A 127,822-nucleotide genomic window follows, 5' to 3' on the forward strand; every position below is an offset into this window, starting at 1 on the left:
GCACCTTTCAATGACATCTTTAATACACTTAAACAGAGTGATGTGTCAAGTAAAATGTTAAGATTCATTTAGAGCTTATTTCCTGTTGCAGAACATAATTGGGATTGTAATATTTGCCTCCTGAAATAAGTCATCTCAAGATTCAATTAGTTTTAAAAGCAAAAGACTGAACATGATGAAAATCTAACATCAAGTCTAAAAAGTTAGCATAGTCTATTACCCAAACGGTAACTTCCAATTATGGTCCTTCCCGCCACCTGAATCTGAACACAGGGATGCTTATTAGAATGCAGATTCCCAGTCCTCAGCCACCAAATTAAGATTTAGTAGGGAATCAGTATTCCTAAGAACCCTGCAAAATTCTGAGGTACATCCATCAGGAAGCCACTGTACCCAGTGATTTCCACAACCGTTTGTGGCTCTAACATTTTGTATCCGGCAAGAATGAACCAATATAGCTGACCAAATGATACAAAGAAAACCAAACCCCTGTATATCAGAATATGAGTACTCCTTACAAATTAGTAATTAAAATGGCCAGGGCAAGCTTACACGATAACCAGTTAGACATCTCTGTTGAAGGCATCCTTCAACATGCCTTGCCCTCAGGTCACAATCCAAGAAAGTTAGCGTAAAGGGTGAAAGCAAAGAAGGAAGAAGCCATTTCCTGAGTACCAGCTATGAGCCAAACACTACGTTAGATGATAATAATAATAATGCTCTTTGTCAAACTGAATCCAAACAGGCAGATTTCTTAAGCCAAGAGTCATTAATAATCATTTAGTCATCAGTTGGGACTACAGAAAAAATAGTTCAATAAATAAGGGTATATCTGATAAAATAATAATGAGGAAATAAATGATGGTATAGCCAATAAATACTAATGAGGAATGAATAATGGTATATCTAATAGAAAGCAATGGGAAAACAGTGAAATAAGTGTTGATAACCCAATAACATTTATGAGGGTAGTTAAACAACAAAAAATGCTTAGAACAGGATATTACAATCTTTAAAATATCATTTTCAAGTACACTGTCATTAGAAATATATCAAACATGCGTGTAAAAATGCTAGGAGTAGGCGCATTCATGGAGTAATGACAGGAATGACTTTTATGCCTGAATTTTCCAGATTTGCTATGATATAGCTATATCACCTTTATCATTTACAACAAATTTAGCCTTAAAATATTATGAAAAGAAATAAGCAGCCAACAAGCGAAAACAATCCTGGCTGAGAAGTAGCCATCTCCGGGGAAACAGTGGTCCACCTCCCACCCATTCATCTTCTGAAAGAGAAGAAAACCCTAACCTAAGAGTCATCACTCACAGTGACCCAGCCACACTGGGGGGCATCAGAAAGGGGCGCACAAGGCCATACATACCAAGCAGCGGCATCCTCAGGGATTTCGCAGTTTAGTTGCAGAGAGAGAATAAAATAATGTGTGAACACAATTTTAAACCAAGTGTCCTGTGAGGATAGCGGAGGACACTATTAATTAATGAGAGGGAATCCCAGAAAATTAACCTTAGCTTCATGCAGTAATAGTGACATTTGGGTTTAGCTGGTCAGCTTTTGCCAGAGATCTAATTTCACTTTCAAACGCTCTGTGTCTGGCCAGAGGCTTCTTCTCTGGAAGCCACGTATTAGAACAGTCTGGTACTTACCAAGCAGGAGGTCCACTGTGAGTGTTCCCGGGGCCTGGGCAAAGTACCGAAGGCTTGACCCTGGCACACCAGCCCTCTCTTTAGAGACTAATCACCAGGCCCAAGGGACCCTCCTCACAACATTTCCTGACCCTTGGTCCTATGAAGGTCAACCACCTCTAACCGTGCCAGTCTGAGAAGGAAGAAGATTGCATATGAGAGAAGGAAGGAGCAGGTAGCCAAGACTGGGGGACGAGACATTAATCAAGTCTGGTAAAAAGGGTCATTTAAAATTCTAAAATCAATACAGCTAATGCACTGGCAAAGAGCAAGGACACCTGACCAATGCAGAACACATTTATTATCTTTAATGCCAAAATACTTTTTTCTGCTATTCCACTTAATATCACTGAAAACGAAGTTCAGAAATTGGATTATATATAAGAAAAGTTGGAAATGTCGTTTTGGGTCAGAACAACAATCCATCTAGATGAGTACTTTGCCTTTGACAGTGGCACCAAGGGAAATTTGGGAGAAAGAGTGGTTGGCACTTCCTGAGAAACCAGCCTCAAAACTCCCATTTAATAACCCATTGTAAATCTTTTTTGTACATAGATGAATCTAAACCCTTCCAGAGCCCTCTATCTGTTTTGAAATATGTTGGTATTACTGTACCAACAGGAGAGAGCTAATGCTGAATTGTTAGCTCGGCTTCCTAGCCCTCTGATCAAGTAGCTAAAATATGCTTTCTATCCTTGTGCCTGGATCAGCCAGGGATTCAACTACTCAGTGTCCATAGGGAGCACCAGTAACTGCTGCAATGGGGCCATCGACCGCCCATAATGATTGACTTTTCCCTGCAGTTTGGTGAAATGAGCACATAATTTGTGGCCAGCAGCCAAGGTTATGTGCACCAGCTCCACCAGTGACTAGCCAAGAGCACCTGGGAAAGTGTCTTAAGTTCTCTGAGAAGGTTACGGATCATCTTTAGGTCTGAAGTTTGCAGGCACTGGTAGTCATCTCTTGAGTTAATCTCCTGTCCCTGGCCCTCCAGTGTAGGGAGAGGAGAACCTAGAATTTAAATTTAATTAGCACCACTCTTTCAATTGGTAACCCATCAATTTTGAGTCATGCCTCCCTATCAGTAAAAATGTGAGCCCTTAACTAATTTTGTTAATCTATTTATATATAAATGTTATACACGTACTACGTACTATGGGACTAATACATGATGTGCAATGGAAAACCTACATTGGAAAAAAAACTGTAAAAGAGAGAAAATAAATACAAATAGAAGATTCCATACTCCAGTGGATCATTTCATACATACCCTAGAGGGCATGCACATTCCGTCCCCCTACTGTGAAGACTACTGCCCTAAACAAGGATTCAGGATGGTCTTCGGGGGAGGGCAGAACATCAATGGACTCCTGAAATAGCACACCAAATTTTGTGTGTATGTGCATTTTTCTTGGAATAGAATCCACAACTTTCTTCAGATACCTCAAAGGGTCTATGACCAAGAAACATGTTAGGAACCACTATACAAAAGCAGTATTACTTATTCATTAAACCCTGGGCTTTTCTGAACCATGACCTTCATATCTCATCTTGGGTCTCATACTCAGAGCATGCTGCTTTTCTTGTCCTAAGACCTGACAGGTCAACCTGCATCAACCCACATTAAAATAGAAATATTTCCCTGTTCCACTTCCCTGTTATGGGACCTCTCTCCTACGCTTGAACAGGACTTGGCAGATGCTCTATCACCCAGAGTTGGACCTTACAACATCAAAGTGCACCTGTTCACAAAACCTTTTCAAATTAAGAACAAATGTATTCAATAATGGAGAGTTATTATATAATAATAATAATAATAATAATAATAATGTTATTTTTAGGAAAATTATGCATATTTTAGTTATTTTTTTTAAGAAGCCTTAACCTAAAAGAGATTGCAATTCCTGGGACTATAAAAGACTGTAAGGACAATAATTGGAACATGTTCTTCAGAGACCCTCAGGTCATCCCAGAACCAAATGTCTCCTCTTCATCTGGCTCTTCTCAAAAAGAGCTATTATGCTGAGCCCAACCTACAAGAATAATTTTGGCCAGAATTAATAATCCTATGGGTTCTAGAAAGGTCTCCTTAAAATTGCAATTCACTACATATTTAAAGAAATTCACAAACACAAAATGCCAGTAAAGTGAATATCTTCTAGTAGAACATTGCTCTTGGTGCCCAATGACTTAATTAACCATCAACAGCATGAAAAAAAAAGGCAGAAACAATTTTTTTAATGGAATCTATTAATGCCAGGCAGAATAAGAACACCTACTCATAAACCACTGTGCGGAGTAGATGGCCTTTCTCTCCCAACGGGATGTCACTTTGAGTTCACTGCTCCCCCTGCTGACTGGATAATAGAACACCCCAGTCTTTTAACACAGCCACATGCACACCATCAGAGAATGAAAACTCAAATTTCGGAGGAGAAAATAGAACAGCCTCCTGTGCTTATTTCCTGTCTGCCCCAGACACACAGCCCTCTCTCCAGCTTCCATGGCAGCCCACCTTCATGTCCTCAATGCTCCCTTTTTTTTTCTTACCCATTTTAATCTATCCTTAATATCTCTCCCATGGAGCTGGTAAATGGAAGTCACAAGGAGGCAAACATAAGCTCAAAAGGAGAATGGCCTTTTTGGGTGAGTAGAGCTGTCCAATGATACAAATGTTGCCCCAAAATGCACTGAATAACCCTTCAGGATTTAAGCAAGGGGTTTGGGGGATTATATAGAATGGAAATAAGAGGATGATAGAAAGAACAGGGGCTTGGAAGGCAGAGCTATCTGGGTATGAACCCTATCTCCACCATTTCCTCATCTGTAAGACAGGGATAGTGATGAACTGCCCACCAGACTGTTAGGATCAGAAACAGGAATGCGTAGCAGTTTATAAGACTGATGGACAGTAAGCATGCAGCACCACCACTAGCATCATCCCCACAAAGCTGGGTCTTCCCTCAAGCCTGTAACTTCATCCTCCCCGTTCCAGGAGCATTAGCTTCTCTGACAAGAGTGGCCTAAAATGACAGCACATCTACAATGCAGTTACACTTCACTTTCTCCTACAAATGGATTCCAAGCAAACTTCCAAACGCTCACAATTTTGGTGAGTCCTCCTCCACAATCTAATAAAAAAAGTATCAGCCTTTTATTAGAAGCTTGAAAATCTCAATTTTTTACAGAGGAAACTAACGATCCCACCTTAACAGTAAAAACAAAAAAGGCAACATTTCTGAAATGTCATTAGGTGCATCTAATTTTGGAGACAAAGCTTTCTGAGCTGAGAAAACCACCCTTTTGCTTACTCGGAAACTAGTTCTTGTACGCAAATGGACTATAAGTCATACACATACATGTTGAACTAGTCAAACTCCTGACACTTAATTTTCACAATTTGCGTTTCTAAAACTTTGTCTCTGGAAGCAGAAATTCTAACTCAAAAGTGATCAGCACACAAAATGATCATAATTATTAAATTCATGTCCTCTGGGAAATTTCTTGGCCTATATGGATTTACTCAAGGGTTTTAAGCATCATTAAATCACCTATTATTGCCAGTGCTTTGAATGTCTCTATGAGTATTATTATAAATGCATCCACTTCAAAGATGCTGGATTATAGTAATTTCCAACATGGTTTTTCTATCACTGATTATAGGTCTCCTTTTCCTTATAATACAAGTGTCTACATTTTTTTTTAAACTTTATGAGTGTAACTCAATTTTCCATCTACTACTTTGCTCATCATGATAAGATATGTTCCTAATCATAAGAATAAAAAAAAAAAGACTTTCCTCAGATAACATCTGGAAAATTGCCCATTTAACCAATTCTCTGGGTTTATTCATAATTAATATTTACTTTTTGTTAAATATTAAAATATAGTAAGCTTATGCTCAATTTGAAGTTCCACATGTTTTCTTAGATTTTCGTCAACTAAACTATCACAATAAACACTCACCTTGTCACCATAAATTATAAAAAGAGCCTTGCTTTTCTTCTCTCAAGCTTGGGAGAGCTATCTATCAAACAAGAAAACAAAGTCCACTAAATCCTTTGAACCTTTGAAGAGAGAAAGACAAATCAATGCCAAAAATGATGTGCCTTCTCACCAATACACAAATTAAACTGTGTATTTTGTAAGATTTATAGGTTAAGTGGGCTTCTTTTTATTATCACTTTTGCTAGGTATCTGTCAAGTGAGTCTAATTCAGTAAAATAGATTGATACATTGGGAGAAATCTCTAGCCTCCATTCTGGGTTGGGGAAAAAAACAGGCAGACAATTTAGTCACCCTATACCACTCATATTATGATTTAATTGGTCTGAAATATTGTTTTAAAACTCCCTTGGCGAATGTAATATGCAGTCAGTCTTGAGAAAAAATGTACTCAACTAATGCCACAGGGTTCTGAAACCCTCCCTTAAAATCACTGGTAAAGTTGGAAGTATGTGTACATGGGCTTTTTTCTAGGAAGATGGTGTGCAATACTTAAAGTTTTTCCAGATCCCATAGTATTTACCTAACCAGAATTGCTGAGGTGGAGTCAAGAGATTTTCATTTTCAGTGAGTACATTGAGATGATTCCCATGTACTCTCAAAGTTTGGGAACCACTGGTTTATTGCCATTACCATATTATTGACATATTCTTGGATGATTCTGAGCCCCCTCTTCCCAAAATGTTTAGGATCACAGCTCTAAAATCATGGGCTCTCTAAGCTGCTTTAAATGAGAACATGTAATGGCTCATTGAACTTGTGAGCAATTAATTTGGGAACAGTTGCAGTATTATAAATGTGATTACTTATTGCAAACCCAATTAATCCAGCCAGGAGGAATGTTAATTACAAAGGAGTATGGAAATTAGCATGAGTGCATGACTAAATGCCTAAATTCTGACCTATTATACTGTCTGTCTGGTAACTTACTTTAAAAATACTTCCACAGGAAGTCTCATGTATATATGTGCTTGTGGGCAATAAGGTAACATTAGTCCACACTCCAGGGCTGATTAGGTAACCTTGGAAATACCCTAATTAGGAAAAGCCAAGCTTTAGAGGTAGCTACTGCAGTATTTAAAAGAGCATTATTGAAATCTACATCAGGGGATATATTAGTTAGCATAAAAGATGTGGAAAATAAATTTTTATTGTTGAAATAATGGTCTTGAAGATAAATGACTAGCTAATAAATATTTAATATTAACAAAATTTGAGCTAAGCCTTGCTCTACTTGTAGCACACCACTTAATAGCAAGATTGACAAGAAAAGACCTATAGTCCAATCGATCTCCAGCCACTAGAGGCTACCTATATTTACCCAAAATTCTTGAATCACCAAATTGCTTATCAGGTCACAAAATAACTCCAAACCAAAAAAAAAAAAAAAATTGCAAAACAAAACTATATTTAATTGATTTTAAAAAAGAAGTTACATACAATAACTGTATTTCTCTTATGAGTAATGGAATATCAATCAAAACAAATCTAGACAGACTAGAAAGCAATTGAGAAGGCTTCCAAAGCTCCCAAGAAATAATCTCTCCTAATTTGGGAATAGCTAAGATATGCTAGGTGTGTGCTTTTTTGTGGCCTTTTCCCCTTTCATAACTGAAAAAAATAAAGGCAGAGCCTCAACCAAACTGTGCCATTTGACTCCTCTGCGAATTTAAAACTTGGAGTGAAGAATGACAGAGACTGGGAGCCACTGAGGTTGAGGCACGCTAATACAGCACTCTGGGCGGGGGGGCATGAACTTCTGCTGATGAGGTCCTAGAATGGTAATAGGTGTTTTGCTTTGAATTATGAAATAATCCAGAATCCTTCCACTATCTTTTTGGCTTAAGTTAGAGAAAGTTGGTTTCTATTACATAAAACAAAAAAGGTTCAATGAGTACACCTAGTAAACAGGATATAGAGTGAATAGCAAAAACAGAGGAGTATAGGCCAATCTCAGAGTGAGTAGGTACTTAGAGTTAGTAGAAATAAGAACCAAAAATTTGAATGGCTGAAAAAAGTACCAGAGAAAGAATATGGTAAGGAAACAATTCTCCATGGGGCTTTGGTGTTTCTGCAAAATGCCTTGCAGGCAAAGATTCTGATAATGTTTGTTCTGGATAACCATTTCAAGGATGTTTGTATAGTGATAGGGACAGTCTTGAAAGAGAGAGATAGTGTCTCCTTCCAGAGTGCAGAACAGTTACTGTCCATTGTAATAAAGATAATGTTTCCCTACAGGGCAAATGTCTGGGTGGTTTGCTTGCAGCCCATTGTAAAATATTTGGGTTCCCTACACTTGGTGTTCCTCAGTTGTGACACATCCACCTGGGTTGCTCTGCATTGCCCCCATAGGACTTGGGGGCAAGGGAACCAGCATTAAACACAAAGCTCCAGTTGCTTGCCTTGCTGTGAGTAATAATAAACTCCTTTGTCTCTGACCTAGATGTCACATGTCTTCTGCTAGCATCTATTAAACTGTGGCAGGCTAACATCTTAGCTTTAAAGCAGAAAAAATTTCAGCCCCTTCACAGTTCTTGACAAACATTTCAAAGAAGAATACATATCAGAATAGAGCTGCATCAGGTCTGTATTCCTGTCTTTCGAGTTGCCTAGCAACTAGTTGGTCACCATTGATCTGACAATCTGCAGTAATGAAAGACCACGCCATGTAGAAAAGTGTGATTGAACTATATGCTTCTAGATCGCAGAGATTGTCTGATTCGTCTCCGTGTCTCCTTCATCACCTAGCCCAATAGCTAACATAGACTGCATGTTCGATGATATTATGTTGAACAAATTGTTAAATCAAAGAATTAACTATAAGGATGGCTCTACCGGGATATGTATGGAATTGTAACTAAGGTAGTTCTTTAATCTGTATCATAAGTACTTTCGCTCAGAATCATTGTTTCTTCAAGTTCACTTAATTGTAAATAATAGAGATGTGTCCAGGAAGCTCATGGGACAGGGACATGCTTAGAGTGGGAAAGATAAACAGCTTTGCTGGAACTGGAGCTGGAATGTGACTCTCCATTTAAGGTGGCTTTAGAGATCTCAGGGGCAGGAATTGGTGACTCTGTTCTCTGCAGCTCTACCACTAATCTGGTTCATTCATATTCTGCATGTTTGTCTTTTTAGATCCACTATTAATTGGCAGTTGTGTGTGTGTGTGTGTGTGTGTGTGTGTGTGTGTTTTCTATCCTAATTCCTTTGGAAGAGATTCTGGTGCAGTTCATAAATCCCTTGGCAGTCTATTAACTGATGACCTTTGAGTAGACATCCCATCAGCTGTGATCATTAAAGTCATGTGGTATAACACCTGGCCACCTAGGAGTCAGAAGCCATGGGTGGGGCAATTTTTCAAGGGGGTCAGGGCACCAAAGGCCATAAGCAACATCTCTATTTGGAGGTCTGCACCCTGTCTATCCTCCTACACTCTTCCTGTCACCCCTCCCTCCTGAAAAATGTGTACCTTATTTCATGTGGTTTCAGTACTTGTCTTTAGATAAGAACATAAAATACAAAAAGTTCTTAGACATTAATTTAAAAACAAAACACTTGCACAAAAAAAAAAAAAAACCTTGGGTGTGGTGGGGGTGGGACTGGACAAAGAACATGAATTTTAGGAAAAACAAAACAAAACAAAATGTCATTACATATACAAAAAAAAAAAGGTTCAACTTGTCTAGTAAAGAAACACAAAGTAAAATCTTAACCGGTGTATGGCGATGCTTCTTAAAAAAAAAAAAAAAGATAGTGTTTCAGCCAAAAGATCAGTCTCATTTATAGCTGGCATAGTATAAGTTGGTACAAAACATCTGGAGAGCAATTTATCAGTATGTATCAAAAGCCTTAAAAATGTTTATACTTTTGACCACTTATTATTCACACCTTGGAATGTATCCTAGGAAATGAATCCTTAAGGTTTCCAAAGACTTTTGAACAAGCACAGTTTGTATGAAGAGTTTCTCATAAAGCTGTGAGACTACTTTTTCTTCCACCGCTCAAGTGCGAACACATAGCTGTCCTCTAGTGCAGCTGCCCAGAGCAACCTAGGCTTGGAGGGAGAGCTATGCCAGTATGAAAGACAAGCACATGAATCGCAGTTAGAAGTCTTCTAACTTTGAGAAATGCCGTGCCTATTTGCAGCATGAAGCTGACAGAAGGAAGCAGAACCGTGGAGCTCCCAAAAAAGCCACTGCAAATCCCCTCTTTGAACTGGCTCACACGACTAAGTGCCAATCTAACCCTCTGCACAGGAGGTGTCATCGTAAGGAGCCACCAAGGAACACCAAAAGATTGTGTTAAAAACGCATGTTTTATTGCTTCCTCTTCCATTGGAGTCAATCCCCAGTTGGTTATTGTGAGAAATCACATTCTCCTGCCTCCTGTATCTTATCAGAATGAACGTGGTGGAAGTGCCTGAAGGGAAGACACTACAACAGCAGTAAGTACACGTGCAAAATAATGGCTGACAGTCGTATCATATCTCGGGCACAACAGTTGTCATAGCCTTATTTATAGCAAAAGATTGGAAATTAACCAAATGTCTAATAATAGTGGATTGGTTAAACTAGATATGGCACATCCATATGATAGATTGCGATGCAGTTATTAAGAATGTTCTCGAAGAGTACTTAGTGATATGGGGGGAACTTAATAACTCTATACTAAAATAAACAAGTAGATTACAAGGAAGTTGGATCTCATGCAGCAGATAGGCTTTTCAATCATGATGAAAAAAATCTCACATAGTTAACATTATCCTTGAAAATCTCCAGGTTGGTACCACATACCTTAATTTCATCATAGTTTTTCTTTTTAGTATTAGAATAGATAACTGTGTCTGTGAGCATCAGAGAAGTTGGCTTGAGGTTAGACTATGTTGTAGGAAAAATATATATTTTTACCACTGGAGTCACAGTCACTGTAGCAAGATGCACATACTATAAGAGACATACAGGAATTGAGACACAGAGATTGAGGAATGAGTCAATTCATATCACCCATCTCATGCTTATTCTGGGGAATATACTCATGAACACAATAAAGGGAAAAATTTTTTTTAATCTATTTAATTGTTGTACACACATACACACACAGAGTAAAGTTCACATAAGTTAAATGTGTGTAGCAATTATCTGTATAAATCATTATATACAAGTCCCAGTCTGTTTTAAAATTTTCATTTTAAACAGATATGCATACAAGATCCAGAAAGGGTATATGCAACAATTTAACAGCCATAATCTCTAGTGAGATTATGGGTATTGTTGGGATTCTTTCCTCTAATTTTTCTGTTTTTAAAACTTTTTTAAATGAACATTTTTTCTTTCATTATCAGAAAAAAAATACTGACTGTTTTTAAATGGCACTCACAAAACAGATGATACCTTTAAAATACCTTTCAAACTAAGCCTTATTTTATTACAAATGCTTACAATGTATAGTTTTCGGTATGCAATCTCTATACCAAAAGAACAAGTACTTGGTGAAACAAACTACTGCTAAACAGGACAGAAACATGAGAGCACATGTATAATGCAGGAAGTCTGAATCAACAGAATTCTATTAGTCTACCTCTGTAAAGCAGTGTTCTTGGGGACTATCGAACGGGACATGGAAACAGCCTTCTTATTATATTGAACTGGACATTAAACTGTACTTGTCAGAAGAAAAAAGAATGTCCTCTCTAGATACGGATTATGTAAATAGACATACAGAGTCTATAATACATTATGTTAGGAGATGCCTTCTGAGTTGAGCTTCCGTGAATTCCTACTCTTCATGCACTTGCCTAAAATTTCATTTAAAAAACCCTATTACAGCAATACTCTCCCTGCTTCATTCATAAAAAATGCATAGATGCATTCATGTAATAAAGGAAATTTCTCGCTGAAACACATATATCACTCTGGTAAGTCTGTTTTAGTGATTGGAAAAAATAAATGTCTCATATGAGAAGGATTTCAAAGACAGGTCAGTTAAAATAGTTCTTTGATTGTGTAAAATTACTAGTGGTTGATCCATTGTGTCAGATGTGAAATGAGATTAAACTGTAAGAGTCAGTTTTAAATTCTCAGCATTAAACTGAATTAATAAATTGAGCAAAGACATGGTTCAAGTAGGATTGAAAGGTTCTGCTAAAACCAGACTGTTTAGATCCATTAGCAACACAGCTACAAAGAAAGAATATCTTATCAGAAAGGAGTGTAGGCTGTGGAAAATTAATAGAGAGTGCTAGACCCAATCTTGGTGTAGAATTACATGGAAGGGATTAGGAAGTGAGGGGAAGGTAATTAAGTAGAAAGAACAGCCGGAGAGAACTGAAAAGCAAAAGATCAGATGGTCTGAGGTTGAGCCCCTCACCATCTGTTGGCAATCATCAAAATTTATTTGATCTTATTGTGTATTTACTTTGTAAAAGGGGGGAAAAAACCCTCATTCTAATGAATGAATAGGTGGGATACAAGGTGAATGCCCATTATAACAGAGCTCATTATTACTGTGAGAAAATCATTGCCATTGCAACATAACAAATACAATTAATGCAATCTAATTGTTCCATTTCTGTCCATGTCTCTGACATCAGCTTCATAAAAAGGTTCTTATGCTTTCGGGGCCTTTTGTGATTTAGTTGGAGGGCTTTGTCTATAATTTTACTGTCATTGTTTATTGCATGTCTATCTATACAATTTGCTCTTGTAAAATTTCTGAGTGACTGCATGTATCCATTAGCAAAGTAGGTCAACCAGCCACTTAGGTTTCCCCCTTCTAATAGGCATCATCAGCACCTGTGATTTCAATATCAGTTAACAGTGCGAACTATCCATCCAGTTATACAAAGAGGAAAACTCAATTCTTTCCTCTACTTTATCTCTGGCCCCATATTCACGTACCGGATCTTTCTGAAGGGTTTCCCTACATGTTTTCCCTTTCAAATATTTTGGTGCTTCCTCCCATCTTTTTCCCCTGTACTTCTCACTTTAGGCTTTGCGGTCTTTCACCTTAACTGCTACCTGCCTCTTTTCCTGTCCCTCTCACATCCATCTCCCATCACACAGGGAAAACACAAATCTGACCTTTCAATCTCCTGTTAAAAGATTTCTGTTTCCACATCACTTACAGGATAAAGTCAAAAGGCATCTGTGTGGTATATGAAACCCTTAACTGCAGTGTCCCCTGACAATTTCACCTCTCTAGCTCTTCTCTCCCATCTCACAGTTTATACCCTTCAGCAAAACCAGAGTAATTTATAAAGCAACTACTAATAAATAATTAAGCAATTTTTATTATAATCAACTCGTGATATGCCTCAGGGATGAGTATTTTCATCCATTCTTTAGGACTGTGCCATGCATTCCTATTTTAAAATTAGCTGCTTGGTTTTTAGAGTGCAAGCCTTGCGAGTAAGGCAGAGCAGACTACACAGCCAGCTGTCACACAGGAGCATCTGTACAAGAGGTCTCAGCACAGCTCGGCAAGACTAGCAGATACATCATCATATCTCTGGACACATATTAGTATTGCCCACCAGTCAAGCAGTGTGCAGCTACACAGGAGAGCTGTATATTTTCCTTTATTAAAAAATGATTGAAACAGTGTCGTTCTTTGTCTAGTATCATCTTTCACGTACCTAGCAACACACTTTTAACATGCCGGATATTTGAAAGCTTTATCAGAAAAGGCTGGCTGTCTCAAATCAAGGGTTTTATTTAATTTAGCTCTGAATTTGCTGGAGGAAAATAAATTGATGTCAGGTTTTTAATTTTAAAGTCACATTTGCATTGCAGATGGACTATTTAACAGTTCACATAATCAATAAAATTACTGCTGAAGCACAGGATGTGTTAATGAGAGACTCTAATATCTGAGTAAGTGGTTTCCTTCTGAAAAGTCAAATCATGTTTGTTTGCTTGTTTAAATTTGTTAATCATAAGAAATGACCTTATTCTGATGGAAAAATAGCTAAATGTTTCCACAAGGTACTTGGCTCCTTGCACATGATAGGGATTAACATTATTTTGATAGGTAGAAATATTCTCTCCATACCCTAGAAAAGAATGTGCAGATCCAAATTTATGGAACCCAGTTTAAAGTGCTGATTCATTACTGTCCCAAATGCCAGTGAAGAAATATTTTGAAATGTCTTAAGTATTCTACATATCTACAAATGGGATGGAATGAAAGTTGGGCTAGTAAAAACTGACACCACACTTTTTAAACATTAAATTTTCTTTTTAGAAAGAGGAGAGTTGTTTCTGTCTTGTTTTTGAGCAGCAATTTTGTACTATATATTTCTAACAACTTTATTGAAGTATAACCAACATAATAAACTGCATATATTTAAAATATGCAATTCAATGTATATATTTGACATACATGTACAGACTCTATTGTTTCTAGTTAAAAAGTCAGAAAAATAAATAAGAAAACTATCAACTATATTCATAGTACTATAATCACAGTTGAACTTTTAGAACATTCCTCTCACAAGTTTTTAAGTCTATTCATATATATGTATGAATAAAATAGATATATGCTTCTACTTCTATCACACTGTCAACAAACTGCATATACTGCCTATACTTTTCCCTCTTTCAACCATTAAGTGTCCACGAATATTTTACATGTCTTTAACTATCGTCCTAAAGACGACTTTCAGTATATACAATGTACATTTTTGTTCATCGGTAGTAAAATAATTACATAATAAATGATGAATAATTACCTATAACCATAGAAATATAAATAGCCATACAAATATCACTACTAAATTCTAAAACAATTTTAATCTACATATATGAATTATAAATACAGAAATGTATATATATATACATATGATTTTTATCTTATTAAAATAGTAATCGAACTACATGTATTATTTTGTAATCCAATTAAATGAATTTTAACGAGCATTTTATATATTTGAAATTTTTTGTTGCCAAAAGTTAAAAAGTACAAATATGCATGAAAAAGGAAATTATCACCAATAACTCTAATAACATAAATAATCTCATTTAAACATTTGGAATAATGTTTTCCTGGAGAGATACAGATAAACTGCATTATTATTTAAACCCTATTTATAATCTAAATTTGATATGGGTATTTTTCCATGTTATTATATCTTTTTAAGGAATAATTTTAAATAGCAAAGTAGTTCTATAGTATGGAGTACTTTTGACAACATTGATATTTTTAAATCGTGGCCAATTTATAGCAAAACTTTTCATTTCAAAAAAATGTGCAATCCTTTGATTAGTAGTGAGGTTTAACTTTTTTTTTTCAAGTGCTCACAGGCTTTTTTAAAAAAAATATTTATTTTGTCAGTTCTATATGCTATAAATATTTTCTCCCCAGGTTCTCATTTGCTTTATGGTAATACTCTTACACAGAAGTTTTCAATATTTTCCTTTATAATTTTTTCCATTGCATTTTTGATTAGCTTAAATATTCATTTATGTATTTTGAAATTTATTTTATTTTATGTTTTTAATTTTCACATGTGGAATTTATTTGGTAAATGATGTGAGGTAACCAAGCATCCTTGCACATGAAGTTGAAATGGCATCTTTATCACATAATAAATTCTTATGTATGCATTTGAATTTAAAATTTGTGCTAGCGGAGTGATGAAAGCTGCAGTTCAATCTCAGAGCTTTTGTTCCTTTTGTATCTGTTTAGTTAAATGTGGCATTGATTTAAGGTGGTGCTTTTTTTTTTTTAACACTCCATAAAGTGCTGTTATTGAAGACTTACATTTCGATTTATATACACACATATTGCTATTTTCCCTCTTTGGATTTATATTTTCTTTTAAAGCAATGCAAGCTTTCTGCAGAAAAAAAAAATTAAGTAAATAAAAATGTAAAGAGGCAACAAAAATTAGTTTAATCCCTCTTAATCTTAGTATTCAACAGCAACCACTGATAGCACTCTTGGCATAATTAATTCCAAGATTTTTTTTTTTTCATTTCACCCCTTTGTAGGGGATACAAGAGATGTAAATAAAGGTTTCTAAATGGTTTTATAATGATGACTTTTTTATTCTTCCCATAAAGCTTTAAATTGTTTCATAATAATGAAATTCTTTATTCTTTTAATGGAGCTTGAAATATATTTTTTAAAGGACCTCAATATATGAATTCCTACTCTGAAAACAGAAAACGAATGTGTTTTCTTACACATGAAAATGAAAATTCTCTATTTCACCAGTGGGTGGCAATCTCAACATGTACCCAGCTGGGTGCTGTCATTGGATCCTGGTCATGCAAAGGGGAAAACTAACCTAAAATGTCTGACAAACGTTAACTCCAGCCGCTGTTGTTGCCCTTTAGTTGTCGTGATTTAAAAAAGAAAATGAGAAACCTGCAGAAATAATCACAAGTGAGAACATTACACAACATGGAACAAAATTACCTTGGCTTAATGTGGGCTCGGTGAAAATAAAAGCTATGTGTTAAAATATTATTCCTCATGTGCTCCCAAAGAACACAGTGTTTTAAATATTTCCAAACAGGACTAAGAGTTTACATCAAACAAACATCCTACAATTACATGAATTACGAGACAAAAAGTAATGGAGAATACCATTGTGATGGGAAATCAGCAAATTTGAGTTACTAGCAAAACATTCAAGCACACAGCTGAGCCACCATTAGAGTTAAAGTCAGTCAGGATGGTAGAAAGCTTAGAAGGCAGGAGAACCCACATGGGGATGGACTTGCAAGTAACAGCCTGAAACTGCACTCAACAAAAATGAACATAAAATCAAAGTAATTGGTTTTTTAAGTGCAAAATTCAATGATCCCAAACATCGGATCATGAAATAAAGCAGTTCTCGGTACTTCCACTGATAGTTTGACCAACATATTTAGATATTTAGTCTCCAAACCAAATATAGTATAAACATGACAATTTTTTTTTATTTTGTAGAAAAACCACACTCTTTTTTGCACTAATAATTTAAAATAAACTATGAAGCACAATCACTTGAGAGAGAAAGAATCTTCAAGGTTTCAGGAAGTCTAAAATTGAGCGTAGGGTTAAGCTGCAAAGTTGTAGAGTTTGCCTTCAAACCAAGTACATGTTCTCAAAAAGATAAAGCTTTGAACCCACTCTGTCCAACCCAGTTCTCTCTTACTGACCATGAATCCAAGCCCCTTGGCTAACTACAGTTTGTTAGTTCCAATTTCCCACCTGTTTCTACTCCATTGTTTTAGAACCCACTGAGCCTATGGGAGAAGAGCATGGTGAGAGTTTGACTCCAGATTCAGTAATGCTGAGGCACCCCAGCAAACTGGTTAGATGCTCCCTCAGCAAAGACCAAGAGCCTCTAGGGAGTACTATTTGGGGCGGGGGGGGGGGGCGGCACAAGGCAAGGACAATAAAGCTGACTTAAAAATAAAGCCATAGTGGGGCGCCTGGGTGGCTCAGTCGGTTGGGGGTCCAACTTCAGCTCAGGTCACGATCTCGCGGTACATGAGTTCGAGCCCCGCGTCGGGCTCTGGGCTGATGGCTCAGAGCCTGGAGCCTGCTTCCGATTCTGTGTCTCCCTCTCTCTCTGCCCCTCCCCCGTTCATGCTCTGTCTCTCTCTGTCTCAAAAATAAATAAACATTAAAAAATAAATAAATAAAGCCATAGTAACTACAAGCGTAAGAGTTTATTGTTGTTGTTGTTGTTTGTTTGTTTGTTTGTTTTGAGAGCAAGAGAGAGCAGGGGAGGGGCAGAAAGAGAGAGAGAGAGAATCCCAAGCAGGCTTCGCACTGTCAGCACAGAGCCTGATGTGGGGCTCGAACTCACGAACCATGAGATCATGACCTGAGCCAAAATCAAGAGTTGGGTGTTTAACCAACAGAGTCACTCAGACACCCCAAGAGTAAGAGCTTCTAAAGTGTGGTAACCCTTGATGGGAACTACCCCCAATCCTGCCTAAGGGATTTGAATTAAAAATTGACTACAAATAGAAATCTAAAAACTGCAAAGCTCTCCAATAGCATCTAACACCAAAGAAACAGACATTCTCATCCCCTGCCTTATCCAGTCCTTTCAGCCATTTCTCATATAATGTAAGGTTGCTAGACCCTCCTCTTCTTGCTTCTTGTTGCCAGAATCATTCTCAGAGTATCGATTCCCATAATTAAACCCAATATCCTAGCAATGAGGAATAAAGCAGGGCTTCTATAAACTGGACACTTTTTCTGCATTAATAGAACACAATATTCCTTTAGCTTTTTTAGTATTGACTTAGAGCTTTGAATAAATATTTATCAGAGGTCAGTTTAATGCGCAGAGCACTAAAATAGGCAATCTGCTATCTTAAACACTATGTGAGCCATATTCAGCCCTCCAATAGGGACTGAAGTCACCTCAATAGATGGTGATAGATGAATTAATGCATGATCAAGTGCCAAAATGAGCACTGCAGATTCCAAGGGCTTTAGTAGTTCAGAGTCAAGGAGTAGTTACGGCAGACAGGACTTAACAGCTAACATTCATTGAGTGTTTATTTGGTGCCAGGCTCTGTCCCGTGTTCTCTCAGTAGCATGATCTCATTTAATCCTCACATCAACCCTGTGAGTTAGATACTATTATTATCTCCATTTCACAAGCAAGGAAACTGAGCCTTAGAGATGTTAAATAATTGATCCAAAAGTACACACTCATAATTGGGAAGATCTGGTTCTTGAACCTAGACAGCCTGATTCCATTCTGCTCTGCATTCTCCCTACACAGCTGTGGTGCCATCAGTTTCTCAGTCATGCCCGAAAAATCAGAGGTGTCTCATTTAGCTTAGTTCATGGTGGCTGCTTTCTGATCTTCAGGGACTGACACTTCTAGGCTCCCTTTTTTATGTGAAACCAGGCAAACTGGACCTAATGAAACAGTCTGAAGCTTTGTCACATCCGAGTCCACTGCATTCATGAGGATCCAGCCCACGTTGGCAGGTTAGGGCTCTGTGAAAATGAGCAGCAGAAACATCAAAATAACCCATAATGGAAGATTTATGAAAAGAGCTAATATTATGATCTATTTTTGATTTGGGGATAGTAACATAAATAACTCAAAACTATGTACCTCTTTTTCACTCAAATAACAAGCATGACAGAATGCATAATGTGTGCACAGTGCTGCAATAGATACTATGGGTATTCACTGCAGGGCTTGGGGAGATGATTATGGATCTTTAGAAGCAGATATACTTCTTAAGTTTTTTTCATTGGGACTTAAGTTTTTAATCCTAAGCACACAAGGCTATCATGACAGAGGTGAGTATGGAAAGTACTACATAATAACACCAAAGGGAAACACACTAAAAAGGAAAAAAGCCTCGCTCCAAAATTCATTGAGAATGTTTATATTAATTGAAAGCCAATAACTCTAGACCTATTATGATCATATTCACAGCCTCAGGAGGACAGTGATGTGAATAATGATAAAGTAGAAAGAATTCCTTCCACGATGATAAAATATTTGGTCTCTTTATACTGTTCTGAGGGGAGGGAGCAAAAAAAAAAATTTGTCAAGAAACATATGAATAGTCCCTATTAGACTAATGAAAAGTGAAAAGTGATTTTATGTTCTTTGTTAAACAACTTAAACATTTACCTAGGCAAGTACTATATTTCAGGAGCCAAATTCTGCCTCAAAGGGAACCAGCTGGCCATGAAATATAATCTGTAGTTGGATGGAGGATAAACAAAGTTTAGTTCTTCGTGCAGAACATGCAATGAAGATGGAAAGCACATTGCCCTGGGATTTGTCTGGAGCAGGTGTCAGCAGCCTCTGTGAGGCGGCTGCCAAGTCTCTATTTATTCACTCTCTCACGAACTGGAAGAGGGAAGAATTCTAGTATCTTTAGGTCACTCACACACACACACAACATGCCCAGAAGTGGATGCACTTTGACGCAGGTAGGTTAAATCTATAGCAGAAACACTATGAAAAACACCTGGTCTGTGTCTGCTGCTCCACTGAAAATGTGGGAATAGGGTATCCACCCCTCCTAACCCCTCTTCAAAGAACCTCTCTTCCCACCATTCCAGTTAAAGCTCCTAGAGCTTCTTTAGAGTCCTCAAGAATTTCCTTTTATAACACAAATACCCTTAAGACAGACTACATCTCACATCTATTAGTGCAAAGCCTTAGTGAAGCTGAAAGACTGATAACACTCAAGCATAGTTATGATCTTATGATTCAAGAAAAGAACATTTCAGTTCCACATGTTTATCTGGTCCCATTGGTGTGGGCGTGAGGGGCAGAGTGACAGGGAAAGGCCAAGGGTATTGTTGGTTACAAAAGGGAATAGTTGCTGATTTTCTTGCTGTTCTGCTTATCTGTGTTAAGATCTCAGAGGAAGGTGTAGTAGATCAGCTTTGAGGCTAGAATACCACATTACAATCATATTTTACATATATTTATGCTACTGAATGGGTCGGTAAACAACAATAATTGAGTTCTGACCAGAAGCAGCATACTGCATTTGGGATTTATGAGAACAGCAAACAATATAGTGTGGTTTACCCCTAGTTTGCCAGGAAACAGAATTTTTGCTACTATTTACCTACTTACCAGAGACAACAGGAGCAATGGAATTAGTTTTCTAGGGCATCATGTTAAATAATAAGAGTCTTAAGTGCACTTGGATCAGTTAAGGAAACATTTCCTTTTTCTGTTTTATTCCTATATATTTCTTTTCTTTTCTTTCTTGTTTTTTTTTAGATTGATCTTAGTCTTTAATCTACCTATAAGAAGAGGAATGTTATGTAAGATTGATGATAGAGAACTAATTAGAGACCTTGAAAAATGTTCATAATTTGATAAAATTCTGTTATCAAATAGGAAATGATAGCCACCTTCAGACTCTACAATTAGAAGCTTTTATCCTATTCTCTCTGGCTTCCATATCCACCCATATATCTAAGATATTTTGGTATTGGTCTTGACCACCTGATCTTCGTCTCCTACTTCTTTGAGTAAATTGCACAGTTTCCTTGGCAAAGTAGTTACACACCTCTCAACAATCAATCGGTATATTTTGGGTAGCATACCACCATCCTGGTCCCTGGCCAATTAGAACAACAGATCCCCCAGGAGACTGGATAGGGATCACATTACCCAAGTTGGTCCCATTACAATGGTTCCCAGGATTTGTGTGGAAACCACCAGAGAAGACACTGTCTCCCTTTTCCTATGGACTTGAATGTTAGAAAAGTTAGGTCTAGAGCTACCCAGATAATAAAGCCAGCCCAGGAGATAGAAGAATGCAGAGAAATGTCAAAACTAGGCTCTGATATCATTTGAGTCCTGAATCAAACCCCTAGATTCTCTGTTACATGAGCCAATATGTTCTGTTTCTTAAGCTATTTGGAGTTAACCCTCCTTTCTCACACAATCAGAAGACACCTCTCTGAAAGAACAATTTGGTTGCTTCTTCTTACCCAATGAATATTATGTTCTTTTTGTTTCTATTCTCTAATTCAGCATATTAGATATTTAACAAAAATACCATATTTCCTGGACTAAAGCATATTTTTTCACACTTTATGTCCAAAGAAACTTTGAGGAGTAAGTTGTGATATAGCTGGCATTGACTACACATTGACAAAACTTACCTAAGTAAAAGAAGAGCCTTGCTTCAAGTTGTGATCTGTTTCAGCACTGGGGTCACACATTATACAGCTGCACATTGACTTAAATTCAGATTCCAAATTTTCATTTAGAATGTTTTCAAAATTACTGCATTATGAAACAGCACTGAAATGAAACATTGTGATAGCAGAAGAAAAGATTACCTGGCAGAAGTCGGGCAATGCAATTAAAGGCAACAAAAAATGCCAAACTGTTTAATAAATCATCAAACTTTCAAGGCCAGGAGAGATTGGGGCACATGATACATGCTTATAGAGAACCACAGTCAGTTCCCCAATAGCTATCTTTCAAAAATCTTTGGCTGACTTTCAAGAGAGGTTATTTAACTTCTAGAAATTCTTAATTCAATTAAAGATAAAAAGAAAGTATGAGTTTAATCAAATAGGCAATGCTTACACAATCCCAGTCTTTTCCCATGTTATAGTATCAATGTATCAATCCTAAACATGTTAAAGAAGTTAGTCTCCTAGAAAGTATGTTTTCCACAGGGTGCTACATATGACTGCCCATAGATAAGAATGATCCAGAAGAGCCTTTAGACTTCAAATATATAGATTCAATCTTTATGAAGCCAAAGATATAAAATGCCATTGTTTACTTAAATTTATTAACATACAGGTACTATTTTATTAACAGATTCTGGTTCTAAGATATAGACTTACATGCTGATATCTCTACTTCACGCATAAAACCAGAGAATAGCAAAAAGAAGGAAGGAAAGAACAAAGGAAAAAGGAGGGAAGGAAGAAAGGGAGGGAGGGAAATGGGAGGGAGGGAGGAAGGAAAGCAAGGAAGGAAGGAAGGGGGGAAGGAAGAAAAATCTTAATGAGAAAGGAAACTCTTGGTGGATGTAAATCTATGAGATGTCATTGAAAGAAAGACTGACAGCCATAAGTTTAAGAGGCATTCAGGAATCCACTGTGTGGGAAGGCATCATAATTGGAAGTCATTATAGGCAAAAATTCTTTGGGCCCTTTGTATCTGGAGCATGTCATAGTTACTGTGCTAAGCAGTTAAGACAGTCATCCTGAAAGAAAATACTGTCCTTGCTATAGCCACATTATGTTGTATCAGGAGAACTACATCATTCCCATTGAGAGTCAATTTGGATACCATTGGGAGACTGCCACAACCTAGCATACATGCAGGAGAATTCTGTCATGGAAGATAAATGTCTAAATAAAATGTATTTATCCCATAGCAACACCATGAAAGATTGCTAACAAACTCAGCCCCTCAGCTCACAAGAAAAATCTTATGCCTGAGGAATGAGTTAATAGAGATGTCTCTAAAGAATATTTCATACTGTAGGAGAAATCAAGCACATAATTTAATCAAATACCTTAAAAGCAAGAACAAGTAGTTATGAAACAAGAATAATAGCAATAAAAAATCAGTTAAAGGTTTTTTTAATATATTAAATTTATTGCCAAATTGGTTTCCATACAACACCCAGTGCTCATCCCAAAAGATGCCCTCTTCAATACCCATCACCTACCCTCCCCTCCTTCCCACCCCCCATCAACCCTCAGTTTGTTCTCAGTAGTTAAAGGTTTTTAAAATGAAAATATACTCATTAAAATATACAACTTAATGAATAGACTAACACTGGATCTACTGCAGAGTAAATTGGTAAACTGTAATATGTCACTGAGTGTTTCTTCTAGAACATAAAACAAAGACAATGGGATGTAAACTGTGAAGGAAATTTTGAGAGACATGGCAGATAGATTCAGAAGTTCTAATGCCTGACTTAAAGAATTTCCATAAAAGGAGAGAAAAGACAAACAGGAATAGCAACGTTTGGAGAAATAGAGGCAAAGAATTTCTAAGAACTAAGTGATGAGATTCCTTTGTCAAAAAAGTTCACCAAGCATTAGCAGAAAAATAATTCAGTAAGAAAAAAATCCAAGTCTAGAAACTTTGGAGTAAAATTTCAGGCCATGAAAGATAGGACGTAAACCCTTCTATTTCTCCTCTTTTTCCTCTACCTAATTGGTTTCCTTTTTCTTCGACTTCTCTTTCTTTGGAGGTGGTAGCCTGGTCAAAGGGACAGGAAGTAGTGGAGGGCCTGTTGCTGAAGAGGTAATAGACCAAGGGACCAGCAACGTATGCACGGAGGGGGCAGTGGAAACAGGGGTCAAGTACCCATAAGGACAGGGAAAGGGGAACGATGAAGTGATGATGGCGAAGCTAAAGGCCAAAGATATGGCTCCTGTGGTCAGGAGATTAGCTACATACAGGAGGGTTGAGGGGAAGAGGTGAGTCACAAAAATGAAAAGGAGGTAAGCTAGAAAGAGGCCTGAGCTGTTAAACTGGAATTGGAGGTATCAGTATGAACTCATTTGTTTTAATATTTATATGGGTAGATACATAAACAGACATAGATATGCATGTATCATAATATATGTGTGTACATGTTTATATGCCACAGATATATTTTCTACCTTCTACTGAGAGGGTCTAGAAGCAATGACACTCTAGTAACTAACAATGAACATAAGTGAGTTCCCAAATCAAGCCAATTCAAATAAGTATCAACAATATCTGGATAACATAACATTTGCTAATATATACAAATATTTACATGTGTATCTATGAATATACTTGCATGTATACACATATACATACACACCAGAGTATGTATATATAGGTATGGGGGGGGGGTATATAAGTAACTATATATAAGTACATATATTCTAATATAAGTAAATTTACAATAAATAACCAAGTTCAACAAAGGAAGGTTCAACAAAATACAAAAAGAAAAAGAAAACCCTGGTATTATGCACACCATGTTCACTGCCCACATACAATGAAATCAGATATATAAACTAAGATAGCATAAAACAAAGTAAAAACACATAAAATAATAGCAAGTGAAACATTTATTTTTCTGCTTCTCAAAACTATCATTAAATGAATAGAGCATTTCATAATTGATGGTATCTTAAATTTGAGGAAATATGAGTCCAAATCTCTTATTCAAATTGCAAAATCCAGGAAGCTCCGAAAATCTAAAGCGATTTTATATTCATTTGGTAGCAAAATATAATCTGATCTGAAATCATTTAGTAGCAAAAGCTGATGTGAATTGACAAGAGGCTATTTAAAGACTTTATTCTACAGAGTATGATATTCTAGAGTATGGATATTCATATGTTGGTAGCAAAAAAATTAACATTTTTGGTAAGCAGTGCTGACCCAGGCCCCTCTGGGAGAAATTACATAATAAATTCACATATAGTGTATGAATTTATGGTACCATTGTAAAATCTAAAAGTTTTTGAACTCTGAAACACACATCAGGCCTCAGGTGGTTTCTATTGGAATTGTAGACAAGTACAGTATTTCTTCTGCATTCTGAACCTAAGAAAAAAGGGTAACAAGGGAAGCTGTTCAGCTCAAATATCTATTTTTCCACCTTCTATAGCTTCCCAACCAAGTATTTTTCTGTGGCAAGACCACAATTTTATGGCTATTATAATATGCAAACTTAAATTGTTTAATTTTTTCTTTGTTTTATTTCATGCAGAGAATGATGGAATGCAAACATTTCCCTCGCTTAGAGGCAGGGTTTCAATATCAAGAAAAAGAACTAATATTTTGGTTCTTAATGATTCAATCTCTAAGAGTAATGAGCCATCAAAGTTTATCATGGGGGAAAAAAAAACCCAGGAGAACTAAATTTGAGGAAAGGGAAAATGCCTGGAAGGGAAGCCTGAATAGAGAGGAAATGGGTTTTCCACCACCTTCCCCCCATCCCTGGCTAAAAGAAAGTTGGAAAGAGGTGAGTAAATGAAAGGGAGTACCAAAAGGAGGCCCAGGTGCCTCACAGCCCAAGAGAGAGCTTGCTGCCTGGAAAGAAATAACTGGGTAGATCTAATTAAGGACTAATGCCAAGAGCACTATTCCAGTACCCAGAAAAGAATGGAAGGTGGGAGGCACCTGGGTGGCTTAGTTGGTTAAGGAGCTGACTTCAGCTCAGGTCATGATCTCACAGTTTGTGAGTTCAAGCCCCACATCAGGCTTTGTGCTGGCAGCCCAGAGCCTTGGGCCTGCCTCCGGTTCTGTGTCTCCCTCTCTCTCTCTCTCTCTCTGCGCCTCCCCTGCTTGCTCTCTGTCTCTCTCTGTGTCTCTCTCTCTCTCTCTCAAAAATAATAAACATTAAAAAAAAAATTAACAACAAAAAAGAATGGAAGGTGGGTAAGCAGGAACCCTGACTTGAGTGAGAATATCACTACTGTAGCTGATCTTCTCTTTAGCAATGATAAAGGACTTAATTAGAACCCATACTTCACCTCTTCACTTATTGATTGTAAACAGGAATGTTGCCTTCTGGGTTACAGGCTTTTTTTTTTTTTTTTTTTTTTTTTTTTTTACCAATCCCTTACTGAATAACCTATTGAGGAAATCTCCCTCCTGATTGATTATGATACTTCAGGACTTCTCTAAGCCCAAGATAGAGATAAAATACTAGACAACTAGTGTAGTCATAACAATAGGGAAATTACCCCTTGCATTTCTGCTAAAGGGGAAGGGGTACAGAAATAAACAAGACTTTATTCTATAAGTAGCCTAAGAGACTATCCTACATCTGAAGATTTGCAAACATATAATAACTCGTGCTCCTAGATATTTTAACATCCCTTTATTGATAGTTGTTTTCAGAAAAGTGGGCAGTTTTAGTTACTGAACCAATCTACAGATTTTGAAATAAAAAGTACAGGAAATCATATTAAAAATAATTGCAGGAACAACTGGGTGGCTCAGTTGGTTAAGCATCTAACTCTTGATTTCAGCTCAGGTCATAATCTCTTGGTTCATGGGATCAAGCCCCATGTTGGGATCTGCATGGACACCATGGAGCCTGCTTAGGATTCTCTCTCTCTCTCTCTCTCTCTCTCTCTCTCTGTCTCTCCCCCTCTCTCTCTCTCTGCCCCTGCCCTGCTTGCACTCTTTACCAAATAAATAAATGAATAAATAAATTAAAAAAAACTATAATGAGATATCACATCACACCTATCTGAATAGCTAAAATCAAAACCATAAGAAACAAGTGTTGGTAAGGATGGGGGGAAAAAAGGAATCCTCTTGATTGTTGGTGGGAATGCAAACTGTGTGACCACTGTGCAAAACAGTATGGAGTTTCCTCAAACATTTAAAAATAGAACTATCCTATGATCCAGTAATTGCACTACTGGGTATTTACCCCCAAAATACAAGAACACTAATTCAAAGGGATACATACACCCCTATATTTATAGCAGTATTATTTGCAATAGCTAAATTATGGAAGCACCCAAGTGTCCACTGACATATGACCAGAAAAGAAGAGGTAGAATGTTATTCAGACATAAAATAAAAGAATGAGATCTTGCCATTTGCAATGACATGGATGGAGCTAGAGAGTATAATGCTAAGTGAAATAAGTCAGAGAAAGACAAATACCATATAATTTCACTCATGTGAAATTTAAGAAATAAAACAAACAAGAAAAGGCAAAAGAGAGAGAGAGAGAGAAACAGACTTAACTATAGAGAACAAACTGATAGTTACCAGTGGGAGGTGGGAGGGAGAATGGGTGAAATAGGTGATGGTGATCAAGAAATGCATCATCATGAACACAGGGTGATGTATGGAATTGCTGACTCACTATATTGTACCCCCAAAACTAATATAACACTGTATACTGTATACTATACTGGAACTAAAACAAAAAATAGAAAATTAATAGAGTTTCCATAAATGAACAAGCTCAAGGAAGCATTATGTTAGAGGATAATTTTTCAAAGAAGACAAAATCATGACTATCATACAAATACAAAATTAACATATATCAAAGGTGTTCTTTAACCCATTAATTAAATGAGAGACCCATTACAATAGGTTCAAAAAAAGACCTCAAGGGAGACACATTCATGAATCTGTAATATTGACATGAATTTGCAAGACTGCCTTTTCCATAGGAGGAAAAATATTTTCCCTCTATGATATAAAACTTCTGTGTATGTCTACAGACAAGAATTATTTGCAGTGTTACCCATTTTGTACAACTTAACTTTACTCTGTACAAAGTTGTAAAACAGCTTAGTTAGAGACAAGGTTGCATGTTCCTATAGGTTCAGATAGGAATCCCCAAAGGCTCTGAATATATAGACAGTAGTCTTCTCTGCTTATTCCGAAGTCTTAAATTTCCCCTTATAAATATTAGTTGAATATAATTTTTAAACTATCACAGCTATTTCTGCAATTCTATAAGTCAAGCTGAAGATTCTGTTTTAAAGGAAATGTTCATCATTCATGTAGATTATAATAAAATGTCAAGGCTTTTGATAATTGTCAGAGTATCAATGACAGTGAGTAGGCAGAAATGATTAGTTCCTGTTCTGATACTTACTAGATACACTTACAGTTTGTAAAAACTTAGGCAAGGATAAAGGGAGAGAAAAACATTTTGTCAATCATTACTTTAAAAATAATGTTCAGTAGAAGAAACATCTTGATAGTCATCAACAGCAATGTCAATAAATGTTTTTATATGTGCTGTAATATTTCTGGGTAAAACGGAGATCAATAGAAGGATTTTGTTAATTCTCAAGAAAGGTTATTGAGAGAAAATGTAGCAAGTAGTTCAAACTTTATTGGAAACATTATAAAGAGACCTGGTTCATCCAAATTGTAATTCCTGAAATACTTTTAACATCCTAAGACAAACAAAAATATAGCGAATTTAATGCTAATGGTTACCAACATACTAACTGTAGATCAACACAGTGATATAATGTTTTTCTTGAATATATTGCACATCACATATGCTGAAGTCCCTTATGTATAGCAGAAAGAAAACCAGCCTGCTTTTACAATTTTAAATTATCATATCTTTGTATAAATGTTCTAGCATTCAAGTTCATGAGGACTCTCTTTGGGATTTATTTGGTGCCAAGTCTTTTGGTCACAAATAAAACCCTAAATTAAAACACCAGGAAAATATCTTTCTTAAAAATATGACTTACTGACATGAAAGATTTATATTGCAGCAAAATATAGGAATTTCCTTATATATTTTTCCAAAGAAAGTTGGGGAAACTCTACTTTCAGCTAATACAGAGAAGCATACATCAGAATAGTCCTCTTGCCAAAATCAACTATCAAACGCATGAAACATTCGTTTGACAACATCAGAGAGTCCTGAGGGGAGGGAGGACTTGAGAAGCAGAGTCCTGCAGAGAAGGTAAGCACACTGAGGTGAGCCTTTGTGCTGACTTCCCCTCAAGGCATCTGCAGATCTGTAGCAGAAACTGAAGCTAAACAGACAGACAAACCTGGTAGCTGTGCTCTGAGAGCCACAAGGACAGAATTTGTACTTGAGGACAGCCAGTGTGGTTAAGACTTGAGAAAGAAGAGGAAATACATAAAAGTGAGCTTGAAATTCTGCTTGCAGTTTCCCTGAAAAGAGTTCACCATCTCCAAAACGGCACATGCACAGAGCAAGACTCCCAGAAACCTAGCCAATAGAACAGTTTGCTAAAGAGCTAGGCAAAAATTTTAGTAGTACGGTAGTGCTGGGACGTGTGCTGAGTTTACAACTCAGGGATCACGAAAGTAAAGGAGGTGTAGGAAATAACCCCATGGTTGCACTTGAGAGCATAGAGAGGCCATACCCTAGAAATAAGAGCTATGTCCTAGGAATGAAGGCGAATTAGAACTAGACCAGTCCCATCAGAGTAGAGAATCCACTCTCAACCAGATTAAGGTGATCTTCCGTATATCTATCTTCCCATCAAAATGAAATTAAATTATCTTTGGGGAAAGACATCATCATCCAAGACCTCTATGTTTTTCTGTTGTTGTTGTTCAAGACGTCCAATTCTGATCACATATTAATAGAGAAAAGAAATTGGAACATATAACAAACAGACAAAAAAAGGAAACATTTGAGAATAGAAATAGAACTAAAGAGGGGCACCTGGGTGGCTTAGTCGGTTAAGCATTCGACTTCGGCTAAGTCATGATCTCAGTTTGTGAGTTCGATCCCCATGTCAGGCTCTGTGCTGACAGCTCAGAGCCTGGAGCCTACTTCAGATTTTGTGTCTCCCTCTCTTCTGCCCCCCCTGCATGCTCTCTCTCTCTCTCTCGCTCTCTCTTGCTCTCTCTCAAAAATAAGTAAATATTAAAAAAAAGAAAAAAGAAATAGAACTAAAGATGACCCAGATATTGGAATTATCATTAGAAACTTTAAAATAACAATATTTAACAGCTACAAGCTTAGGAATGAAACTGGGCCACTTTCTTATACCATACACAAAAATAATGGATTAAAGATCTAAATGTGAGACCTGAAACCATAAGACTCCTAGAAGAATATATGGGCAATAATTTCTTTGATGTTGGTTGTAGAAACATTTTTCTAGAATGTCTCCTTGGGCAATGCAAACAAAAGCAAAATTAAACTATTGGGACTACACGAAAATAAAAAGGTTTTGTAGGGGCGCCTAGATGGCTCAGTTGGTTAGGCATCCGACTTTGGATCAGGTCATGATCTCGCCATCTGTGAGTTCGGGCCCTGCGTCGGGCTCTGTGCTGACAGCTCAGAGCTTGGAGCCTGCTTGAGATTCTGTGTGTCCCTCTCTCTCTGCCCCTCCCCTGTTCACGCTCTGTCTCTCTGTCTCTGAAAAATAAATAAACCTTAAAAAAATTTTTTTTAATATACGGAAACTAATACATATTACAACAGCACAAAATCAGAATGTTTGTAAGATCCTTTCATTGTCCAGAAAGCAGTAAAAGACTAATATAAGGAAGAGGATACTTAATGTAGATGGTAATAATTCAAGGACGTATGTTGTAATCTCTACATTAACCACAAAAGAATATTTTAAAATGCTTTACTATCAACCTAACAGAAGTAGAAGAAGAAGAATAAAATACACTTATTAATTCAAATAAAGTTAGGGAAGAAGGAAAAGGAGGACCCAAAGGCAAGAAGAATTAAAATCAAGCCTAATATAGTAAATTTAAACACAAATATAATGGTCAATATATTAAATATAAAATGACTACATACTACATTTAAAGGACAAAATTGTTCAAGATAGATTTTATTTTTTTTTTAATGTTTATTTACTTTTGAGAGAGAGACAGAGCATGAAGGGGGAGTGGCAGAGAGAGAGGGAGACACAGAATCTGAAACAGGCTCTAGGCTCTGAGCTGTCAGCACAGAGCCCACTGGGGGGCTTGAACTCACAAACCATGAGATCATGAACTGAGCCAAAGTCAAACGCTTAACCAACTGAGACACCCAGGCACCCCACAAGATAGATTTTAAAAATCTGTATACTGCTTACAAGACAATCACCTTGAATGTAAGAAAACAAAAATTGGAAGCAATATATGGAAAAAGAGGTAATATACAAACACTAACCAAAACAGAAGTGTAACTTACTAAGATCCAATAAAGTAAACTTTAAGGCAAAAAGTAATAACTAGAAATAGAGACATAGAAATGTAATTTTTAAACAGTCAATTCAAAAGCATACTATAATACAGGCATTCCTTGTTTTATTGTACTTTGCTTAACTAAGTTTCGAAAAACCCTTCAGGTGATATCTTTTGGAATTCAGAACATCTTAGATTTTAAAAAGTTGCAGATAAGTATCTTATGCAACAACCCTTGAGTGGGGGGGTGTCTAGCTTATAATGAAACATATTTAATAGTTTAATCTTACATATGAATATTCACACAAAGTGGGATAAATAAAATCTATAAATTGCCACAGATCAGTTCACGTCAGATCATAACCACTTAGCAAGTTTTCTATAATATGTGCCATTTCCCCCCAGCTTTTCAATTTTAGAATCACAAATAAGGAATTGTAGACCTGTGAGAGCAAACATTCAAATTATATTTATCTTGAGCCAGGAATATTCTAAATGCCTTACATATAAAAATATCTTATCCCAACAAGCATTCATTTTACAAATGAGGAAACTGAGGCACAAAGAGGTTAAGTAATTTACCCAAAGTTACATATCTAAGATGCATAATCAGGATTCTGTTCCAGAACTTATTCCTTAATCACCTTGTGATGCTGGCTCTCTGAAATCTAATTTAAGTCCTAATTACCTATAAAGCAACACATTTAAGGCCATTCGAAATAATAATTTCTAAATTCAGCTGGGTATCAGTCAGTTTCTGGCCAAAGGAACCATTAGGACTGTGGAAAAACTCCCCTGCTCTGTACACACTCTTGCACTATGAACAGAAATAGAAAACCTTATTCAAAGTACCAATATGTACAATATCCACCAACATGTACCAATAACCACATTTTTTTTTCTCTGCCATGCTGGCAGTGAAAGAAATAGCAGGGAGTGAGAAATTGGTGGGGGAGGCAAGCGGAAGGGAAAATAACATGTGAAAATCAATAGGATCCCAAGTGGGTAGCCCTTCGTCATTCCCACGTGTTCATCCTTCTCTTGAGAGAAAAAGGTAGCAAGAGCAAGTTGTCTGGGCTTGACTAGAAGTCACATTGCATTGGCTCTCCTAGATCTCCTCTTGAAGAATTATATAAAAGTCACATTAGAATGCTGGTTATTGATTTAGAACATTTCTCACCTCTGATTCACTCAATGTAGTAGATACAGCTTGAAAAGCTTTACCAGAATTTTCTGTAACTTAAATTCAACTGCAAAAATACAATGGTTTCTTTGAGGTCTCTACAGTAACTATAGTACAGTATTAGCTTTTCTTTCAAAATCAAATGACCAGCATTTTCCAAATTAGATTTCTTTATAGATATATAGTAACCATACTCTGTCCAAATATCTTCTGTTTAGGAGATTGGCTCTGCAGTCTAGGGCATAACTTTTGAAAAAGTATTTTTTTAACGAGATTTTTTTTTTCATTGTTAGTCAAAGAAACAAGGTATTCATTGTGTCCCTTGCCATCCTGGATATAGTCAAATCTAGGCTGTGTCTGTAGGTTGAAAATCATTTTAATTATATGTCTATATTCCTGTTGGAAAACAATCTGCCTTATTTTATACTCTTGTTTTCCTATTCCCATTTCATGCCTTGGGGCCCCAGGTAATCACAGTGTTGGCTCTTACATTTGAAAAACAAGTTTAGTGAGATTAGATTTGATTCTCCTTGGTGAAAATGTTGGTTCACTATAATATTGTATTTATGGTATTCAGGGCACATGCAGAAAGTAAAGAAGTCCGAGAATCAAAGGATCCAAGAAGTTACTTAATTCTGGAAAAATGAAAAAGCTAAGTCAGCTGGACCCATCTTGAAAAATCCAAAAAAACAAATAAGAATATAACATTTATTGTTATATTCATTTATTGAATCACTTCCAAACCCCAGCCTTGGATGCCATCAAATATTAAAAAAATAAAATAAAATAAAACATAAGATCAAATGGGCAAAAGTGGAAAAGGACAAAGGTGTATAGATGAAAGTTCCAAATAACTTAGTAGTGCCTATTATCTCTCTCCCCAAGGGCAGAAGGGCCATTACTGCCACTGTGGGACAGTGACATATTCTCCTTATTGCTGAATTGAACCAATCTCCTCTCTTATGGGTGATCACAGCAAGGGTAAGTACACTAAGTGAATCAGGAAAAGAGATTGCTGGGGGGGATGTCTGCAGACAAGGCATGAAAGAGCTTTTCTCTGGGTTTTACCAGGGCAATCACATTATAGGAAGAGAAACTTTCAATCAACTAGGAAGAAAAGGTTATTATCCCTGAAGTCCTTTTTTTCACCTGGTCACAATTAAACATCATGGGTTAAGAAGAAAGAAACTGTCATTTGAACAGCACAGTGGTCTAGGCACTTGATGGGCACTTTGTTCATGTGGTCTCACTTGTGACTTAGATGTCTTCTCCCTCATCACACCCATGGGGCTACAGCAGAGAAGCTGGGCAACTTGTCCACCCTCCATCAGCAAGTGATCATTTGGAATTCAAACACAGGTCTGTATGACTTAAAAGCTTGAGCTCTTTATATCACATTTGGAAAACTTTGCCTCCCAACAAACAGGTTCCCTCCTTGCTCTTACTCTTCTCCAGAAATATACTAACTCATTCCCTTCTCTTCTCCCTTACCGGAGGCAGGAATTCTTCAAACTGGAACATCCTTGCTTCCTCTCAGAGACTCCTCTTTAATCAACTGTTTTGCCCAGAACATCTTCAAGGAATCCCATCTACAAAAACACTTTGGACTGGGAACTAGCAAAGCCAGGACAAAAGGACAAAATCCTTTTGAAATGGAGGGAAGAGACGTTGTTTTTGTTAGTCATACAAATGAATCCTGGGCATTTGGGTTTAGGTCTTGGACCTAGATCCGCTACTCCAAATGGTACGAGTGTGGCCAAGTATGGGAGGTGATCTAGAATGCCTAGATTACAGGCCTCCTCAGTGTATGCAGGGCCACAAGGATGTCTGCTTCTGGGGGGTGGAAATGTGGAACACCCTCGAGTTCTTCACTTTCTTTGCTTGCCTTCACACCAGCCTCTGCTGAACAGGTAAGGGAAAATTAAAGTGAGGGTGGAGTATGCATATTAAATATGACTTTTCTAACAGTCAGAGGCCCATCAGACACAACCCCCAGCAGAGTTTAATTTCGCCTACCATAGTTTGCACAACCTCCTTTCTGCTACCAAGGTATGTGGGGGCCTGGACTCCAAGAAAAATCACACACACAGTACTTGTGGATATTTCATCCAGGTTGTAAAGAGGCATGATATAGTATTCTCACCACATAACACTTCTTTAGAGACAGGAATGTGTCAGAATTTGGTGTCTCTCTCCTGGTCGACAATTGGAAAATCCTTCCTGGCTCGCTTTGGCAGTGGGTAATAGCCAACTTACTGCTTCAGAGATTGAGTATTACTCAACTTTATTTTTTTTTAATTTCTTTAATGTTTTTATTTATTTTTGAGAGTGACAGAGAGAAACAGAGCGAGCGGGGGAGAGGCAGAGAGAGAGAGGGAGACACAGAATCCAAAGCAGGCTCCAGGCTCTGAGCTATCAGCACAAAGCCTGGACATCGGGCTTAAACCCATGAGCCGTGAGACCATGACCTGAGTCAAAGTTGGACACTCAACTGACTGAGCCACCCAGGCGCCCTGGTATTACTCAACTTTATTAAACTCTCAGCCTTCTGAGAACACTTGTGACTTCTATGTGCTACCAATTTGCACATTAAAAAAAAAATTTTTTTAACATTTATTCTTTTTGAAAGGCAGAGTGAGACAGAGCATGAACGGCAGAGGGGCAGAAAGAGAGGGAGACACAGAAACAGAATCAGGCTCCGGCCTCCGAGCTATCAGCACAGATCCTGACGCGGGGCTCGAACTCACGGACCGCGAGATCATGACCTGAGCTGAAGTCGGCCACTTAACCGACTGAGCCACCCAGGGGCCCCCAATATGCACATTTTAAAACTGTGCCTATAATCTTAATTTATGCTTTATAAATGACACCCTGCTAGAGTAAAAGTTAAAAATAGAATTCTCCTGAACTCAGTACATGAAGGATTAAAGTTTCCCTAAGGCTGGGAAATGAGGGAAGATGGCCCTGAAGTGGTTAAGTTTAGCCTGTAATGACTAATAACAAAAGATATGAAAGAGAAAAGAAAAGTTGACTGTGTCCTGAATGTATTAACAGTTAAAGAATGTTTATTTAACCATTCCCTTTGTTCTGATTTCATAGTCATCAAGTGAATTTCAGGCTATAATTTGACATCTCACATTCAGTTATCAACAGAAATAGAATGGACTGGTCATAGACTATAGTTCTCTGGTTAGTGTGACAACTACTTTTCCTATTAAAAATTAATAAACTGGCACTCAATTTTAGATATCAACCTGTGAGCTTGGTTTCCATCAAAGTGTCACTGAGAAATACATCCGTTCTCGTTGAGTTGACTAAAACTTCAGGGCTTCAAGCCTAGACAAGTTCAGGGCCAGATCATTTACTGTGATAAATTCACCAAAATAAAGCCTTCTCACAGGGTTCTGTAAGGTGTCTAGAAAGCCAGCTGCTGGCTCGGCCCCGACAACACACCTCTTGCAGACTGGGTCTGTCTTCACATTTCCGTGCCCTAACATTAACCATAGCAGCCCATTAATTGCTGGCATCCTAGTCAGCCTTATGTGCAGGAATTTGCCACAAACAGAACACTTTCTTCACAATTAATTGGGGGGAAAATACACTTTGGTGGTTGTCTCATCCCACTGGTGTCAATTGTCGATTGTCACTTTGAGGAAGAAAAACGAAATTAAAGAAGAGAAAGTCAATAATCATTGCCCTCCTCTCACTGCCAAAACACCAAGCTAATGCACAAAAGATAACACTTAAAAAATATTCCAGACTTACAGGCTTTTTCCAATTTACTATACATGTTTACTTTCACCGGTTTTGATAAGGAAATACAAGATTTTTTTCCTGTGCAATTTTTCTCTGTCTTGAACATCTGAAAGCAGACAGATTTGCAAATCCATCATCAAGGTAGGATACTGTAAATATATTTTATTCATGTTTACCCATGTTATCTAGAGAGTTGTTTGCTTTCCTACTGCTTCTGGGGGGAAGTGAGAGTTCTACTTCATGGGACTACCCCAAACAACAGTAATGTAATTTCATGACAGCCAACATGAAGAAGCGCTTCCCTATCAGTTTCTATATGTATTTTGAATTAAATCAACCGATATTTATTGAGTCCCTAATATGCATGCTCAGCACAGAGAAATCCCCAAGTTTATATTCATGAAAATGTTATGATTGAAGTCGGTTTTATGTGTTTATTTGAAATTGTGTTGGGACAGAGACAGGTGGAGGTCTTTCTTGGTTCTCTCATGTTGCTGCCATAAAAAGCATGTTTTTCTTTTTCTGTGAAAAATTAATTAAGTTCTATAAGCCCCAGTTCTAACTCTAGTATGGGTGAAGGGGGATTAAAATTTAACTTGAACATCTCAGCCACAGAAGTCTAGGTATAGTCCATTGATCATTAATAGCCTTTGAAATTGGTTAACAATGGGATGGCTGGCTGTTGCCATGCACAGCCATACAGTCCTGTGGAAAGAGAGTATGCTTCTGTTGCTAGAAACTCTAAGCAATGTCACCATATGAACCACACTATTCCAACCCATCAATAAAATGTTGGCGGAAAGGGAGAAGACAAATATCCCACAAATAATAAGTGATAGCCGTGACAAAAGTATATGATTTCTTACCTCTTTTTAAATATATTTTTGTGTTTACTGTTTTTATAATGTAGAAGATGAGGCATTTTCTGAATGGGTGGGGAAACTGAGGAACCAGATTCCTCGGTGGCCTGGGACAATGTCCCGGGAATGCATTTTCAGGATGCCTCTCAGGTGCACTCTCTCATGAGAAGATGTGATTTTGCTGGGGTTTGGCAAATAGACTATGCCAAGAGTTACACCGTTCTCTTTCCCATGAGTGAACATCAAGCTTCTCTGAGAACGAAAAGGTACAATGTTGCTGATTAGAAATAATACTGAAAGTTCAACAGACTGAATTATAGTGGCTTAGATCTATTTTTGCTTGTTTTTGTTCTTTTGTGGGGTATTTTGTGTGTGTGTGTGTGTGTGTGTGGCAGTGGTTGTTGTTTCTTTTTTTCTTTTTTAATCTTTCTCCATTGACCTTACCTCCACTTCTGTTTATCCAGCCTTCTTCATAAGGTCTCTCAATAATTCCAGTGTAAATTAACTTAGCTTCTCTAGTCTCTGTGATTGAATATATGTGGGGACAACTGTCATTAACCATTCTACTTTAAGGCACTCTAGCTTCCTTTTAGGGAACGATTTCCCCTTTTGGTACATGATCATAGTTGGAGAGTAATTGTAGGGACAGGGTCCCACCTCTAAGTACACCTGATGTCAGCCCATTGAATGTTTTTACCCTACACTATGAATCTGAGCAACTGAGGCAAAATGAGTGGTTGACCATCATGTAGCAGTGTCAATGTAACAGCAGAATCCTGACCAGACTGTTCCAGCCATGCTATGGCAGCTATACTTCTTGCTTCTCTGCTCTTCAGAACTCTCCAAAGTATTCCCCGTTCCCAAGCCTGGCCCCCACCTGGCCTCCAACTAATTTTGAGAGCCCCCATGATACTTTTTTTTTTAATTTTTTTTTAACGTTTATTTATCTTTGAGACAGAGAGACAGAGCATGAACGGGGGAGGGTCAGAGAGAGGGAGACACAGAGTCTGAAACAGGCTCCAGGCTCTGAGCTGTCAGCACAGAGCCCAACATGGGGCTCGAACTCACAGACCACGAGATCATGACCTGAGCCGAAGTCGGACGCTCAGCCGACTGAGCCACCCAGGCGCCCCCCCATGATACTTTTTGAAATAACTTCAATTTTGCTTAGTCTGTGGACTTCTGTTGCACGCAAGTGATATCTCTTACCAACATACTACGTAAGTTAGTACTTGATTGTACATCTTTTCATAATTTTTGTACTTCAATTTTGCCTCCCCAGCAGGATTTTTCGGTAAAGGGTTATCATCTACTAAATGCTGAAAATGTTAGGATAACAGAAAACATACACTGAAGGGGATTTTAAAAATAAGTAAAAGATAAAGAAACAGACTCCACAGCTAAAGCAATTTGCCATAGTTCACATACTTGGCAGTGGGATCAGGACTAGAACAAGGATTACCTGCTTTGCTGTTTATTACTCTTTCCACCAGAACAAGTTTCCTTCTTGTTCATTAAGTCATTTTTTGGGAAACATTAAGACTAAACTATGAATCATATTCTCAGATAATATTCAAAGAGAATATAACATGCATTCAAACAAGGAGCCCTAAGAGCAGTTATAGAGCACTCTAACAAAACAATAGAACTGCATCCGTCATTTTAGTATGTCATCCCACGGAGCTAATGGAACACAGGAAATAATTCCCGAGAATGTGCCAAAGAAAGTAATTTCCCATAAGAACCCAAGGAAATATACTCCTATAATGATGACTACAATAACTGATATACTATTCATAAGCCTTCATTTATCATGAGCTTTATAGAGTTATTTCCATACTGAACAGAAATTTTTCTCTCTGTTTCTTCCATGAGACAGCTGCAATACTTAATGTCCCAGGATTAACCAAAAGGTATCATGTTGGATTCAGAGTGACTATTTGCATAAGTGTAGCAGGGAGAAGTTTAAGGATTGTGCTGAGAGGTCTGTAATTCACATTAGAGAAGAAGCCAGGAACATTGCTGCAAGAGGGCCCAGCACACGTCCCTGGCTGCCTGTGCATTCTTTAACGTGGTTATGGAAAAACTGCACTCTAATGAGAGACAATGCATACTGCTCCTGCCAGAGATTTCCATCCCTGGGGTTAAAGCTGAGTCCAAGAGGATTTCCTGTTCTGGGGTTTAAATCATAAATATCAAAGAGCAGAATCTTTAGCTTCCATGTTTCCAGTGTTCTCCATACCTTCTCTATGTTAGCAAATTAATAGTTTGTTCTTTCTTTTGGCATGATTAATATGAACTATTTACAACAACACTTAAGCCCATAACTTCAATCTTTGATAAGCAGATATATCATGTAGAATCTAGATGTCAATTATAACTACTTGAGTATGTGCACCCCTCTGATGGGCAAGGATTTAATCCTTGGGTATGAAGAGCTGAGTGATAGGAGACCTGGAGCAGCATAAATGAATTTTTTATAACTATCTTGATATAACAGTAGCACTGGGGTCTTAAGAGAACAGATGTAAGAGGTCTTAGTAGTTTCTTACCTCTGAGACCAAAATTACTTATGATTATATAGTATATGTTATCCATTAAATAAAATTAGGTTAACCAATCTAGGATATTCTACAAGGAGGCTAGGGTCAAGAAAATGCTTGAAAATTTTTTGAGAAAAGAAAGTTGCCATCAAAGTATTTTATCAAGGCCTGCAGGCCTTCTGTTACTAGGCCTCTGCCCACTTTGCCAGAAGTATCTTCTATCACCCCCTGCTTCACTAACTAAAATCCATCCACAATGGCCTTATTTCTGGATCTTACCTTAGAGCATTTTATACTTCTGTGTAAAAATTTGGAGTTTGGAATGAGTGTCTCTCATGTAAGTTTTCAACTCAAAGAGCTTCCCAGACCACCATAGCGAAGGGAGCCTCCTCCCCACCACCATCTTCTTAGTTACTTTCTACTCTTTCCTCTATTTGCTTCATAGCATTAACACCAAACACAATTATCCCACCTATTTGTAACCAGTTTACTTATAGTTTAAACTCTATCGGGCGGGGGGGGGGGGGATCCATGAGCAGAAAACGAACGAATACAAATTATTTTTTTCCAACCACTTTCTTCAACCTTGCACTGTTCAATTTTCCTTCCCTGCCTTTTAACAATAACTCAGGCAGCTCCCAAAGTTGTTGGGTCACTTTCGGTTATTAAAAATCCACTCATTTATAAACCTCAGTCTCATTCTCTTTCTCAGGATGTCTCTTCCCAGCATGTTCCTTCACTCCTCCTCTCTCATCTTTCCAATATTAGGGCTTCTGGAATTGGGGATGAAAAGGAAGAAAAGATAGCCAAGATCTTATGTAACTGTCTGCTTGTTGGAGGTTCTCTTTTGGTCATAGAGGCTTCTCTGGGTAACACCACCTAGCCTTTGATGTTCTCCCTGCAAAAAGCTTCCAACTGCTGGTTCCTCAGAAAACTCTGAGGGACCCCTGGCATATGCAATCCATTCTGGCTCACTTCTTCCGACCTTCCCACAGGAAATGCCCTTTGTATGTCACCAACCTCTTAGTTGTCAAGATCTACTCAGCAGGTAAGGTTACTGGGAGGTCAGCTCAAGTCCATCTACAGTTACAGGGTCTATTTGAACTGGGGAATATATTTGCCATGCCCAGGTTAGAGGACAAGTCACTCCTCTCTGTTCTGCCATTTGTTTCTGATTGGTTTTCCACAATGTGGAAATGGCAGAGAGACAGATCAGCAAGTACACGCATAAGCATTTGACCCCGCAGAAAACAAGAAGCAGTCTTCCTTTCTTGCAGATACCCTCAATCTCTATGGGTGGCTGTCTTGAAGCTCCCCTTCCTTTGCTTTTGGGGTTAAACAAATATTCACGTGACTTTTAGGGGACACCTCCCCAACTCTGCAACAATATAGTACTCTAGTACTCTAGTAACAAATGCAGTAGAGGAGAAGCCAAGCACCTTCATTTCAGGCAGCTGATTCTCTCTCATTCTCTCTCTCTCTCTCTCTCTCTCTCTCTCTCTCTCTCCTCTCTAATCCCCTCTAGGAGAGGTGGAATGAAAATGGAAAGGACACTTGGGAGAATTACTTAAGCAACCACAGCCTTGAGGGGATATCTGTCTCCAATTCTTTGTTGTTGTCTTCACAATCTGGAGCATTCAACACATTTTTAAATCTCAGATTTGGCTTTAGCCATCCATTGAGGAGGAACAAACAAGATCTCTTACTAAGTATCCTGTATTAAATTGTATTTTACTTATGTGTGTTTATTTTTTAGTACCTCCCACCAGAGCAAAAGTTTAAAGAGGGCAAGAACACCCTTTATCTCTACCATATCCCCAGCCTCTAGTATAGGGCTTGGCACAAGCTGAGGTACTGAATATTCATTGTAGTATAAATGAAAGTCTAATAGAGTTTAAGGAAAGTTGTAGTTTGAGGATTTTGTTACTACCTTGTTTGCAGAAAAAGAAAAGGTATCCCAAGTCTACAGTAGTGGCCAGACTAACTTCCATAACTTCCAAGTTAGTGACCAAACTGTAACTAGAATCAAGGGTCCCCTCACTTTCTTTTTCTTTGTCTCTCTTCCTTTGTTCCCCAATTCCTGTTGTCCCATGTCCCTCTCTCCTTTCATTCTTCCCTCCCTCCTTCCTTCTTTTTCTTTCTTAAACAAGGAACAAAGCAATATACTACCTCATTTATATATATGGATAAACAGAGGAGATGATACTAAGGTGAAATTTTTGAAATGTTGGGAAACCAGAACAGCAAGTTGACTAATTTAGAGCAGATATATTTGACATAAAACTGAATTTCAAAGGACCTTAAGCTAAGCAAACAGAATATATCTATAAACCTAGTATTCTTCATATCTTTAATTTGAAAAAGATCCCTGGTCATATTAATGCCTTTTCAACGAAACTTTTTCAAGAGAGGATATTTCTCCAAATCCTCCTCCTTTTTTTTTCTTTCTTCCTCTCTCTCTCTCTCTCTCTCTCTTTCTTTTTTTTACTCAGAATATTCTCTAATCAAATTCACACAAGGAGAAGAAAACTACTAAGCAATGTCTTCTCTGTTCATTTCAGGACTTTCCTAAATTCCCTCCTGATCTTTATCTGTAGGTTCACAAATGATTTCTAGTCAAGTGCATCAGGAAAGGTGATATATTCTAAGTCAATTCCAAAAGGGAAAGTCAAAGGACTTACCCAGGAGCTATCAGGCTGAGCAAGCACACTATTCTTACTTAGATTGCATGGCTATTTGAGGGAATCATTAAAAAGGAGTGTCTAATGATAATGGAGTAGATGGCAACCCTCCCCCTCCAAACCAAAAGGCCTCTTTTCTTGTCACAGGTTCGAACTTCTAAAATGATTTCCTCTTAAAATATTTCCATGATTTTCCCTTCATTGTCTCCAGCACCATGCCGTCATTATCCTAGCCCACATGAAGCAACCAGTAACCACTTTGGCAATTGCCACACTTGTAATGAATGATCTTTGAATCTTTCTTCCCACTTACTACATCTAAGCAACTATCAAATTGTCTATCAAATCTAAAGCCCTTCTCATAAGTGGCCCAGTACTTTCTACCATCAAGCCAGTCAATTTCATTGTAGGAAAATATTATGATTAAGTATTTGTCAGTGAAAAAAACAAAACAAAACAAAACATATTATTTGGCCATACTGTTTCAAGTGTCTGATTCTAGTCTTTGAGTTACTTTACAATTTTGTAAGATGGAGATAACCTATAACAATGCATAATAATTATTGTCTACAATTGTGTAAATTCTGTCTGGTGGAGAGTCAATTAACTTTCCTCCCTTCACACCTACTCCCATGAGGCCAGTTTTACCTCCATTTGCACATTTATTTCAGTATTCCTGATTTATGAATGTGTCCTTTTTTTTATAATTCCCCATTGAACTTATGACCAGTGTCCTTGCTAATGAGTTAAATAAAATCCTTAACATCTATTTAGTTTTATATCTGTATGAACGTCATGATTTTATCTTTTGGAAAAGAAGTATATTTTAACACCCAACGGTAATTCACTGTCACGTCTTAACATTCAAGGTCATCAGTAATATGGCCCCTTTGGCCATCCTACTCCCCATGTAAACTCTTCAATACTAAAATAGCCTAAATCATTGTGAGTACACTGTGGGAGTTTTTGTTTCCTTTTGCTGGCTCTTAGTCAAGACGATTCTTCTGTTCATGTCTTCTCTAACTCTACAGCTGGACCCATGGACCCATTGGTACATTGGACCACTGAGCCAGTCTTGATTTCATAGTCAAGAAAGCACCCTGTGTACATATATATAAGTCTGGTTGTTGTACAGCTAACAAGTTATCCCTCACTGATAATAGCAGTATTTGGGAATAGTTTTATGATCTGTTAGGTGATTGTCAGGATACAATACGGATATTTTAGGTGAGAGAGGATAATCTGCTTTGTTAACCTTTTTTTTTTGTTTGTTGGCTTGATTATGTGTGAACTCAACTCAGTCAAGAAAACATTTTATTCTCAGTGAAGGTAGAACATCCCTTTGAGATATGCTCTTATGAGTTGTCATGGTTCTGTGTTTATTGTTAATCTATGATTGAGATTGCAGAGCTGAAGCTGCAAGCTCTCAGTATGTCTGTGCATCTGTAACTGAAGAAAACCTTTACCTCTCACTGGATGTTTGACGTTTTCCTACCTCTTGAGCACATAAATAAATTATAGTCTCTCAAATCCCAATAGCTCCATTCTAACTGGTTCATAAAGAAAAATAAGCACTTATATAACTCTAATATTCCCAAGTGTCTCAGGAAATTTTTAAAAAAATGGACATGTAAAACAAGCCTTCAAAATTTCTTACAGAAACCTCAAGATCAGAAGCAGGTTTGCACAAAAATACAAGTTCACATAATAAAGTTGTATCTTTTACAATCTAGGCAGGTTTGATAAACTTTTGGTTTGAAAGGAGCTATCTGATTCTTCCTTTGTTTTATCAGTGTAGTTGTATTCGTTTGCTATTGCTGCATAACAATATTACCACAAACTTCTAGGCTTAAAGCAACACACATTTATTAACTCACGGTTTCTGTTGATCAATCAAAGCTAAGTTCATTAGACCTACTGCAGTAAGGGATAACACCACCTTGAGAGATCCTAGTAATGTCTCAAAATGGGAAAATTAGGGAAGGATAATTATAGGGCTCGGGGATCTGGGCTTAAGTGGTTGAAGGCAAGTTTGTCAAGACAGAAAACTAATTGACACGGGGGACAGTCCTTGACATAATAGTTTAGGATTGAGAAATATAGTAAGGCCAGCTTCTTGACATGAGTCTTAATAAGTAAATGTTTTTTTTATAAGCTACCTATTTGGCCAAGTGAGCAATTTATTATCCTGATAGGAGACAGAGCTGTTTGCCAGATGAACAAATCATATGGATAAATTGCTTTTCAGGAATTTCCTAAAGCAAATAGTAAAATTGTTTACTGGTTTATATCTTTTATACTCCTGAGTAAGAATTTCCTGGAACAAGTATGAAGTCAAATTGATATAGGGAATCTCAATTCTCACTCCCAAACTATGTAAATATAAATCATCTAAATTCTTAAATTTTAATTCTGATAAGTGATTGTCTAAGTTGCAGCATGTCTACTTAACTTAACCAAGATACTTATTTAACTTTAAACCTTGGACTACTCTTAAAATGAAGTTATTTAATGCCTAACCTTGGACACTTAGGCAATTTCTAAGTGAAATATAATACTGAAATGCAGTCTCTCGACATATTTTTAATATGCATGCTTTTGTTTCTTACAGTGGATGTATTTGTTGGTCATGTTAATGACTGTGCTCATTTTTCTAATTTAAAATGTAAATATAAATGTGTGTGACTCCAGAGGGTTTTCTGGTTGTATTCAGGAGTTTTGCTAATTTGCTAAACAGTGTACAATAGATACTTCTACATTTCTCTTCCAGTTACTCTATGAAATATAGTTTATTTGACTGAGAGTTATACTCTATACAGGTAATCAAAGACCATACTAAAGCAACAGTAGCAGAAAAATGCAATTGTCAATGCAAGGAATGGGATGTGTTTTTGTTGTCAAGGAAGAGAAGAGTTTTGTCTGAAAAGGTCTGTTTCTTCCAGAATGTAAACAAGGATAATGTGAGACAAGTATTTAATAGATATAGGAAGTTACAGTTTGGCAGAAAACAAACAAACAAGCAAACAAACAAACAAACTGTATTTGCCTCAAACTGCAAGCAATGAGTCTGAAAAGAAGAAATAAAATGTTTTCAAGTTTTGAGGAAGTTCACTTAACTTTGATGGATTTATTTATAAAAAGTATATAATTATAATTGTATAATTTAAAAAGTAGAGCAAGGAGCTCATGAATCTTTTATTGCTACATATAGTATTAATACAAAACTAGAATTTTGTTTTCTATATATTAAAACAACAGCCTATCTCAAACTATTTGGTCTTTTCTTAACAAGGGATAGTAAATAGATACTCTTTCACATTCTCTGTGATCTGTCTGTGTGGCAGAAATTTCACGTCAAAACATCAAAACAGTCTTCTGTGTCTTGTGCTTACTTTGTCAAGCCCTTGATTAGTAAGCAACAAAAACATAAAGTTCCTCATTTCTGAAAGATCTAAGATTCTTTGCAACTGTGTTGCCTTCTTGTTATTTAGAATATTGTATTGTCACTTTGGTTAATAGGTGGCCAATTTATTGTTCCTCAGGCACACCCAATCTTGTCATAATAGGTGATTTAAAGTACTCTGTTAACTCTTGAGTTTGCTATCGTAGCAAACCACTATCGTAGCCTAGATTCAGAAAAATTAAAATTTCATCCTTTTTCTTTACACATAAAACCTCTAAAAATTTCCCATAGGAGCCCTGGACATTCATGAAGATTTGGGGTTTTTGCCTTATAAAAGAAGTGATGCCCCAAATAGTTGTTTTCTTGACATATTTTGTATTTCTTGATTAGCTCAACACTATTGTAAGAACTAATCAAAAGAGTGTCAAATTAAAGCCCAAGTTTTATACATAAAATATTACTCATATACATGTTTCCGAGATTGTACACATAACAGAATGAATTGAAAGGTCCTGAAGATCTGTCAGGGCTCTCATTGTTCATAACACGTTCTTACTCCCAGGAAAAATACTAATCATATTATTACAAAAAAAACAAAACAAAAACAAAAACAAAACAAAACAAAAAATCATGTACTGCACTCAGTAGAGACTGCACTGTCTTCAGTTTAGGCATTGTTGAATCCCACAGTAAAATAACCATAATCACTTAGTCTTGTGATTTCTCTTATCTTCTGATGCTTGCCAAAAGGCTCAGAGGTCAAAATTTGTATCTTCGAAAAAGAAAGACAATGTCAGAGTTTCACAGAAAGGACTGTAGTGTGTTCTTTTAATTGTTGATATTTCAACAAATAGGCTCATGAGTGGCAACTCTAGAGCATAAAGATAACACCGCCTGCACAATTGTCAGATATATGTGGGAACGAGTTGGGATTTCCAAGACCCTTTCTACTTTAGAAGCAGATGACTTCACGAAAGCAGCCTGATGACCAAAGCAAGATGCAGCAGAACAAGAAATAAATACACAAAACTAAATACATGAGACTAAATAAATGCATAAATGAACTAAATTTAATTATAGTTATTTGGATTGGAATACTGAAGGCATTTATTTGTTAATTGTCTATTTTCTGATACGTGTATGAAGAAGTCCTTTCTCTTACTTGGTAATTTACCTCTAATTCCTTAACTCTCAACTTCAAGTGAAACATTTTAAAAAGTGGCTTCTAACTCTTAGTGCCTCCTTCAGAATTTAAAACCAAAACACCTTTACTGAGTATCTATACCTTCCATGAAAATGAAGTTACCTGCACTGGGTCATTAAGAAGCTGTTTTCACCAGGTGTCAAATTCTTATAAAAAATTATATATTGCACACCAACAGAGAATCTTATTATCTTCAATTGTGACACTGTCACACAAGGTCATACCTGAGGGTCACAGTTGAAAATAAGTGACATTTAATCAGTTATGGAAATTCTATCATTAAGCAGCATGTGTATTTTATGTGTAAAAGCAAGAAACCATAAAACAGGTACCACCCAAGAAAACTGGTCTGGTACCTGTTTTATGATTAAAGCCTCACAGCTCATAGGCTACGTCACTCACTGGCTGGCCAGGAACCACAATGTATTTGGGACTTCAAGTAGAAAGAAGTTCTCTGGAATCTATAAGCAATGAAGGTGAAATCTTGGTGGAGAGATTTTCTTGAGCTTGGTTTCCCAATCTTGGGATAGGAAAAAAAATAAATGTTTTTAAATGATTGAATCCTATATTCCTTAATGAAATTATTCAGCAGAATTTAATTCTTTGGCCTATATAATTGCTCAATACTGAATGCTCAAAGGGGCATATACTGTTAGTTAATACCTTTTGCTGAACTATGTAAACAAACATAATGAAACCAGACTTGTGTGTGTGTGTGTGTGTGTGTGTGTGTGTGTGTGTGCATGATCAAAAATAATCTATATAGGTTACTTATGATCAAAAGAGTAGCTTGTTGGGGCACCTGGGTGGCTCAGTCGGTTAAGCAGCCGACTTCGGTTCAGGTCATGATCTCGCGGTTCGTGAGTTCAAGCCCCGCGTTGGGCTCTGTGCTGACAGCTCGGAGCCTGGAGCCTGCTTCGGATTCTGTGTCTCCCTCTCTCTCTGCCCCTCCCCTGCTCATGCTCTGTCTCTCTCTGTCTCAAAAATAAATAAAACATTAAAAAAAAAATTTTTAAAGAGTAGCTTGTTTAGCAAAATTATTTAAAATTTAGAAATAAAGCAAAAAGGACAGGACCTTTCAATATCATTTTGGTGTACTGTTTAACAGACTAAACCAAGGATTATTTAACTACCTAAAGGAATATATCTGTACTTGACTATTTTCTACTAAACACCTGGTCTCTATGACATACATGTTAACTTGTAGATATTGACTGGTAGAGAGAAAATTTAAGAACGATAGCTTATGAATTTACAAGTGACAATGAACTTTGAAAGAAGAAAGAATCTTTTATTGAGCATCACCTAAGTGTCAAAAACTATACATTACTCATTTAGTCAGAAAAACAACCTTGAGTGATAGGTATTATTATCTTCATTTTACAAGTAAGAGAGTTGAAGTTCAACAGGCAAAATGATTTGCCACATTGTTTAGCGAGTAAATGGTGAAGCCAGGTGTCAAACCCTGAACATTCTTTCAAAACCTACGCTCTTTTTACATTATTCTACCCCCGTAGTAAAAACTTTTTTTCTAACAACCACAAAGTTATACCTGCCACTTCTGCAAACCAAAAATGATATCTAAATGTCACCAAAAAGAAAAATATGCTAGTTAAAAAGGCAGAATTTCATGATGGGAAATGTAAGTATATGTTCTGTGTGCATAGAGTAAAAAGATCTATGAGTCATCTCCTGCAACCCACTAAGTGTTTAGTTGAAGATTGCTCTTTATCATCTAGCTAGATGGCAATTAGAAGCGTGTGAGACAAAGTATCCCTTAGGAAAAACTGGCTCAAGAATAAATCATTTAAAGTGCTTTACAGACGTTACCTAATATATTTTCACATCCCTGTGAGCTACGCAGCCATACACAAAAAGCGATTCTAATTTGTTTACAGACCTTCAAAGGTGATATAGTGTAAAGTGGAAGGCCAAGATGAGACTAACAACATTAGACTTACCTGAGGCCTAGGGCAGTTTCGGCCATTTCAGTTGAAACACCACTAAGTTAATTAACCTCTATTGTTTTCCTTAACCTGCTTAATGAAAATGTCAGTACCATTTGGGCCAGAAGGCTGTGAAACCAGGCAGGTCATTTAGAATTTTTTTCTCGTTCAAGCTGCCCCAATCTGATCTGATCAATGGTTAACATCTTTCACCTTAGAAACAGTAGGAGATATTCATATTCTCCTTCCCTAAGGGATAGGGTGCCTTTTAAAAAGCAGTGAACTGTGAATTTCCAGCTAATTTAAACAACTCTTGTACAGAAAGGAGAATTTGTCTCAGCCTTTGAGGAAGACCTAGGGCAAAATAATTGTTACACTACCATCCCTCTCCCCTTTATCCTTAAAAAAAAAAAAAAGTGTGCAACTTGGAATGAGGGGGAGATTCATTTTTCTGTCCTCGAGAGAGGGTATTGAGAGTGGTGGCTGCAGCAGAATTTCACACAAGAAAATGTAGTATATACTGTATTTTCTGGGTTTTAATTTCTAAACACATTTCAATGTAAACAAAAAGCAACTGAAAACAATGTTCTGATCATCTTTCCAAGCTCATTCCCACTCCAGTCTCCCCATGTCAGTAAATGGTCCCTGAAGCCATCAGTTGCTCAAGCCAAAAACAGAAGTCACCCTTGGTTCTCTCTCCTCCTCATCTCCTACATACAATCAATCCGTCAGTAAGTGTTGTCTATTTTGCTTCTAAAGTCTGTCTCCAATCTGTCCACTCTTTTCTCGTCTTCTCTGATTCCACTTTTGTCCAAAACAGTGAAGTGAATGGGAATCCGATGGTAGGGAGTGAAGAACTTTCTCAGAAGTACAGATGTTTGGGAAACACTACAATTGGAGTGGAAGAAAAGGAGATAGAAAAGAAGCTGAAAAAGTGGGAGAAAGAGAATACAATTGGGATATGCAGAGAATTTAGACAAAAAACAGAGACCTAAGGTTGATTCTCAAGCATTTCCCAATCTGAAGACAAGAAGGACAGATGTGAACATATGGTGCATTCAGGATGTGTTTCTTACATTTAGACTATTATAACGCATATGAAGATTTTACCTTTTACAACTTCCAAAGGATTATTGAGAAGATTTTTGTGTAATTTTTGTCAAGGTGAAATCTTTTGGCTAAAAAAAAAAATGATGTAATGTAATAAGTAATTGAGTAACACTTTAGAATTTCTTATTCTTTTTTGTATCAGTTTTGGAATACTTGAGTAAATACAAATTGTATATTTGGGTTTTGTTTTGTTTTGGGTATACTCAACTTGATCAAAGACCCCAAAGACCAATATTCAAATTCACTGCGACAGAAACAAGCTTTAAATGTCCTGTAGGAGATTGTTCACTTGTTCAGACAAGTCAAACTTCAGTTTGGAAACTATTGATACTCTCAAAAATTCCTAGAAGAAAAGCGCCTCAATTTTTTCCAGTGTTCTTCATTAAATGACCTTTAATTTGGATTTGAGAAACATTAATATTTATTAAGTTCAAGTCATAGTCATGTATTAAAAGATAATTTTTAGAAGAAGATATAGCAAGACTTTCATACAGATATAAAATGAACATGTGTCAAAGCTTTTCTTTAATTCATTAATTAATGAAGGAACCAGAAGATACTACAATTGGTTCAAAGGAGAATTAAAAGAACCACACATATATGGCATTAGGAATGGTGAAATAAATTTGCTTAACAAATGTTAAACTTCAAAACTGCTCAATATCCACAGAGCAATAATCAACTGAATCCCAATGAGATACAATTTGCATTTCTATGGGCAAAAATCATTTGCATTACTATAAGTATTATATAACTTGGAGCAATGTAAAATAACTCAAAGACAATAAAAGATTCAGAGACCTGATAGAATCAGATAGTCTGGACAATGCCTAGTTTTCCATTGAAGACAACTACAATATCTTGGTCCATTTCTAAGTCTTTCATAAGTTTTCTCTATAAATAATACAAAAAGTACTAACTCCCTGTGCCCCAATGCATAAAATCTAGAAGGAGAGGAATGAAGAAGACAAAGATAAACATAATAACTGAATAGATTATAAAGCACAGTGGGATATATCCCAAAAGACTGAGCTGGTAATTTCCCAAAACACACAAGTATGCACAAGTAAAGAAGATATCTGTTTTGACTGGACAGGGCCTGTGTTGAATGCATACTTAAGCACAGACAGGAACAAAGTACTATGAGAAATCAGAGAAAGGAGTTATATTCCCATAAGGAGCCATGTCTTACTTTATGGAAGAGGCAAAATGGAGCAGGCTTTAAAGGAGAAAGTTCTTCTGATTGTGGTAATTGTTTCACAGACTGTGCATATATCAAATCATCACATTGTACACTAGAAATATAAACAATTGTATCTGTCAATAGTACCTCAATAAAGCTAAAGGGGGTGGGGGGGGGGGAAGAAGACAGGTTTTAAACAAGTAGAATGTGAGATGCAGAGAAAAAAGTATTTTAAGTTAAAGGAATAGTAAGAGAAAAGTGACAGATATATAATGTTCCTGGCTTGTGGGATAGCATGGTTGAATGAAATGAGAGCTAAACAGAAGAAATGGCAGTTTAGGCCAAACCACAAACAACTCTAAACATGTTAAGAGGCTGGGAATTCATTGTGTCCCAACAGGGAACCACCAAAGTTTTTAAGCAGGGAAATGACAAGACCAAATATAAGCCTCAGACAAGCAACTCTAGCAGCAATTAGCAAAAAAAGAGATTGAAAAGGTGAGACATTAGTGGAAGGAATTCAGTGGGAATCTTTTCCAATGATTAGGTTGGAACCTGAACTAGAGCATTCTAGGGAGGAAAGAGCTTTGAGGAAGCCAGAATAAACAGGATATGGTGATTCAGTAAGTAAGTGATTTGGGGTTTTTGATGTGCACCCGATTTCAGTTACAATTTCAGCATGCACTCCTCCAACTAATGCATATTTATTTAGTTATAAAATATGTACTGCTCTACTAATGAACTAATATTATACATGTACTTTGAAACATTCATATGTGTTCACAAACTTTTTTTTTTTTTTTGCTCTTAAAGAGAGTGATTTAATTCATGTTTGGATGCTTAATTTCTAAATGGCTTGTTAATTTTGATGGCTTCATATTAGTAGTAACTTTCACCTCAAACAAGATTTATGTATTTTACAACAAGATCTATGGTTTACAATGAGCAAATGAAAATTCTCACTTCAAACAATATTGATAACTTCAAGATTTTTTCTGATTTCTTACAGATTTAAGTTGTCCATATCTATGAATGTCATGGATGATATATAATCTACATATATATCTGACATATCCATATGTGTGTATATAATAAATTAAAACCATGTAATATAACTGATGAAGAGTTTGTATTAGTTATAGAAGATTCCATTCTATATATTCTTGTTTGCTAGTGTTTTTATTTTATTTTATTTTATTTTATTTTATTTTATTTTATTTTATTTTATTTTATTTTTTGTTTACTTATTTTTGAGAGAGACAGAGCACAAGCAGGGGAAGGGCAGAGAGAGAGACAGGGAGACACAGAATCTGAAACAGGCTCCACGCTCTGAGCTGTTAGCACAGAGCCCGAGGCGGGGCTCAAACCACAGACTGACAGATCATGACCTGAGAGGAAGTCGGTTGCTTAACCAACTGAGCCACCCAGGTGCACCACTAGTGCCTTTATAATTAGAATCATCTTTAATTCCCATTCAGCATAGAGATTTTTAATGTGACTTTCTATTTTCTGAGTTTAAGTGAAAGTAGATAATACAATCTGTGAATCCATTTGCTAGGTTCATAGGCACAATATGCTTAAAGAAAAAAAATTAAGTGAGCCATTGTTGATCTCTTCACAAATGTGAATTCCCACATTCCCCTCAGGATTCCTCTCCAAGTGCACTTGACATGACTCTACATATAGACCAAGTTAGAGTACTGATGTACTTATATGAAATAGTAATAAAACCCTGTTTTACTGTAGTTAGGAATGTCGAAATAACTTTTTAGGCCTAAGATGAGCCATTCCTGCTCACGGGTGCCATAACAACAAACCAAAAGTTAGATTGTGTTTCTCTAAATGCCCAACTTAACCAGAAATGCAGTAAAGCCAATTCCCAAAAGCAAGCTAGCTCTGGGCTGTATACTTATTTCCTTGTTTCTTCTCATGCCAAAAAGGTTGACTATGTGACTCCAGCCAATCAGATAGTTTCTTTTTTTTTTTTTTTTCTCTTCCTTGTTCTTTATTTTTAATCCTATAAAAATTCCCAGGGGCACCTAGGTGGCTCAGTCGGTTAAGCATCCAACTTCTGCTCAGGCCATGATCTCACGGTCTGTGCTGACAGCTTAGAGCCTGGAGCCTGCTTTGGATTCTGTGTCTCCCTCTCTCTCTGCCCCTCCTCCACTCGCACTCTGTCTCTCTCTGTCTCTCAAAAATGAATAAACATTAAAAAAAATTTTTTTTTAACGTTTATTTATTTTTGAGAGACAGAGAGAGACAGAGCATGAACGGGGGAGGGTCAAAGAGAGGGAGACACAGAATCTGAAACAGGCTCCAGGCTCTGAGCTGTCAGCACAGAGCCTGACGCGGGGATCGAACTCATGGACCGTGAGATCATGAACTGAGCCGAAGTCAGCCGCTTAACCGACTGAGCCACCCAGGCGCCCCCGCAAAAAATTTTTTTAATAAAATAAAAATTCCTTGACTTCCACCCCATTTTGCAGCTCTGTGAAGGGAGCTTCATGAGGTGTTGAACAAAGTTTGTTTTTATCACCTAAATTGTCTTTTAAAATCATTCCTAATGGAAATTAACTATAAATAGAAGTTTTAGCACTTTATTCTAACTATCAAATGGCTCATCTGTGATCACACCCCCCAGTTGAAAAACCTTACTTCAGATTAGGCAGAGGAGAAAGATGAGTCAAAGATTAGCAGGCATGACTTGAGGATAGTGGTGTCAATAAACTAAATGGTAAACATAATAGGATGGATGGTCTTGGAAGGAAAATAAAACTGGTATTCAACACACTGAGCCTGAGGTACCATGAGATACTCAGTGAAGCTATCCCTGAGATATGTAAAAGAGGTCTGGAGCACATGAGAGAAATCCAAGTCGCACACATGGATCCAGTGTGATAGCTGAGGCCAACTTGCAACATAGGTTTCCCAAGAAGAAAAAGTAAGCAAACAAGAAAACTCTGAAAAGTACTTCCATATAAGGGCTTTGAAAAAGCAAGAGGATTCTTCTTGGAGATGCACAGGAAAGGAAAGAAGAGAGACAGAAGGATGTAGTGGCACAGAAGTCAAAAAGAGAAGATTTTAAGAAAGCAAATATTCCAACAATGCTGTGCAGTCAAGAAGGATACAGCTAACATAAAGACGTTGGATTTGGTAATTTAGGATGTGGTTGACATTTGAAAGAGTGGTTTAAGTAAAATAATAGGAGCAAAACTCAGTTTTTGAGAGCTTAAAAATCAATAACTAGTAAGAAAAAATGGGAACAATAACTAGATTGTTCCTTTAAGAGGTTTGATAGGGAGAAGAGAGATTATGTAGTGAGTTAAGGAAAGTACTTTAAATAGGAAACATTTGAGCTTATATGTAGGACAAACAGTGAAGAGGGAAAAGTTGAAGGTAGAAATAAAGAAGGGAAACTTATGAGACCAAGTTCTCAAATGAAATAGTATCCCAAGGCATGGATGAAAGAGATAGCTTTGGGAAGAGGAAGGAGGAATTTTTCAGATCAGAAAAGAACTATAGTTAATAATACTGTATTCCATATTTCAAAGTTGCTAAGAGAGTAGATCTTAAAAGTTCTCATCACAAGAAAAAAACTTGGTAACTATGCATGGTGACTGATATTAACTAGACTTATTGTGGTGATCATTCTATAATACTGTGTATATAAATGCTGTCATAATGTTGTACATCTGAGATTAATATGTTATATGTCAATTTTACCATAATAAAAAATTAGATCAGTATAAACAGTATGAATGGATACAGTGAAGCAGAAACAGTTTATACCAGAAGATTCTCACCTCAAAACTGTGCTCCTCCTGCTGCACTGGCTGCTCCATTTCAGTCTCTTTTTCCTATCTGCTTTGTCCCTGTGACCTCCTGTGGTACAATGGCAAATAGACATTTGGAAAGAAGAAGAAGAAGAAGAAGAAGAAGAAGAAGAAGAAGAAGAAGAAGAAGAAGAAGAAGGAGGAGGAGGAGGAGGAGGAGGAGGAGGAGGAAGGGGGGAAGAGGGATAAAATGTGGTTGTTTTTGCTTTGCTTTTAAGTAATGCACAGTTTAAGGCATTCCTATCAAATGCTTTCTCTTTTTATCAGTTTATTAGGGTTGATGTAACTTGCAGAGCATTAGTAAACATTCTGGATGGTTTAGGGATAGGCAAATAAACATGGAACCATGGTCTAGTTTTTAACATCATTAGATTTGGGCTTTAAAAACTTCAGTCTGGAAAAAAAAAAAAGTTCAGTCTGGTTAGAGGTATGGCAGAGAGGTAGTAAGATTGGATTTTTGAGCCAGAATTGAGGAAGATGAGTTTTAAAAAAATGGGAAATTTGGGCAAGAAATCATGCCTTAACCAAGGCAACAAGAGGATGGAGAGGAGGCAGTATATTTGAGAGTTATTTAGAAAGGAGAATGGGAGTGGAGCCAATGGAGACCTCAAAGTCAACTCCTCTTTCTAGATACTTGTCAGAGAAGGAAAGAGAGATGGAAAAGTAAACACACAGAAATACAGAGTCCATGGATGTATTTCCCTAAAAAGAGAAACTTATTGGTGGAAGGGAAACAGGAGAAAGGGAGAGTTTAAAGAAGACACAGAGAGAGGATGATTGACATAGGGATGACTGATGGAGTCATCAACACCCCAAGAAAGGGGGACAGGAAGAGATTCAGAGGAGAGGAGAGGGATTAGCTTTAAACTAGAGGGAAGGAAGAAAGAAGTCCACCAGCTATTTACAATATTTCAGAAAGCCTTCTGGAAATTGCAATTAAATAAAATGTCAAGTTTCTTTACTTTTGGCAGGCATTAAATCAACCCCACAGGCTAACACTGGTTATCACACGCTGATCAGAAATTCTAATTTGCTGTTGATGACATCATAGAAATTTCTAGGATGTTATTGGTGGACCATATGCTGTTAGCAGAGTTACTTATCTGGTTTTTACAATATCAGATTTAATTCTTCCAGCATGTGATCAACCTTGGATCAGAAGAGTGACAGCCAAAATTAAGCGACCATTTCCAGGGAACAGAGCCTAGTGTTTGTACACTTATTTAACTTTATTGCTTATTAGCATTACATCCATGACAGTGATGTATGTGATTTCATTTAAGTGACAAAATCTTTCAAGATATGGGGTCCATGGATGAAAACATAATAAAAAGAGTCCTTGGATGAAAAGAATTGGGATGACAAGATCTCAGTAGTCCCTTCAAACCTAACATTCTATAATTTTAAGAGGGGCTCATAAACACGAGTTCAGGAATGGCTAAATGGGAAAGTTGTAAAGAATACTTGAAAACACCCCAACTAACCAATGACTCACTTATACAAGGCAAGTAGATAGGGAAACAGTAAATAACCATTCCCATCTGGGGGCAGCACAGGAGAGACCAAAAAAAAAAAAAAAAAAAAAAAAAAAGTTGGGTGAGGGTAACAAGAGCTTAACAAAAGCAAAGGCATGCTTGCTTTATTGATAACCACAAAAACATTAACCATCTTTAGGAACAGGAATGATTAGTATGAACACACTTTTTAATGTTTGGCGTATCCACCTACTAACCTCACGTAAATACAAATGAAGACTGAGGATGTTTTCTCCCCGACACCTGCACTAACCTAGCTTCCTTCCGTACCTTGTCCTCTGTACTTCAGTGTGCCTTTGCCCACTGGAACTGGGCAAACTGGGGAGTTTTTTTCAAGTTTCAAAAGAAGTGGGCCAAGAAAGGGAGTTTAGGAGTTGAAACTGGTCTTACCCGTGGGTTGAGTGCTAGGGCTATCAGCGGTTTCCACATCTGGCAAGCACCTAGGATCAGCCAGACTGACCAGCTAGCTTGACCGTGAGCCCCTGGGACGTCGCATCCAGCTGGGCAGGTTCAGGGGGGTAGAAAGCTCAGGAAAGGGTGCGTTGCGGAAGGAAGAAGTGGAATAATGTGTACTTTTCTTCCGTAACTGTAGTTCTGTTGCCCCAACCTGGACTCAGGTAGTGGCCAGTACGACAGGAGAAAGCCCCAGAGCTCGCTTTCGGGCTAGGTCGGACCCCTCGTCCCCTCTCCCCACATCCCCATGCCCCTGACGCTGCCGCCGCCCGCTGGCGCCCATGACCCGGTGACCCCAGAGGGCCATCAGGAGCCCGTGACCCCGGAGCACCGGGCATCCGGACCCCCCTCGCAGGCGCAGCCGCTATTAAGGCAGGAGGCTAAAGGGGAGGAGGAGGAAGGGGAGGAGACAGGCGTCCAGGGCGCCTGGGGAACCGCCACCGCCGAGCCGGGGTGGCGAGCGTGGGGGAAAGCCGCTGAGGCGGCCGCGGCCGAGGAGGGCCAGGTGGAGGCCCGGGGCGCCGCGGCGGCGGGGTCAGGCTCCCCGGCGGGAGGCGCGGGTGGCGGCCGCGGGAGCTGGCGGCGGCTCCTAGCCTGGCTGCGGCGGCCGCCCCAGTGCTGCCCCTGTGCGGCGCCCCTTCCTCGCTCCGCCGCGCACTGTTGTCATGGAGGAACCAAGATGGCGGCTCTGGCCTACAACCTGGGCAAGCGGGAGATCAACCACTACTTCAGCGTGAGGAGCGCCAAGGTGCTGGCGCTGGTGGCCGTGCTGCTCCTCGCAGCGTGCCACCTCGCCTCCCGCCGCTACCGAGGTGAGCGGGCCCTCCCCCTGCCCGGGCCGGCCGGGGGAGGAGGCGACGCGGCGGCTGGAGGCCGCCCCCCTCGCCCAACACACGCCCACGCTCACGCGTTCGCCCGCCCGCCCGCCCGCCCGCGCGCCGGGCCGCCGGGGGGAGGCGGTGGCCCCACGTGCCCCCAGGTGGCCCCGGCGGCGGGCCGGGCGCCCGAGGCCTAGCGAGCGGACTCCAGTGCGGGCCGCCCCTGGACTTGGGCCCGTGGTCCTGGCGCCCCCCCACCCCGAGCCGCCCAGCGCTGCGGTCGGGCAGCCGACCCGGGTCTGGCCCGAGTCGCTGCCGGGGTCCGAGCACCAGCGCGAGCTGGGCCGAGGTAGTCGCGCCAGGCCCGGGGCTCGAGTGCAGGAGGGAGGGCCCGCGGCCCTCGGGGGTGGGGGTGGGGGGTGCTAGCCTGGGCCGCCGAAGGCGGAGGCCTCCCTGCAAGGGGACACCTCTGCCCGGAGTTGGGGTCGTCGATTTCTGCGCCCTGGGGGTCTGGCTCTTTCGCCTTTGTTTAATCCGGCCTCTGCCCTGTACGGCTAAGCCGAGCTGTTGTTGGACAGCGGCAAGGGCCGCCCCATTTTGCTCTGCCGCGGGGGCGACAGCTGGCAAAGGATGCCCTTGGCCAAATGGGGGAGGTGTCACCCAGCCTGCGTGATTCAGAAACGTTTAGAGGGTTCTGATTGCACACTTTTTTACCAATTAAAGACAGTGGGGCAGATATTTGAAGTTCTGGCTTGACAGGAGTCGAGGTGGGCAGGGAAATTAACGTTGGAAGCAGTTTGAAAAGAGGCCTTCAATGTGGGTTTTGAAATTGGTGTAAAGGGGGAAAGGAAAGATGACCTCCGTGTTTCAGAACGAATTATCTTTCAGTAATCAAGGGGTATTTACTTGTCCTTGTTGATTGATTTTTTTTTTTTTTAAATTTTGTGTTAAAATGCCACTAGGAGAGAGGCTGACAAGCTGAGGGAAATTAATAATGATAGGATCTCTTATTTTTGGCTCTTAGTATTATCGAAACCATTATCTGGACAGCTCTTGGTGACTGTGAGATTAATTGGTCAAGATGTAATGTGTAATGGACACGTGCACATTTAACGCTGTTCCCATTTAACTGCACACCACTTTGGCAAAATATCCAGTAAACCAGGTACTGGAATCTGAGCTCTGTTTTCATCCCAGAAGATCTTTCAAAGTGTAGGACATTTTGATCAGTTTTGCTGCCTTGTGTTCTCCAATTCTTGAGGATTAAAAATCTTATACTCTAGTACCATAATGGACGAATAGCTCTTTATATGAATGCACTAAATCGATTTTAAAAGACAAATTCTTTATACCCTTTGGCCTTTTCCCTTCAGCCTCCTATAGATCACAGCCATGTGATCTGGCCGGGCTTTGGTTCATCTGCAGTGGCTGTAACAGAAGTCAGACACTTTGATGTACAAAATAAAACTAATGTTTTATAGTGTCGACGCATTAATTTGTGGTCATTTCGAAGAAAAAATTTTAACTACTATTAATCATTTTATGTTAGTTTGGTATAAGACGACAGTAATCTAACTCGATCTTGTCTATAAGATGACAGTACTCTAACTCGATTTTGTCTCTGTGATGGTGGTGAAGGTAAATGTTGTAACTGATGCTGTAGTGTGAAAAGTAAACATCTAGTCCCCCCCTCCCTTTTTTTGTATTGTGCTTTTATCTTTTGATAAGCTTGGATGATTATTATATTTAGATTATATATTTCATCCTTTCAAAATCTGTCATCAGAAGGGAAAATAGAATGTCAGATGGAACCTTATGAGTCAGTGTAGCAATCTGGGGTTGTTTATAAAGCCTCCTCCAGAAGCTAGTCATCAGCTTCTGTAGGTGCTTCAGTGCCTCGAGTGTGAAGCAGTACACCTGGTGTGTGTACTTGCCCAGACTGAATGTCAAGAACTTGAGCCAGAGACTGTTTGGGAAGAATAATGATCATACCAGGAAGTTTTTAGACATCCTCACGCTTTGGCAGTGTCAAACTGAGTGAAATGTAGCGCCCTTCACACAAAGATGACCCTACGCTTGAATCACAATATCATAAATCTTTAAAATAAGTAAGGACCTTATATTAGATACAGAGGTTTAGGCTTTATATTAAAAAGTGCACTGTGTGGGTATGAGTATGCCTCAGGCAAGGTAGAGTGAATACAGTTTGAATATACATATACAAACTATAGGACGTAAAGAAAGCATTATATACAACAGAAAGTAAAGCTTGGCAAACACCACGTGATAACATTGAGCACTTGTTATATGTCAATCGCTGTTCCACTAAGGGTTTTACATGTTTGATCTTCTTTTGTCCTTCCAGCCATTCTATGAAGTAGATAAATTATCATATATCATTCCACCCTCACCCCCACCCCCCATTTTTGACATCTCTGTAATCAGGATGAATTTTTAAAACTTTGTTGCAGGTCAAAGTTTAATTGATAGCATTTTTCTAGTGTTACATAAAATAATGATGTGTCTATATTATAATCAGTGGTCTTAGATCCAGCGAATTACAGTATTATTTACATTGTAAAGATGAGGCATGAGGGGTTAAGTTGCCTAAGGACACACAATTAGTCAGTGACTGAGCTAGGATTTACAACCCAGTTAGTTCGTCTGCCTCATGCCATTAGGTTATAGACTGCCTTTCTCAGAGCTTCTTAGGCAGTGGTGATGTATAGAAGATGGAGTGAGAAAGCATTTTCCAGAGGGAAATGGATTAAATCATTTAGAAACACTAACTCAGCCTCACAGTACCAGCCAAGAGTTTTCCCCTTCTTTTTCCAGTAAAATAATTTTCTGAAAGTTGCATGTGTACAACTTCAGAATCTGACCAGCTTACTTTTTATTACCTATGTTTATCTTTTTCCTTCTTCTAAACTTCAGGCTCACCGTCTAAATATGCTTTTCTCTTTTACATATGTCAGATACCTGATTTTCTCTGCTTGCAGTGACTCCCCCCCCTCCTTAAAACAGTACAGATTTTTCTTCTAGGGTCTGGTTCAAATGTCACCACCACAGAAGTAAGAATTAAGAATTCAGTGTTTCTATAGCAGTTAGTACATACTTATGTTATATTGTAATAATTTGTATCCATCTCCCCCACACAAACTATAAGCCTCCAAGGGTATTTTATTCATCTTTAAATCATCAGAGTTTAACACACATTAGAAACTCCATAAACAATAACTGGATAAATAGATTTTTGAAGTCCTTATTTTTCTTATTTTTTGAAGTCCTATTTTTCTCCTTTCATTTGGTTCTTTTGTTTTTTTATTATTTTTTTTATTTTAAATGTTTTTATTTCTTTTTGAAAGAGAACAAGACAAAATGTGAGCAGGGAAGAGGTAGAGAGGGAAACACAGAATCCAAAACAAGCTCCAGGCTCTGAGCTGGCAACACAGAGCCCGACGTGGGGCTCGAACTCACGAACCGTGAGATCATGACCTGAGCTGCAGTTGGGCGCTCAACTGACTTAGCCACCCAGGGGCCCCTGGTTCTTTTGGCTTTAATTGAATTTCATGTTCTAATAGCATGTTCTGATCTCAACTTTACAAAATAGAGGGTTTTTTTTTCATTATTAATATTTTTATATAAAATATAGAAACATTTAAAAAAATAACCCTATTAACTATATATTTTTTAAATATTCTCAATTTCTTTTTTTTTTTTTTAAATTTTTTTTTTCCAACGTTTATTTATTTTTGGGACAGAGAGAGACAGAGCATGAACGGGGGAGGGGCAGAGAGAGAGGGAGACACAGAATCGGAAGCAGGCTCCAGGCTCTGAGCCATCAGCCCAGAGCCTGACGCGGGGCTCGAACTCACGGACTGCGAGATCGTGACCTGGCTGAAGTCGGAGGCTTAACCGACTGCGCCATCCAGGCGCCCCAAAATATTCTCAATTTCTAAAGTTACTAAATCACAAAATGTCCATTTCTATTGTGATTACAGATTAAAAACATCATTTCTGTGACAAGAGGCCAGTATCAATAGCCTTAAGGGTAATTCCAATCTGGACAATTTTTAATTTTTTAATTGATAAAGTAAACTTGTCTCAAATGCTTTAAGTTTGTTGAAATCTAATTCCTTTCTGTCACCAGGCCTATTAAATGCAAGTATTAAGTATTATTGCATGTTTTGGAGAAAAGTGAGTTCAAAGCTTCCAAATTTTAAGAAAGAAGCAACTCTAGGTCTCTTAGCCTTTTCTTTCCTGATCTATAAGATCCTGATCTATAAGATGCTACTTGTAATGTAGGCATTCCTAGTTTGTCAAAAGAAAAATGTAAACGGTGATTTTTTAGCACAGACCAAAGTGTAACCTTGCTGAATTTTAGGCAAACAAAATATCTTACAAATCATATTAAAAACTTTATGATCTAATATTTTCATGGTTGGTAGTAATAAACAGATAGCTTTGGTAGGATGATTCAGCCAGTCTAAAGGTGCAGTGTGCCAGAGATATTCTATTCAAAGGAAAATATAAGCTACAGTTTATTTAGCACGTTAGAAATTTTCTTTAGCAGTTAACATTTGTTTTTCGGCTTTTTTAAAATTTGTTTTTTTACTTATTTTGTTTGCTTTTAGTATCTTTCTAACAGAAAAATCGTGTATAAAAACCCAAGACTTTAGATTGACAAACCAGAATGCTTATGGTTAAGGTAATAGAATGAAGAGGAAGACACAACCATTCATCTAGATAATCTAGTATTGGAGATAGCTGAAGTAGATAATTCTTTCCCTTTAGTTGTTTTTGTTTGTTTGTTTTTTGTTTGTTTTTATTGTGTTCCTAGCTTGATTTATCTGAGCACTTGGCAACTTGCATCTCACACTGGTTGTTTTAAAGCAGCTATCAAAATTATATGAGGCAATTGAAAATAATGACTGGGATTTTTTGTTTTCTTTTGTTTGGGGGTTTTTCTGGGTCAATTTTGACGGGGAAGTATGTGCCAGCAGATATTTACATATACTTAGTATGCATAATGAAGATGTGGCATGTTAACTTATTTTAACATCTAGATTACATTTAGTGATTTGATCCAAAAGTATTTCCTTCTCAGTAAAAGAGAACTTGTGTTTGAGTGTGGAATTTTGTGGGAGTTTCCTTTTCTAAATTAGGTTAATTTATTTTCAGATGATAATAGTAGTTATTATCACCAGTATTTTTATTATTTTTCTGACAAGTATAAAAAAAAGTCTCTTGCCTTTTCAGTTGCCTGGTTAGTTCTTTTGCTTTTCTATAATTCTTTATATTAGAGTCTCTCTATTAAAATAGCGGTGCAGTTTCTGTCTTCTGACTGAACCTTAACTGATATGATACAGAGAGTATTAATGTCAGATACAAGGATTACTAAAAAAAAAATTGCATCATAAAATATATTAAGGGGGCGCCTGGGTGGCGCAGTCGGTTAAGCGTCCGACTTCAGCCAGGTCATGATCTCGCGGTCCACGAGTTCGAGCCCCGCATCGGGCTCTGGGCTGATGGCTCAGAGCCTGGAGCCTGTTTCCGATTCTGTGTCTCCCTCTCTCTCTGCCCCTCCCCCGTTCATGCTCTGTCTCTCTCTGTCCCAAAAATAAATAAACGTTGAAAAAAATAAAAATTAAAAAAAAAACATAAAATATATTAAGAAGAGTTATCACCAACTAGCATTCATTAGCAAATTAGAATTTTCTTTCCTGGAAAGACTAGTAGTCTCTAAAGAACTATGTTTATAGTGTCTTTTGGTTAGTGACAGCTTCAAATCTGTTTTGCTGGTTTTTTTGTTTTTGTTTTTTGTTTTTTTGTTTTCTAATTTGGGTTCATCAGTTGAGAGCTGTTATTTCCCACTGGCTGAACTACTGAAATACAATGTGTGAGTAGTAGTATCGAGGAAGAAAAGAACTTTGCATTTTAAAATACATTTTCTGGTGGAGAAAGACTGGTTATTTTAAGATGTTTTGGTCTGGTACTTCCATCTCCACAAAACTATGTTGATAATTCATATAGATGGTTAACAATAACAATCCCACATGCTGTAGATTGGCCAGGGTGTGTTTCTGTTTAAAGTTCTATTAACAAACAAAAATCAAATAACAACAACAAAAAAAAAAAAAAAAAAAAGGGAGAAAGAAAGGGAAGAAAAAGTGCACAGAATTAATACTGAGTTATTTGCAACTTTTTATAACTTTTTTAGAAAATAGATACTAACTTTTTACTTAGTTTATAAATATTTAAAGAGGTAGAAATATTGCAAATATGGAATTTCCATTCTAATTTTAAACATTTACTAGATTTTTTTTTAAGTTTATTTATTTTGAGAGAGCAGAGTACAGAGGCAGAGAGAGGGAGAGAATCCTAAGCAGTCTCCACACTGTCAGCTCAGAGCCCGTCACGGGGCTCAATCCCACAAACTGTGAAATCATGACCTGAGCCAAAATCAAGAGTTGGACACCCAACCCACTGAGCTACCTAGGCACCCCTTTACTAGATTTTTAATAGTATTTTACTGTAGAACCATTATAAAAGAATATAGCAGAAGGATTTTTTTGTTTGTTTGTTTGTTTGTTTGTTTTATTATTTTAGAGAGAGAGAGTGCAACCTGGCAGAGAGGGGCAGAGGGAGAGAGAGAATCCCAATCAGGCTCCACTCTCAGATTGGAGCCCCACACAGGGCTCCATCCCACAGCCCTGGGACCATGACCTGAGCCGAAATCAAGAGTTGGATTCTCAACTGACTAACCACCCAGATGCACCCAGCTGGATGTTTTTAGAAAAATAACTTAATTGTGTGTTCCTATAGTCTTTTCTTTACTCCTTCTTGATTATTTATGTAGCTTAATTTTGTTTTTGAGAACTAGAATTAGTTTTTAATAATTGGAAAAAATTAAGAACTGATTATTTATAGTTTCCTTAGAGAGGTTATTAAAAAATTTTTGAAATACAAAACAAAAAACCTGCGCAGCCTACATATACAAAATTGCAAAATATATATATTGCAAAATTTTAATAATTGATATTCTGCTTTCCTTATCCAGTTTTCTGCCAACACTACAATGCAGTATTTTCACTTTCTCTTCCTGCTCTATTTTAGAATTTATGACACTGAAATAACAATACTTTCATTATTTATGCATACCTGTCTTGTATTTGTATCACCTTTTATCTGTATATTGACCAGATAAATGGATAACCAGACTGAGAAAAAAGATGTGCTCTTCCACTTTAAATATCTTTGGGTTTTCTCTTTCCCCACCCTGAGTGATTCAGTATCATTTTTGTTCTGTAGAGTTTCGTTATCCTGACCTTAACGGTCTGTGAAACAAATAGAGCTTGCTGATGACTCTTCATAAAGAACCAGAGATTAATTTAAATAATATGTGATTTGATTATATTATTCTAAATGTCTCATTTTTTCCCTTATCCATTTGACATATTTGGACTTTTTTCATGTTTCCAACTCCCTTTTAAACTCCTTCAGTCATTTCAGTTAGTGTATGATAAAATGGCCATGGGAAATAGGGTGACCACCTCCCCACTTACATAGGACTGAGGGTTTTCCAGATGTGGAACTTTTGGTGTGAAACTGTGATAGTCCCAACCAATCTGGGAGGAGCTGGTTGGTCAACGGAAAAGAAGGGGAGAACGTTAAGAGAGGTAGACAGGCTGAATATTAAAAACTAAAATCTGCATTTGTTGTTGATACTGATCCTATGTACCTTCAGCCACCATGTAGCTAAAATAGTTTTATGTTACTTTGTAAATTATAAAAGGATGAAGTTTTAGTGACCTCAATAAGAAGTTCTTGAATAAATCCTTTTCTCTGTTTCCACATTTACAGGATAGGGATAGCATACTTCCTCACAGGAAAGTCGTGAAAATCAGGGAGTTGGTTTAAAAAATATTTTAATTACTGTATTTCCAGATGTGCAAATGCACCATACGTTGTAATAGTTGAATAGGAAGACATTTCCAAAGTCTTCTCTCTTATTCCTTAAACTCTTCTTTCCCAACTAGGAGTGGTAAGCAGGTTTAAGGGCTAGTTTGAGGTTGAGATGATGTCCCTAGAAAGAGAACCTGAAGCAGAAGGCACTGCCAAAGCAGTGAATGTAGCATTTGAGAGTTAGGAGTCTCTTCTATCTTCTATAGTGAGGTGTCTGTCATTAGTGGTTCTTCTCCTCCTGAATATTAATGTATTAATATTTACTATGCTTCTCAGGGATGTATAAATAATGTACCGAGAAGGTACAGTGAAGCATAGAAAACTATGCTTTCTGATCTCAGAGAGCTTACATGGGGTCAGATAATCAATGTATAAAAATATAACTATTGTTTACAATATTGTTTGTTTAACTGTTACAGGCAATGATTCATGTGAATACCTTCTCTCAAGTGGCAGATTTCTTGGAGAGAAAGTTTGGCAACCTCACAGTTGCATGATGCATAAATACAAAATCAGGTAAGTTTTCTTATTTTGTTGTTTTTTTCTTTTCTCAGATAGGTCTTTTTTTTTTTAATGTTTATTTATTTATTTTTGAGAGAGAAAGAGCACATGCATGAGTGGAGGAGGGGCAAAGAGTGAGGGAGATACAGAATCTGAAGCGGGCTCCAGGCTCAAGGCTGTCAGTGCAGAGCCAGACATGGGGCTCAAACTCATGAACCATGAGATCATGACCTGAGCCGAAATCAAGAGTCAGACGCTTAACTGACTGGGCCACCTGGCACCTCTCTAGGATAGGTTTTAATAACGAGTGGAGAAAGGTTGATGAAGCAAAGGAAATACTACATGGTACTTCTCTATATGATGGTAGAGAATTGCCAACAGAGTGTGGGGGTGGGGGTGAGTCCAAATGAAGATTCCTGCCAAAAGCATTAGGGGAAGAATTTTGTCCAAGCTTCTGTATCTCAGGTGAGAGATAATCAGGCCCAAGGCAATAAATAGCCCTTGAGAGAAGGACTCTAGCTTTAGGACCTGGATAGCTACCTTGTCGAGTCATTCTGAGATAATGGATATAAAGCACTTAATATACTTAGAGTACATATTAAACACTTAATAAACGGGGGCTGTAAGTATTGAGAGTTAGTTGATCATCCATGGGCTGGTTGATTAAGCAAACCTAGCCACCTATTTCTAAAGCAACGTGAACTATATGTATAATAATCCTGCACTACTTTCTTCACAACTGTGCTTTGAAATGCCAACATGCTGATTTTACTTATTGTAATTAATGTTTCTTTGTTGATTTCAGTGAAGCAAAGAACTGTCTTGTAGATAAACATATTGCATTTATTGGAGATTCCAGAATTCGTCAGTTGTTTTATTCTTTTGTAAAAATAATTAATCCCCAATTCAAAGAAGAAGGAAATAAGGTAAAACTTACCTATTTTCTTTATTGTTTTAGAAGTTAACCACCTGAATAGTTATAGGAGGAATGTCTCTTTTCATAATAACAAAAAGAGTGATAAAAGTTTTATTACTTTGGTTTTGGGAAAGGTGGAAGGAAAAAGGGACAATGGGGAATATCATAGAGAATATAATGAGGAACATAAGAAAAATAAGTGGTGGCAATGGATTAGTAAACCTTTTATTACCTGAAACTTCTAATTTTCAGAAATGATAAGTTCTTTCAATGGAAATTTTTTGAGAATTCCTTACAACAAAAACTAAGAGCAAACATCCCTTATTCTTCTTTTCATATTTGCCATATTTCTTTTCAGTCTCTTTAAAATAATAATCTTGTAATCTTTTAGCATGTCTTATGTCTTGTTTCCACCACTTATCATAACTCATGGTATTATTATATAATCAATGTAAGTATCATCATAATGGCAACATGTTATTGAATGGATATGATGTAATATATAATTTTCTTTTTTCTTCTTGTACTTTTGTATTTTTTTTTTACTTTTGCAATTTAAGAAAGGACATTCTCGGGGCGCCTGGGTGGTGCAGTCGGTTAAGCGTCCGACTTCAGCTAGGTCACGATCTCACGGTCCGTGAATTCGAGCCCCGTGTCAGGCTCTGGGCTGATGGCTCAGAGCCTGGAGGCTGTTTCCGATTCTGTGTCTCCCTCTCTCTCCGCCCCTCCCCCATTCATGCTCTGTCTCTCTCTGTCCCAAAAATAAATAAACATTGAAAAAAAAATTTTTTAAGAAAGGACATTCTCAATTACATCTTTGTGTGAAAACTTTGCTTTTTAAATTATTTCTGTAGATGGAATCCCTGCAATGCAAATATTAGGTTAAAGAATCCAGTTTAAAAAATATTGATTATATTGCTAAATTATTTTCATTGATACTGTTACTGGCAATGCCCATCAGGACCTAATTTTCTGCAACTGTACTGGCACTGGGCAATTATGCTATATAATTAAAACAACAATGCAACAAATATCTGCTACTTTTATAGAAAATTTCTGATTTTATTTTTTAAAATTTATTTATTTATTTTAACGTTTATTTATTTTTGAGACAGAGAGAGACAGAGCATGAACGGGGGAGGGGCAGAGAGAGAGGGAGACACAGAATCGGAAGCAGGCTCCAGGCTCTGAGCCATCAGCCCAGAGCCTGACGTGGGGCTCGAGCTCACTGACCGTGAGATCGTGACCTGAGCTGAAGTCGGACGCTTAACTGACTGAGCCACTCAGGCACCCCGAAAATTTCTGATTTTAAAAATATATCTTTGAAAACTAGCAAGAATGGATCTCTCTCTCTCTCTCTCTGTGTATATATATATATATATATATATATATATATATATATATTTGTTAATAAATTTGTTGATTAGTTAATATTTTATGAATCATCATACTTTTCCTTTTATACATTTTTAAGTGATCCAAAGTTCGAATCCCTGTCTTCAGCTGTGTATGATTGGGAGTGGGCAATAGCAAGGAGAGAAAAGTGAAATACAAGAAAGTTTAGAATTTTAGGGGGAATAGCTCATGATTTTATGATGAAAATCTGCCTGTTCACCTCAACTTGCCCTGTGGTAAGGAGTTAAAAAATTAGGGACTTCACAGCTAAACATCTAGCCATGTAGTAATGATAGCAGTGGGTGCTAAATTCCTTGGGAACTGTTCTTTGTGAGAAGAATCCATCAGCTATTAGAAATTTTGTCCACTAGAAAAGGCTAGTATAGATTTTAAATCTGCATAATGGAAAATGATAAAGTCAATTTTTCATTTAATTTGGTATCTGTAAATGTATTTTTCATTGGTAATTATATACATAAAATTATATAGAAAATTGGAACTATTGAATTCTATGAGATTTTCACAATTTAAGGTAAAAAAAACTTAAGTGAACTTCTAAAAAGTAGAGAGATTTCTGACTTCAAAGAAACAGTTTTAGTATTTCTAGGCACAGAATAGTGTGAATTTCTGAAAATTGGAATAATAGATTTGGCAACAATTAGTTGAAAAAACTATAATGGTTTAGTTTATAGCCCAAAGTGGGCATAATATGGTACATTGTTTCTGAGCCCTAGTTATAACACCTAGGTTTCCAATTTTCATTGTTTAGAGGTGCCCGGTTAACCCACAATTATCAAACCAGATACATTTAAGTGTATATGCATTCTAAAAAGAAACAAAGACAGTTTGTCGTAGACATTTACTGAGAAACTAGTTCAAATTGCTAGTGGAGCATTTGCCAAAATACATACCTAAATTTCTTGTCTCTGAACACTTGAAGACAGAGATTATATATTATCATTATTATTTTTTAAATACATGTCTTATGCCTCACCCAGTCTGGCACATTGTATAAGCTGATTATTATTATTATTGTTTTAGCCTCGGTGTGGGTTAGTTTGGGTAGAAGTATTGAAGATAGTTCTTTGTTTGAATTTTTTTCTTTTCTGTGCTGAGGCAAAAAGAATTTTATTTTATTTATTTATTTTTTTAAAGTTGATTCATTTTTGAAAGACAGAGAATGAGCAGGGGAAGGGCAAAAGGAGAGGGAGACACAGAATCTGAAGCAGGCTCCAGGCTCTGAGCTGTCAGCACAGAGCTGGATGCTGGACTCTAACCCACAAACCATGAGATAGTGACCCGAGCTGAAGTCGGAAGCTTAAACGACTGAACCATCCAGGCGCCACAAGGCAAAAAGAATTTTAAAGAAGCTATAGAGCAGGACTTTTTTCAAATTCTGTTTTGTAGATTAGTTCTGTAGAAGCCGTGGTCAAATAAGTTTGGGCAGCACTAGATGTTATATCCCCTTTTCAATGATTTTAATTTAGGCTAGGATGTTAAAAACTTGGACGTCTTGCAGTAAAACAACAACAACGACAACAACAACAAAACTGTGTTGCTTTCAGCTGGAGGGCAAACTAGATACTCTGGGGGCCCCTTCTACCTCAAACTAACTAGATCCTAGATTTAAAAAAAAAAAACAAAAAACTTGTTGATGTGTTTCTAGACTTTGAGGAAATGGGACACACTCCCCTCAAAAGGAACAAACTATGATTCAAACCAGAGATGGGAACAATAATAGTAGGTACTCAGTAGGGGTTCAGGTTGACCTGAAGACAGATGCCAAAGGCTGCAGTAGAAAACTAAGCTTTGGGCCAGCATATTTCTCAATAGTAATATTGGAAGCCAGAAGACACTAGAATAATAGCTTTAAACTTCTGACAGAAAGTAAATTTCAACCTCGAATTGTATTGTGTATCTAGCATACAATGTCTATTCTTCAAATTTAGAACATTTTCAGATAAACAAAAGTGAAGAGGGTTTACTTCTAGATAGACTTACAGTAAAGGACTTTTTAAAGGGTAAACTTCAGGAAGAAAGGGAATAATTCAGAAAAAAATGATCTGAAATGTAAGAAGCAGTAGTTAAAGAAAATCCTAAACAGGTAAATCTAAACAAACACTGTCTATATAAAATAATAATTCTTTTTTACATTTTACAAAAAGACTGTATTAAAGAACTAGCCAATAATAGCTTATAAATCAGAGGGAGATGGTCAGTTTTCTAATGTCCTCTTTACTCTTTAAAGTATTATCTTACTTCAGAACTTAAGTTAAAGATGATAGTAAAATTTCAAGAGCAAAGGATAAAAGAATTAGGATGTGTGAGTTCCAAACCAGAAGAACAAAAAAATTAAAACCAAACTCATCTAATGCCAAATATATGTGCCATACATACGTACACATGCACACACACATATATGCTCACACACATACATTCATATGTATATATACAAAAACATATGTACATGTGAAAATCAGTGTTTATATATATTCCACATATATAAAAAAACCTATGTATGTGTGAGGGAGCTAGAAATCAAAAAGTAAAATGGTAGAAACATTTATAATCAAAATAAGGGTAGCAGTCTAAACTTGCCTACCAAACAGATTTTCAGATTGGTTTTTAAAAGAACTTTCTGCTGCTTCAAAATACATACCTAAAACAAAAGGATATGGAAGGTTGTAATTAAAAATGAGAAAAGATTTATTAGACAAATAGTTATTAAAGATAAGTCATATTAATGTGAGACAATAGATGGTAAGGCAAAAAGTATTATCAGGGATACAGATACTTTTTAATGACAAAAGTTTCAAATCACTAAGATTTTAAACTCATGCACATGAAATAAATTAACCTTAAAACGTATAAAGCAAAATTAATGTGATTACAGTGAGGAGTTGACAAATCCTCCATCAAAGTGAGAGAATTGCTCACTGCTCATGCATTTAATGATAGGACAAGCAAAATTACTAAGCATATCTGATTTTATGAACTTACAGCTCAATACTTAAAGAAGACACTAAAAAATAAAAGAATATATTTTTTCAAAGTATATGTGGAACCTTTTTTGACAACATGTTGGGCCATTAAGCAGGCCTTGACAATATCAGAGAATTGGTATCGTTCTGTCTCTATGAGATTAGTTCCTTTATATTCTAACTTAACCTGATAAAAATTCTAGACGCCTACAGTAAATATCCCTAATAGTGAAATGTTAGACACATTTATGTTAAACTCAATAAGAAGAAAAGGATGCCCATTATTGCTGCTTCTGTTCAGCATTATATTAGAGGCCCTTACCCAAGGAAAGGTAAAGATGTAAAGATTAGAAAGAGATAGACTCAGAATTTCATATGATACAATTATATACAAAGAAAACTCTGAAGAATCTATAGAAAATTACTAGATGTAATAAAAATTTCAACAAGATAGTTGGTATTAAGATAAACATACAAAAATTAATTGTGACTCAATAAAGCTGTTAAAAGTGAATTGCATACTGCGCTCCAGGAATATAGAGTTCAAAATACTTAAAATATACTGTATACAAAAGTAACAAAAACCATATAGTACATAGGAACAAGCCTCACAAACGTGGATGATTTCTGTATACAGAAAAAAAATTTTATGTAAACAAAATTTTAAATGATATAATTAAATGGAAAATATATACTATATTTTGGAATGAGAAGAATCAATATTGTAAATATGTCAGTTATTCCTAAATTGATCTGTAGGTTCAATGTAATTCAAATAAAATCCTAACAGGATTTGTTGTGGGACTTTACCAGTTGATCCTAAATTTTATGTGGAAGGGCAGTGGACCAAGAATAACAACAACAGATCTGAAGAGCAAGGTGGAAAAGACTTATCTTCCAGTATCAGGACTGATTTTAACTGTGTTGTAATAAAGACAATGTGGTGTTGGTAGAGCTAAATCAAGAAACCAATCGAACAGGATATAGAACTTTAAAATAAATGCGTGCATATACAAAGACTTAATAAATAACAGAGATGCCATTAAAGATCCCTGGAGAAAAGAAGGTCTATCTAGTTAATGATCTGAGGCATCATTATGGTTATGGTTATACATATAGAAAAAAGTGAAATTGGAAGCCCTACCTCACACCATCAAGTAAAATCATTTCTAGATGAATTTAGACTTAAATGTGGAAGCCAAAACTTTTAAACCTTTAGGAAAAAAAAATGCAGGGGAATATCTTCATTACTTCAAGTAGGAAAAAGTTTCTTACATAAGAAACAAAACATGCTAACCATAAAATAAAAGATGGATAAATTCACATGCCTTAAGATTAAGAGTATCTGTTCACCAAAAGATACCTGACAGAAAAAAGCTAAGCTACAAACTAGAAGATATTTATAATATACATCCAAGAGATGTAAGGAATCACAAATTAATTAAAAAAAAAAAAAGACAACCTAATAGAAAACAAAAGGGTAAAGGCATGGCCAGTCATTTCACAGAAAAGAAAACATAAATCCCAACATGAATCTAAAAGATGTTTAACTTCATTGGTAATCAGGGAAATTCAAATTAAGACCATAGTGAAATACCACTTTATACCTACTTATGTGACAGAAATTAAATTTGACAATGGCAACAAAATATGAAATCTGACAAGATTTATTAAAGACTCTGTATCTGAAACTGTTGATGAAAATATAAATTATTAAAACACTTCAGAAAATAACTTACATTATCATGTGAGGGTGAATATTTGTATGGCCTGTGAACCTGTAGGGAAACTCTTACTCATGTAAGAGATATGCACAAGAGGGTAACTGTCAGTGCTGTTTATAATCTAGATTTGGTGTGTTTTATCAACCGGCCTAGACTCTACAAAAATAATAAATATAATATTTGATATATATAAATATGATAAGTTCATTGACGTATGAAAGTTTTAAAAGGCCAGGAGATGTTCTAGATTTAAAGAGTAAAGAGACATGATAAAGAGATATGATTTTAATTGAATTCTAGATTAAAATAGAAGCACTATAGAGAGGGGTGCCTGGGTGGCTCAGGGTCAAGTATCCCGACTTCGGCTCAAATCATGATCTCACAGTTCATGAGTTTGAGCCCCACGTCAGGCTCTGGGCTGACAGCTCAAAGTCTGGAACCTACTTCGGATTCTGTGTCTCCCTCTCTCTCTGACCTCCCCTACTCATGCTCTGTCTCTCTCTCTCTCTCTCTCAAAAATAAACATTTAAAAAAAATTTTTTAAAAAGAGCTATAGCGAGGAAAAAAGAAGAGAGTGGAAAATTTGAATATGGACTGTATATTAGATTAATATTTTATCAATGTCAGATTTCTTAGGTGGGATTATAGTATTGAGGTTATGTAAAAGAATATCCATGTTCTTAGGAAATACATGCTGATGTTTTAAAGGGTGAAATGTTATGTCTGCACTTTACTTTTTTTTGTTTTACAATATATGAAATTTATTGTCAAATTGGTTTCCATACAACACCCAGTGCTCATCCTGCACTTTACTTTTATATGGTTCAGTAAAAGGAAAACAATGTATATGTCTATGCAGAGAGAGACAAGAAGCTGGTGGAGGAAATGTTAACAATTCATAAAGGGTATTTGGGGTGCTCATTATAATTTTGTCAATTTTGCTCCAAGTTTGACATTTTTCTTTTCTTTTTTTTAAGTTTGACATTTCTCAAAATTAAAAGTGGGAGAGAAAGCCAGTAACACTAAACAGTATATCATTAAAGGATGCATATACATGTGACAAAACTATATAATAAAAAAGAAAGGAAAATACAAACAAAATTCAAAGTAGTGAAAGGTCCACATAGGTCATTCAGTGTGTTGGTAGTGCTCTGATTTCTGCGATGGACTCATGAGTGCTTATTTATTTTTACTGTGCTTTGTGACTTACATATGAGACATATTCTTTTGTGTATATCAAAGGAAAAGAAGAGAGAGGTTAAATTGAATTACCTGAGCTATGCAATAGCTATGGGATAGTAGAAGGAAAACACTTGTGTGATTTGGTCTGACCCGGTAATTCCGAGACTTATTTGACCAAGGAAACTCTTCACAGAACACACCTGAAAGTACAGTTGGTCTCAGAGTCCTTTTGGGAAATGATGCTTGAATTTTAAAAGTTAGCATGCTGATAAAAGTAAGCTTTATTTCACAGAGATATAAGTATAAATACTGTTTGTCTGGTTAAATTAATGAAGACATTTCAACCTTGGTTTTAGGAAGAATTACCTTTTTTATTTGACCACTTCTATCCCCCACCCCACCCTAGAGTTTTATGGAATGCTTGGTTACTAGAAGTTGTCTCCAAACTCTGATTTTTTTATTCAACTGGACCATTTATACAGTCTTTGAAACGAAACCCAAAATAACCTAGAGCCGTATATGTGCACTCCTGTTCAGACAAGACTGATACTAGTGTATTGTTGAGAACAGACTAGATGTTGCTGCAGCAACAAACCACTCTACAACCTTGACAAAACAGAAGTTTATTTCTCACTTAGAGCTACATGTTGTGGGTGGGTTGGCAAGAGGTTTTACTGTATGCAGTCATTTGGAGATCCCTCCTTGTTGGAATTTGTACCACCTTCCAGTGTACCAGCCTCTGTAGTCTCAGCATCAGGTTAAGTCAGAGACTAGAGAATTACCCTGAGAAATTCAGCTGGGAGTGACCCACATCACATCTAGCCATGTTACGTTGGCCAGAACTAGTCATGTGGTTCTAACTGGTGGGGACTCAGGAAATGCAGAGGAGCTCTCCATCTCTGCCATAGATAATAATATTAAGACTAAATTGGAATGTGGCAATCTTGGCAAAAAGATACAGGTTCACATAACTGCTTGTTTGGAGTTGAGGTTTTATCTTTAGACTCTATCTTAGATGTTAAAAATCACATATAAACAATTTAGTGTCACTTATTTTTTGGTATTCTATGCAAGTGTTTTTCCCTTCAGGTTGAATATAGATAATTGAGATGTAGTGCATAAATAAATCAGCAAAAGCAGCTAAAGGGAGAATTAATGACATAAAATTAATCCATACATTAATATTCCTTGGTTTGTCTCTTTTTAATGACAGCATGGAAACATTCCTTTTGAAGACAAGATTTCATCAGTTAAAGTGGTAGGTTAATGTAACAGTAAGCTAAATGTTATGTTGAAACTATATTCACTGGTTAATTTATTTGTAGATCAGCTAGTGCTTTGTAGGTATTAAATATATTTCAGTGTATTTAGAGTAGATAAGAATGGTAAAATGATTGAATAAATGTTTGTATGCACAGTTTTGTGTAATGAAATGGAAAATTTGGTCTCTCAGATTTTTTAATCCAGAAAATAATAATCTTGTATGTTAATTTGAAACCGGTATGTGTTCAGGATTAATATCCATAAAAGAATATCTGTGACTTTTCTGAATTCCTAGTCACAGTGACTTCTCCTAAATACTGAGAATACAGTAGGGGTCAAGACAAAAATGTCCTAGACTTAATGGATTTTGAAAGTCATTACAGTTCACTACATGCTTTAAATGTGGAATAAGGATGGTGAAAAGGAAAAAGTGGGAGGCGCCTGGGTGGCTCAGTTGGTTGAGCTTCTGACTCTTGATTTTAACTCTTTTAGCTTTTGGATTTAACTCCCAGGGTTGTGCGATTGAGCCCCAAGTCTTACTCCGTGCCAAAGGTGGAGCCTGCGTAAGATTCTCTCTTCTTTGCCCCCTCCCCTGCTCGCACTGTCTCTCCCTCTAAAAATAATAAAAAAAAAAAAAAATTAAAAAAGGAAGAAGTGGGCATTAGGAATGTACAAAACAGTGAATTAAAAATAGTTTTCCTCTTTGAGAAAGATGTTTTAACTGAAGCTTCAAGGATAAGTAGGAGCGAGTCAGGCTCAGTGGAGAAGTTTTATGAGCATTGTAGGCAGAACAGTATGTGCAAAGTCCTAGAGAAAAAAGGAGCACATAGAGCATTCCAGGAGCTGAAGGAGAATCAACGGGGTACTTAAAGTGAGGGGAAAGTGGGAGGAGAAAAGGTAGAATGTCTTGGTAGAGGCCAGATCCTATACCTCCTTAGTAGTTTTAAGGACTTTGAAATTTATTCTGAGGACAGTTGAAAGTCCTTGAATATTTAAGCAAGGATGTGTGGCAAGATCAGATTTAAATTTTAAAAGATGACTGTGGAGAATAGTTTAGAGGAAAGTAGAAGTAGATACAAGAATTCCTGTGAGGCCCTTGGGAAACCAAGATGGGAGATGAAGATGTCATGGACAAGGTGTGTTTTACTTTAGGTACTCTTTTTTTTTTTTTTTAATGTTTATTCATTTTTGAGACAGAGGGAGACAGAGTGCAAGGAGGGGAGGAGCAGAGAGAGAGGGAGACACAGAATCCAAGGCAGGCTCCAGGCTCCGAGCAGTCAGCACAAAGCCCAACGCGGGGCTCGAACTCACGAACTGTGAGATCATGACCTGAGCTGAAGTCGGATGCTTAACTGACTGAGCCACCCAGGCACCCCTTACTTTAGGTACTCTTGAAGAGATGGGTTCATGTTTCTTTTAGGCAGCACGAATAAGTTTCTTTGACTTTTTATTCACTATGTTTCTTTTTTTAGGATTTTCTATGGCATCCAGAAGTTAATGGTTCTATGAAACAGTGTATCAAAGTATGGACTGAGGTCTGTATTTGAACATCTAGGTCTCTCTGGTTTTAAGCAACCAAATTTTAAAAGCTCATGAGCACTCCTTGTGTTTCTCCCCCTTACTTGCCTGTCCTACTCTTCTGTCTGTGCCGACTTTCTTCATAGTGACTAATTGTGCTGGATGGATCCGGTCACTTTACTGAGAAGAGGGGGTTTTGATCTAGTACCTCTGCTGCCACCACTCTAACCCTACTGTGGTTATGCTGATGCCACATTTTCCAGACAGAATTTTCTGTTACTTCTGTTGCCCAGTTAACTCAAACCCAGGTCATCTTCTTGCACAACATACATTCTCTTGAGCATGTTCCCACTTTTTCAAACTCATGCCCAGATTCTTCAGGAAACTTTTGTTGTTGTTGTTGTTGTTAAATAGCCTGTTTTCTTCCCTTTTATCATTACATTTGTGGCCCAGAAGTCAAGTCTGGCATATTTTGGCTCATAATGTTTGGAGATAGATATAAGGGCAAGCATTCTATTCACCTCGAAAACCCCAAAGTCCTTTCTAGAATCTCCACAATAGTCTCCATATAGCTCTTTGTCCTTTACTTAAACCTGTCTTCTTTCCTTAGAGGTATTTGCATTTGGGATGGATAAAACAGTATTCAATTTTGTTGACCTTGTTTTGCTTAATTACTTATACTGCACTGGTATTTTTCTTTGTTTCTTTTCACAGTACATCTTTAGCACTGCAACCACTTCATACACCAAATAAGCTTTTGTAGGATCCAGTGGGAACCCACTCAACATTTCTAACATTTTTTTTTTTTGACAAAATGTGTTTAAGTTTTCAAAAAACAAAATATGAAGACAAATTCTAGAATTCAACTTTCTGGTAACTTGCAGTCTCACATAATTGTATTTTATCTTTGTTGATTTGTTTATTCCAAAAGTGTAGAATAATGTTACATGTATATATTTCAAATGATTTAAACATATGTTTTATATTTGTGCTGGACCTGAAAGTATATCATTAAAGTAGTAGAAATTCACAGTTAAAGAAACATCAATGCAGTATAATTTATAAGTCCTGTAAAATCGATAACTTTTTTTATTTACTAACCTGGAGTTACATTGCATATCCAGATTTTCCGTTCTTATAATTTGCTAAAACTAGTTTTTAGAGCTTTAGATTCTATTGTAAGATTCCTTATGACTACTGGGGGATAGGAAGGATTCCACTTATTTAGGTAGATGGCTGTGTCATTACTTAAGATTGACTGATTGATTGGTTTCATTTATTTAAAAAGTATGTATGTATGCATGTTTTTATGTATTTTTTTATTATTTTCATAGTAAGCAGCTAGACCCTGAGAATACAACAATCCATATTAGTATTATTTATGTAATATTGCTGGCTTTACATTCGGTGGTAGGAGTGTGGCCAGTAATTAGCCTCAGTCTCAGCCTTCAAAGAATTTTCAGTATCTAGTGTATAGTGACTTTCTGATGAATAATAATATGGTAAGATGAAGAGTAAGTACAGAATTGAGCACAAAGAACTATGAAAGCACCATGGATAGAGGCACTTAGGATGGGGGTTGGTTAGATACAGGTGATGGTTTAAGAAAGCTTTACAGAGGAGGTAATATTTCCAGAAGAACTGTGGGGTTAGAAGGGTACACTTATTAACTGAAAGAGCATTATTGTAGCCTACAGGCATAAAAGCAAAGTTGAATTTAGACAACTCTGCTGTGATTCAACAGATATTTATTAATCACCTGCCATTTTCTAGGTACTAGGCTAAAAAGTGCTGATACCCAGTTAACATGATAGAGTTCCTCTCCTCAAAGAGCTTCCAGATGAGTGGAAGATATAGTTAATTAAGAAAGTAATGTGACAAGTGCCAAAATAGGGGAAGAATAGGGTACAGCAAGATTACAGAGAATAGGCACTAACTATAAGTTTTCAAAACTAGTTTTCAGGTAAAGTGATTTTAAGGGTGAGGGCCTGTTATGAGAAAGGAGGGTGGTTTCATGCACAAGAAATAGCATATGCAAAGATACTGAAGATAGACTGTAGCCTATTCAGGGAATCACTAGCAGTTTTAGTATGGCTGGAACTTAAATTCAAAGTGCTTTTTTTATTTGTGTTTGGTTTTGGCTGTTATTTCCATGTGCCTCATTTGAGGAGAGGGCTAATAAGAGATGAGGTAAGCAGATATTACATTATGAATAATATCTTAAGTTGTATTCAGTGTGGTATAAATTCATTTATCTATCTATCCATGTTTTGATTACTTCTAAGTACTTCAGGGTATGTTTCCTAAAAATAAGAACATTGAGTTTAATTTGTGTTGAGGGTAGTGGAGAACCACTGAAACGTTTAAACAGAATGGTAACATGTATTGAGGGAGTCGTGGGAAGTTAGGGTAAACTGTGAAGAAACCAACAATTTAGATTTAATTCTGTAGGTGAGGGCACTCATTAAGAAGTCTGAGCTACTCAGATGGAATTGGAGAATCTGGGTATTGTGTGAGGTGATAGTTGAAATTACTTGAATGGAAGACATTGAATAGGCACAGAGTTTAGAGATTAAAGAAGAGGACTTGGTAATGCAACTATCAAAAACATTTTGAGAAGGGGCAGTAAAGGAGGTAAGAGGAAAAGCAGGAGAAGAATAACTGTATCATGACACACAAGGGGAGGAAAGAGTTTTAAAAAGTGGACAGTCAGAAGTGTCACTTTAGGAACTAGACAGGGTAGAATGAAGCTAACAACGTAGAAATCCAGAATTCATGAATGGGATCAGTCTTAGTGCATGGTGAAGCCCCAAATCAAAATGTGATCAATTGAGGCATAAATGAGAGATAAGGAAATTCACATAGGGAGGGCAAAATGCTCTTCCAAGTAATCTGTTGGTTAACAGTACAAGGAGGAAGGATTTGAGAATGAGGCAAGGTTGAAGGAACATTTTTTTAGTCTAAAGATGATATAGCATTTTGTAGATGGGGGAATAAAGGAGGCTAGAGAAGGAAAATGAAATCGATGAGAATTGGAGATTGATCATTCATGGATATATCCCTGGACAGAAAGAGGGGGCCGATAGAGACACAGAGTAAGGATTAGCCATTAAGAGGATTAGCCATTGACTCTGTTGTTCAAGGAAGATAGGCTGGGAGAAGTTGTAAGAATAGAGGAAGTCTAGAGCACACAAGCCAGATGAATTCCATTTTCTCCATGAAATTTGAGAATTTTATACCAAAAGTGAGAAGGGAGGCAAGAGGGACCTGTAGAAGAGAAATAAGATTTGGGGTTAATGACTGTGACAAATCAGAAAGGGAGGCACCTAGAGATGAGGAAGAAATTCCACTAAAATAGCAGTGTAAAATGAAACACACTAAACTGGAAATGAGAGTATCCATGAAGGAAATTATTGTTATTCTTTTTCTCTGCTTTCATAGTCTTCTACCTTTATAATGAGACAATACCTGTCATTTTTACTTTTCTAGATGAGTCATATTTTTTTCTAATTAAATTTCTTGCTTATTTTTAATTGTTCCTTGTGCACATGATTATAATAGCAGGTCTTTTGATGTGAAAATTGCACTAAATTTAGGAGTCACAAGACTTAAGCTCTGGCTTTATCCCTTACAGGCCTCAGCAATACCCTATAAACTTTTCTGAGTCTGTATCCTTAATTTGATAAGATGTGTATAATATCTTCCTGCCTGTCTCACAGGTGGCAAATGAGCTAATTTAAAAGAACTTAGTAAATTACTAAGTACTGTATAATTGGTAGTATTAGTAATAGTACAATTTGCATTTGATGAGGATTTCTACCAAATTTCTCCTTGTTTCTTTGCACATTGTGGTCTATGATAATTAGCCGTTATACATGTCAGATTTAGCTTTTCCAAAGATTACATTTCTTGCATTTTATTTAACATTTTTCTATGTACCCTCTAGTCTTCATTAATATTTTTTAATTGGCTGACATAATATACTAGAGCTTTACTCTAAACAGTTTACTCCAGTTTCAGAATAATATTAGGCCATATTAAATTTCAGTGATATGTTTTGGGCTTTTTTTTTAAGAACATCAAAAAATTAAACATACAAGCTTCATGCTATTCTGTATAACCACATAACCATGTAAGGTTTTAGGCATTGGATGTGCCATCTTGTTATAATGAGAATCCAATAAGGAACTCAGAAAATTAAAATGCGTTTAGAAGGAAGAACTTTAAATTTAAGGCAAAAAGTAAGTGATGTTACTTATATTAATTCCCATAACTGGATAGAACACTCTTATAAAGATTTTTCTTTCTTTAGGATTCTGTTGCAAAGCCCCATGTGATTGTAGCAGGAGCTGCCACAGTAAGTTATTATGTGTATTCTTGCATACGGATTTTTGTTTCATTCTTAAGGACACGCTGAGGAAAAGTTAACTTATGTTAAATAGAATTCTTGATTGTACCTATATTTCAATTACTATTTCTATTATAATTAATGAGGCTGATTTATTTTAATGAAACAATTTGAATAAATTTAGTAAACTTGGTGTTAAATGTCAATATTATTTTATTTATAAAATTACATTCTTCTTGAATGTCATACATTGAGTGTCTAATGTTATATCAGCTTTTTTTAATTGCCTTCATAGATTTCATGAAATAATTTGATGAAATTTTACTCTAATGTTGAATAAAAGTGGAGATTATCTTAAAATAATAACTTTTGTTACAATAGAGCAAGTTATAATTTTTCTGTGATAAATGCTGAATTAATGCTTATTTTTTATTTCTTAGTGGTCTATCAAGATTCACAATGGTAGCAACGAAGCTCTTTCCCAATATAAAATGAACATTACCTCCATAGCACCACTTTTAGAAAAACTGGCAAAGACTAGTGATGTTTATTGGGTCTTACAAGGTAAGGAATGAACAAATGAGTAATGAACAAATGTCATTATGTATATATTTTGAAGCATGGGTTTTTATTGTCTCCTGTTTCGAGAAGCAGAATTACTCCTTTATGAGGATAAATCTTGAAATAAGGTTTGCAAAATTAGAATAAATTTGAGTTATTTGCTTTCCTTTTTTGAACTTAAGGGAGAGATAAACTGATAAATATAATAAGCGAAAATAAATAATAAATAAACAAAAATATCCTTCAAGGAGCCTCAGCATACAAAATGGCTGCAGCATATAACAAAAAGAATAAGTTCTCAAAGATAAATGAGATGTTTACCCCTGATTTTTATTTCTTACAAAGTATATTTATGGTGATTGGGAAATACAGAAAAAAATTATTAAGTCTGTTTCATAATATTAGAGTCATTGGAAGCAAATAAATTCTGGAATTGACAGAATGTATTTAAATTCATACCATCTAGTTTATACTTGGTAATGAAATTCTTTAAGAGAAAGTTGACATTAGATCAAGTCATTTCAGGAGTTTATTGAATGTCCATTATTTAATGTCTAGCACTATATGAAATTGCCTTGGATATTTTAGCAATTCAACTGGCTTGTCAGAAACTCTTACAATTATTTCCAAATTGAATGTCAAGTTAAACGGAACAGCAAGAGTAGTGATAATCTATTCTGCAATCTATATTATTTACAAACTCATTGTTAACCTTTCTTTTACTAAAATGAGAAAAAAATTATTTATGGTAAGTGATAAGGGACTTTGATCCTTAATAGTATTACCTTATAATTGTATGAGGAAAGCAGTGGCAGGAAAAAAAAAGATTGACTGTTACTCTTAATTAGGCAGTCTTCCCCAATCCAGTTTTATTTATTTTTTTTAAATGTTTGTTGATTTATTTTGAGAGAGAGAGAGCATGCGACCAGGGGAGGGGCAGAGAGAGAGGGAGAGAGAATCCTAAGCAGGCTCCATGCTGTGAGCGCGGAACCTGACGTGGAGCCTGACGCAGAGCTTGATCTCAGGGATCCATGAAATCATGACCTGAGCTGAAATCAAGAGCTGAACATTCAGCCAATTGAGCCACCCAGGCACCCCATTCCCCGGTCTAGTTTTCAATTCCCATTGCCCAGTGGTACTCAGTATCCCCAAATTTTAAACTCCTAAGATATGCTAGAACATAAAAATATTTCCTGAAAGCTGTGTACTAAGATAAGAGAGGGATAAAAGTTCTTTAGATTTAAAAGAGATATCGATTGATTCAAAATATCTGAACTTTCACAACAGAATATGAAGTACAATCAGTGAGCTTGCATGATCACTAATTCTATCAGTAGGGATTTTTTAAATGTGTTTTTAAAAATATGTGTTTTGTGTACAGATCCTGTTTATGAAGATCTATTAAGTGAAAATAGGAAAATGATCACTAATGAGAAGATAGATGCCTACAATGAAGCTGCAGTCAGCATTTTGAATAGTAGCACCAGAAATTCTAAATCAAATGTTAAGATGTTCAGTGTTTCTAAATTAATTGCTCAAGAAACCATCACAGAGTCTTTGGATGGCTTACATCTTCCTGAATCAAGCAGAGAAACTGTAAGGATTCTTGTATCTATCAGGAGATAGAAACTACAATATCTTATTAGTTTTAGCTATAAGTCACTATAATATGGTAACAAACAACTTATTTTATTACAGTCTTAATTACTTGTAGTTATTCTATCTAAACATGCACGTAGAACTAATTTTGCTTTTATACAAGTGAGAGTTTTAGTAAAAGAAGGAAAGAAGTTATGGGAGGGAGGAAATGAAACTTCATTTATTGAGTGCTCCTCACTCTTAATATACCTTGTCTCCTAAGCTTATAAGTTCTCACCACACTCCTGTTTAAAAACTACTGTATTATGTTCTCTTTGCCTTAAAAACCTTAAATGTGTAAGATCAAGCTTCTGTGAAGAGCACCTTTTTAAAACATGTAGCATAATTTTTATTATTCTCTTACCGTTATTTTACCCTAAGTTTTATACGGGCTACATAGCAGTTACTGAACAAATCCAGACAGATGGAAATAGGTTAAATAAGAAAGAACTGCATGGTTATAAATTGTCACATACAGTACAGCAGATATTATTTAGTTATTGTTTTCTTATAAAGGAGTGATTCTTAATCTTCTTGAGAATCACATAACCCCTTTGAGTATTCTGTAAAAAGGAATGATTCTGCTCCAGTCTTGCAGAAATGCGTGTTTGTGTGTGTATATGCATATACACACACATGGCTCTCCATATACTTTAAGGGGCTTTGTGGACCCCCTGGAACTGGTTAAGAACCTTGGGTTGGAGTTTGTAAGCTAGTATCTTCAAGATTGCCAGGTACAGAACTTCCTGAAGTTGCAGGGCTAAAAGTATGAGATTTTCTAAATAGTTGAGTATTTTGAACGTTTAGGCTTAAAAAATATAATCATCTTAGAGTTCCAAAATTGCCTAAACTATAAAATTTTTATAGAACTAGACTTGATTGAACTTTCAACTAGGCAGAATCTTGGCAGCTTATCTAGGAGATTTGTGCTATAATGAAACCATGTTGAAGATTCCACATTTTATTTAACATTAGAAATCTTAAAACCTTATAATTCTAAGTGCTCATAAATGATAAACCAAATGAAAAGCATATTACAAATATTGTTAGCTAAGAATTAATGATTTTTCGGTGGCAGTAATTTTATATCTTTTTTTACATCTAAAGACTGGCACTCTATCTTAAGTATCCTGCGAGTCTGCTAACTAAAATTCTTTGGGCTTTGACATCTGTCAGTATTTGTTTTACCAAAGGTCATGGCCCAATAGCCATGAAATCAGTGTTTTATTTTTCAAGAATAGAACAGAAAAATGTCAGAGTGCATTCTAGATAGTAAGGATAGATATTGTTTCCTGTGGATGTGTTCTGGGTCACATTATAAAATGAATGTTTCATTATGGATCATAGTCCAAGAAGTTTGAAAAACCCTGAACTGGCTATTACAGATTAAGGAATACCATTATTTGCATGAGTGTTTGGGAAAGGGTAGCAAAAAGTACAAAGGCATTTTAGTTTCGGTGCTGAAAAGTCAGTAATATTCACAAGAGAAAATCTAATGCAAGATACATTACTGACAAGATAATAACCAAATAACTTGATTTGTTCACAGAGTGCAATGATTCTTATGAACGTGTATTGCAATAAGATTTTGAAGCCTGTAGATGGTTCCTGTTGTCAACCTCGGCCTCCTCTTACCCTCATACAGAAGCTAGCTGCTTGTTTTTTTACTTTATCTATTATCGGATATTTAATTTTTTATATAATTCATCGTAACACTCATCGGAAGAATAAGCCATGTACTGATTTGGAAAGTGGAGAGGAAAAGAAAAATATTATCAATACCTCTGTGTCTCCATTAGAAATACTTTTACAGTCTTTCTGCAAACTTGGCCTGATAATGGCTTATTTCTATATGTGTGACCGTGCAAATCTATTTATGAAGGAAAACAAATTTTATACACATTCAACTTTCTTTATTCCAATTATCTACATCTTGGTTTTGGGAGTATTTTACAATGAAAATACTAAGGAGGTAAGAGTCATTTTCTTTTTAGCTCATGTTAACTCTTTCATCTCATTGTAAACTCTAGATTAAAGAAATAATAATCATGTATCATGCCAGAATATTCAAACACATATATAGAAGAGGACAAAAGGATATTGTGGTTGTACTTTGCCTGGTGGACTCTTAACAGTTGCTTTTTTTGAAACAGTTTGGAAGAAATTCAGAGTCACTTAAAGATTGTTGAAAAAATTGGTGAATAAGGATCTGTGAAAAAGATGTCATGACTTAGTGTTATTTTGCCTGTTTGGGGATAGGGAAAGTGGAGGTGTTCCCAATTTTATAATGGTCTACAAACATGAGATACTATTATCTTATGTAAAGTTTTAAAAAAGTAACTAAAAAATATAATTAACAAATGCCTATATGCACAAACATTTTATATTTATATATCTATACAGACATGTATACACACAAATTAGAATTTATGTAATAATGTGGGCACTGCTTATAATAGTCTGAATTTCCTGTTTTCAAATTATTGTAATTGCTCAGAATATTAGCATAACTTCTTTTTAAGGCATGATTTATTTGAATTAATAAACTCTCTTGTAAGAAGTAACTTTCATATGAGGATGACTAATCAGTTTTTTCATCTCCTTGGGAAAATAAACTATAATAATGGACCATTTTTTCACAGTAAAATATAAGAGAACCGTAAGATCTTTTCTAGCTGAAACTCCTAAGATTTTTTTAAAGAAAATTATACAATGCCATTTTTTAGACTAACAAACACATCTGTCAAACTTTAAATGTAATCTTGATATAAAACCATGAGTAGCAACTTAAATATATAAAATCTCCTTTAGTTTATATTAATTATCCAATTCATATTATATTGAAATAGTTTCATTATATCTCTTATCAAATAAAATGACAATCTTTAATTGTTTGTTTTTCTCCAAAGTTCTTTTAACAGAAGCATTAGCTTTATGTCCTATAAGAAAAATTTACTTAATAATACCTTCATAATGAATTGTAAAACAGACTGGTTCTTTTCCACAGACTAAAGTGTTAAATAGAGAACAAACAGATGAATGGAAAGGCTGGATGCAACTTGTGATTCTGATTTATCATATCTCTGGAGCAAGTACAGTAAGTATTTTGAATTTAAATTCAGAAAATATAGGAAACAGTGGCACTTTAATGTTTCTTTAAGGGCACCACCTCTTTTGTGTTTTATATTCTTGACCGTTTAGAGACCCATTTTATTTTCTACCCAACCTTTATGCCTTCCCATTCTTCTCCTACCACCTGACTCTTTGAGAATGAATAGTCTTAAGGCAATAATTTATTAGTAATACCTGGCCTTAATTTTAATTGAGTAGAAACAGCTGATAACCTAAGGGTATTAATTCATGCCACCCTGTTGGACAGCTAATTTAAACTTAGGAGGAAACAATGTAGATGACACTTAATTAAAAAAAATTTCAAATAGACAAGTTACTATCAAAAGAAATCAAATTAGGGGCGCCTGGGTGGCGCAGTCGGCTAAGCGTCCGACTTCAGCCAGGTCACGATCTCACGGTCCGTGAGTTCGAGCCCCGTGTCAGGCTCTGGGCTGATGGCTCAGAGCCTGGAGCCTGTTTCCGATTCTGTGTCTCCCTCTCTCTCTGCCCCTCCCCCGTTCATGCTCTGTCTCTCTCTGTCCCAAAAATAAATAAACGTTGAAAAAAAAAAAAGAAATCAAATTAGATGACTATATTTATATTCTACCCTTGTATTTTATATTGTTTACACTTAGAGAGTTTAAAAACCTTAGAACTCTTTTCCTCCATTATTCAAAGAACTCAGGTACTAATGGACTACCATTGTACCATTGATGTGCTGTACCTGGACAAAATCATTTTTTCCTTCTCTGTAGTTGTCTTAAAAGATAGGATTCTCATGGTCTCAGGACACCCTGGATTTGACAGGAGTAAAAAAACAAAAACAAAAACAAAAAAACGTATTCCGAGTTGTAACATTCCAGCTACGTTGCAATTAAAGCAGACTTTGGAGGGCGAACCTACATCTAATAACTACTTTTCATGCAAGTTTTATAGTGAAGGTACAAACCGCTTTCTATAAAATATGCTTTAAAACAATTATGGAACTACTGAACTGTTTTTTATTGTTTTGTTTACACAAAGCACACATCTGTAAATAGTATTTGAATTGGTGATAAATTGAGATAAATTGAGATAAGAATTTTGTCCAGACAGAAGTATTTTGAAATTTCCAAAGTAGCAGTTAAGAAAACAAATAATACTGAGGTTTTCTTCAGATATCTCCAACAATTTGAAAATAATATTATTCTTCATTGAATCGTTTCGTTATTTTCAAAAATTGTCCATGATTTTATGGATGGTTTGTTTGAAGGGCAGAAGATAAAGGAATGAAGTATAATTTTTACTGAAATTGTATGGCTATGATGTGTATATTTGTGGCAGCAGTGAAATTCCTGTCGCGCTGCAACTGAAGGGGACCTAGTGAGTTCAAGTTGGTACAGAAGATGGAAGACAGTAAAAGAAATCCGAGGCAAGGGGAGATGAGGATAGTAAGACTGTTTGTAAGCCCAGCTCAGAATTTGGAGGATAGATTTGTCAGATTCTCTAAAAAGTCAGTAGAGACGAATATTGAATCCTAGAAATACCCCTGACATATGAATAAAGATTAGATTAATTTGAGAAGGAAAAAAGTCTTTTGTTTTAAGAAAATGCCACTTAGAGACATAATTTATTGCTGACATATTAAAGGGTGATACTCCTATTTTAAAAAAATCAGATAGAAAGAATTAATGGCAGATTAAGTTCCTCAATTCAGTGATTCCAGAAAGAATTTGGATCATAAAAGGATGAAGGTAATTTGGCATTCTGTTATAATCATTTGCCAAGCTAGCATTCTAATTCTAATATATCTTAGACTACATCCCAATATACCCTAAATTACAGTTTTTAAAAATCTCTGTTCTGAAAGGACATACTTTTCATTAACAGACCATTTGTTATGATTAATTAACATATTCCTGTTCTTTTATATAATAGGATTTTGTGGTTAAAAATTACCTGTGTCTACATTAGCAAAGCATAATTAGCATGGGTTATAACATATTTTGGGACCTGATTCTTGGATATTTGAGGGATTACCCTCATTAAAAACCTTTTTTAACTGCCATGGTTATTTTAATTACATAATCTTAATGTTTTTTTATTTTGAGTAAAATATGTTAAAATATGTCAAACTTTAGTTGTGCCATGTTTTTATACTAAAATAGAAACCATAAAAAAATACAGAGAATTCTTAAAATAATCCAGATGGTCTAGCAGATTGCAATTGTTGGTATAAACATTCTTTTAAAACATAATTTATAGGAAATAAGGATAAAACACTGTGAATTTAACATGGAGAGTACAGCGAGTTAGGTCTATACAGTAGATGATTTTGTGTTCCACTGTGGGTTTTTTTTCCTTTGGGAGTTCGTAAGTAACTTTCATGAAAGGATCTGAATAAAAGATCTTGAGGGAAAATTTGTGGGACTAGAAAAAGAACAGAATCTGAAGCCAGCCTAGCTATTAATTGTAATGCAGTTAAAATTCCAAACATATTTTAATATTAAAATTTTGTTGTAGTACTTGACTCATGAAAGATAAAAAGAAAAATAATTTGGATTAAAGGAGACAGAAGAGAAACGACAACTAAGTGCACTGTATGATACTTGATCCAAGATTCCTAAAAAAAATTTGTTTTTAAACCATAGAGGATGTTACTGGCACAGTCAGGGATATTTGAATGTAAATTTTACAATAGATACTGTTATAGTAATACTAAATCTTGGGTTATTAAAATGATATATGATTATGTAAGAAACTATTTTATCTTCTTAGAAGATACTTGCTAGTATATTTAGGAACGATGTAGTCTGCAGCACTCGTTAAAATGGGTCAGCATGGTATATGGATATCCATTGTATTATTCTTACAACTTTTTTGTTGGCTTAAAATGCATTAAAATAAAAACTTGGGAGAAGTATTACATGAAATTTTCAATAATCCAACATTGGCAGGTACTTGGCAGATTGCTGTGATAGTGTTTAGTTTAAATGAATAGTATTTACTTTTTAAATGTAATAACCAAGTCCAAAGTTTGTAGGCCCAGCCCCAGTCTTGAGGGGATTTCAAAGCATGTTTGTGGACAGTGATTAAAGTGATTGGGAATAGTTAGCCTAGGTTTGACAACTATTTTCAGATACTTGTAGAACAATCAGATGTAAGAATCAGTGTATGCAAAAGGCTCTAAGGCTAGACTCTCCATTATGGAAGCCGCTAGACACATGTGGCTGTTGAGCACTTGAAATATAGCTAGTTGGAATTAAGATGTGCTGTGAATGTGAAATACATACCAGTTAAGTATGATTAATTGTGATAAATGCATACTAAGTTCAAAAATTTAGCCTAAAACATATAAAATATCTTATTACATGCTCATTACATGTTAGAATGAAAGTATTTTGTATATATTCAATTAAATACATTATATTTATTAAAATGAGTTTCACTTGATTCTTTGAGCTTTTTAAATATTCTGGTAGCCATATTAAAAGTGTACTGTGTGACTTGCATTTTATTTCTATTGCATAGCATTGCCCTAGAAGACTGAAGTTGGTAGCTTTTACATAGAGTTAGATTTCAACTTTTCTTGAAAAGGAACTTTATGGTAGTAAATGGCCATCTGAAAATGAATGGATTGCCTTGGGAATTTGTACATATTCTGCTGTTCAAAGTGTTCAGATACTTGAAGGGAATATTTTAGAGTGCTTTCAAGAATGAGGTAACAGGCTTAGATAAATCCTGAGGTTATTTTAATATGACATTTCCTACCTTCATCACTGTGATTCTAGTAGCTTACACCTTCATCTAAAATTTCTGATTTAACGATAAGACATTTAAAAAGAATTAATGATGAAGGGCAATAAATAAAAACCCTGTTTGATATATAGATGTCAGTGCTGTAAGAACTCTGAGGAAGGAAAAATGACTTTCATCTGAGAGTAAAGATAGGAAATTTTTGAACAGGGCTCTAAAGAAGAATAAGATTTGAATAAGCAAAATATGGTCACAAGAAGAATATTCCAGGGTAGAATAAACAGATAAACAAAGGAAAGGTGACAGGGAGGCACAAGAATCACTCTAGGAGACAGAGAAGCCTAACAGTTTGGCTAGAGTAGAAGGGGTATTGAAGAGTTTATGACCTATTATAAATTCAGGGCTTTTTGCCTTCTCAGAAAAGAAAAAGGTGTGCTCAAGGGTGCATTCAAGGATATATACAAAAGATGCATACATTGAAGGACTCATAAAATCCATTTAAGATGTCTACTTATTTTATTTTTTCCTATAAGGTATCACTTGGAAAACATACATTAACCTGAAGTGGCCATAAGTTTGTCAATGCTGGATAATCACAGAGTGATCAGATGCATCTATAAAATAGGAGCCAAAAAATGTTTACATAGATTTAGTAATTATCCCTAAAAGAATAATCTTATAATTGCAAGGGTTGGATGTCACTGAACAAGCCTTTTAAAGATCATTTCAAGGGGTGCCTGGGTGTCTCAGTCAGTTAAGCATCTGACTCTTGGTTTCAGCGCAGGCCATGATCTCGTGATTCCATGAATTCAAGCCCCGCATCAGGCTCTGCACTGACAGTGCGAAGCTTGCTTGGGATTCATTCTCTCTCTCTCTCTCTCTCTCTCTCTCTCTCTCTGCCTCTCCCCCACTCACGCTTCTCTGTCTCTCTCAAAAATGAATTAAAAAAATAAAAATAAATTTAAAAAAAGATTATTTCAAAACCAGTGCACTAGTTGTGTTGTGGAGGTCATGATCATACACATAAAGGAGTGGTGGCTGATAGGATGAATGACAGCATTATAGGGTTATGAGAATTAGGAGTTATAAATGAGATATTTCCAGTGATTCCCATAAAATATAGATCAGAAATGTGTTACATTTCATTTAATTTAGAAGTGAAGATAGGAGGGGTGCCTGGGTGGCTCAGTCAGTTAAGCATCCGACTTTGGCTCAGGTCATGGTCTCGCGGTCCGTGAGTTCGAGCCCCGCGTTGGGCTCTGTGCTGACAGCTCAGAGCCTGGAGCCTGTTTCAGATTCTGTGTCTCTCTCTCTCTCTGACTCTCCCCTGTTCATGATCTCTGTCTCTCTCTGTCTCAAAAATAAATAAATGTTAAAAAAAGAAGTGAAGATAGGATGCTCTGAAAAAACATGGTAAATTATTCTAAGCATCTTGGTCATGATGTAACATTGATGTAGGAGAGTAAAATAAAATTGTTTTAGAAATTAAGAGTTGGGAGCACTTAGGTGACTCAGTCGGTTAAGTGTCTGATAGTTTCATCTCATAGTTTAAATTATCTTGGCTCAAATCATGATCTCACAGTTCGTGAGATGGAGCCCTCACATCAGGCTCTGCATTGACACAGTGGAGACTATCTGGGATTCTCTCTGTCCCTCTGTCTCTCTGCCCCTCCCCTGCTGGTTCGTTCGTTCATTCTCTTTCTCCCTCTCTCTCAAAATAAATAAATAAACTTAAAAAATTAAGAATGGGAGGGATTATGAAGATAAAAATCTTCTGCACAGCAAAGGAAACAACCAACAAAACTAAAAGACAACCAATGGAATGGGAAAAGATATTTGCAAATGACATATCGGACAAAGGGCTAGTATCCAAAATTTATAAAGAGCTCACCAAACTCCACACCTGAAAAACAAATAACCCAGTGAAGAAATGGGCAGAAAACATGAATAGACACTTGTCTAAAGAAGACGTCCGGATGGCCAACAGGCACATGAAAAGATGCTCAGCGTCGCTCCTCATCAGGGAAGTACAAATCAAAACCACACTCAGATATCACCTCACGCCAGTCAGAGTGGCCAAAATGAACAAATCAGGAGACTATAGATGCTGGAGAAGATGTGGAGGAACGGGAACCCTCTTGCACTGTTGGTGGGAATGCAAATTGATGCAGCCACTCTGGAAAACAGTGTGGAGGTTCCTCCAAAAATTAATAATAGACCTACCCTATGACCCAGCAATAGCACTGCTAGGAATTTACCCAAGGGATACAGGAGTACTGATGCATAGGGGCACTTGTACCCCAATGTTTATAGCAGCACTCTCAACAATAGCCAAACTATGGAAAGAACCTAAATGTCCATCAACTGATGAATGGATAAAGAAATTGTGGTTTATATACACAATGGAGTACTACGTGGCAATGAGAAAGAATGAAATATGGCCCTTTGTAGCAACGTGGTGGAACTGGAGAGTGTTATGCTAAGTGAAATAAGCCATACAGAGAAAGACAGATACCATATGGTTTCACTCTTATGTGGATCCTGAGAAACTTAACAGAAACCCATGGGGGAGGGGAAGGGAAAAAAAAAAAAGAGGTTAGAGTGGAAGAGAGCCAAAGCATAAGAGACTCTTAAAAACTGAGAACAAACTGAGGATTGATGGGGGGTGGAAGGGAGGGGAGGGTGGGTGATGGGTATTGAGGAGGGCACCTTTTGGGATGAGCACTGGGTGTTGTATGGAAACCAATTTGACAATAAACTTCATATATTGAAAAAAAAAGAATGGGAGGGAAATAATATTTCTAAATTATGTTTGCATATATTTTAATATACACTTTTTGCTAAATAATTAAATAAGTAGTTACACAACAATTTACAAATCTAAAGTCCATGTTTTTAAGGGGGCCAAAAATGTGGCACTTTGTTTTTTGTTTTTTTTTTTATCTTCTCACTGGGAAAATGTGAAATCCAGAGTTATCTCATATTCAGCATATCTGATGATTAATAACTATGGATATCTTATATTTAATTCTAAGTGGAGGAAATACACAAAGTGTTTCACATTTATTAACTCCTGCATTCCTCATAAGAACCTTGTTATTCTGCATTTTAGAAAACTCGGACTTAAAGTCCCATAGCTGGTAAGGGGCAGAACCAGAATTTGAATCGGGTCTGATTCTGAAGTCTACATTTTTTTAATGCTTGCTCTGTGTTGCCTAACTTTTGAACATAAATGTTTCTATTGAGCTTATACCAACTGGTAACGATGATCCATTGCCTTGATTAAATATACTGGTTACGATGTTTCAAAGTATAGTTAGTGCCAACATATTTTACCTATTTTTTGTCAACAGTTTTTGCCTGTGTACATGCACATCCGGGTTCTGGTTGCTGCATACCTATTTCAGACAGGGTATGGGCATTTCTCATACTTTTGGATCAAAGGAGACTTTGGAATTCATAGAGTCTGTCAGGTAGGGATGATTTCAGTTCTTCTTCTTTCATTTTGACATAAAAATATGAATATGGTCATTATAAGGCCACAAATAATTTGAATATGACATGCACTTTAAAGTTATGTTATTTCTGTGTTCTGTGGTTAATAATTCGAGATAAATATTTTATTACTGAGGGAAGGGAAAATGTAATTTAAGTGAATGTCTAATAAAAGGACCGGTACTCAAGGGACGGCACTGCTAATTCACTTCAGTTTTATAGAAATGTACAGTTACCTGGAATTATTATAATATGCTATGTTTTCTTTAAGAAGAGGATTAATATTTATTAAGTTTCCACCTTGTGCTGGACACTTCCTGAACATTATTTATCCCTCATTACAACCCTGAGTGGTGATCTTCATGTTTACAGAAAGGACACTGAGGCTCAGAGAGGTTAAATAATTTGCCTATGGTCAGATAGTAAGTGGTACAACTCTAATATCAATCTGCTTAAACTCTGTGTTCTTTGAGTGACATCACACTGTCTGACATGACTGTTAACAGAGGTCCCAAAGTCACTTTTTAATTTGAGTAATATTATTTTGTATCTATGACAACTCTCAACTTAATCCTAAATGGGGTAAATCAACATCAAACAGATGAAATGGACACCCTTTTGTTGAGGTAATCTAATCTCTGCTTATATACCATAGCCTTAGGAAGGAAACTTACGATTCTCTCCCTACATTTAGCAAGATGACAGTTGCAGCCAGAGGACAGCTCAGGTTGGTGTTTTACTTGGATTTAGTTAACATAATGATGCATAAATATTTTATATTGAACTCTTTACAGTGATTGTAGAACAAATGTAATTTTAAGGATTAGTAAAATATACTTGCAGTTATTACTTTGGTCTTAAATAAACGTTTGTACTCTGTCAGAGAGAATCTGTCTTTGCTCTTCCTGCATACCTGGAATGAAAACCGTTTTCTTCTCCTTTTTAATAGGTCTTATTTCGTCTCAATTTCCTGGTAGTGGTGTTATGTATAGTAATGGATCGGCCTTATCAATTCTATTACTTTGTCCCCTTGGTCACTGTATGGTTCATGGTCATATATGTTACTTTAGCACTATGGCCACAAATAATCCAAAAAAAAGCAAACGGTAAATATACTCTCTTACTGTTAATAAATATATACTTTTCATGTACAAAATTTATTTCTCATTGTTAAAGGCTATTTTTTATTGAGACATAGTTTAAATTTATGTGTAGTTTTGATATTTGAAACTTTGTTCTTAAACTATGTTTCCAAAATGGTACAGCTAAATAATTCAAGTAATATAACAGTGCAGATTAATAGTTTGCATGTCTATTGTATGTATGTGTTTTTTTAATTTAAATTTTTCAAAATTAAAAATTTTAATCTAAAATTTTACACATCAGCTGACGCAGCATTTGTCAGACTGTCCTGTACAGAGCCTGAGTGAAGACCACTGGAGGAGAGGAGAGCAATCCAATGGGGCTCCAGGCCCTTATAGCCTTCTCTCGTCTTTGGCAGCTCTGCTTTATATATTTTACATGTATTGATATTTTTGGATAAACATTCACTTACAAAAAGGCTTTTTATGTCAGCCAGGTCTAAAGGGCACTAATATAATTTACCCTCTAGACAACTCTTTACACACTTACTGTCAGCCTGTTGTGCATATAAAGAAACCTGAGCGTCCAGAAGGTCGTCACCTTCAAACTCCACATAGCCAGTTACTGGTCATATTCAAAGTGAGGCCACATTCATTTCTCTTCATGCTTTTCCCCCCTGAAGATCATATCATTGAAATAAAAGCTTCCCTTTTTTGGAAAAATTAAAAATTGCTGTTTTTAGTAACTTTTAACTTAACTCTCTCAATCAAATATTATATATCAAAAATATCTTCCACTGACTTCCATTATAATGTCAAATAACTTTTTCAGGAAAGAGTTGAGTTCCAGCCTTTAATCAAGTCCATTAATGTCGTTGAATAGCCTTTGTACCTTAATCCCTCGACACAAACCTAACATATTAAATTAAATCAATATATATAAACTATGAACACGTAACTTAAAATATGCATACGTTAAAATACATTTTAAGGTTAAACCTTAGTCCATTAGGGAGTTCTTAAGCTCTTTCCTTGAAACTTTAATGTTTAAGCAGTGTTACCTAAGCTATATTCAACAGGAATGTTTGTTAGAATTACATTGAACATATTGACATATTTTTCCAAATTTTGTTGTAACTTTGAATAGTAAATGGGTATAATTGAATCCAGGAGATATTTTCAGATATATTTATCGTGGATGAACAGGAGATATGTAAGGTGTCAGGTGTGGGTTGTGGCCTCATTCCTAGTGAGGACGGTCCGTCTTTTCCTTTTTGCCCTTCTTACAGTTTATACCACTTACATATATTTTATGTATCCTATAGGCAGCCTTTGATTATTGTAAGGACTGTGCAGAGTATTAATATATTAAACAGAGACTATTTAATATGTTTTTATGTAAATTTATACTTTTTAGTAAATTAAATGTTTTCTCTCTTAGGAAATTGTTTCTGGCATTTTGGCTTACTGTTGAAACTAGCCTTCTTGCTGTTATGTATATGTTTTTTGGCATATTCTCAGGTTTGTACAGTCTTTTCAGTTTATATTTTGTTCTATTTTATTTTAAAGTTCAAGTCAAAGTATGTAAGAAGAGTCAGAGCTTTTTTTTTAGCTTCATTTTTTAATGACTGTAATAAAAGTGTCACTCTGTAGTTGACTACTCAGTGTAGTTCTTTTGAGACCTATCTACTTTTGTTACCACTGTTTTTGTTGTAAGAGCAATTTAAAGCTCTTCCTCTGGCAATTGTTCAAAATCCATTTTACTTGACTTTGATCAATCAGACGTTTATTGAATGCCTCTTATAAGACACTACTCTAAGTGGAGATCAAAATTCTCTTGACAGAATTTGCAGCTTGGTTTGTGCATTATTCATTGCTTCAAAGTGTTACTTGACTTTTCCATAACTGCATAGACTAAAATTTTGGCAGTTAGTAAAACCAACTCAGGAGCAAATGGGTTTGTATGTATGGAATATGTTTAATTTAATAAAATTTTTGGTCATTTTCTTACCTCTACCCTTTTATCCCCCTCTTATGATGGTTGAGATCTTTTCAGCTACTTTAGCAAGGTGACAAATTCCTACCTGCTGGTCAGTCCATCAGACAGACATATTATTTGGGCAGTATGATCTTTATAACTAAATATTTTAATTTGAATGCCTGTAGTTGTGACTTATTCTGTAGTTGCTCCCATCTCCAACATTCCCTGTCTTGTACTTAGCTGTGTCAGGTGCAAATGCCATATAAGCATCGTGTGTATATGTGTGTGTGTGTGTGTGTGTGTGTGTGTGTGTGTGTGAGAGAGAGAGAGAGAGAGAGAGTGATCCTATACAGCTGGTTTTTATTAGTTTGTTTTTGTAGGCTTTCATTCTTATTTTCATGCTTAGAAATAAAGCATTTTTATTTCTGCCTGACCTGCAAGGTTTTTTGCAGGAGATTTATAAATAATAAGGAAATAATAGCAAACGTATGAAGAAATAGCCAGGTAACTGCAACAGCTACTTGACACTTATTCATTAAAATTCCAAACACTCTGTGGTGCATCTGAGGGAGACAAGGGAAGGTGAACCAGAGGTTCAATAAAGGTTTCCCCAGCTTTGGATTAGTGTACAAAAGAAAAAAGTACATGGCCCAATATAGCCCAGTGTCTTTCACAAAATGGGTGCTCACTAAAAACTTTTCTGTTGATCACATAAATAAATTTTTAATCAGAAATAATATGTTAAGTGCTAAATACATATATATGATCTATAGGACCATGTATTTCTAATAGATACTAAATATTTCTATATTTTATTTTGATATTTATATTTCTGTACTTCATATCAATATTTATGATCTATAAGTACTCTGTATTGCAACTCTTGGTAAGAATCCTCTATTTTCTGAGGCACAGATTTTGATAGGACCTCTGTTTAATAAGTTATAGGTATTTTAAATTCTTAAATGGTTAAATGGAGGATACTGTATTTTATTAAAATAATAAAGTTCTTATAAAGATTCAGCATTACCTAAAATACAATGCTGTTTTCACTTTTTTGGTTTTTAATAGCCTTTTTAAAAATTGTTATGTTACATTTTCTATGCTGTGGCAGTAGGTCTAATAATGGAGCTTTCCTTCAAAAAGTTTGCTGTCCTTCTTTAGTCTGGGAATTGAGGTTTTGTTCTCTTCTTTGAAAGACTTCATTAATGTGCAGGAATGCACCCAAGACTTCTGCCCCTTCATTCCCAGATTTTCCAGGCTTGTCAGATTAGTAAGAGAGTGCATTCACTAACTTGACCAGAGTAAAATTGTAAACTTTGTTTCAAAGGCTGGTAATGGCATTTGGGTATGGTTGATTAAGTAAGGTGACTAATTCAGAGGATTCTTTTAATTCAGATGGTTGATTATAGATTATTAAGGACATTTAGAGAAGGAAAAACTGTATTTTAACTTTAACCATCATTCTTTAGGATATTGATATTATAATGGCTGAGGTCTTTTGTATTTTGATGTTTTGATCAGTAAATATTAGCTGCTTTATGTAATAGATTAAAAACCTTAAATGGAAGAATTTTCCAGTTACTAGCTTACTTTTTGTTTTAATTGTGCAGTCTCAGTAGCCTTTCATGTGCAGTGAAAGTAAGTTAACAAAAAAGTTTTAAGTCATCTTTATTAGCCGTTAGTAAAATAAATTTATTTTCAAATGAACGTCAAATGAAAGAATTTTTAAATTGTGAATGACTTTTTTATAATCCTAATAGAAAACTATAATTTAGAATAGAGTTAGAAAACAAGTATTGACTCATACCATCTTATTTTGTGTTCTGCATTCCTTTTCTCAGGGTGCATTTGAGAAGATCTTTTCTCTTTGGCCATTGTCCAAGTGTTTTGAACTGAAAGGGAATGTATATGAATGGTGGTTCAGATGGAGGTTAGACCGTTACGTATGTATTTACCTTGTGATCTTTTGCCATTTCAAATTAACGCTTTAAAAGAATTATTTGGAAAATTATAATTATTTTTATTTAGTTTTAGTATAAGGAAGTATGTTGACTTGGTAAATTAAAGCAGCCCTCCTCCCATTTTTTATAGTGGAGAGAGGGTATGCATGTGTGTGTGTATATATATATATATATATATATATAAGCAGGAAAATACTGTAAAAATGTTGTCTATAAAGTGGCCTTTCTTTGAGACATAATTTTGATTTACAAATGACCCTTTATAGGGGCGCCTGGCTGGCTCAGTCAGTGGAGCCTGTGGCTCCTGATATTGGTGTCGTGAGTTTGAGCCCCATGTTGGGTGTAGAGATTACTTAAATAAACTTAAAAATAAATGATCCCTATAAACTTAAAAAAATAAAAATGATCCCTCATATATGTGTTTTGGCCATTCAACACAATATTTATTGAACCCTAGTATATGCTCTAGATGTTGGTTTTATGAGGAATATATGAGAAAAAGAAGACATAACCACCAGGCTTCTAAGCCTTACAATCTAGTTTAAAACCCAAAGTTACTATTTATATTTAGGTACTAAGTTATATACAGTATGGATTTTGTGGTAGAAGTGTATAAAGAAGAGAGAACAGTGTCATGGGTGATTCCGTAACTTTAATCTTGAAGGAAAGATTCAATTGGCCAAGAAATATCGAGCACAGCATTTGGAAAATAATGGACAATGAATAAATATTAATTACCTCTCTTCTCTCTTTCCCTTTTTTCTTCCATACTTCACTCATCCTATTTTTCATTCAACAAAGATTTTATTTTTTTTAGTTATTTAAAAAAATATTTTAATGTTTATTTATTTTGAGAGAGAGAGAGAGAGAGAGAGAGAGAGAGAGAGAGTAAGTAAGTAAGCCGGGGAGGGGCACAGAGAGAGGGAGACACAGAATCTGAAGCAGGCTCCAGGCTCTGAGCTGTCAGCACAGAGCCCAACAGGGGGCTCAAACTCATGAACTGCGAGATCATGACCTGAGCCGAAGTCAGATGCTTGACTGACTGAGCTACCCAGTGCCCCAACAAATGTTTTCTTAATGCCTATTTTGTGCCATTTCTGGTTTCCAATACCTATGCACTTTCCAGTATACTACATTGCACTTCAAAACCACATATAAATAAAAAGCTTTGCTAAAGTCTTGCTACCAACTTCTAAATTCTCAACCTAGTCATTAGAGCAATCTACTATGATAGTTCACTTTAAACCTTTGTTTAAAAAAAAAAAAAAAGGAAGCTTTATGTGCTTTCTGGTCTACCATTTTTTTCCCCATTCTTGTGTGCGTATGTTCCTTCTTAAAAGCATGATATTGGTGATGTTATTGTTGTTTTATTTGATTGAGAGTATCAAGATAAAATGTGTTTTATTTTGGTTGAGCATTTAAATTTTACCATATGTCTTCAAAGTAGTTTATTATTGTTGTTGTTCTTTTTTTAAAGTTTAATTCCAGTATAGTTGACATATAGTGTTATATTGGTTTAAGGTGAACAATACAGTGATTCAGTAATTTTATACATTACTCAGTGCTTATCATGATAAGTGTACTATTAATCCCCTTCACCTATTTCACCCATCACCCCACCGACCTCCCCTCTGATGACCACCAATTTGTTCTCTGTAGTTAAGAGTTTGTTTCTTGGTTTGTCTCCTTTTTTCTTTGTTGGTTTGTTTTGTTTCTTAAATTCCACATATGAATGAAGTCATATGATATTTGTCTTTCTCTGAATGACTTATTTCACTTAGCATTAAACCCTCTAGATCCATGTTATTGCATAAAAAGATTTCATTCTTTTTATGTCTGGATAGTATTCCATTGTGTGTGTATATATATATGCACACATCTTCTTTATCCATTCATCTGTTAATGGGCACTTGGACCAATTCCGTATCTTGGCTGTTGTAAATAATACTACAGTAAACATAGGGCTGCATATATCTTTTCAAATTAGTGCTTTTGTATTCTCTGGATAAATACCCAGGAGTGGAATTATGGGATCACAGGGTAGTTCTACTTTTAATTTTTTGAGAAAACTTCATACTGTTTTCTACAGTGTCTGTACCAGTTTGCATTCCCATCAAAGTATACAAGAGGTCCTTTTCCTCCACATTCTCATCAACACTTGTTTCTTGTGTTTTTATCATTATTTTGAACTTCTCTTTATTTCTTCACTTGCGGCTGAGACTGCTCAAAATGAACCAGCTTATCTCATATTGTTGCAAGAGCTGTGGATAGTTTCTAACAATCCTTGATTGTATGTCATTTCTTGAAGTTTAAAACCTTCATTCAATCTTTAAGCTTTTAACCTACTTACTTTTGTATATATTGTCCTTATTTTCCAACTATTTCTGCTACTTACTGAAATCTAGCTGTTTAAAACAAATTTTCTCTTCTTATTTTTTAGGTAGTCTTTCATGGAATGTTGTTTGCTTTCATTTATCTGGCTTTACAGAAGCGTCAAGTACTTTCTGAAGGAAAGGGTGAACCTCTTTTTTCAAACAAAATTTCAAATTTTCTATTGTTTATTTCAGTAGTTTCTTTCTTGGTAAGTTTCAAAGTGTAATCTTCTAGTTTTCCAAAATCCTAAATGGTACAGAATATTAACATTAAGAGATAGGGATTCAGTCAATTATTTTTAATAAATCTTTACTTTTAAAATCCTTTTTCTCCATTTTCTTCTCATTGAACATAAATGCTAAGAGAATATATATATGTATGTGTATATATGCATGTGTTAAATATGAAGAATAACTGAGGACTCAGTGAAATGGAAATTTGTAAAATTGTAATAAATTTGGGGAAAAATAAAATGTCAGGTGTTTGACAGGAAGAGTGATCATTGCCTCATGATCACTATTTCCAGAGGAGCACAGACCTGTACTCCTCTCTGTCTGCTTTATTTTACTTAACAGTTGAGCATACCAAAATAAGTGATGACCGAACCTGTGGGCAGCTTTCACTAAGGCTTTTTAAATAACATAATGGAGCATAATGTTATTAACAAAACAAAACAAAAAGTGTGTAGATTATGAGGAAGCTGCTTCATTGAGTCATAAGTATTTTCAGGAACTGATCCATATATATTCTTTTTGTTTTAGACCTATTCCATCTGGGCTAGCAGTTGTAAAAACAAAGCAGAGTGCAATGAACTCCACCCATCTGTATCTGTGGTGCAGGTAATTATCCTGATTTAGGAAAAAAAAATGTTTTTCTTAATTCTTGATAAGAACACAGTCTTTAGAAGCAGAGAGATTTGAGATCAAACTATAAAATGTAGGTATATTATTTAATCATCCTAACCCCTACCTTCCTTTACTGTACAGAAACCTTAAAATTTCTTTTAAAGGGTTGTTACGTGAAATGTATGGAAATTGTCAATATTTGTCACTTAGTAGGCATTCAGAACTTGTTAACTCTCCTCATGTTTGCTTTGTCTTCATTTACTCATATTTCTTTATTAAATCATAATTATCAATGTGTTAAGTACCATGCTACATGTAAGAGGTTTAGTGTTAAGATATATACAGCTCCTGCCCTCATAGAATTTATGGTCTAGTAGAGATATGAACCAGTAAATATTCGTTCATTTAACATTTTGTATGCATTTAACAAATATAACTATGCACTAATATTATGCTCCTGCCCTCATAGAATTTATGGTCTAGTAGAGATATGAACCAGTAAATATTCATTCATTTAACATTTTGTATGCATTTAACAAATATAACTATGCACTAATATTATGCTGGGGGTATTATAGACATAGTTCCTATCCTCCCAGAGCCTCCATTCTTCTATTACAGATAGTAATCATATAATCACCACATAATTATAAAGAGTAGCATATGATGCTACAAGAGAATATAGTAAGGGGATATGACCTAGTTGGAGTTGTAGCAGGCATGGTCTGGGGTCAGAAATTATTTCCCTAAGAAAATTAAGTTGAGAATGGAGGGATAAAGGACAGCAAGAACTCAGGCCCTGTGATGGAAAGGGAGCAAATTGACATTCAGGAAATTTACAGAAAGTTGTTCAGGCTAGAACTCAGCCAGTGTCTAGAGAAGTGTTTGGTAGCGACTGAGAGGTGGGCAGAGGTGAGGGGCAACTCAAAGCAGATTGACATTTTGCAGGGATACCTCCCGTTGCCAGTGATGATAGGACATTGTGATAGTGTGGTGATGGTTAAATACAGGAAGCTTTGGAAGCATGTGGGGTTTCTTCTCAAGCTATCTTGGTATCTGAGCAGGGTTCTTAGAGAAAGTAGTGTCTAAGCCATGACCTAATAAATGAGTAGTCCAGCAAAGAGGAGCAGGGATCATTTCTAGAGGATCTTCTCTTAGGTCTTAAGTTCTCTTCAGTGCAAGGAACTATTTTATCCCTTTTAAGCCTCTATATAGTCAGTAGAATTGAGCATGTGACAGACTCTTAAAATGTAATTGATAATGAAATTTTAAACATTATGCTGTAGTCATGTGGCATTTTCACGACTTCTGTAGACAGTAATAGTGCTTACCAGTGATACCATATTTGATATCATTTCTGTTACTCATAATGTCATTTGATATCATTTCCGTTACTCATAATGGAAGGGAGGTGTTACCGTTCATGATGCACCAATACAGAACAATATAAGAAGAGCTAAGGGAAAGAGTAGATACACATACAATAACAGGCAAGCACTGCTAATCCTTATCGCCTTCCTTTCCGGTCACTACTCTCTACACACTTCTGTTTACTTAATACTTTTTCAGTGAGGGCCTCAGGCCCTCTGGTGCAGAGGAAAAGAATGGACAGGGAGCATAAATTGAAGCAAGTACTAATTTTATTAGCAGCTACTTCTTTTCAAGGGACCCAGTCCCCTACTGTAAAAACTGGATCATCCAGGGAGCCCCAAATTTTACATCCTTATCACACTTCACTCTTATTTTCAGATGCCAAAGGGTAACGTAGGTGTGAGGGTATAGGTGTAGATGTGTGTATATAGGACATTGTGGTTTTTAAAAATTATATATAAGAATGTGTACCTTTAGCATACTTATCTGAGGGAGCTTCTTAAGATTTTAACATGTACAAGATTCCTAGTTTTCTGTTAGAAAGTATTTTCCCAGCCTGACCTGCAGAAGGCTTATATATCAAATCCTTTTTTTTTTAATTCAAGTATAATCAACAGTGTTATGTTAGTTTCAGGTGTATAATATAATTGTTCAATAATTCTATACTCTCAATCCTTCTATCTGTTTCACTCTTGTAGAGCAATCCTAGAATCCTGACCTTTTAGTTTTGCCCATCAATCTGGATAGAAATTTCCAGAAGGGCTTGTTATAGAACAGCATACAGGTGATTAACCATAAATAATGTATATTAAGTGCTTAGCACAGTACCCAACAAGTTATAAATGCTGAACAAATTTTAAGCATTATTATTATTTCTTTACAAAGCTAATAAGGATGGCTCCCTAGACCCCCGTTATCTTCTCCATGGCTATTATTTCTTTGATTTTCTATTCCCCTTATCACATTGTTTAGTAAGTGTATGACAAAACTCAGACTGGAATATGCTAAAGAAATAAGTACACATTCTTTCTAAAGTTAGAAAGAAGGAAAGTGATTTGCTTAGAACTATTCCTGGATTTTCTGAGAGCTCAGACTAGTGATTTGTAAGTATCTATGTCATTCTTCCTAGCATTTTACAGTTTACGCAGTACTTTATAATAACTCATTAAATGGTTTCATGTTCAAGGGTTTTGTGTAGGTCTCACCTTTATGATTTTTACCATTACATATACCAACTGTGCTATTAAACCTAGTATGTTTCTTAAATGACTCACAGTGCATGCTATGATAAGTACCTCTTATGTGTTTTCTCATCAAATGCTCACATCAACCTTCCAAGTAAATCATATCCCTATTTATATGAATGAGGAAACAGACCTAAGGGAGTAAAGTACCTTGCCTTAAATCCCAAAACTAATACAAGGGAAAGGCCAGATTCAAACTTGAGTCCCTTTGATGCTATTGCCCATGAAGATCACTCAACTTAATAGTACCTGAGTAGTTCACTTTGGTTCCTTTTTCCCAATGATTGAGGGACCCACAGATCTCCTATTTGCTCATCTTGTATGCATCCTAGAGGCTTCTTCCAAAAGCTTTTGACCAGATGCCCAGAATGATCAACACTGAATATGGGATTTTTTTCTCTGAAGTGCAAATAGATCTTTCAATCTTTTTATGAGAGAAGTTTTAGGAGAGAAAATGTTTGTGAAAGTGAAAACTTTTTTACTTACAATTTCTTTGTTCTTTATAAGGAGAGTAGATTCTAAAGAGAGCTCTTTGCTTGATAAACTAGTTATTGAGTGTGACACTGAATTAGAAGTTTAGAAAATTCAAGATTATTCCACCTAGTACAGAAGGGTGGGGGAGAGAGGTGAAGGCCAGGCGCCCAAAAGCTGGAGATTGTTTTTGGAGAGAAGAGATCAAAAGGAGAAAATACATTACATGTGAATGCAGTTCAAGGCATCATTTGCCTGGCCATACAGAGCAAACATGAGGACATCTTAAAAGTCTTGCCATTTCTCATCTTTACATGGCTGTTAGCGGAAGGAGGCTTTTGAAGAGAGCAAAAGGAAGGCATATGGCTGCCAGTCAGGCAGATACTTTATGGAAGAAGCCAAATTGTATCATGAAATTTTGTGAATTTTGCTACACAACATAGGATATCATTTCTTTCTACACAAAGGGACTCACGTGGGTTTACAATTTTTCAAATACACAAAATTGTTCAGCCATGCACTACCTACATTCTGCACTGGCATGCAGTATACATACAGAGCACATGTTGAGAAACCTAACATGGACAGACTCTAGAACAAAAATGACTTGCCAAAACTTTACTGAAAAAAAACATTGTGTATGTATCAAATAGTCCAAGAACATAGATAATAAAATTCTCACTTGATGGGAAGCAAACACTTTTAGTAAACAGATTATTTATTTTGCCTTTGTGGTTTTTCCGTAGATTTTAGCCTTCATCCTAATAAGGAATATCCCTGGATATGCCCGTTCAGTTTATAGTTCATTTTTTGCTTGGTTTGGAAAAATTTCATTAGAGGTTGGTACATTAATATTTTGTTCTATCTTCTATAGCCAAGTGTTACATGCAGGTGTGTGTGTGTGGCTGTGTGTGTGTGAATCCAACAGACATTTTTAAAAAATCAAAGCTATGTTATTTATGGCATTATAGAAAAAAAATTCAGAACTTTCAACAGCAGTAGAATAGTATGTTTTTAAAGCTGTATTTAAATGACTGGGCATAGATGACTTTCAAATATTCTTTATATTGTTTTAAGCTTTTAAACACAACTAAGATGCTGAGATCAGGAGAGAAAAAAATTAAATAGATATAAGTGAAATTTATAAATAGATATGAATGAAGACAAGCTGAGGGGATTTTGATTTGTTCTTCAGCTCCATAATTAAATGTTACTAGAATTTAGTTTATCAATACTTATCCTAATAAAATTCAGGAAATTTTGTGATTGGAAATTTGGGGAAATTTTTAAAACTCATTACATTTTGTGTGCAGTACCTAATATGAATTATTTAAAACCCTAAAGTATGTTTTAAAATACATTCTGCCTATTCTGAGCTCTATTATTCAAAGTAGAACATTTTACTTTCTTAAATGTTTATTTATTTATTAGAGAGAGAGAGAGAGAGAGAGAGAGAGAGAGAGAGCGCGCGCGGGAGGGAGGGAGCAGGGTGAGAGGCAGAGATAGAGGGAGACAGAGAATCCCAAGCAGGCTGCACGCTGTCAGCCCAGAGCCCAACATGGGGCTTAAACTCATAAACCATGAGATCATGACCAGAGCTGAAATCAAGAGTGGAATGTTTAACTGACTGAATTACCCAAGCGCTCCCAAGATAGAACATTTTAAAACAGTGGAATTCATATTGTAATCATAGAAGATACATTTTAGAGTATAAGATTTATTAAGTTGTTTTTAAAATAGGGAAAATAAAATTTTGAGTTCTTGAATAAATGTTCTATTATTTTTTTTCTCATAAGTGAGACTGAATAGAATTTAGAATTATTAATCGAGAATGACTTACCAAGTCATTCAGTAGATAAAAAGAATATTTTGCCAACCCCTTAATACTTGGAGTATGAGAGTTTGTATAAATTTTAATTGAATGAAGTTATAATTTGGTATTTCTAGTAAAAATAAATTTTAGGGCACCTGGGTGGCTCAGCTGGTTAAGTGTCTGACTTTGGCTTAGGTCATGATGTCATGGTGGATGAATTCAAGCCCCACGTCGGGCTCGATGCTGTCAGCACAGAGCCTTCTTCAGATCCTCTGTCCCCCTCTCTTTCTGCTTGCACATGTGCGTGTGCACACACACTTTCTCAAAAATAAATAAACATTAAAAAAATATATAGAAATGTTATGGTCTCATATTTGGGAGGTAGTTTAAGCATTTTTCTACTCTTTGATATTTTGAACCAATTTGATGAGAGAACATTTGTGATCACAATCAAAGTTGTAGTGGTGTCATCTAATATGTATACTCACATCAAAGTTGAAATATACTATCGAATCATGAAAATACAGTTGAAAACATTTGTCTGGCCATTCAAAGCACACTTGAAGACATCTTAAAATCCATGCCATTTCCTGCTCATGTATCCACATACAGAAATATGGTTCACAAATATAATTAAATATGCAGTATGCACATATATATATACTTATGTGCATAGACACACACGTAGTGATTCTTTATTTGGTGTCTAAATACCAGAGTTCAGATATCATTCTGTCAGCTGTCTTCTATGTCATGCAAAAAAAATGTTTTTTAAAGTTCTAAGGGTCCTGTTTCATTTCTTGGGGACTTTGAAGTAGTACTTGAGCAAGTAGGAGTTCTGGAGAGTAGACCACAGTAGACTTTTCAGGACCAAGAGTGAAACAGAATTAAATGGTTTGGAAAAAGCCTGCTAATGTAATGATGCTACCAAATGTTTAAGTTAGGCAAAACTGTGAGATAGTCCTGGACCGTCTGTACATATCTAACTTTAGATACTTTCCTTCCAGCTGTTTATTTGCCAGTATCACATCTGGCTGGCAGCGGACACAAGAGGCATCTTGGTTCTCATACCCGGAAACCCTATGCTCAACATCATTGTCAGCACTTTCATATTTGTTTGTGTGGCACATGAAATTTCTCAGATCACTAATGATCTTGCACAGATTATTATTCCTAAAGATAACTCATCTCTGTTGAAAAGGTTGGCATGTATAGCTGCATTTTTTTGTGGACTCCTCATCTTATCGTCGATTCAAGATAAATCCAGACATTAGGTTCCTAAGATCCCAAAAAACTTAAACTCTTCAGACTGATTTTGTGTCTGCCTAGGGGAGAAAAGTATCTATCTGGAGATATAAATGTATATGTAAATTAATTTGTGTGGCAAGAGGACAGCTCAGTGGCGTCTGTTGAACATGTGTGGTTGTATATATATTGGAAATGTACATCTCCAATGTGAAATACTGAAAAAAAAAAATTGAAGCAGAGTGCATTGTATAGGATTGCATGTGAAAAGTCTTTTCTACTGGATCTATGTTGCCATTTATAAATGATTTTAAGTTAACATGAAGGCAGGGAAATAATTACCTTTCCAGTAAATACATATAGATAATTTAATTAGCTTAGTGACACCACTGAGTGTTTTGATATTTACTAAATTTGTGGTAATAAGATTGTCTACACCTGTATTTATCATGCAACTTCCTACTTCACCGAAACTTTCTTACTCAAGAATGACTGCAGTATTGTTTTCTTATCATATGTGCAATGATGTGGAATGATAAACAGTATGCCTTTAATTTATATATGTTCATGTTCTGATGTTATCTGTTTCCTGACATGATTTTTCTTCCTAACTGTGTTTTTCAGGTATACCTAAATCTTTGTACACTTTGTCTCACAGAGTTGTTCTAGGCTCCATGACAGGGTTTTGTCACTGTTGATGCTGTTGCTTCTTTTTATAAAAAGGCCAAATTTTCTTTCCAATCCAGACATTCACATGTTTTCTTCCCTGAAGCTGTACCAGTGTAAAACCAGTACCCTGTGGATCCATTTAATGTTTTCCTTCAACTAATTAATTTCTGTCTATTTCCAATGTTTGGAAAGCTCTTTATAATCATTTTGGTATTTCCTGTTACTCCCCCCTATTTTTAAAATATTTATCAATCTAACTTGTGCAGTGTAGTAAAAATTCAAGTTGTTATGAGTGAGATGTATTAACCATGAGTAGAATTTTAAGTAAACCGGTGACTTCGGGCAATATATGTTTTTCATTTTGTTTTGTTACAGGCTAACTGTTAGAGGTATAAATTTATTTATCTGTTGTACAGATTTGATTATAACTTTTAATGTTTGAAAGATTGCACTTGTTTGTTCTTACTGTGTGTGGGATAAAATATATTTTCTGTTCATGGTATATGAAAATATGGAGTAATTTAAACAGTAAATAAACGTTCTGTGGATGCTTATTTTTGTATCAGCAAAGTATCAATTAAACTGTATGTGTCCTTTTTTTTTTTTTTAAATCTGGATCCATTAATGATTGGTTCAAATTTCTAATTCATTTATTTTATTCAGCTTAAGTTTATTTTCCCAAACTCTTAGTGTATCGGGAGAGGTCACTGTGACAGTTGAATAAGGAATGATTTAGTTTTCAGAGTCACAGAGGATAATCTGCTTTTCTACCCAGGAAGTTTAAGCATTATGCTTTATTAGTAGCCTTATTTGAAGATTTTAAAATTTTAATTATTATTTCTTCAGCACTGGATTTATGTGCTAGTGGTATCTTCCCATTAATTGTGGAATAATTCTCAGACAAAAATGTGTGTTCTTTCTTCTTCTCTCTTCTTCTGCCCTTACTTAATCTTTTGACATTTCCCAGATAGACAATTGTAATGATTCATTGCTCTGCCTCCTAGACTGCAGCCTTATAAGTAGAGAATAGTATAGTTATAAATCAAAAACTTCCAAGCACCGTGATCACATTATTCTTGCTGGTGTGGCTTGCCAATGAGGAGAGTGCATTTTAATTTAGCTTGTAAGTTTTATCACCTGAAAAAGATTCTTCCCGATGAAACAATTGAAAAAGAAAGATGACCAGTATTTCTCTGTTTTTTGGAAGCACTTATGTCTTCCAATCATGATACCCAATGAATATGTTTTCCTTCCTATTTGAACTCAAGTATAGAGTTTAACTAGCAAGCTATTTCTTCATCACATGCTCTCCTTTCATATGTCCCACTCTTTTATTTTATTTATAGTTATATGTCATAACTAAAATATAGTACATTTGTAATTAAAGTGTATTCTATTTACATTAAATTTTCTTAATGAGTCTTTATGGGTAAGAGGTTATTGTGGTAAAAATTGCCATAAGGACAGCATCTATGAATGGTATATGTTTTAATACTGTTTCTGCATTGATTCAGATTCTGACTATCATAGCTCTGTCATCCCATTCTTCAGAAAAAGATGTTTAACAGAATATTTCAACACACTAAAATTGAGATAAAACCATGGAGGTTCTCTAAACTCAGATTGTCTGTAATATAAATCACACTGAGAAATCTACCATCTGGGCCCAAAAGATACTTGGTTGACTCAAATCTACTGCAATCCTTCCCCATTTCCTTTGCCAAACCTTCCCATTTTTATGGATAGCCAAAAAAGCATTAAATTCAGAGCCTTGACCAAAAACCATTCACTGTACCTATCAGCTAGATAGATCCAATTGTTTGCTTTAGGTACTGATATGAAATAACATTTATACCCTACTATTCCATTCTAAGATAAATAGCCAGTTAAAATTTTTAAGGTGAGTGAATTTTTCCCCCACAAATGCTGCATTATTTCAAATGTTATCACAGGAAGCTTGTAAGCTTTGTAAAGTTAATTTTAATAATAACCATATCTGTCATTGTTTATATTTAATTTTTCTTACTAGATTATAAACATTAAGGCTAAATAAATATAAGACTAAGGGCATAACCTTCATGTGATAGATCCTCAATAAAAGCCAGTTCTAAAGAGAATGCAAGTTTTAGGACAATGCCTCGTTCCCTTAAATTGTCTCTTCTGCTTTATATGTGGACTTATAACAAAGAGCCAAGTTGGAATTTTTATGCTGCACTGTATTAAAATACTAATATGCTATCGTATGGTTCAACCTAACAGCTTCTCTTTTGTAAAAATAAAGTAACTTGGGTAGTTATCTGCAGAACTGATCCTGACAACTACTTCAAAAATTCCAAATACTAAGTTTGGTTTTATTTAGGGTGATTTTGAGGATTGGTGAAGACAAGATAAATTTGAAAATCTCCATTAGGTCTATATTTGTCTTTTAATGAAACTCCTCTTAATTTCTTGTATAAATTAGAAGTATTTTCTATTTTTTTTTTTAAGTTAGATCCATAGGGGCTTCTGGGTGGCTCAGCCAGTTAAGCATCTGACTTCGGCTCAGGTCACAATCTCATGGTTCACGAGTTTGAGCCCCTCATGGGGCTTAATGCTGTCAGCACAGAGCCTGCTTCAGATCCTCTGTCCCCTTCTGTCCCTGCCCCTCTACTGCTCGTGCTCTCTCTCTCTCTCTCTCTCTCTCTCTCTCTCAAAAATAAGCATTAAAAAAAAAGTTAAAAAAAATTAAAGATCAATAAGGTAATATAAGCAAGAGACTATTTTCCAAAAGTAGAGTTGATATTATGAGCTAATGGTCTAATTAGAAATGATTTGTTTAACTTATTTCTTATTTACAAAATACTTTTAAAATACCATTTCAGAGCATAAAAATGGGACAGATCAATATTTTAAAAGGAAATTTGTGGTTACCTAGAGGTATTTCTGTCTTGCATAGGGTGAAATCTTCATGCTTAAAAGTAATTATTACAATATTTTAAAATTCAGCTAATTTTATTAGCTTTTACTTTTCATTTAGAAAGCATCTAAGACAATTTTCTGATAGTCACTAAAAAGAAAACTATTAACAAGATTTTATTTTTTAATTCTACAGCTACTGCAGATGGATTATTTCTTATAATCTCCATTGCCGAAATAACAAAGCTGGAATTTAGCTTGATGGTAAAAGTTCTCCATGTTTATCATCCCATCTCTTCTTAATATGAATTCCAGCCAGGCTAGTCTTACTGTTCCCCATACTATTCTTTTGTTCTCTTTTCATCTACCTAAATCCAACTTATTTTAAGAATTCTAAGAATTAAGAATTGACGAATTTAAATTCCACCATCTCTGTGAAAACAATACTTTCTTTATCTTATTTTTTTAAACTGTTCTAGCACTAATTACCTACTCCCATTATTTTGTCATTTCTTCAGTAATGTTGCAACTCCAGGGTCAAGGTGGTATAGTAAGGTGCCATACACAAAGTAGATTAAAAAGTCTTGACCATCAGCTGAAGGATTCTGGCTTTATTTCTCCCAACTTAAAAACAAACTCCTCTTAATCTCTTGTGTTCCTGAAGCTACTGCCATGTTTATTTCTCCTACCAGCCCAAACTGCTCTTGTCAAGATCAACAAGAACCTCCATATTGCTAAATCCAATGATCGATTTTCAGTCTTCACCCTACTTGACCTATATAGGCAGTATTTGACACAGGTGATTTACTACCTCCCTTTTCAACCATCTTCACTATGCTTCCAGGACACCATTGTTTCTCCTCACCTCTCCTCACGAGCCATTCCTCCAAGCTTGTTCCCTGAGTCCTCTTTTCACACCCTCAGCCTCTAAACTGCAGTTCCCCAAAGCTCAGACCTCAGACATCCATACTCACGTCTTAAGTGATTATCACCTAGTCACATGACTTTATTATCTATATTCTGATGACTAGCAAATTTATAACTTCAGATATGTTCAACTGCCTGTTCAACGTCTCCATTTGAATATCTAAAACACATATCAAACTTAGCAAGTCTAAAACAAAGCTAAGCTTCCCCACTACTGGCCACAAACAAAAACACCACCATCTTTCTCTTCTCAGTAAATGGTGACTACATGCTTCAACTTGCCCAAATAAAAAATTTTGACTCCTTTTTTCTTACACCTTAACATCTTATATTTTAGTAAATCTTGTCAAAATGTATCCGTAATTCAGTAATTCAATCACCTTCATCACTTCCAATGGGATCACCCTGCTTCAAAACCCACCAGCACTTTCCTGGAATATTATAAATGACTTCACTTTTTCCCCATACTCATGACATACTTATGCCTTTTACTTAACTATTTTTTAATTTTCCACTTCTCCCCATTAGCATATGACTTTTCTGAGGATGGGTTCTATTTTATTTACTGTGGTATTGTCAACTCTTAGAACAATGCCTCTCTCAACTATTTGCTGGATTAATTAATTAGTGAGTGCTGCAAAAAACGGTGTCAAGTACTAATCCCATTCGAGGCAGGTAGGCTGCCCCGCAAATGATAAGGCAGCTGGGAAAAAACTTTTCCATAGTGATTTGGACAAGAGGCTGAGATATACTCTATTTGGCTATTAGAATGTCGATTTGCATAATGTTATAAAAATGCAACTCACTCATGCAGGCAGGCAAATAGTGACCGTATCTGCAGAGCTGAGCACCAGCCACACCATGTAGACCATAAGTCTTTTACTCACTGTGGGTCTTCCCATTCATTTTCTTGCTTTATGCTGGGGCCAGGTGTCAATTGCCATTTGCCATTGCACTTATACTATTATCTGTCTTGTAGTAGAGAATTATTTCTTTGGACTCATCTCTATTGGAAGTAGGGAAATGAAAAGATAAACCAAGAAAGCCATGTATTTTCAAAAGAAAGATTGTGCTTTTTGTGGAAGTCAAAAATATTCCTCTCTGTTTAATAGGCAAAATGTAACTATGTCAAAGAATGCAACATAAAAAAACCATTATGAAATAAACTATACCAAAAACCATTGCCAGTACATAGAAATGTATATGTGAGTGCCAGTATGAATAAAATCAGATTAATGAATTAATTTATTTCAACAGGACTTGATTGTAAATGAAAAATGTAAAAATAATGCTGTGAAATTCAGATGTATATGAAGTGAAAAAACTGCATCAAAACATTTAACAGATGGTAAGTTTTAAAAGCATGTCCACTGAATGTAGCAGAAATTACATGCCAAAAGAAATAAGCAGAAATTATATGCCAAAAAGAAATATGCTTTTGAAAGTAGAAGGCTAACTGGGAAAACTCTTATCTTCCTCAGTATATTGAGATGTAGTTGCGAACTTATAGAAAAATTTTTGAAGTTAATTTGTGACATTTTCTATTGAAGTTAAGAGCCCAGGTATCAACAGTACCACCTACTTAGTTATATTTGTTTGTGCTTTCAGAGAAAATCTAAGGTTACCAAGTGACTCAGAAACATACCTATGTCGGGTTCATTATTGATTAATTGTATTGAAAAAAAATCTTAAAGTTCAATATCAGCTAATATTAACATTAGTAAAGGTTATAATTAATAAGTATGATAACAATGCTATTGTCATGACCCATGGACTTACAAAATGCAAGTGAAATTAGTGTTATTTCAAAAGGACACAGAACTTAGGCCCACTCACTTCATTCCCTGGGAATGACTTTATGGTAAAATCTTAAAAGAGAATACATTTGGGACTCAGTCATTTCACAAACTGGATGTGTTCCATGGCTTAGACAAGTTAATGTTTTGCTTAATAAATTGAGTGTACCACATGGGAGTCGGCTGTTTTACAGGAGATTGGGTAGCATCGTACCTAGAAAGTTTGGGAACTATTGAAAGGAATTTAATTCTTCACCTCATTCAAGGGAAAATGACTCTGTTAGCTTAACTACAAAGACTAGACTAAAGATCGATGATCTTGATTGGCAGTTCAACCCATCTCATCAGCTCATCTTCTCTGCAAAGACTTTTAAGGCTGACTGTGTAAATATACAACTTAATCTGTTCATTCTTAAGATAATTGTGATTTGGGGAAACTTATTTGGCAAAGTGTATTCTGGGTCATTTTCTTGTTAAAAATTGTTTCCAGAGAAAAAAGCAGTGACAACTACATTCTCGAAATTATGAGGTTGAAGACTGAATTCTAGAAATTCTTTTCTGGTTTTAAATCTTACAAAAATTTAGTAATACTATTTGTTTTACCTTTTCAATATTAATAGAGTGAAAATGAGGAGACACAAGTCGAAGTTATACGACTGCCATTTAATATGGTACCAGAACCTGCATATGACAAAATTGGAAAACCTGAATTATACATATACATTAGGAATAATTGCCTTAAGATATAAAAATTATTATGCAGACATTTTGTCCATGTTCAAAAGTAACAATTATGATGCATTTGGGAGACTATAAAACTGAATGAAATCACATACCCCTTGTCTTTAAAAGATTCAAAGGTAAAATTGTACTGAGTAACACAGTGAAAAATCTGACGTTATACATCTTAGTAAAAAGATAGTATCAAGATTCTTATCCCAAGAAAGAAAAATGTCCTGATTGAATTTATTTTCTCTGGGGGTGCCTGGATGGCTCAGGTGGTTAAGCGTCTGACTTAAGCTCAGGTCATGATCTCATGGTTCGTGGGTTCCAGCCCCACATCAGGCTCTGTGCTATCAGCACAGAACCTGCTTTGGATCCTCTGTCCCCACCCCCTCTCTGCCCCTCCCCCACCCTTGCACTCTTCCTCTCTCTCAAAAATAAACATTTTTTTTCAACGTTTATTTATTTTTGGGACAGAGAGAGACAGAGCATGAACGGGGGAGGGGAAGAGAGAGAGGGAGACACAGAATCAGAAACAGGCTCCAGGCTCTGAGCCATTAGCCCAGAGCCCGACACGGGGCTCGAACTCACGGACCACGAGATCGTGACCTGGCTGAAGTCAGACGCTTAGCCGACTGCGCCACCCAGGCGCCCCAAAAATAAACATTTTTTAAAAATCTTTAAAAATTTTTTTAAAATCTATTTTCCCTTTATTTTTTATTTTCAAATTTAAAACATCAACAATATTTTTTTTAATTTAAATTTTATTTTTAACGTTTATTTATTTTTGAGAGACAGAGCATGAGCTGGGGAGGGGCAGAGAGAGGGACAGACAGACAGACAGAATGTGAAGCAGACTCTAGGCTCTGGGCTGTTAGCACAGAGCCCGACATGGGGCTCAAACCCACGAACTGTGAGATCATGACCTGAGCCAAAGTCAGACGCTTAACCGACTTAGCCACCCAAGCATCTCCAATATTTTAAATATCTCCAATATCACCAATATTTTAAATGTTTGCTATATTTAAAGGCTTATCCTACAGTAAAAATAAAGCTTGATTCTGTATCTGGCAGGGTTTTGTTTTTTTGTTTTTTTGTTTTTGTGTGTGTTTTTTTGTAATTCTTCACCCTCTTTATAGCTTCTAGTCTCAGTAAGTACTTGATTTTTGACTATAGTTTTTCATAACTAAGCCAGTTGTGGTTTTTTGTTTTGGTTTGTTTTATTTGACAAGTCATTGGATCAAAGCTCTGCTAGTAAAAGGAATAGATTCTCTTCTCTGAGACTACGTGAGATTGGTTTCAGAAGATAACTAATATTTGGAGAGGCAAGATGTGCTTTTCCAAGGTAATGTGGGAGAAAAACAGTGACAGCCATCCCTGGCATAGAAAGAGAAAACTAGAACTAAGAACCCATCTTTTCTTTTCCTTGCCTCCTTCCATCTCATCCTCACCTCAGGACACTATCACTGGGAGGGAAAAAGTGATGGAAAAACATTTAGTTGAAGTCTGAGGGGCCCAGCATTTTTAAAACATACACATGCACAAGGGATATGGAGCTGGAGCCCCTTCTCAGAGACTACAAAATTTAAAATGGAAACTGTAAAGAAGTAATACATGGGCAAGAATAAGAAAAAAATTTAAATAGACTAATGAAAAGGGTAGGACTCAAACAATTGGGTATTTAGACATATTATTAAGTTACAGTCACATCGGTGTGGAATAGTAGATGCAAGAATATATAGATTAATGACAGAATAGCAAGCACAGAAACATTTTAATCCAGGACATACTAGAATAATGTTACAGTTTGATTTTTACTTTACGAGAGAAAGGTACAAATATTCTTTAGATAGTCCCAAGAATTGCTTAACAATGGGGATGGGGACAGTAGACTCCCATTCTTACTCTCTATACCAAAAGGCACTTAAGATGAGTAATGGGTTTAAAGACATAAAAGAAGTAGAAAATGTAAGTGAATATCTCAAGATGAGAAAAGATCCATTAAGAATAAAGCGAAAGGGAAAACCAGAATGGCTACATCCCATTACATAAAAATTTAAAACCAATATACCAGAAGTCATAAATAGAAAAAATACAAGCTGGAAAATTGTTGAACATGAACATTTGAGAAAAAAAGTAATATCCTGAGTATATATAGGACTCTTAAAGTTTAGAAAAAACAAGATATTTTCCAAACTTCAGTTGGTTCCTGATTAATTCTATACAGAAGGTCACTTCATTCAGCTACCTTGATGAACATTACTCAAATAATTTAACTTGGAAGAACATCAGGAAATCACAGCACTCAAAACTAGGCTTTCTATGGATGCTTTTTTTAGAGTTGGGGGGTGGGGATTAATGGCCACTATGTTAAGTTGTGCCTTCTTTACACATTTTCCAGACTCATATTAATTAAGACCAGGTTATACTGAGCAGACATTTGAAACCTAATGGCCCATCTGTCTGTGTGATAGTGCATATTCCAAGTTTTTCCCCCTAAAGAGACTCTTAGCTAAGCTCTATAGTATTCCATCAGAAAATAGTTATTATTAGACTCTTAAATTTCCCCCCAAAATGTTGCTCCTACATTAGCTCAATATCCAATTGAGCCTGCTTTTTTTCCTAGATCCCTAGATTTCCTACCTGAACTTCAGGTTAGGTTATCTGGGATTGAACTCCCAGCTACTTAATGTCTGTCAGCTATGCGTTTGACTGAAGCACAGTATTTATTCATTTACTTATTTATTTGTTTATTTTTAAGTTTATTTTGACAGAGACAGAGACAAAGCAAGTGGGGGAGTGGCAGAGAGAGAGAGAGAGAGAGAGAGAAAGAGAGAGAATCCCAAGCAGGCTCCATGCTGCCAGCGCAGAGCACAACACAGGGTTCGTACACATGAAACCACAAGATCATGACGTGAGCTGAAACCAAGAGTCAGACGCTTGACTGACTGAATCACCCAGGCACCCCTGAAACACACTATTTATAAAGAAACATTAAGAATTTGTTCTTTAGGGGCACCTGGGTGGCTTAGTCGGTTAAGCATCTACCTTTGGCTCAGGCCATGATCGCATGATTTGTGAGTTTGAGCCCCGAGTCGGGGTCTGTGCTGACAGCTCAGAGCCTGGAGCCTGCTTCAGATTCTGTGTCTCCCTCTCTCTCCCTCCCCTGCTCGTGCTCTGTCTCTCAAAAAATGAATAAACATCCAAAAAAATTTATTTTTAAGATTTGCTCTTTATCACTTCCTCGGATCCTTTAAAATGTACCCCCAGAGTTAAGTCAGGCAAGCACGTAGCAAAGACCACCTGTGCAATATTTTCCTTATATCTCCCTAGAATCTCTCTCCAGTTTGAAGCCAGTGGTCAGCATTGCAGGACACTCTACAAAACAGTTATATGAAATTCATCATTGTGTCAACTGTAAGAATGTTGTTGATTATGTTACACAATGGCCTCTTTATGTGGACTCTTAAGAGTTATTTCATTCTGGCCTTAGAATTGGAATATTTGTGCTTCTGCTGAACAGTTCATCTGCTACTATCTTATGGACACTGTGAATTGACTTTTTACATGTGCTGATAAAAAACAAGAGCTAAATTTTTGCTCCATCCCAGACAACAGAACACTTTGGTCTTCGTTATTTTTATTAGCCTCCTTCCCCTTCTTGGCCCCTTTTTCCTTCTCATCTACTTCAAACGATGTTCTCTGACTATATTTTGCCCTGCCCAGTAAACCTTCTTATATCCTTTTTGGAACAAGGCAGTGTGATGGTCATAAGTGTTTCTTCAGACCATAGCAGTCTGTTGAGCAATAGGGGCACCCAGAGCAGCTCATAAAATATCCTGATAGCAAACTTCCACAGTCCTCTGCCCCTCTTCAGAAAAACAGGGCCTCCTCCTGTTCTTTCCACATCATTTCTTCCTGCTCTGCCAATGCTGTTTCCTCATTTTTTTTTTTAAGATTACCAAACAATCAGGGGTGCCTAGGTGGCTCATTCGGTTAAGCGTCCGACTCTTGATTTCAGCTCAGATCATGATCTCATGGTTCGTGAGTTTGAGCCCCACATTGGGCTCTGTGCCGACAGTGCAGAGCCTGCTTGGGATTCTCTCTCTCTCTCTGCCTCTCCCCCATTCACACTGTGTGCCTGTGTGTGTAAAAAAAAAAAAAAAAAAAAAAAGATTACCAACAATTCTAGTGGTATCAGTGCTGGTTCCTTCCCTAACTGACAATTTTGTTTCCTTTTCAGAGATTACTGCTCTGAGGACCAGATGCCAGGCCAAAGACTCAAGCTGTTGGTACACATTTGCTCTAGGCACAGGGCAGTGACCACATCTGTGGACACTTGCTTCTTACCACCCACCATCATGATCCTGCTCTGAGACCATCTAGGCCCAGTGAGTGGCTTTATAAATTAGACCTTGAATCAGAGGCTCTTTCCTCATTAGAATGTGGTCTCAACGGCTCCCTTTTCCCTGTAATTCGGAGGATGTTGGATGATTCAAGAAAATTCCTGTTTCTTGTGACTTTAGTTTTCCTGGTCCTTTGTAAAAATTTGAGACACCGTAACATATGATGATGCTGGGAAGGAGAATAAAGGTAACCCCACCCTATACAGAGAGGGCTTGGGAGAAATAGCAGGGTTATCTTTAGGTGTGTCTAACCCATAAATCCCCAATCTGTGATCTATGACAAAGTGAGCAGTGACCCTTAGCACAAAAGTGGATGGAAAGAAGGAGCATGGAACTCAGAGGCATTGTTAGGTAGACTGCTGGATAGGAGGTTATCCGGAAACTAATGTAACATTGTATATCGACTACACTCAAACAAATAAGTGCAAAACAGCATATATTGTATGCTATATTTGTTTTTAAGCAAGAAAAACAATAAAACAACAAACATATCTAATGTTGTGGGGGGAAAAAAGGAAATTATATTTCCTCCTCCTCTTTATCCCCTTTTCTTCATTTCCTAAAAGCAGGCATTGTTACAGAGGCCTCTTCCATGCAAAGGTCGGATCAGGTCTCTCTGAGGAGATAGTATTTCAGCTCTGAGACCTTCTCGTACACAGCTAAGGAATTCTTTGAGGGAAGGTAATTGTTTGGGTGGGCTAATAGGAGAATCGGGTCATAATTAGTTATTTTCAGTTTTTTATTTTGTTCTAAATAAAATGTCTATTTCTTTTCTCTATATGTAACTTAAAGGCTTATCTTTTTCTTGGTAACCTTCAGGCATTCTTTGTAAAATAAAGATAATAACCACTTGTCTAATGTTGCAAATACTCCCCCCCTGTTGTCATTTGTCTTCTATTTTGACTGAAGATTTTTTTTTTTTTTTTACATAAAAATGCTTGAGGTCAAAATTTATTAGTCATTTTGATGACTCTCTTCCCCTCACACCATGATGCATTTGGGACACCTGTGAAAGGGAGAGAAAAGGGTGGAAATTTGGGTAAGAGGAGCCTCCGTGTGCATGAAACTCTGAGAAAGTCTCAGCCAGGCTGTGAGATGCCCCAGAGAAAAGATTATCCAGTCAGAGGAGTCCTGCATCAGAGAGGGACAGCCTGGGTAATTGGCCGCTGCCCTGCTTCTTGTTGGCTGGGTGTAGCCGAGGAATATCCAGACCTCGAGCTGAACAGTGAGGCAGATGCCATAGCGTGGTATCCACAGACTGCCTGTTACGTTCTTCACCTCAGGTTCTCTGCACGGGAGATGTGAACAGGGCATGCGCACAACCGTCACAGCCTGCCCTGCTGTGGCGCACAAATCCACGTCCACACTTTTGTCCTACATGCTTTCCATGGGCTGCTTTTTCTGAAGGTAAATTTTATTTTCATTTCTTTATAATGAAAAACAATATATTTTTTTTTTAAGTTTATTTTGAGAGAGAGAGAGAGACCGAGAGACCACAAATTGGGGAGGCACAGAGAGAGAAGGAGAGGGATAGAATCCCAACCAGGTTCCACGCTGTCAGTGCAAAGCCCGATGCGGGGCTCAAACTCAGGAACCGTGAGATCATGACCTGAGCCAAAATCAAGAGTCGGACACTTAACCAAATGAGCCACTCAGGTGCCCCTCTGAAGGTAAATTTTAAAAAGAGAGGTCAATAAAACAGGCTACAGTCCCTGTGTGCGCAGTTAGCCTCCGGGACACAACTGATGGTCCTATCTCTGTCCTCCACTATCAATTCTAAACTCCCTTTGCCCTTAGCTGTGCAACTTTTGCTGGCTTACCTAGAGTTGTGGTTGATCCACACTCTCCTTCTGGACGGGTCACTGAGCTCTTGGTAATCATACTCATTAGGCAGAGGTTGATGCACTCATTCGTTTACAGTCCCAGGAGGACAACGGAGTAGTGACCACAGCCCAAGTGGATTACCTCAGTTCCACACATATTCTTTCCATCTGTCATTGTGTAAGAGCAGCCCTTCCTTCCTTCTAGTGCTGATCAGGAGCATTTACTGCTTCCAAAATGGTGACTTTTTGTCTTGCATGCTGGACCTCACAGTTGAGTTTTTTGTATTGAGAGCTGAGCTCACCTCCACAGCTGCCGCAAAGAATGATGAGGGAAGTATTTGCATTCAATAATAAATAATAATAAAGGGGCACCTGGGAGGCTCAGTCAGTTGAGCATCAGACTCTCAGTTTCAGCTCAGGTCATGATCCCACGTTTCGTGAGTTCGAGCCCCACATCGGGCTCTCCGTTGACAGCTCAGAGCCTGCTTCGGTTTCTCTCTCCCTCTCTCTCTGCCCCTCCCCCGCTTGGGCTGTCTCTGTCTCTCTCAAAATGAGTAAATAAACTTAAAAAAAAGTTTATCTAAAGGTAATAATAATAATAATAATAATAAAGAAACCCAGAAATTTACAATTAAATTCATGTACTACATCAAGAGACCAGAAGAAAAAACTGGGAATAGAGTCATTTGTATATATAAGAATTCATAATAATAGTGAACATAGAATTTTAACTAAACAAGGAAAGGAGGGGGACATGCAGTTTGGTTTTTTTCTAATCTCTGATACAGAGAAAATAGCTTAAACATATAAACAAAGGAGGAAAGCAAAATGCATATGATGGTAATATTTATGAAAAAGAAATATTTCTCTTGGTCAAAAGAAATGTCATAAATAAATGGCAAATGGAAAGAAAATATTTTAAAAACTAATAGATCTACTTTTACTATCCTTATATAAAGAAGTCTTACAATTTTTTTAAAAAGCAAGATTCTCTCCAATTTATGGCTGGTTTATGGTTTATAATTCCATCTACTACATCACTTCATTCCATTACCTTGGGCTACGTTACATAAATAGTTTAACTTGGAAGGTACGTCAGGAAGCAACATTGCTCAGAGCTGGTCATTTGATGGGAGCTTTATTGAGTTTTTCGTTTTTCCATTGTTTTTTTTAATGTGAGTGGTGGGCTTCTGTTATGCCTTCCTTAAACATTTCATGGTACAAAATTATTGACTCTGTTGTATGGAGCAGAAATGTGGGTCCTCGATAGTCCATCTGTCTGTGATTAGGAGCAAATTCCAAGCCTCTCCCCCCACCCCACCCCCCACCCCTGCCACGCCCCAACCGCAGGGGCATCTAACTGCCTAGGAGCTGGTGGTGGTGTGGAGCTCTGATGGTTCTTCCAGTTTTCAATATGGGGAGAAAATGTTTCCCTCACCCTAGGTCCCCTGTCAGCTCGGGTTTACGTTGGAACTTGCAATCAAACAACCAAAATAGCTGTAGTCCAGATATTGCCAGAGGGAGTTTTACATTGTCATATTTTTTTTTCTGCTAACTGTAATTTTTATTCTTACTATTTCCATCCCATTTTATATTACTACTCTTTATTGTTGTGATTTATTTTTCTAAAATGTTGCAATCATCCAGTGTTTATTTTTCTACCGATTTAAACCTTATATCCCCTGCTTTTACCATTCCAGTAGTTATCTTTAATTCTTTTTTTTTTCAGAGTTCTAATATTATCCAATGGGGTACATGTCAAAAGAAACAGGCATATTATTGGAACAAAATTGCAAGGGTCCATCACTTCCCGCATGAAGCATGTGTACGCTTCTTTTTTGGCAAGGTGCTAGCCTTGAAAATACCAATGGAGTTATAAGGGGAGATGAGAAAGAAGACACCAGAGGATTGGTAAGCCTCTCTCTCAGCATTCTGGTCATCTTTAAAATGCCAGGGGAGATATGTGGAGATAACAGAAATAGGAATGTATACTGGCGCCAGCCCGTGTCCTCTACTTTCCTCTTTCAAGGTCAACTGCCTTACTATAATTCTTTTTCTGTGTTTGTTTTTGAATAGGAAATAAACTCTGATGGTTCAAAAACCAAAAAATATTAAAGGCAGAGAATGAAAACTTTTGTTTTTCCTCCACAGTTCTTCATCTACCTAATTCTGGTGACAACTACTTGTAGCTTGTACTTAACTAGCTTTTCATGTATTCTTACAAAGTTCCTTTATATAGTACAAAGAAATGGGTAGGGAAATCCCTATCAATACATAATTTCCCCCGTTCTTTGTTACCATAGTGTTATACGGCATCAGTGTCCCAACATCAATCCACAGCCCCTCACTGATTCCCGTGTTGATCCACCATTCCCTTCTTAATTAGTTCCAAACAATTACTATTACAAATAATACAGTGAATTGCTTTACATATACGTCATTTTCCACCAATATGAATATGTGTGTAAGTTCCCAGATGAGGAATTACTGGGCCATAAGGTATATGCATTTTTAATTTGGTATTTCAGCACAGTTACTCTCCTTAGGGACCCCAGCAATTTATATTCCTGACTAGCAAAGCAGTAGCGCTTATCTCCTACAACCCCACACCCTCAACAGTGTATCAACTTGCATCCTGCCATATATTTAAAAGCAATTCATACTTCCGTTTCTGTGAACACTCTGCTTATACTGTCTGTCCATTTATCTGTTATTGGTCTTTTTCTTATCAACTCTGAAGAATTCTTTACATGTTTGGGAGATTAGCCCTGTGTCTATGATATAAGATACGCATACTTTTTCTCAGTCTGTCTTTTGCTTTGTTTATGGTGTTTGCTTTGTAGAAGTTTTCTATACACAGAGAGATTTTGTCAGTCTTTTCTTTTATGACTTCTGGGTTTTGAATAGTTTTTGCATAGTTAGAGATTTCCTCACTCCAAAGTAATAAAAGAAATCACTTGTTAGTTTTTTTTTTTTTCCTATACCTTATGATGTGAGGTAGGGATCCAACTTAATTCTGTTTCAAATGACTACCTGTTGCCAATACAATTTATTAAAGAGTCCACCTTTTCCATCATTGACTTTACATACAACCTATAGCACATACTAAATTAATTCATTTGTATGGGACAATTTATGTACTTTTTACTCTGAATCAACAGGCTGTCAAGCAACAGCCTCCCACAGTTCTAATTACAGAGGTTTTTCTCATATGTTATATTATTTCATAATGCTATAAGTCGGTTTTATGTCTAGTGAAAGTACCCTACTGCTCTTTTTTTAATCAGAGATTTTTTTTAGCTATTCTTGTTTGTTTGTTTGTTTGTTTTTCCATGTGAAATTCAGAATCAGCTTATATGTTCCCCCCCCCCCCAAAAAAAAACCCTATTAGTATCTATATTGGAATCAGATTAACTTCATAAAGTAATTTAGGATAAATGATATCCTTTGGTTATGGTTTGGGTCCAAAAGTATTATGTGTCTTTCCATTTGCATAAGTTGTCTTATATCAGTTAGCGGCACATTAAAGTCTTTATTCATATAAGACTTGCTCTGTTCCAGTTAAGTTCATTCTTGGATGTTTTCTCTTTTTGACTGCTATTCGAAGTAGGATCTTTTCTATCATAGTAGCTTCTAATAAGTGCTTGTATATGGAGATGTCTCTATATTAAATCTACATCCACTCTATCTTAGGGAATTTTTTATTACTCATTTGAAACACTTTGGCTGATTCTTTAGGGTTTCCAGGTATACAACCATATCATCTTTAAATATTGATAGTTCAACCTCCTCCTTTATTATTTTCTACCTTTATTACCTTATGTTAATGTCTATTTCTTGTTGTTTCCATGTTTTCTTGTCATGGACCCTCAAGTAAGATATTCCTGATTTAGTCAGAGTGCCTCTAGTGTTCCACAAGGCTGGCTGGATATGTCATATTAAGAAGTAGCCATCTAATGTGCATTTTTAGAGTATTTTGGAGGTCAAAACTGGAATTGAAAATTTTATCAAATGACTCTTTAGCTTCCGTGGAGATGATCATCTCATTTTTCTTCTCAGGTCAATTAACATACTGACATAATAGATTTTATAATATTTAAAATGTAAAAATATAACATTAAATATCTTATTTTATTTTCAATGTTTATTTTTGAGGGAGAGAGAGAGCACACAGTGGGAGAGGTGCAGAGAGAGGGGGTGGATCTGAAGCAGGCTCTGCACTGACAGCAGAATCCAATGTGGGCCTGGAACCTACGAACCATGAGATCATGACCTGAGTCTAAGTCAGACACTCAACGAACTGAGCCACTCAGGCACCCCTAAATATCAAATATTTTAAAATATTAAAGATGTATTTTCATCTTTTCATATGCTTACTTATCATTTGTATTTCTTCTTTGGAGACTGGTCTGTTCAAGTCCTTTGACGACTTTGAATTGTGCTGTTTGGCTTTTTTGTTGTTAAGTTGTAGAGGTGCCTTACAAATTGGGGTATTAACCCCTATGGCATATAATTTGCAAATGTCTTCTCCCATTCTGCGGGTTATCTTTTCATCCTTTAGACAGTGTCTTTTGGTGCACAAAGGTTCTTAATTTTGATGAAGTCCATTTCATCTATATTTCAAAGAGTTTATAATTTTAGATTTAAGTTCAGGTCTTTGATACATTGTGTGATCATTTTTATTTTCGTGATATTTCTGATTTACAGCAATTGAAAACAAATCAATGACTGCTTTATGTCTCCAAGGCTTTCCGGTTTAAAAAGAAATATCTATTGTATTTATCAAATCCGTGTCTCACCATTTTATGTTGAGTTTTGGGAGTGGGGCAAGTTACTCACAGTTTCAATGTGTGTCTCCATATCAGAAGAAGCCACATCCAAAGAGAAGATCATAAGAAGTATTTTAAGTGTGTTGCCATGTTTGAATGAGAATTTGGAGTCTTGAAAGGGGGTTAGTGTATTCTGCAGGTGGAAAGAACATAAATAATCAGGACCAGAGTGTAGACTGTGGTAGGTCGATTGCATTAATGGCTCCATTAATAACTACCCCATATTCATAGTCTGCCCTGTAATCTTATATTCTTCTCCCACTCCAATTTAGGACTCAGCCAGTTTACTTGCTTTGACTAATGGGACATCAGCAAATGTGTCACAAAGAGTGGCTTGAAAGAAGGTGCACATTGTCTGGTAATCTCTTGCATGATTGAGTTATAGTCTCTTTTGTGTTTCTGCCATGCTATGAGAACGTGTCCATGCCACCCTAATTAAATGAGATAAACTCAGAGGAAACTAAGTTTTCTTAGTTTCTCCCATCTCATTTTTTATTTTTAGGCACTTGGCATTTCTTAACAAAATAGACTTTATAGGCTTGTGAGTCACTCTGATCCACTTTGTGGACATGACAGATCTGAGCTCTTTTAACAAAGACCTTATGCATCTAATCTATGATTATCATCTATCAAGATGTGGCATCAATGTGCATTGCTATGTCTCACTAGAAATTCCATGGACAATCAATAAAGAGCTCTTCTCTTTCAATGACCCTGATTTCTTGGCTTGGCCTGGGAGCTCATGATGTCAACATTCAACCTCTGAACACAAAATGAAAGCAATTTTAATTACTCATTTTAATTTTCCAGTGATTTTCAGAGATGAGCTATCAACACAAATAAATTAGGGCATAATTCTATTTACCTTTGAAATGTGTTTGTTCTTCTTCAGGTTTGTCTAAGATAGCCCTATGTTACACATTCACCTGAAATAAGACCCCTGAACTTCATTATCTTTATCCATGGCAGACCTTTGAACACTTTGCACTGATACAGACATTACCAAGTGTTAGTATACATGCCAGTTAACATTTTACTAATACTACTGCTGTAACCAATACGATTTGTTTTAGAAGCTTGCCACAAACTTACATACACAAAAATTTGGCACATGGCAGTGAAAATTCCTGAGACGGCACAGCTACCCTGCTCGTTGCCCTAGTAAGAGACAGCTTTTGCAACCAGAAAAAAAGTTCAAAACTAAACTCTTGACTGTCTTAGAAGCATTCTGTGCCCAACCTTCTCAAACTCAGTAAATGGATCAAAAATGTACCCAGGAACTAAGGTTATAACTCTGGAAGTCCTATTGATTCCTCCTTTCCCCACATTTTCAATCAGCAAACCCTATCAGTTCTGTGTACAAAATATTTCTCAAAGGCAAACACTTCTATTTCTTCTTTCCTGTCACATTCTTAAACAGTTGCTCTTCTTTGCTCTGCATTAATCTCATGCCTTTTTAACCATTCTTCATATTTTAGTGAGCTTGCTATTTCTAAGAATTTTTATTTTGACACTAATTTCAGATTTGCAAAGTTTTAAATATAGTGCAACTGTTCCCATATACTCAAATTTACGAAATGTTAATATTTTACCACACTTGCTGTATCATTTCTGTCTATATAGCCATTCATCTCTCTATCTATAGAATTGATTTTCTTTTTTTTTGTATGTTTATTTATTTTTGAGAGAGACAGAGACAGAGTATGAGCAGGGGAGG

The 127,822-nt window shown here is 36.3% G+C and overlaps 1 protein-coding gene across 10 annotated transcripts; it reads left to right on the forward strand.

Moving 5' to 3' along the window:
* The first annotated feature begins 56,905 nt into the window (after positions 1-56,905).
* On the forward strand, positions 56,906-120,320 carry CASD1 (CAS1 domain containing 1). Of its 10 annotated transcripts, XR_006298495.1 has the most exons (20): positions 56,907-57,309; positions 65,700-65,796; positions 66,587-66,707; positions 75,193-75,237; positions 76,715-76,777; positions 81,073-81,117; positions 81,549-81,672; positions 83,051-83,265; positions 84,857-85,279; positions 86,315-86,404; positions 93,507-93,626; positions 94,598-94,754; positions 96,172-96,251; positions 98,556-98,657; positions 101,116-101,256; positions 101,810-101,887; positions 105,726-105,818; positions 111,798-111,865; positions 113,786-113,876; positions 119,291-120,320. XR_006298495.1 is itself a non-coding variant. In XM_043588882.1 (18 exons), exons 1-18 carry the CDS (start codon positions 57,177-57,179, stop codon positions 111,822-111,824), a joined length of 2,154 nt encoding a protein of 717 aa, XP_043444817.1. In that variant the 5' UTR covers positions 56,907-57,176; the 3' UTR covers positions 111,825-113,709. The 10 variants fall into 10 exon arrangements, 7 of the variants coding, with proteins under 7 accessions (XP_043444813.1, XP_043444815.1, XP_043444817.1 ...); XR_006298496.1 differs by lacking the exon at positions 105,726-105,818; XR_006298497.1 differs by lacking the exons at positions 101,116-101,256; positions 105,726-105,818 and having other exon boundaries at positions 56,906-57,309.
* Positions 120,321-127,822: the final 7,502 nt, after the last annotated feature.

The sequence above is a fragment of the Prionailurus bengalensis genome, chromosome A2 (genome assembly GCF_016509475.1).
Source record: "Prionailurus bengalensis isolate Pbe53 chromosome A2, Fcat_Pben_1.1_paternal_pri, whole genome shotgun sequence".
NCBI lineage: Eukaryota > Metazoa > Chordata > Mammalia > Carnivora > Felidae > Prionailurus > Prionailurus bengalensis.

Bases quoted from the DNA above. Each gene is read 5' to 3' on its own strand.
- CASD1 (XM_043588877.1), top strand. From the start codon at position 57,177: ATGGCGGCTCTGGCCTACAACCTGGGCAAGCGGGAGATCAACCACTAC. The intron at 93,627-94,597 runs GTAGGGATGATT...CCTTTTTAATAG, and splicing joins GAATTCATAGAGTCTGTCAG to GTCTTATTTCGTCTCAATTT. The intron at 94,755-96,171 runs GTAAATATACTC...TTTCTCTCTTAG, and splicing joins AATCCAAAAAAAAGCAAACG to GAAATTGTTTCTGGCATTTT.